The sequence below is a fragment of the Psammomys obesus genome, unplaced genomic scaffold (genome assembly GCF_907164565.1).
Source record: "Psammomys obesus unplaced genomic scaffold, mPsaObe1.curated_primary_1811, whole genome shotgun sequence".
NCBI classification, from domain to species: Eukaryota; Metazoa; Chordata; class Mammalia; order Rodentia; family Muridae; genus Psammomys; species Psammomys obesus.
Genome location: NW_026591597.1, coordinates 306,715 through 444,930, shown reverse-complemented (window position 1 = coordinate 444,930; position 138,216 = coordinate 306,715). Strand labels below are relative to the sequence as shown.

At 42.7% G+C, this 138,216-nt stretch overlaps 4 protein-coding genes across 6 annotated transcripts in view; 2 read left to right on the top strand and 2 right to left on the bottom strand.

Annotated features, from left to right (window-relative positions):
• Positions 1-22,373: 22,373 nt before the first annotated feature.
• On the bottom strand, positions 22,374-36,893 carry Lsm11 (LSM11, U7 small nuclear RNA associated). Its single transcript, XM_055610720.1, has 4 exons — positions 36,435-36,893; positions 29,784-29,923; positions 24,044-24,127; positions 22,374-23,645 (listed from the first exon to the last, which is right to left on the bottom strand). Exons 1-4 carry the CDS (start codon positions 36,883-36,885, stop codon positions 23,235-23,237), a joined length of 1,086 nt encoding a protein of 361 aa, XP_055466695.1. The 5' UTR covers positions 36,886-36,893; the 3' UTR covers positions 22,374-23,234.
• Positions 36,894-38,921: 2,028 nt separating this feature from the next.
• Thg1l (tRNA-histidine guanylyltransferase 1 like) lies at positions 38,922-47,873 on the bottom strand. Of its 2 annotated transcripts, XM_055610669.1 has the most exons (6): positions 47,671-47,873; positions 46,522-46,698; positions 45,177-45,346; positions 43,898-43,986; positions 42,561-42,668; positions 38,922-40,502 (listed from the first exon to the last, which is right to left on the bottom strand). In XM_055610669.1, exons 1-6 carry the CDS (start codon positions 47,859-47,861, stop codon positions 40,341-40,343), a joined length of 897 nt encoding a protein of 298 aa, XP_055466644.1. In that variant the 5' UTR covers positions 47,862-47,873; the 3' UTR covers positions 38,922-40,340. The 2 variants fall into 2 exon arrangements, with proteins under 2 accessions (XP_055466644.1, XP_055466645.1); XM_055610670.1 differs by lacking the exon at positions 47,671-47,873 and having other exon boundaries at positions 45,177-45,251; positions 46,522-46,588.
• A 22,214-nt stretch (positions 47,874-70,087) lies between these two features.
• Sox30 (SRY-box transcription factor 30) lies at positions 70,088-107,853 on the top strand. Of its 2 annotated transcripts, XM_055610671.1 has the most exons (5): positions 70,088-71,102; positions 72,322-72,561; positions 73,720-73,899; positions 85,462-85,954; positions 107,472-107,853. In XM_055610671.1, exons 1-5 carry the CDS (start codon positions 70,088-70,090, stop codon positions 107,851-107,853), a joined length of 2,310 nt encoding a protein of 769 aa, XP_055466646.1. The 2 variants fall into 2 exon arrangements, with proteins under 2 accessions (XP_055466646.1, XP_055466647.1); XM_055610672.1 differs by lacking the exon at positions 85,462-85,954 and having other exon boundaries at positions 107,472-107,590.
• A 29,445-nt stretch (positions 107,854-137,298) lies between these two features.
• The window catches only part of Adam19 (ADAM metallopeptidase domain 19), an 87,944-nt gene continuing 87,026 nt past the window's right edge, over positions 137,299-138,216 (top strand). Inside the window, exon 1 of the mRNA XM_055610710.1 lies at positions 137,299-137,409. Within this exon, the coding sequence (XP_055466685.1) occupies positions 137,313-137,409 (97 nt within the window). The 5' untranslated portion in view covers positions 137,299-137,312. The remainder of the gene's footprint in view (positions 137,410-138,216) is intronic.

The window sequence follows — 138,216 nt, the reverse complement described above, 5'->3', positions numbered from 1 at the left end:
ATTCATTTGCTGAATAAGAGATGAGAGAGGGTGTAATTAGCTGACTGCGGTTTTTAATCTTTCAACAATTCTGTGTGTTTAAATTAGTTTCAAAGAATGGGAGCTTTCAAATGTTGTTACTTCAGAGCAATCCAGCCAACCTCTGCTGGCAGTGGGGTAGGCTGTCTTCATTTACACTTGAACCCTGTAATCTTAGTTTATTTTTAATTGAGAAGTATGTCTTCACTTACTCAAATACATATAGTTCTTAAGGGAAGTAAATGTTTTTATACCTGAGCATGTTTTGGCTGCTGTTGTTGGGTTTGGGTTTTTCTGATAGCATTTACCGCAACACATTTTTCCAGCCCCTGCTTTCCTTTGTTATCTCTGGACATGAAGGACCCTCTTTCCCTTTCTCATTGGATCTCAACACTAGTTTGCCACCTCCAAAGTATTTTTTGCCACCACAGAGAAATGAGAGGTGTTCCCTCAGTGAGGGCCTGTCCAGTTCACTTTGCACTTTGAGATGTCTCCCTGCATAGCAAGGCCCGCCTCAAACTTCTTAGCCTCCTCATGCTGGGATTGCAGGGGTCCTGTTCACTGTAAGGACTTGTCTGTTTGAATCTCTGTATTCTGTAAATTGTATAATGGGGAAGTTTACCCGGCAGTGCGTTCATAGACATTTCAGGCCCATTTTTGCATCTTCCTCTAGTTCTGTTTTCCCTTCTCTGATTGCTTCAAGAGCTAAAAAGTAGGAGCCAGTGAGTTGCATCAGTGAGAAGAGGCACTTGCCACTGGGGCTTGATTTCAGGCCCCAGAACCCACATAGTGGAAGGAAAGAACTGAATCCTACAAGTTATCCTCTGACCCTCACGGAAACACCTACGCTCATTCACAAATATATGCAAACTAAGTATGTAATAAACACGTGCCTCAGAAATTAAGTGCTTGCCACTCTAGCCTGATGACAATGAGTTCCATCCCCAGAACTCACTAAACGTAGAAGGTGATCACCATATTTATGCTGTGCCGTGCACATGTGGGATGTATGCCAGAAGAGGTCAGCAGATCTCATAATAAATGGCTATGAGCCATTATGTGGTTACTGGGAATTGAACCCAGGACCTTTGAAAGAACAGCCAGTGCTCTTGAGCCATCTCTCCAGCCCAGTGCCCACACACATAGGATAAAACATTTTTTGAGAGTCATGAAGTGTATATGGTACTCATTGCTGTAATTCATCCAGCTTCCCTTTGTTTAAAACTCTGAATTGGGGCTGGAGAGATGAGGGCGCAGCAGTTGGTTCCACCTGCTTTTGCATAGGTTTCCAGCACTCTGCCAGCTCACGGCCACCTGTAGCTCCAGTTCCAAGGCATCTGATGCCCTCTTCTGGCCTCCACGGATACCTGCATGCGTGTGTACATGGACAGAGACAGACACACTGATAAACACAGTAAAACATCTAAATTACCTTGGTGCTGTTAGTTTGGAAGTAGACAAAAGAACTGGGCCGAGCAGTTAACCTATATTTGGATAGGGGTCAGTGCTTTGCTTCTGTCTAAATATTTATGAAATGGTAGATTTTGTCGGTGGCTATCCATGCATTCTGATCTTTACACTGTAAGATCAGCCATAATACAATTTTATAACTAAGATAATGGAAAGTAAATGAAAATTTAGTTGTAGAAATCTCAGATCTGTTGATTGAGTTTGTGCCATTTTGTTTACTAAGATTTTGCCCTTTTGGTATTCAGGTAAGTGATTACATAAAGACCAAAAAGAGAAAATAAAGTTCACGAAAGAGGAATTTTTATTTACCTCTGACTCAATATAGTTATAATTCCTGTCTTTCCTTTAAGGTGGAGGATGGGGAATCGAGCTTCAGACAGTTCCAAAGTTTAGCTTCCCAGAAATTTGGAAGAGATCTGAAGTCCTGATGGGCAAAAATGGGCTTCATTTCTTGAAATAACTTACAAAATATAAGACCCTTTTCTTTTCCTTCCTTCCTTCCTTCCTTTCTTCCTTCCTGCCTTCTTTCCTTCCTTCCTTCCTGCCTGCCTGCCTGCCTGCCTTCCTTTCTTCTGTCCTGCCTTTCCTTTCTTTCTTCTGCCTTCCTTTCTTTTCTCTTTTTTCTTTCTCTCTTTCTTTCCTTCTTTATCTCTTTCTCTCTCTCAGAACTGTAGTCTTTGAATACCCCAAGCACAGGTGTTTCCTAGTTTATAATGAGATCGGGTGGTATACGAAGCTACATGGTTTCAAGATTGCTTTACAATAAACCATAAGAATGAAGACCTCTTTAAGTGTTTCTCTGCCATTTGATATTCCTCTGTTGAGAATTCTCTGTTTAGCTCTGTACCCCATTTTTTTAATTGGATTACTTGATTTGTTGCTGTTTAACTTCTTGAGTTCTTAATATATTCTGGATATCAGCCCTCTCTTAGAGAGTTGGTGAAGATCCTTTCCCAATCTGTAGGCTTGTTTTGTTCTAACACTGTCCTTTGCTTTACAGAAGCTTTTCAGTTTCATGAGGTCCCATTTATTGATTGTTAATTTTAGAGCCTGTCCTGTTAGTGTTCTTTTCAGGAAGTTGTCTCCTGTACCAATGAGTTCAAGGCTCTTCCCAACTTTTTCTTCTAACATGTTTAGTGTGTCTGGCTTTATGTTGAGGTCTTTGATCCACTTGGACTTTACTTTGGTGCAGGGTGATAAGTATGATCTATTTGCATTTTTCTACATGTAGACATCCAGTTGGACCAGCACCATTTGTTGAAATCTTTTTTCCATTGTATGGTTTTGGCATCTTTGTCAAAAATCAGGTGTCCATAAGTGTATAGGTTTATTTCTGGGTCTTCTATTCGATTCCATTGATCCACCATTTTGTTTCTATGCCAGTATCATGCAGTTTTTATTACCATTGCTCTATAGTACAGCTTGAGATCAGGGATGGACATACCTCCAGACGATCTTTTATTGTAGAGGATTGTTTTAGAAATGTTCAACATCCTTAGTCATCAGGGAAATGCGAATCAAAACAACCCTGAGATTTCACCTTACATCCATCAGAATGGCTAAGATAAAAAATACAAGTGACAACTCGTACTGGAGAGGATGTGGAGAAAGGGGAACCCTCTTCCATTGCTTGTGGGAATGTAAACTAGTACAACCACTTTGGAAATCAATCTGGTGCTTTCTCAGAAAATTAGGAATAGTGCTACCTCAAGATCCAGCTCCTAGGCACACATCCAAAAGATGTCAAGTATACCACAAGGACATTTGCTCAACACAACAATGGTCGTAGCAGCTTTATTCGTAATAGCCAGAAACTGGAAACAACCCAGATGTCCCTCAATGGAGGAATGGATACAAAAATTGTGACACATTTACATAATGGAATACTACTCAGCAATTAAAAACAAGGAAATCATGAAATTTGCAGGCAAATGATGGGAACTAGAAAAGATCATCCTGGTGAGGTATCCCAGAAGCAGAAAGACACACATGGTATATACTCACTTATAAGTGGATATTAGACATATAGGATAATCATACTAAAATCTGTACATCTAAAGAAGCTAATCAAGAAGAGGACCCTGGGTAAGATGCTCAGTCCTCATTCAGAAAGGCAAATTGGATAGATAAGAGGGTGAGAACAAGGAACAAGACAGGAGACTACCACAGAGGGCCTCTGAAAGACTCTACCCAGCAGAATATTAAAGCTTATGCTGAGACTCATAGCCAAACTTTGGGCAGAGTGCAGGGAATCTTATGAAAGAAGGGGGAGATAGAAAGTCCTGGAGGGGACTGGAGCTCTACAAGGAGAGCAACAGAACAAAACAGTCTGGGCCTAGGGGTCTTTTCTGAGACTGATACTCCAACCAAGGACCATTCATGGCTGTAACCTAGAACCCCTGACAGATATAGCTCATGGCAGCTCAGTGTCCAAGTGGGTTCCCTAGTAATGGGAACAAGGGCTGTCTCTTGATGTGAACTCAGTGGCTGACTCTTTGATCACCTCCCCCTGGGGGGAGGGCAGCCTTACCAGGCCACAGAGGAAAATAAGGCAGCCAATCTTGATGATACCAGATAGATTAGGGTCAGAGGGAAGGGGAGGAAGGCCTCCCCTATCAGTGGACTGGGGGAGGGGCATGGAAGGAGAAGAAGGAGGGAGGACAGGATTGGGAGGGGGCTACAGCTGGGATACAAAGTGAATAAATTGTAATAAATTAAAAAAAAAAAAAGAATGAAGACCTCACCTGTGACCACTGCAATCACTCACCAGTACTAAAAGCTGAGCTCTGGCCTGAACTCCTTGTCTACTCTATTCCCTTTATTCTCAAGGCTAGTGGAATGCTATCTATCTCCTTGCCACAAAGAATAGGCAAAGCAGAAAGAAAAAAAAAAAGTTCTAAAAGAGTTGAGTAACCCATGCAAGGACTGGTGATATGCAGTCACCCAGTCTCCTAGTCAGGCCTGGGGTTGGCCATGGGACAACAATGCCACCCAAAATCTATACAATGCTACCTGGAAACCCTCATCAGAGCTTCGTTTGGAGACTAGTTTGTAGTGTAGATGCAAAATTTCTTTTTGGTGAATGGAACATTGGAAACGTGATGTTTCAGGTCAGTGGATCTCAAGCTTCCTAACACTGTGACCATTTAATACTGTTCATGTTGTGGTGACCTCCTACCATAAAATTTTGTTGCTCTTTCAAAACTGTGACTTTTCCTTACTCTTGTGAATTGTAATGTAAATATCTAATGTGACCCCAAAAGGGTCACGACACACAGGTTGAGAGCCTCATAACCTGTAAATTTTATTAGATGTTATTTTTCTTCACTAACTTGCTCAGTCTTAATGAATTCACTTTGTAGCCGAGGCAGGCCTTGACCTACAATCCTCCTGCCTCAGCAGCAAGGATTAAAGGCGTGGCTTACTTACTTTTCAAACTGGATGTCTTGCTATCTCGCCCAGGCTGACCTGAAACTCATGATCCTTTTGTTTCAACCTCCTCAGAGCTGGGATTACAGGCATACCCAGCTTGTGGGTTTTGTTTGTTTGTTTTCATTGCTAATTTAGTTTGGGTTCTTGTTGTATTGTTTGGTGGGAAGGGGTGCAGGCGCAGACCTACCTACCGCTGCCTGCAGAGCACCAGAAATAAAGGTGTGTGCCACCATGCTCAGGTTTCTTTCTCTGGAATTAGATCATGGACTAGGTTGTGTTTCTCCCATGATTTTTTTTATTACTTTTTTAGTTATTAAAAATTTAAAAAGCCAGACTCTTCCGAACTAGGAACTAAGACTGCAGCATGGTAGAGCCTTCCAAACCACAAAACCACCCCCTGCTTCTTAGGTATGTTTGTTCAGACTTCACCATGTGTTCTCTGCCTGCCCTACCTTGAGTTGTGTGCTGTGTAAATCGCAACAGAAACACGCCCTTGAGACCACCAGGGGACATGTGGGCAAGGGCTCAGGGTGGTGAAGGGAGGTCAGGATGCTGTTAGAGAAGTGCAGCAGGCAGACTGGCCTGTAGAGATAGGGAAAACCCTCTGAGAAGGAAAGCCGTGCCAGAGAGTTGAATGAGGAGGCAGTTATATGCAATGAGAAGAAGGGTTGGTCCTGCAGATGGAGAAAATGCCAAATGGAGTACCAACAGCTGGTGTGGTTAGAGCCCAACAGAAGAGGATCAGAATAGAAAGGTAAGACAGTATTAGCAAGGATTCTGCCTTAGAGGTTCCTCACAGGGGACTACCAACCTGGAATATTATGAAGCGCACCCCCACCCCGACCTGTCACCCCAACCGTTCTGTCATTATGGTTGACGATGGGCTGAAGAACAGGCCCAGGGGAAGCTTGCCTAATGCCCAAAGGCCTGTACCCCATAAAGCAGGAGGGTGGCATACACTGGTTGGCTCAGCATGAGGTGAGCCATTAGGAGGGGAAAGCAAGAGTCCATTGTCATCCTTGGCTACAGACAAGTTCAAAGCCAGCTTGGAGTAAACACATGAGACTCTGCCTTAAAACGGGAGGGGGGCTCCCTTTACTTGGCTGTTAAAGGACCAGTGGAAGTTTGTGTGGTATACTTTGATGCTTGCTGTTAAAAAACAAACGCATCGACAGCTGACTGTGCATGGGCAATGTAGACTACTTGCATTATAGGCCACTATAAAAGCCAGCTGAGTATTTCAAACAATAACGTTTGAACTCTGAACTCAGAGATCTGCCCGCCTCTGCCTCCCGAGTGCTGGGATTGAAGGTGTGCACCACGACCACCGGCCTAGTCAGGTTGTGCCTCAGGGCATGTTTGAACAGCCAACTTTAAGGGCCTAAAGGGCGTTGAGAAAATACTCAGCCATTTGAGAACACTGCTTTGATTACAAGTTGTTGAGTTTATTTTTGATGGATGGGGATATAAAATATAAAATGAAGTTTGAGAATAGGTTACACACACACAAATTTTAAGTCTTTTACAGTAAAGTAATACAGTTAGATAAAATAAATATTAAAGTACCTTTATTTTACTTGATTTACTTGGCTCATTGGTTCATTTCAGATATTGTAACAGAAAAATAGTTAAGAATTTTTTATAGCCAGTGGTGGTCCAGTCCCAATACTCAGGAGTCAGAGCCAGGCAAATCCATGAATTTAGGCCAGCCTGGTCTAAAGAGCAGGTTCCAGGACAGCCAAGGCTACACACACACACACACACACACACACACACACACACACACACACACAAAAGGAAAAATTTTCATATAGAGACCAGCAAGAAAGCACTAGGTAGGTAAAGATACCAGCCACCAAGCCTGAGGACTGGAGTTCAATCCCTGTGACCCACATGATGGAGAAAACTGATTTCTGCAAGTCATTCTCTGACCTCCATACATGTGCCTCATAATGGATGCATACACACAACTAAATAAAATGTAATAATTAAAAAAAAAAAAAAAGACTTTTCACATCCCTGGGTTTCTTAAAATTGGAATTGTGTGTTTTTCTGTGTACAGTACCTATCTTTAGGTAATAAAGGTTGGCTCTTAAATACTGTGTCTTCACCCAATTTTTTAGCAATCCCAAGAGTTCTTGGATTTGAATGATAAAAGGGTAGGTACCATAAGGTACTGCTTTAGTAATTAACCAGTTCTTTAATAAAGCCTCAATTACTCTCTCCCCCTTGCCCCCATAAGGAAAGGGAAAAATGTTCCAAGACAGAGTTACATTTGACATCTGGGAACCTCCTAACAGCTGGCCACCTAATGAATATTCATCAGCCTAAGAGGTTGCAGACCATTAATAAACCAATAGATGTAAAGCAGAAACAATCTTTGTCAGCTTCAAATGAGATTGGATGCAATGTGCTGCAAAGTGTCACTGCCACATTGAATTGAGTTTGGGAGGTTAACAATGAGCCTGTATGGTCTCTGTGTCTCCTCACTTCTAAAACCCTTCCCAGAATGCTGGCTGTGTTTCCCATGTACAACTTTGTTCCTCCTGAGTCCATAATTGAAAGATTACAATGTCCGTGTTGTAAAAAATAAAATAAAATAAAGTCTTCCATTTTGATCTCCTAAGTTCCATGCTCACCAAGACTCTAGAGATGAGTTACAATATTGTAACATTTACCTTTTTAAAACTAGACAGTTCGGTGACATAGTGACACTGTCCTTGACACACAGCTGTCACTACCATCCAGCCTCTGAGGTTTTCATCTTCCCCAACTCTGTGTCTGGGAAGTACTAACTTCTCGCCCATATCTCCACTGCTTGGAGCAGCTGGTGGCCACTATCCCAACCTTGGTCTCTCTGGGTATGCTCTAAGTATCTCGTGGAAATTCAGTCATCTGGTGTCTGTCCTGTGTGACTGGTCCATCTCACTTAGCATAGTGTCCTCAGGATCCACTCATGTTGCACCGTGGCTCAGGATTTCATCCCTTTTTTAAGGATGACTAGTGTTTTGTTGTATGTGTCTGCCATGCTTTGTTTATCTGACCATCTATGGTGGGTGCTTGAGTAGTTTCCACTCTTTGGCGATTGTGAATGAGGACATATCAGGGTGCTGTAAAAACGTCCATTCAGCTCAGCTCCCTGCATTCAGTTAAGGACATACCTAGATGTGGAATTACTACACCATATGCAATTCTGTCTTGTTGTTGTTTTAGATGTGAGTCCCTTTGTGTTATCTGTGCCAGTTTTGGACTCAAAGGCAGTAATCCTGCTGCTTCAGCCTCTCCCAAATAGCTGATACCCTTAAGTTCTGAAGAACTGTCATTTAGGCTTGATTTGGCTTTCTGTCATTCTTACTTTGATACATGGCCCTTGATTAGTTTCTGTTCTCTTTTTTGGCCTTTTTGAGGGGAAAAGCCCAGTAGGACAGGCTTTATTCTTTTCTAAACCTTAATCACTTCACAGCTTGAAAATTCACATTAAAGAGTAAGCAAAAAATAACAGGAGGCTGAGATTGAGCTTAAAGGTAGAACTCTTGCCTAGTCCACACAGGGCCTAATACTTAGCACCATGGAGGAGGAAGGTAGGTAGGGAGATTAAGATCCACCTACTACCCCACAGGAGGACAGCATTTTACAGCCAGTGTGGCATTCGGTCATAAACTGAGCACTAACCATCATGGCATCAAATACACCCATGAAAGCATAGAAATGACTAGGCATGTGCCAGTCCCCTTGTTAAAGAAAACAAGCAAACAAACAACATCACTTTGACTCTGAGGGCTTAAGGACGCTACTTGGAGAGATGTAAGATCCATTTTCCTGACCATCACCTCTTCTAAGGTGTTCCAGATAGAAGCCATCTCAGAAACAGAATGTGATGGATGGCTCAGTGACAGAGGAAGGTAGTCCTCTGTGCTGTTCATGGAAATGAGACAATAATCTGTACAATAGTTTGTGTCAGAAACCCCGTGATTGACTGTGGACTGAGAGGCAGTCACGTGACAGAATTCCAGCACGATGCTCAAGCAGGTGCTGGAGACTGTCTCATCTGCAACATAAGCATCAGGAAAAACTAAATGTGAGCTTACCTTCAATCCCAACACTTGGGAGGAAGAGCAGGTGGATCTCTGTGAGTTCGAGGCCAGCCTGGTCTACAGAGCAAGTTCCAGGACACCCAGGGCTATTACACAGAGAAGTGGTCTCAAAAAACTAAGAATAATAATAATACCCATCCATTCCTTATATTTGCAAGATGACTTCTTCCTCCTCTTCATGCCTCTCTCTCTCTCTCTCTCTGCCCTCTCCTGCTTCCCACTGCCTTTCTCTTCTGCACTCCTCCCTCTTCCTCCTTATATTGTAGCACTAATGGGAAAGTGCTCTACTGATCCCCAGACCTTTTTCTATTATATATCATTTCTTTGTTTCTTTAATGTTTCTTCCTTCTTTCTTTCTTATTTTTGGAGATAGATGAAATGTTTGGTTGTTTTCAGCTGAGAGTAGGAATGAAGATGATGCAAATCTCTCTTGGGTTATAATGCATATTTATATATTGTATAATATATTAATTATAATGTTTTTAAATAGACAAAAATTATAATGTTTTTAAATAGACAAAATCATCAACTGATTTCTTCCCACCACCACCACTGAGCCCTCTGAGCTCAGAAAAGGTCTCTCTGATTGGCCTCCTGGATGCCATTCCTGTTTCCTTCACTCCCAATGTCATGCTTATCTTCCTCTGGCTCAAAAATTATTAATGACCCTTGTGCCCCAGTGAGCTCAGCTGCTCAGTGAATCTAACCACAGCCAGTCCTTCCAGAATCTTCTCCTCCAGTTCCCTTCACTTGAGTCAAGCAAAGGAAACAGCTTCTCACTCACAGCATCTCTTTCCGTTCCTCTCAGTCAGTCCTGGACAGAGCGCACGGACAGCCTTCCTCCAATGAAGGTTCTGTTGGCAGACAGACCTGGCCTTCTCCATGTAACCGTGGGGAAGGGAGACTGTTCTCGTCTTCCCTTGGATAATCACATCAATAACCACGTGGCTGGTATGAGACAGAGCTCACGGTTTCTGCTTTGGATGGAAAGCAGTAGCTGATCTATCATACCCATGGGTACATCTTCCTTGCCAGCCTCATGCCAGGCATGGCGCTGGCACCATCACAGATGTAAGTCACCTCGTTGGAGTCTCATGCTGACCTGTGTGCTAGCATTTCAGCTAAACAACAACTTCTGTGGGGATCAGTTGTAGAAGCTAGTCCATGCTGCATAGACTCACCTGGAAATCTTTTCATTTGTATGTAGTTATGTGGGTATGTGTTCATAATCCTTTGCAGCAATAGATGTGAGTTTAAAGCCTGGCTTACTGGCACATACCTGCAACCCCAGCATTTGTAAGGTGGAAGGCAGAGGAACAGGAATCAAGGTTATCCTTGGCGACTTACTGAGACTTTGAGATTAACCTAGGCATGAGATCCTATTTAAAAAAAAAATAATAATAATAACCAAAACAAGCCAGGCTCAGTGGCACACACCCATGGTCCCAGCAAGGCAGTGATAGGCGGATCTCTGTGAGTTCGAGGCCAGCCTGGTCTACAAAATGAGTCCAGAACAGCCAAGGCTACAGAGGGAAAACCCTGTCTGGAGAAACCAAAAAAAAATAAAATAAAATAAATAGCCAAAATCAGGGAAACAGAAACAGCTCAGTGGTTCAAAGTACTTGCTGCTGTGGAGAAGACCCAGTTCAGTTCTTATCAACAGGGTGGCTCACAGCCACCTGGAAGAGTTCTGACACCCTCTTCTGGCCTCTGAGAGCTCTTGCATAACGGCAGTACACATACCTACAATACACTTAGGCCTACATATGCGTATATATAAGTAATAAAACTCATCTTTTATCTAATGGCCAGCAGCAAAATACAGTTTTGTATAATAGCTGTCTTTAAACGAAGTATAATGATATCACTGACTCAGGACACATCAGGGCGTGCTCACAGATGCCTCTGAGATTACAGTGGCTACCCACAGTGCAGGTCTCACTGACCAGGAGTCTGCTGTCGCCAGGAAGGGTTGAAAAGCACAGTCCGGGGATGGGGAGTTACCACAGCAGGTGGAAAACCTGATGAACTGAGCCAGGTCCTGGGAACCCATACACAAAGCCAGAGGTGATGGCTTACATCTGTGATCCCCAGGCGAGGGACAGCACACATCTCTACAAGTTATTGCAGACAAGTTCCCAGACTTGATAATGATCGCAACTTAACAGAACCGCGGCCAGCCAGTTTCCTCCAGCTTTCTTACTGTCTCACCCTTGCCTCCTTAGCTCACCCCCATTCCACTCAGGTGAGGAAAACAGAGTGAGGAGCATGCTACAGAACTTAAGTGAAAGCAGCTTTCCAGACCAGGCTCTTTGCACAAGGCACTTTTCCTCAGGGACCTTCTCCGGTGACTTAACGACAAACTGAGCCTCTACCACATTCTGTACTTTTAATAATAATTTAAAAAAAAACAAACAAACATTATCGCACTTTTATTTGTGTTCATGTGTGGTGTGTGTGCTTCATCAGAAAAGAATTTTTAGGAGTTGCTTCTTCCCCTGTGTGGATCTCAGGGCTCGAACCGAGGTCCTCAGACTTGGAGGCAGTTGCCTTTGTTTTTAGTAGCATCTCCACAGCCCTCCTCTTAAAATTCTATCTGCATAATACTTTGCATTAACTAGCATTTTCATTCACGATCTTTTCCCTTGCAGATTGTCTCGGTGTTTCTGATACGGACCCGGGGCTTGGCCGTTATGCTTAGTAAATAACCCTGTTTAGAATACAAAACATAGATCCTAAACCACAGAAGACAAAGGGGGCAGTTTATCCAGAAGGAACCCAAATGGGAAATGTCAGGTATATTCTGAGGTTCGTGAGGATAGCAAAGGAGCTAATCCGGCCAAAAGATGACCCAGAGTCTGGTAGACAGTAAGCACTCAATAAAAGAAGCTGTTAGGTTTTTATTACCTTGTGTTGTTATCCAGGAAGATGACCTGGACCCTAGGATTCGACAGTGTTCTTTCACAGTGAAAGCATTTGTTTCTTGGCTCCCTCTGACCCTAGAAAACAATTCTCCCTAGAGTCTGAAAGCCGCCCCTCCCGGCCAGCCACGGTCTTTGTGCTTCAGCAACCCCACCCCCACCCGGCAACTGCTGAAACCCTAGGCCAGAACTCCCCACAGGATTGGCCTCTGCTTTCTTTGTTCACTTTGTTTGCTTTGAAGCCCTTCGCAGCCACCGAGAAATCAATAAGCCCGGTTGCCGCTTCCCCTTAGTGTGGCTCTTTTCCACTCTCCTCTGGGAGGCTGGGCTCACTCCAGCCCACTGGTTAGAAGCAAGGAGCCCAGCTCTGTCTGCAAATGAAGGTTCTTGTAAGTAATCAAGGAGCACAGGTCTAGCTGGCTGGGGATTCCCTACCCAGGCTGTCATCAGATGAAATGGAAGCACCAGGTCCAGGTTTGCGTGATGAATAAGCCTCAAGTTAGGCTCACCCCGATAGGGTTATCAGTCACTAAAGAAGTTAATTATTTAGGAGAGTGCTTTTTATGGTGGGGTTTCATTTAAATTTTTCCCCTTGATGTACGTATATAAAAATGACGAATCTGTCGGACACCGCTATTGTGCGCCAGCATCTATCACTATCAAGCCTCTTTTTCATAATTGGTTTATTAATTATAGCATCTTAATGATCTGTTTAAAATAAATAAACCATTTGCACCATTTCAAAGGTATTTTGTGAGGCTCAGCTGATATTAAAATAGCAACGGCCTTATGTGCCTCTTCAGCAAGTGACCTAATTAGTTAATAAAGTAATTGAATATTAAAAAGGATGTTGCAAGTGATTAAAATTTAAGAGCCTTCAGAATGTTATTAAAGCTATAAATCATACATCAGGGTTTTAATTTGCATAGCTACGGAATTACTAATGGTCCCCGTGCACGGGGGGGTGGGGTGGGGGGGGGTGGGTTCTGGCAACCAGTCCTTCAACAAAATGTTGGTGATGTTCAGGCACCAAATTCTTTCAACCTCTTTTCATAGCCACATAGGCACCTGCTCTTGCCAAATTAAATGTCTAGCTGTTGACACTGCTGCTTGCTCCTTTCTGGCAGGTATACATTCATCCATACACACTCACACACACACACACACACACACAAAGTGATGAAAACCTTCTATGTCCAACTTCTGTGGCAGGTGTCGGGCCTCGTGAGAAGCAGACAAACCCTTGGAGGTTTGTCCTTGGATCATTACAGAAGGTGCTGAGGCGCTATGAAGGAAAGGTGTGTGCTGGTTAAGAGGGACCTTGTCTGCTGGGACAGGGAGGGAACACCTAATTACAGGTAAAGAAACTTGTGCAAGCAGGACATACCTGAATCTGCCAGTAGAGTGCAGGGAGGACTGGCTGAAGGGACCGTTTATCTAACAGTCATCCTGCTTGCCTAGCTCCCGGAACTTCAACTGTGTTTGGCTATACTGCTAATACAGTGGTCAGATCTAGGCCACTCTGCCTAGGGTTGGTATAAGGTAGATGCGTTTTGAGAAATTCTAGGAAGCATCTAGAAGAATTTTTCTTTTTGCTGGGTGGTAAAAGGCCGGCTCTTTTCTGTGCTTTTGGATAAAATCTGAAGTAGAGGTGGTATCTGAAGCTAGAGCTCCATTGAGACCATGAGGTAGAAGGCAAAACAGACAAACAAAAATACATCATTCACACACAGTCTCTGGAGTCCAATCCTGGGATTGCTAAGTTTTTGAACTAGCTATGGAAACTAGACTTCTTGTATGAAATAACCTTCGCTTGAATGCTCTGATGCTTGAGGCTCCAAAAATCCTAACGGGGCCATATGGATCAGCCAGGAAGATTTCTGTGCCCTTCAGGGACAAATGAAACGACTAACTGAATTGTTGGAGTGAGCAGAGATGAGCCTCTAAACTGTGGCCCTGTGGAAGAAAAGGAAGAGACCAGAGCGTGAATGCAAAACTGAGGCCTCATGGACAGAGCGCCAATAGGAAGCGTCGGCTACCTCAGTCCTGGGCCTGGCATCTGCTGCTTGTTGAGTGCTTCCTACGCTCCAGGCATAGTTGTGTGCATCCCTTATTTGGCATCTCATAAGACGATGTCAGCCATGGAATACTGTGACGATTGCCACCAGAATTGAACTTGCTTTCATTCCCTAAGTCAAAGCCATCAGTGTCTCCCATGCCCAGTGGGAGTCCTTCCTAATAGGAGTCCCATGTCAGTCCTTCCTAAGCCCTCAGGCAGCTTGAGAGAGTAGAGGTGAGATTAGAGTATTGCTTCCAGGTTCTTCATCAAAACAAACCCAGGAAACACTTAAATTACACACTGGGATAAACTGGAGAGGATCTGAGCTACACCTATGGGGGCTGGCAAAACCGTCAGTTGACCAAACACACTTTTTCTTTTTTCTTTTTTTAAGACAGTCTCTCTTACTGTTTAGCCCTGGTTTGCATAAAGCTCACGATATAGACCACTGTGGCTTTGAACTCACAGAGATCTGCCTGCCTCTGCCTCTCTAGTGCTAGAATTAAAGGCCTGTATCACCAGGCCTGGCAAGTGCTCTTAATATTATAAAGGAAAAGCAAACAGCCAGGTGTGGTACATGTCTGTAATTCAAGCCCAGTGGGCCGAGGGCAGAAGGACTGGAAGAACAAAAGGGGGCAAAGCAGCAAACACATCTGCTTTGCACGTTTGCTCTGGCTTTAGCCTTGAATGGGTTGTGGGCTATGTAAGAAATTACGTAAGGGTTATGGACAGTTGTGGGGCCAGAATCTGTTACTTTGGAGTAAAACATTTCTTGACAGGCAGTTGTGGCTGGCGTTGGAGCCGTTTATGGATGGCCTGCTAGAGACCAAGGCAGGAACGCTGAAGACGCCCCGAGTTACCTGAGTGGTGGGCACACCGGACCATGCAGTCGTAGGGAAGTCGAGGTAAGCACTGGGTTGAGTTTCTGACAGTGACGATAGCTGGTGACGAGCCATCACGGCGACCAGTGACTAATGTGTGAGCTGCTGCTTGCTGCCTCCAGAGTGTGCTTCCCACGTGACTCTAATTGGCCCCCACAGGAGTGAAATGGTGACCCTTCCCTCATTAGCCACTTGCTCAGCCCAGCTGAGCTAGCTCGCACTGGGTCACTGGGGTCTCTTGTAGGAAATTACCATTCCTGTGCCCCATGGCCCTCTTGTAACCCCAACTAATGAATGTCCCATGGAGCCTAATGTCTTTCCTGGGGAAGCATGCAGCTCTGGCAGCAGCATATGTGATCTGCTGAGGATTTAACCCAGGAAGAGCCAACCAACGGAGCACAGAGAATTCAGGAAGTGGAAGAATAACCTCTTAGACACATGTATGCTGGGATAAAGGAGGAGGACTGGGTACCAGTGTGGTGGATCTGGTCTCAGGACACTGAAGTGCAAACCCAGGGGAGTGCAGAAAACTGTGGAACATTACCCAGCAAGTTCAAGTGTAAACAGCACCAAGGGTGTGCTCTATCGACTAGCAGGCTACATCAACAATGTTTTAAGATTTATTTCTGCTGCATGTGTGTGGATGCCCACAGAGGCCAGAGTGGCCATCAGACCTCCTGGAGCTGGTGGTACAGGACATCGTGAGGCACCAGATGGGGTTGCTGGGATCTGAAGCTGTGTCCTCTGAAGGTCTGGAATCACCTTTAACCACTGAGCCATCTCTCCAACTGCCAACTTTTAAAGATGAAAATGGTGTGTGCCTATTTTAGAGATGAGAAAACTAAGGCTTCGAAGTGAGAGCCAAAGATTGTCCCAGGAACATCACATTATGGAAATGAGTATACCGTGGAGTAGAAAGGGCTTTACTCTGCTATAGTATGTTACCTCACGACAGGCCAGAAGCAATGGGGATAATCAATCATGAAAAGGAACCTCCAAAATTATGGGCCAGATATAGAGATGGAAACCAAACAAACACAACCCTAATCTTGATTTTAACGATTCCTTGGAAAATCAGTTTATTATTTCACCTACCACATTTGTCAACACCATGTTTATTGCTAGAAAATCATGCTTCAGGAAGGGTAGGGAAGTCTTTAGACACCCCAACCACACACACCCTTGCTCGACTATTCCAACCTAACACAACAGATTTCCTGTTCATTATAAATGCTTGTTTGACTCATGAGCTTGCTTACATCCGGTTCTGGAGTGGCCGCTCCATTCAGTAGCAACTGCAGTCAAGTCTGGGCTTTCAGAGAGCAACCGCTGGCTGGGACTGTACTGTTTCAATTGCTGAGAAACAAGGACTTGAAGGGAGTGGTGCAGGCGCCAGTCTCCTGCCAGCAGGGGGAGATGAGAACGTGACAGCCATCCTGAAGCAGCAGCTGATATAGGGAAACCTTTTCCTCACTTTTTTTTCTAAGTTTATTTTCCTCCTGCTGACTGACTGCAGCTGGGCTGGCTGAGCTTCATGTTAGGTAAAGACAACAACCCTCATTGCCACAGAGTGGATCATAGCTTAATTTCTTTTTCTTGATGCCAAAACTTGTACACATTTAAGCATGGATTGCAGCCGAGACACGGGTCCTTCTGAGACCTAGTGAAGCAGTTTTCTTTAACCCACTGCCACCTAGTGGCAACTGTACAGACTGAGAAAGACATTTAGTTCATCCAGTTCTTTCCTACCCTCTCCAAGAAACCACGGTAAAGATATCTATCTATCTATCTATCTATCTATCTATCTATCTATCTATCTATCTATCTCTTTACTGCCTTTCTGCACCCTGGCCAATCTGAGGTAAATAGGCAATGACCCAGATCTAGAGTTGTGGGTCTTGCCTTTCCCCACCCCATTTTGTGGTGGTTAGAGATTTTTAAAAAGCATTTGAGGGGCTGGAGAGATGGCTCAGCAGTTAAGAGCACTGAGTGCTCCTTTAGAGGACCTGGGTTCAATTCCCAGCACCCACATGACACCTCACAACTGTCTGTAACTCCAAGATCTGACACCCTCATACTTGCAGACAAAACACCAAAGCACATAAAAATTAAAAAAGAAAAAAAAAAGCAGTTGAGTCCAGTTTAACTGATGTCTATTAGAGCAAGTTAATTTAAGAATCAATTGTGTGTGTGTGTGTGTGTGTGAGAGAGAGAGAGAGAGAGAGACAGAGACAGAATGACAGAACATGGTAAGGATGGAAGTCAGGGTTTTGCTCATGCTAGACAAGCACTCCACTACTAAATTACACCTTGTCCTTGGAGCTTTACAGATCGGATCTAGCTATGTAGCCCAGGCTAGCCTCCAACTCCTGACCCTTCTGACTTCACTGAGTTCCAGGGCGGCAGGTGTATACCATGTCTGAGCCAACCTACCTTGTCCTGTTTCTTTGTCCTGTTGGGCACTGTGAAAGAACATAGGAGAGATTAAGTCATCAAGGTGGCAAGCCCTCAGGCCACCCAGTTTCCTTTCATGCAAGAGGGAATCTGTGACACATTCACAGGTTTCTGCATGTGTTTGTGGATCAATTACTCCAATGTGACAAAACATTCAGAGCGATAAGAATCCATGGTGACTTCAACAGGTCTTGAGAAGAATGGATTAAAGCCAGTGAAGAGCAGGCAGAAGAAATCCACAGGGCAATTAGTGCAGCTTGGGGGTGGGAGAATTCAAGTTTGGGGTTGGAGCAAAGCTGCCCCTAGGACAGGACTCTACAGGTGTGCTTTGGTATCAAAAGGCCCAAGATGAGAGCAGGGCTGCAACTGGCTGGAACAATTTTATTTCCGTGACTTGTGTGTCTTTGTGAGTGTATACGTGTACGTATATAGGTACATATACATGTGTGTGTGCATTTGTGTGGCTTTGTGTGCATGCTTAGGGTACTGGGTGTCCTCCTTCACCCTCCCCCCTTTCATTTAAAGCAGAACCTGGCTAGAAGGCAGGAAGGCCCGGAGCCTCCTGCTGCCCACCTAGGAGTTACACCTGAGGTTACGGGCTGCAGGCTGCCTGGCCTGCTTCGTGTTGCTAGGATCCAAACTCCTAATGACTGTGTAGCTCTTAAGTGCTGAGCCGACTCTCCAGTCCCCACTTGAAATATTTTAACTTTCTGGTTGTGTGTCTGTCTTGGTAATAGAGCCACAATTTCTCCAGGATCCCATCTCCCCGGAATTAACAGACACCAAGCAGCAAGCAAGTGGATACAATCGTATTTATTAGTTTCCAGACTCCCATTTGACACATATCAAAAGCAGAACATTGCAAATGGAGGTTACTAGCAGCAGGCCCCCTCAACAGGAAGGGTCTCAGTCAACCTAACAAGGGGTAATGTAAAGATGAGATCTGTTGGGCTTTATCAGTTGCTGTATGAGCACTCAAGCCATAAACATTGTCATTGAGCTTCAGCCCTGTCCATAAACCCACCAAGTCACAGTGCAGAGAGGACACTGCTACCAGAGTTGTTACATGTCTGTACTGAATAAGCAAATCACTTTTTTATTACTGTCATTTTGTTGTTGTTTTGTTTGTTTTTGTTTTTGAGACACTTTCCCTCTGTAGCTCAGACTGGCCTGGAACTCACAGGCATGTTCCTGCCTCTCAGTCTCCGAAGCCCTGGGATTACAGGTGTGAGTGTTTTAGGGCATGGCTCACTGTCTGCTTTCCTGCCAGGGAAAAGAGAAAAAGAAGGAAACAGCTGCTCTGCAGCCAGGCAATCATCTGAAACAACCGCCAGGAGTTCCCAGACATTTTCTCACAGCTCCGAAAACACAACATCAAACGTTTGCTCCCACGGACTCAATCAAAAGTGATTGCAGTGGGCCAGGAAGCAAACTCCCCGCCTTCCTCGGGGATGCTTGCGTTTGCAGATGGTGTTCTGATAGAGCCTGGACTCTGAGGCTTAAAAGGCTCCACAGGTCCCAGGTGTGCTGAGTTTTCTTGCCACTGATACAGACCACCGTGCCATTTCTTGACACAGGGATTTCACTTTTATTAGGAGAGTGCAAGAGAGTTGACAAACATTTGAAAAATACTCAAGACACTGGGAGTTAAGGAGGCCCAATCCTTCTTCAGAAAACTGTGACAGGAGCCCAAGGCTTATCTTAAACCCGCCAATTTGCCAGAAAGCAAAAGCAGACTTAATGTCTTTCCCACACAGGCCAGATGGGATGGCTTTGCTTTCAACCACAGAGAAAGAGCCTTCTGGGCAAGAAAGACACAGGTGAACACACCTGCCGACATGAGGGTCCATGCATTCCAAATATGATGCAGGAAGAGAAAAATGAAAACACCTCTCAAGCTACTTAATTTACACCACCAGACTCTTTTCTTCCATTAACCTGACCTGCACATAGCAACTATTTCATTCATAAAAGGTATAGAAGGGAATTAAAGGCTTTGGGGGAAGCACCAATGACAGCTAGCTGTCTGAATAATTTTGATCTTTTCCTACAGTAAAAACCTTCAGGACGTTTAAAGAAGCAAATTACAGAACCAACTGGGTGGCTGTCAGGGAGACAGTGCAAACAGAAACACAAACACCCACTTTGCATCATGCTGGGTCTACTTCTTTTTTTCTTAAAGGGCAGAAGTGTTGAAACAAATCTCTATGAGGCTGATGAGGATTGAGGGCAGCTCAGAGCTCAAGATCTGACAACCTGAAGGGGCATTCTTTCAGTGCTAAGACAGGCAGGGCTGCTCCTGACCTGACAGCAGCTCACAGCAAGGTTTCCAGTTTCCAAGCATCCACACCAGAATCCTCTGCCTCGATATGCTCCAGGCAAAGAGCAAGGTGCAGACTCCTCCAGACCCGCTGCCTCAGACTCTAACCATGCTAAGCATTTCACAAAATGCCTGCTGGTCGTAACAAGGGAAACCTCAAGCTTCCCTGACGCTAGGTGAAAGCTGTACTGATGTGGAGCACAAGAGGAGCTTGGTGGACACAGAATGGCATGTGCAGGGCTCTGGGTGCCATTTCTTAATCATGTGACACAGCAGGGAGGACCTTGGCTCCACATTAACATTGCCACTTTCAAGCTACTTTTAAGACAGTATTTCCACTCATGATCTTCCCCACCTTTCCTGTAACCTACATGCACATCATGTCTGAACTTGACCAATGTGTGGCCATCCCAGGTGGTGGTGTGAGCACCACCACCAGCACAGACAGACACAAGCAGACCACGCTGTCAAAGCAGTTTGCAGAAACACGGACAGAAATCTGGATGTCTGGATAATTGCTGACAGGGCCTGCATGAACCTAGCCCCCTTTGTCTATTCAAGCTGTATTCCTTAGTCCTTGGACAGCACCCAGGGCCCCTGTCCTAATAGTTGAGACAAGAGTGGTAGAGCACCCCTTTAGGCAGACAGATCTGTGAGTTTGAGGCCAACCTGTTCTACATAGCGCATTTCAGACCAGTCAGGGAGATACAGTGAGATTCTGTCTCAAAAATCAAAACAAAACAACAAAACAAAACACTAAGCCAATTGCTGGCCCATAGTAGGACTATAACATTACTATCTAACAAAGCCAGACACTCCTGAAAAAAACCAAGCTGTATTCACCAAGGATACGGCTGGATTCTGTGAATTATTTAAGTGTCTAGAAATTAGTTTGAACAATTAAAACCATTTATTCAAAAGCAAGGTGTATCCTTAAGAAAACTCTAATCCCACAGAACACCAGTGAGGAGGCTCTACGCCATTCCTGAATTGTGGGGCTCCTTGGAAGGAAGGGGTGCTTCTTCTCGTATGTGACATCACCGACCCCTCTCCCCAGGTTCTTTTCTCATGAGAAAAACTTCAGCTGTTGACTCATTCATTCATGCTAGGGACTGAAGTCAGGGTCTCGAGAACACCAAGCACAGGGCCTACCATGAAGCGAGCCTGCCCAGTCCCTAAGCCACTACCGTGACTCATTGTGTACGACCCATGTGATATCATTTTTGAAAAGTAACACATTACTAGATTTATTTTTATTTTTCAAAAATTTTGGCAATAATTTATTAAATTTACTTCTCTAAAAATAACTATCATGCTTTGCAGAAAACTGAACATTTCCTAGACAGTGTTCATTTCAGAATCACTGTCCAAGTTAAACAGTTAAATGGAGGGAATCTAAAGATAGAGAACACACAATTTCAAGATAATTTTCACAGCTAGAGTTGTCATGTTGAGGAGAAAATTGTAAATCAATCCTTACAGAAATATGGGAGAGTTATATGGCAACATGATACTGGCATTTGTGTAGAACAGAGCAGGGGTTCACTAGGATGAACAGAAACTCTTTCGATTCCTTTTGATTGCACATTTCTACACAGCTGGGGGAAAAGAGCATCCATTACAGCTTCAAGCTAAGGAGCAACAGGGCAGACAGAGAGGACAGCCACACAGGGAATGCTGGCGGGGACGGAGGAAATACAGACTGCAGAGTGAACAAAACAACTACTGACGTGAGAGCAGGAGAGAACGTAGACTAGAGGACCAAAGAGTTGGGAGCTGGAGTCTGTCTGTACCCAGAGCTCCCACAGACCCCAGTGCTTGCCCTGCCTTCAGACTTACACACAATTAGAAATAAAAACAGGTAAACTGAAGACAGACAGGAAGGCCACAAACCTGGCTTTGGAAACAATACTGTTTTTAGATGCATATTTCCCCTGAAGTACCATAACAGATACCCTTAAAAAAGCTGGGGCCAGGATGTGGGTCAGCAGCAGAAACAAAGTTGCTCTATCCTTAATTAAGATGCTCCCCTGACAACTCCCTCTACAGGAAGGAACAGACCATACAAAACAGTTGCTGAAGTTCTGATAATGGCTACAAGAGCACAGATGACAGCTGGGGAGAACCTTTCTCATATAGCACCTGCCTTGCTCAAAGGACAAGAATTTTACAGAGCTATGCAATAGAGTAAGGAAAATTTATTCCTGGCACTTAGAAATGCTAGAGGCTGTACAATGCCTTCCTAAAATTCTGCCAAAGTGCCCTGGTGAGGTAGGTGTCTGATGGGGAAACTGAGGCACATCTGCTCACATTTCATTGTCTGATGAGGCAGTGGTCCAGCTAACAGAAGAACCAAGTATCCCAGCTCCATAAGCTTTGTTTTCCCTGCTTCTCAGGAGGCTTACCCATGCTATTCACAAACCCAAAAGGGGAAACGTTCTATTCATACATACATTTGAACTAATTAGTTATTTCTTATTCTTCCTCTGAACATAAGTTTTCTAAGATAAAGCAAGTATCAACATATGTTTGTAAATCAATATTGCCTAACAGTCTATGTCAAGATGCGGTCCATCCTGTACTTGTGAATGAAAAGCATATGGTGAGATAATTCAAGTAGGAGCTTCCCTGGGTCCTTTGGTATTCCTGCCACTCAAGCTTAAATGGGAGCCACGTGTCCTTAGACACACCCATTCTACTTTCTAAGAACCTCACTGGCTTGACACAGGGAATAAAAGGATGACCTCCCTTTCGTGGTAACACCATTCCGAGGGACTTTCTACACAAGGCCAGCCCGCCTGGAAAGGGGGCGCTCAGCCATGTGATACATGTATGTTGCGGAGCTCATGCAGAACTCTCTGAATCCAGACATGAGGGTCACGTCAGGACGGTCACACACAACATAGGGGTGACACCACAAAGCACATGCACTAGCACCATGCCACAGGAGTCGGAAAGGACAACAAGCCACCACGAGCACGGTACAGCCCATCTGGTATGCCATGTGCAGAGGCCACCTCTGGTGAGGGAAAGACTGACAAGCTCCTCTGTTCCTTCCCATGGGAAGAGGGGGTCAAAGCAGAGAGGTCACCACGGTTGCTTTGAGCAACCACCTGGCTGAGCTTTACTCCCGAATAAGCTGGTAACTCTTCTAGACCTTATTAATATTCAAGGACAAGAAATTTCACTTCTTGATCAAGAGAGAAGGATGTAGAGCAAATGTCAGTTCCAAGATATGGGTTCAGGGCTCTCAGGCAATTCACACTGCTCAAACACGGTCATGAGATCACTCACCGTTCTGGGAGCACTAGCTGTCAGAAATGGAATGATTCTTTCTCAGACATTTCTTAGTTTCCATGGCCCGTCAGACGCATATACTGGGAATGGCTTTTGCCTGGTGACTATAGCTGACCTGTACCTCCCTCAGCTGGGCTTCCAGAGGGTGAGCCAGCTCTGTCCTCTGCACGGGCAGGACCAGTGGGAATCTCTGCGACTCACACTTTGTTTGGGATACTAGGATATAGCATAGGAAACAGTTCATGCACTTTATTTCTAGAGCCCAGGGGTCAAGTGGGGCTGAGATGCTCACTGTGCAAGATGCACCAGCAGGACGTTTTCACCTCGAATGAAAATCTGATTTATGTGTCTCGTGAATACCTGCTGGTAATCCACCTTGGGCTTTCGCTTTTTCTTACGGGACTGGCCTCGAGAAAGGGTGGTGGCCCTGGAGAAAGTACCCCCCACACTGGACCCTTCTGTCCGCGTAGTCCTCCCTGACAGCTCGGACCTGGACTCCTCCCTTGCAGACGCTTGCAGGGAAGAAGGGACGGAGCGAGAGCGCTTGTGTGAGCCCCGATCGGTGTCTCCTCGTCCCCACACCGAAGCCACCTTCCAAGTGGATGTCTGGGAGTATCTAGACAGGGTGGAGTCTTCCACAGCCGACTTGGAATCTGCTTCCTTTTTGGAGGAATCCTGAAGTTTCAGCCGATCAAACAGCTATCAGGAAAGCAGTGACAACTATTAGCCATGGTAATGCCTACAACCTGACTCTGTCAATACACATAACGAGGTCAAATTCCTTAGCTACAACTTCTGAATTCCTTGCATTGACATTTAAAAAAAAGTAGTGGGTCACTTTAATTTCTAGACATAACTCAGATAATGATGATAAGAGAAAAGGTACCCCCTTATCTCTGTGGCACAAAGCTGAAAGGCATTAAGGTCTTTGAAGAGGCAGCTAATGGCTCATGTATGTAGGTAAAAAACAGGTGCTTTGGGGTCTGCTGGGGGCATGCCGTGAGGGACTAAGACTCTGATGCAGGTACCTGCCTCCTAGGCAGTGGGCTTGTGATCATGGCTTCTAAGCTAGAAGGCGGTCAAAGGGAGCTGCCTACCTTAGTGAGAGTCAGCGAAGAATCCCGTTCGTATGCTTTGCCTAAGACAGGCTTCCGGTAGGTCTCATCCACATCTGTGAGGGCCTAGAGGAGGAGCCCAATGGGAAGGGAAAAAAATGAACATTATTTATAGAGGTTTTTTTTGAAAAGGCAGAAGATTAATTATAGCAAAACTAAACAGGTGACTCAGCTTGGATACAAGATAGCAGGGCCTGACCCAGGGGCCAAGGATTTCAAAGCTTCTTCTAGCATATTAAATGAGCTTCTCTGAAGGTCTTTACAACCCCATGGTAGATGTTCTGAAATTTCAGTGTATAAATATGCAGGAAGCTTATTAAAATACAAATGAAAGGCTGCTCTTAAAAAAAAAAAAAGAATGAGGTTTTTGTTTGTTTCTGTTTCTTTGGTTTGCTTTCCCCCTCCTATTCTCTCCCCTCCTTTTTTTTTTTTTTTTTTTTTTGAGACAGGCTCTCATTACATAGACCTGGCTGGCCTGGAATTCTCTATGTAAACAAGGCTGGCCTCAAACTCACAGAGACCCACCTGCCTCTGCCTCTTCTGTGCTAGCCTAACTAGCACACTGTTAAATTTTCTTTGCATTTGTGTGTATGTAGAGAGAAAAGGCACATTAGCTCTGAGGAGAAACCTGGCAGTCAGGAGCCAAGGAATACCACAAAATCACATAGCAGAAGAAACCTCACATACGAGATTTATAAAAAAGCCACAGGAGGATGGCTGCCTCTGCTCAGGTCAAGGAACTGAGTGACAGGCAGATTTATATATGGTTTTTTGGGGCCAGAGCTTTCCAGGATGGAGATTCCCAAGGTGGGGATTGGTAGGATTTCAAGTCCTGAGTTTGGGTGAGCCCAGGGATTGGTGGAATTTTGAGCTCAGAGCTTGGTAGGTTTTCAAGCCCTGGAACTGAGCTCAGACTTTTGACCCTACAGTAAGGAAGAGGCAGCTGAAGAAGCAGACTCTAGAATTTGGAACCAAATATGATTGGTGGCAGAGGGTGGCAGTACACACCTTAAGAGGGTCAGATCAGCAACTTGAGTCAGTGTTCACATGCTGAGACGTGGGCATGGCTGAACGGTAAGTGTGGCAACTTCTACCAATGCTACTTGAGGAGGGAACTTGGGATGGGGTAATGTTTTAGTGACCCTTGTATGTTAGAAGGTGGGACAGGTGGTGAGGAGAGAAGACAGTAATAAGTGACCAAAAGGTTGACTTCTTTGAATCTCTTATAAGAAGCTCATCCGTGGCCCAAGTGCACAGACAAGGTGCCTTTCCCTGGGTAGTGTGGTCTAATTCTTTTGATAAGTATGCAATGGATGCAAAGGAAGGTCCCACAAAGGGAGAACAGAGGCCAGTTTAGGCCGAGTAGGGGGAGGTAAAGGCTCCATGGCGGAGGAGGAACAAATAGCAGTAGGGCTAAGGGCTGAAAGTGCGTGCCTGAGACGGCTGGTTTGTGTGGCTTATTGCTGAGGAGGAAGAAAGGGAGACCAAAGAGGCTGGAGTGGGATAGGAGGGACTGTGGCTTGAGGCTGATGGGTGGGGAGCTCGTTAGCATGACTGAAAATAGTAAAGGAACCATCTGGTTTAGGCTTCATAGCTAGGAACTGTTTTTTTTCCCCTTGGTGGGCTTTTGCCATGTGGTCACTTTTAATCCAGATGGATGTGAAGTCATATAGCAAAATCCATCCTTTCTAACCCTAGCAAAGATGACTGTCAGCCATGTGGTGGCCTCCAAACTAAGGAGGCACAGCAGCTAAGATGGTGGCAAGCCACGCTTCCTTTAAGATGCCTACACATAGATTTTTAACTATCAACCTGGTGTTATGAGTTTTAAGTTAATCCTTTTGTTACAGATTTTACAGAGTTTTAGTCATACCCAATATGGTTGCAAATCTTGAGGTACAGAAAGTCTACACAGCTGGAGCAGGTGATACACACCTTTAATCTCCATATTCGGGAGACAGGTAGGTAGATCTCTGAGTTTGAGGTCAGCCTGATCTATACGGTGAGTCCTGTATAGCCAGCCAGGGCTACACAGAGAAATCCTGTCTTAAAAAACAGAGAGAGAGAGAGAGAGAAGAGAGAGAGAGAGAGAGAAGGAACCAATCTGGGACCTGACCCAGGGCTTCACAGAGCTTGGCAGACACTTTACCACTGACAATCATCTCCAGCCCTTGAACCAAAATGTTTACACAATATACAAATCTTGAGATATGATTTATCTTAGCAGAAGTTTTAGAGAGTTGAACCAAACCTAAAGGAGTAACGATAGTTCGTACTGGGAATAGTGTGTCTCTTTATTTCGTTTTGCTCCTTTCTCTGTCACATAGTCAGGTGGCTCTCCTGATATGGGACAGAGATTTTGGAGGAAACCTTTAAACAAGTATGCTTGGGTCAAGAGGAGGGGGAGATTTTAATTGAAGTGGGACAGCATAAAACAACAGTCTAATGCCAGTCATACCTAAAAGACACCTGAATCCCTGTAAAACTGAATCCAGTAAACTGAAAACAAAGAAGGCTTAGAGATGGGAACATTTTGAGCCCTGGCTTTAAGCAGAGGACACTGCAGGAGGGAGCAGGAGGGAGCCGAGAGCCCCACCAGCCAGTGAGGAGTGTGGGCAGGGGGAGGGATTGAGGGTGTAGGGGTGCATGTTGGAGCCGGGACTACTCCCTTGCTTTCTTCCCCTCCAGCTAAGTCCTGGCTTCCACTTTGCAACAAATTTATGTAAATTAACTTAAGACAGGATATTTACACAGTGTTGGGGAAGACTAGACAAAAACAACCAGGGCTTGGAGCAGAGAAAGAAAAAGCTTGAATATAGGGAATGGGGAATCTCTCCATTTCCCCAATTCCCAGTCCCTCTCAGTATTTTTAAAGTTCCAGAATAATACTGGAATCTGGGTGCCATTAGGAAGCCATTTGAATTGATTATCTAAGGAGTATTGAGGCCAAGAACATGTTTGGAGCCCTTTAGGTTGAGTGCTGCGTATAGAGACTGGAGGTTTTCTAACAGGCATCCCAAGGGTGAATAAGAGGATATGGAAGACACTTTCCATCGATGGGGGTGGGGGAAGAAGAAAAAAGGCTGCTGCAGCCTGTAGTTGAGGGTGTCCCCAGGACTCAGGGAGCACCAGTGAGGACCACGCTATTCCATGGGGCATGAATAGACTCAACAGGGGTTGCAGCTAATCACCTAATAGGATTGCCTATAGACAATGAAACAACTGAAGCAGGGCGTGGTAGTACCTGCCTGTAATCCCAGCACACAGGGAGGTAGAGGTGAGTTTGAGGCCAACCTGGTCTACAAATAAGAGTCCAGGACAGCCAAGGCTATAGAGAGAAACCCTGTCTCAAAAAGAAACAAACAAAAAGAAAAGAAAGAAAAATCCGAGAGCTCAGGAATGAGGTCTCATCAACAGAAAGCGTTGGAATGGAGTCACAAAATACACAAGGACCTACAGAAACCGTGAGAATACAGGCTGCTTCAAGGGGAGGCAGGAAAGGGGGCAGAAAGGTGTGCAATAGCCCAGATGGGCCTAAGGAAACTGCAGGATTGCAGCTCCAAAGGGTCAGGTGAAAAGGGCCAGCCATAGCCTTAAAAACCATGGTTGGGGTACCTCCGCCTCGAAGAGTATCAGAGGGTGTCAGATGCTCAGCAGTCACTTCCTCAGACTCAGGGAAGCACTTACACGAACCGAAGGGGAAGGTGGGTGGGTTGTCAATCGATCAGTGAATGGGAAGGCGAATCTGTTGCGGGTGGGTGTGGAATTGAGGGAGAGGATCCCAGTGCAGCTCATACCCTGAGGAGGAGCCCAGGCACAGGAGAGCTTATCCCAGCCATAATACCAATGTAAGTGTTACAGCTCTGAGGGAAAAGGCTTCCCCAACAGAAGTGTTGCAGCTCTGAGGGAAAAGGCGTGGCAGCTAAACGCCAAGGAATAGCACAGAGTCACACCATACAACAAACCTCACACAAGAGATTTGGAAGACACACAAAAGGGTGGCTGCTTCTGCTTGGGCAAGAAGCAGCAGAGGACTGAACAGGAGGCAGACTTCATAGAGTTTCTTGGTGGGTTTTCCAGGGTAAAGAGTTCTAGGGTGGGGATCGGTGAGACTTCAACCAAGTGCAGGGACTAGTGGGGTTTAGGGCTCAGGGATTGGTAGGTTTTTGAGCTCAGAGATTGGTGGGTTTTCTAACCTGGAAGTATGATAGGATCCTTTACCTTACTAGGCAGGCTTATTTAGGGCTTCTTCGGGGTGGAGTTTCAAGGCCCAGAAGAGAGCTCAGACTTTTTACATGTGTGCTACCACTTGGGCACAGTAGTCAGATGACAATCAACAGGACTCAATTCTTACATTCTACCAGTGGGATGTGGGGATCAATCTTGTCTTCCGGCTTGGTGACCAGTTACTTTACTTGCCTAAGCCATCTCATCAGCCCCGAGATTAGAGATTCCCATGTGTACAGTTCAACAGAAAGCCTCGGTGGTTCTGCTCCCGGGCAGCCGCAAACCATACGCCAAGAAGCATGGCTGCTCCTTTATGCTCCTCGGTTTCAGTGAGCCTGGGGTTCACAGGGTGACAGGAGCAGTATGAGCAAGATCAGCCTCACAGGACAACTGTCGGGTTCAATGGGATTGTGAAACGGAAGCTACTCTGAAAAATACAAACTCACCCTAAAATCAAAACAAAGTATTTATGACCACTACTCTCAATAAATATGTTCTATTTAATTATTTTCCCCCACAGCCAGGTATGGTGGCTCACACCTTTAATCCCAGGCTGGAAAACGAGGCAGGACAACTGCCAGAAGTTTAAGGCCACTCTAGGTAGGCAGCATACATAGTTCCAGGCTATAGAGTGAGATCCTGTCCAGATATATAGAGAAACTTGTCTCTTCTTAACAATAAACTCATCATGGTATGTTGGCCTGCTTTTAGAAATGAAAAAATGGAGGCTTGGAGGGATTACCAAACAGTGAAGCCCCTAGGATTCAAATTTCATAACAGTTACAAGAAGGGTCTTAAGACAGACATGGTGACTTGTGCTTTTAATTCCAGGACTCAGGAAGTAGGGGCAGCAGGATCTCTGACAGACATGGTGGTGCATGCTTTTAATCCCAGCACTCAGAAGGGAGAAGCAGGTGGATCTCTGTGAGTTCTAGGCCAGCCTGGTCTACATAGTGAGTTTGACCAAGAGTACATAGTGATACTTTGTCTACAGCCTGGTCTACTGAGCAGTTCCAGGACAGCAAGGGATATACAGAGAAACCTTCTCTCAAAAAGACAAAACAGAATGGCTGGTAGGCAGTCTATCCAAAATTACTGAAGGATGATATAGTTATTCTTTAGGTTATAGATCGCCCAACCTTAGCACTAAGGGCATGTAGGATGAGATAGTTCTTGGTTTGGTGGACGGAGGCTGTCTTGTGTACTGTGAATATTTATAAGGTAGCATTCCAACCTTATAGTCACAGTCTCACAGATACGACTATTAAAAAATAATGACAATCTCCATGCATTGCCCCATGTCCCCAGAAGGGAGGGAGAGCAAAAATGCCCCTTTGGGCACCCCTGCTTTAAGGGAAAGGAGCAGAAAAGCCGTTTCCAGTGGTGATTATCCGGGTATAAAGATTTCAGTTCTGAGAAATTATTCCTAGGGCTTTGCTTTAACAAGGCTACTCACGCCTTTAGACACATAGGGGATTTAAGAAAGGGTTATTACCATATTCCAGAACTTGTCAAATGCAACGAGGAAGCCTGTGCAGACACCCCGAAGTCCCTTGAAAGTGCGGATGTGAACATTCACCTTCACTCCCTCACGGATACAGCGGTGGAGTTCACCCAGAGGGCTGCCTTCATGCACTGAAACAACAGAAGGCCTTGGTCAGCTCTGGGTAACACCTACCTTCACTGGCAGGACAGCCAAGGCCAACTGGCACATCAGCACACTCAAGGCAATGTCATTCTCACCACTAGGAGCCCCATGAGTGGCAGGATGAATACAGCCAACACACTCAGAAAAGAGGCCAGATTCCAACAGCCTGTGGAGAAGCCGCTTGTGACTCAAACCTCAATCTTTCACTGTCTGTAAATGCCTGTTCTATTTGATGACGACAGTGATCCTAAGACAATAAAAGGGAATGCATGCACCAGTAGCTGGCTTCTCAGTTCCATGTTTTTCAGTATAGTTTTGGTGAACTGCATACCTGGGTCAACCTTCTCATGAACCAAAGGCCTTGTTCATGTGTTTGAGGGAAATAAATTCAACCTCATACTGCCTATAAATCCATGCTATCCTCTCAAAGAAAATGCCCTTTGGGGGGAGTTAAAAAATTATCCATTAAAATAAAAACACATATTAAGCCAGGCATGGTAGCACATCTTTAATCCCAGCACTCAGAAGCCAGAGGGTGGTGGATCTCCCGAGTTCAGGCCAGTCTGGCCTACAGGGAGATTTCCAGGACAGACAGAGCTTTAGAAAGAAACCCTATCCCAAAAACCCAAAAATAAATAAAATAAAAGCATGTTTATAAGGTAGCATTCCAACCTTATAGTCACACAGTCTCACAGATATGACTACTGAAAAATAATCACAATCTCCATGCATTGCCCCATATTCCCGGAAGGGAGGGAAGAACAAGATTGCCCTTTTGGGCACCCCTGCTTGAAGGGAAAGGAGCAGAAAAGCCATTTCTATATTTCTATAGGGGCAGAGAGTTGTTCATTTGAGTAATTTTATATTGTATGCCATAAAAGTTTAAAGCTGTAAACTGGGTGTGGTGGCACATGCTCCCAGTCCCAGTACTTATGAAGCAGATGCAGGCAGATCTCTGTGTGTTCAAGTCTAACTGTTCAGAAAATGTAGAGCTGTTTCTGTATTTTTAATTCTATTTTAATCAGTACATTGATATGGCTGCCTTTAAGACTGAGTTAGTATGTTCAATTACTTAATTTTTAATATTTAAAAATTTATTTTTCAATTTATCATACACAATATTAAGTTTCATTGTGGCACCATGGAACAAAATTTGTTTTTGTTATAGATATATATCCTGGCGGAGCTCTGGAGTTACTGTATTTCAGTGTATGTCTTCAAGTGGGAGGAAATGGACCTGATGGTAAGAAGGATGTCTGCTGAGAGTCCTAAAAATCATCTTGAGAACACAGCAGTGTGACCACGCAAGGGAAGAATAATATGCCGGAAAGAGTCCATTTTTAGAGTGAAAGATTCTCTTGCAGAGCTTGGGGCAATGACAGGCTTTTCTTTCTTCATATCAATTTATCTTCCATGAGCTGCTGGTTCTAGTATTAAAAAAACACACACACCACACAAAAGAACCCCAATACATTTTTTAAACCAAATTTTTATTATTGCTAGTGTTATAAGAGAGACCAGCCTTGTACTTTGGTTTGGATAACTGATTTTCTCATTCATGAGTTGGCATAGAAATGAAAACCGTGACAAATGCAGGAAAATCCTCTTGCAAGAAAATGACTCAACATATGAAAGTGGGAGTTTATATGTCAGATTGGAAATTAGGTAACCTGGCACAGTTTGAGGCAGTGTCAGAAACAGTGGCCTCAGAAAGGAACCAGAGGGGCTGGAAAGATGGCTTAACTATTAAAATCTAAGCTCATGACCAGACATATAAGAGCGCACGCAGAGGACGCTGCTGGCCATCAATCTCTCTTCTGGCAATGTATTTGAAACCTTGGTGTGTGTGTGTGTGTGTGTGTGTGTGTGTGTGTGTGTGTGTGTGTATGTGTGTGCAGATCTGTGCATGTCACAGACTTTGTAAAATCAGGTATGTAACCAGTACTCAGATCTTTACCCAGAGTAACCTCCAGGAGGAACCTTTTCCTTACAAATGTAAGTTTATTCATTTGTAAAATGGACTTGGACTAATGGCCTTCTAGATCACTTTTGGGAATAGGTCTCCATAACTCAATTTATTGAAGCTCCTTACAATGCCTGGGTTAGACACTCTACACAAAACTACACACCGCCTCTTTCCACAAAGAGCAAGTTCTTTAAGTTGAACAAAATATGGGACCTTACTTTATCTTCCTAAAACAGAGGAGCAAGCATGCATCATAATTAAGCAAAAGGCCACTTGGGTATCTTAATTCTCATGTCTGTAATTCCCCTTTGATTTTTTTCCTTTTCCAAACATTCAACAAGCTGTAATTCCACAAAGCATTCATTTCTCTTTATACGTGGTCAAAACATAACATCAGCATCACCTATGAAAATGAGCTTTCAAGGCAAAAATGAGCTTCCCATTCTAAAACTCCACATTCTTTTCCTGCCATTTCTATGACAGACTCCAGATGGATATGAGGCAGGCTCCTAAAACTTAGTATGAAAAAAAATGCATTGTTATGTAGAAAGTTCTTCCAAAATCCCCTTCTCTACTGCCACTATTCCAGAGACACATTCATCCAAGAGAAGCTTTGCCCGCTCTATGGTCAGCAAGAAGTTCAAGCCATACATTCTCAGGGACTGAGACCTTGCCAATACTCTCCATTTCTGCAGCACAGTTCCATCCAGAATCTTGTCACATGATTGGCATATTTCAGGTCTCCTGGCTCCCTTCACCAACGACAACATCTTCCTCACTGCTGCCATTCCAGGTTCTATTGAGAGCCCACCCTCTGGCAAGCCCACCTTAAATCCATCATTTTGTTTACATCTCACTACCTTAAATACACAGGCGCTGTTGCTCCCAAGAGGCTATATTCAGAGTAATTAAAAAAAAAAAAATCATGATTTTAAAACCAGCCAGATTCTTAGATCAGCAACTCTAAGCTTAGGTACCAGGCCCTTGCTCTGCTAGTGGTCCACTCCTCCACAGCCAGCCCTAATAATTGCTCTCTACAACTACTCTGTCTTCATGGCTCTCGGCTGCCCTTCTCTGGCCACAGACTTTGTCATCTCAGTTCTTCACAGTCCCAGTCTGAACAATTTCTGTTCCTAGCCACTCTCTGGAACTCTCCAGCAATCTGCTGGGTGCTGCTGGGTGTGCCCAGGGCTAGCATCCTCAGGAAGTTATCCACTCCTCATGTTACTAGTATCTGCTCGTTCTGCCCAAGACAAAGATGAAGACTGTACTTAATGACGGCACTCAGATGAGGATTCACTGAGGCCAAGTGTTCCAGCAGAAGTGGGCAGCACAGGAGAGTAAAGCAAGGGCTGCATACACAGCGCGTGCACAGACCCCGGGCTGCTAACTGCACTCAGTCCCACGGTGTGTGCAGGTTTACTGGGTACGCCTCTTCTCAGTGTGATGCGTAGAGGTGGTGCCCCTCCTCCCCGTGATTGAGGACAGCTGCAAGATGGGGATGTCATCCAGAGAGGTTGTTGAGTTGAAGTAGTGTCTCCTAGTGCCATTAGGGTGACACGTACGTTTCAAGTGCAGTCCCCTAAGGTGGCAGTATGATGGCCTCCAGAAGAGAGGTGAGAGCATCTCATACAAGCATGACAGCTCTGGAGATTTCTGTGACCAGACTGACATCAACCTGGGGTAACATGGCCCAAGAGTCTGAAACACAGTGTTCCTGGGCAGACATGAGGCATTAAAAGTGGCCACAGTTCCTAAGAACAGACCCCAACTGTGGGTGTGGCTGGTTCATTGATGATTCCAAAGTTCCTTAGAAGGTGGTGTTGGAGCAAAAACAGTACAGTCACCTTCCCTATTGGAAATCCCAGGATGGCAACAAGGTTCTTCGAAGCACCACTGGGCTCAGGGACCACACAGAAAACAACACATGTCCCTATCTGGCCAATCCCCTGCCTGACATGATGGGTTCTTCCTGGGCACTTTGGGTTACAGAGGACTCTGGGAAGGTTCTGACAGTTGATAATTAAGAGACTGAAATTCATGTTCATTATTTGGGGCATTTAAAAGAAAGGTAAACCAAATATTCAGAAGTGCTCACAGTGGGTTAAGGACACCACAAGAAAACCTACAGAATCAACTAACCTGGGTCCATAGGGGCTCACAGAGACTAAACCACCAACCACAGAGCATGCAAGGGATGGGCCTAGGCTCCCTACATATATATAACAGTTGTGCAGTTTGGTCTTCATATGACTCCTAGCATCAGGGAAAGGGGTGTCTCTGACTCAGTTGCCTGCCTTTGAGACCCTTTCCCCCTACTGTCCTGCCCTGTCTTGTCTTCATAGAAGAGCAGGTGTCTAGCCTTGATATACCATGGCTGGTTCATATCCATGACGGACCTCCCCTTTTCTGAAGAGAAAGGGAGGAGAAGTAGAGGTGTGGGGGTGGGGAACTAGGAGAAGAGGGAGAGAAAAACGTCATTCTTGGGATGCAGGTTAAATTAATTAATTAAAAAAAAGATATGCTCACAGCAAAGATCTATCACAAAGTTAACTTTCTTCTCTGGTGAGCTTTATCTAATAACTCCTACCCCAAGTTCTCTGAGGGAAGGCCAGTTTTCCTGGCACTCATGATTATCACACTACAGAGAGGCTCAAAGACATCAAAGTAATTTGTTCAAGGTCACTTGCTTAGGCAACAGCTGAGCCAACACTGCTCCAGGCACCTACAAGTACTTTTAATTACATCCACCTGAAAATAATATTGACCAGCACTACAGCCTACAGGAAATCACATCAGCAGCTGTTGAAGACATCCCTATTAGAGAAGGTCACTGTCTCTATGTTTTCGAAGTGTTGATGAATTTAACCCTTACAGTGACAGCCAGGCACTACTATTGCTTTCTTTATCCACCATGGAAAAATTTGGGGCTGAAGATATAACTTGCCAAAAATAAAACAGCCAGAAGTGGGAGAAGCTAGTATTCAAACTTAGGTGAACCCTATACATTTATGAAAAGGGCTGACCTCTTGTTAACATGTAAAGTAAACTGAATAATTTGATTTTTGAAGACGGTGTTTTCATCCATGCCCTTCTTTAACTTCAAGTCCTAAAGGTGACCCTTGGAAAAACTCCCTAACAAACCTATTCCTCTTTTCCTTACTTTGGGAAGGTTCTTCTTTGTGGTATCCACCCATTTTCATGCCACTCCCGACTGCTTCAGGTTATCTTTGATGAGGGCTAATATTGTGAGGTCTTCACTCCAGGAAAGAACTTAATCATGAGACCCGGATGAAGCTGTTCTTCACACAGGTCCTGACAACCGGAACCACTCTCAAGTGTCCCCTTTGAGAATCATGGTAGCAAGGCGGTGACAGGAATAAATGTTATACTCTGAGACTTGGGTGCGAGTCAACAAGCTAACGGTGGCAACACACATAGGCAAAAGACGTTACTGCAGCTGCCTGTACCAGAACGGATGCACACTTATCTTTCTGCTCCTGCTGTGCAAGCCAGCTCTGGGAAATCCTAGCTGGGCAGGGAGGCTCTCCCACCCAGGCACAAGCAGGAGTACACTGCTTTTCAGGGCGTTTCTCTCTTAACAAAACGGATCTCTTGCTGAGTTCGCCCCACTATTCCAAAAGAAGCCACCTTAACATTGTAACGATTTAATTTTCAGGCTCCAGAAGCTTCGACTGGCTAAGTAGGTCATTATGTTCACAGGGCAGATGTCATAACTATTTGGCATTAACCCTAGGCTGTTTCTATTCCATTTACACAAGACCTAAATAGCACATTAGAACCTTTGCTGTTTACGGCTTCACCCTGAGGAGCTATCAGGAGGCTGTAGGCAATTCCTTTGTGCCGTTTACACCTTCAGAATTTAAAACAACCTGCACACAGAGCAACCTGAGCCTGACAGTCCTGCCCCAGCCAGCCAATGGCTGTAAAACCGCACCTGTTTGGTAGCATTCTGTGTCTGCGGCATTCCAAAACGAGTGATTTAGTTAATATGGTCATAAGTGGATCAAGTACCTGCAGCCGCTTGGCAAACGGCACCCCAGGCGGAGCTGTCACTTCCCTGGCTGGGATATGAGATGTCTCTTGTGCTATGTGAACAGATCCATTTCCTCACTCTCCACCTGACCCTCAAATCCCACTCTCACCTTCAGTGTGGCTGTGCCCCAACGTAACTTCTGTATGTCTGCTCCCCACCTCCCTGCAGTGGTCCCCAAGACCTCTCATCACTTCTGCAGATCTCTGATGCCCCGCAAACCGTCTGCAAGTCCACAACCGCCCCGCATGCCTCATTACTCCCGCAGCCCCTCTGCAGCTCCTCACCACCTGGGTGAGGACAGCAATGGCCTGTACAGATCCTCCCCCGTGGGTCGCCCCTCTCCTCCCTTCCTCAACTCGGGCAGAGCCTGTGACTCCCCGGCGACCCTGCCCGCCCTCCCGCCCGGCCCTCGAGACTCCCGCAGATGCCCTCTGCAAGCCCTTCCTCAGACCTCCCGCCACCCCGCAGCACTCACAGGGCATCCGCGTGAGCACGTTACGGGGTGCCTTCTTGCTGCGCCCCGGTCCCTGGCGTCGCGCCCCGGCCGCGCCGTCCGCGTCCTCCTTGACCACCATGAGACGGCGCAGGCGCTGGATGCGCTCGGGATCCGGGGTGGGCGCGGCGCGGCGACGGGCCTTGGACGAGGTCCCGGCTCCCGTGGAGGTTCCGGTGGAGGTTCCCGCCGAGGCAGCCTCCCCGGTGGCCCGAGCTCGGCCGCGCCCGGTGCGCCCGCCCTTCAGGAAGCTCTCGTACTCGGCCACGTTGTTGAAGCACGGAGCGTTGGGGTAGGGGATGGGCGGCAGGTGCGGCGTGTACAGGGCCAGCAGCGGGTCGAAGCTGTAGGAGCTGACGTCCAGCCGCGGGCTGGGCGGGCTGGCCGGACTGCCGGCGCGAGCCGACCTCGCCCCCCACTCGCGCTCCTCCATGTTTGAAAGGCCCGCAAGCCGAGGCCGATGGGAGGGAGGAAGGAGCCGGGCCGCCAGAGGGCGGCACCGCGCAGCCGCAGCCGCGGCTCAGGGGTACGCACTGCGCAGCCGCGGCCACAAGGGGGCAGCATCGACTCGCTCAGGAGAGCGGCGGGGGGTGTGGCACGTGGCGGGGGCGTGGCGAATGGGCGTGGCCTGCCTAGGCCTGGCTCCGCCTCCACAGACAGCTGATCTGTTGAGACTGCCCTCTGACCTTTCTCTTTTGTTACTGAAGTAGATACTGTTTATTAGTTCTCATTTCCCCCCCCCCCCTCGTTGACATTTACTATCTTTTCTGAATTTGAGATCTGAAATCAATTAGGGACAAATTATTCAAAGACAAAGCCAACATTCCCGAAGGTAGTTCAAAAATTAGTCATTTAAGCTGGGTGTGGTGGTGCACGCCTTTGATCAAAGACGTTTGGGAGGGAGAGGCTGGTGGATCTCTGTTGAGTTTGAGGCTTGCCTGGTCTACCAAGTGAGTTCCAGGACAGCCAGGGCCACACAGAGAGAAACCCTGTCTCGAACACAACAACAAAACTAGCCATTTATTGAAAACAAACAAAAATTCATTGATACCTAACTCACTGCTTAGGGTGTTTGATACTCCAGACTCGGGGTGGGCCCCAAAACCTGCATTTTAAAGTCCGTGATCATTTTCTGTTGTCCAGCTTCAGCTGGAGGTAAAGGACAGAAGACACCACAGTTTGCTTTCCTGTTACCTATACTCCTGACATGAGTTGGATTAGCCTGTCTGAGCTCAAATTGAGCCTCTTTGTGTTCTGTCATCTGAAGCATGACAGAAGGGTACAGAGCACACATCGGGTGCATGTTAGCTGGCTAAATACTATAGAAGACTGGTAATGACGACCCTCATTTCCTTTCCCTGCCCACTAAGACTGGAGAGCCCTTAGTATCAATGAAAAATGACTCCATCACTGTTTTCCAGAGTACTGGAGAGTCCAAAGATCAGATCGACCCTATTTTATGGCTCTAATTCAGCGAAAACCTGTGTGTGTTTGCCGGCACGTATGTCTGTGTGCCATATGTAATCAGCACCCACAGAGACCAGAGAGTGGTGGGTCCCCTGGAATTGTGATGGTTGTGAGCTACCTCGTGGGTCCTGGGAATTGAACCCCAGTCCTCTGGAAGAATGGCCAGAGCTCGTATCTCCTGTAGATAGGACCTCCTCATCCAGCAGGGCTGACTTGCTTGCTGCCACCCAGCAGCCAGCCAAGTCACTCTCCTAATTGCCACCACCTTCTCAAAGTATTCAACCAGTATTAAGTCTACACGAGCTCTTTGGGGTCTTCCTTACTTTCTGTAAGTTTGAAAATGTGACCCAAAAGAAAACCTGAGCATCTTCAAAACGACGATGAAAACTGGAAATTAATATGGAACTGTGAGTGCACACGGCAGCAGGATGAAAACAACCAAGCACTGGGTGATGGTTTCTTAACAGTGTTGGCATTAAACCTGGTTTATTGCTTTAAAATCCCCTTCAGGACTGAAAATCTCCTGGCTACACAATTAGCAGTCAATGACTACTGCTAGGGTAAGTCCAGAGATAGGCTTCCCTGTATGTGAAAGCACAAACTTTCTCTAGGGGTTGTCATGGAACTTTGGTGTTTATTCCCTACTTGCCCAATTTTGAAAGGAAATGCTATCAACTCACCATTAAGCTAAATATGCTCGTCAAGAGCTAATGATTTCACTGCCTCATCGGGCATACTGAAGGAATTGCTTGCCCAACGTGCTATAATGTGCATAGCCATGCATCAGAAGCCTTTGGGCTTAAAAAAAAAAAAAAAATTAACTGCAGAGTCCCAAATATCCACATGGGTGTCTTACATCGGCACTTTAAAATTCAAACGAATATTTTTAAGACTATCCAGAAGTCTCTGGATGTCTGCTATGTGGGGACATGGATCCCGGCTTTCTCAAAGATGTAACTCTCAAATCATGTTCATTATGAGGAAACCAATTAAGTAGGCCAAGGAGCTAGAATCTTTATTATGCTTTTTTTCCTCTTAAAAAGATTTTAGCAGTTACCAAACAAGAGCTCTATTGCTTCCTGGGGAGTGGAGAGAACAGGAAGGAAAAAAATGGCATCAGCAGATGGGGTGTCAATTAGTGAGGGATGAGGCCAGACGCTGTTTTTTCAAAAATACATTTTCTTCTTGGCTGTAGATTCTGCAAATCCAAGACCAGGCAGCAGGACAGAAGCTATCTTTTAATTAATTACTGAAGGAGCCAAATAAGATACAAAACAAGGTCAAGAGGAAACCTGACTTTCCCATTGAGTTTAACACCTTGGTAACAAATGGTTTCCATTACCATTCTATGCCCCCTTGCCAATTCCATCCTGCCATAGGCAGGAGGAGCTATTTTAAAACCTCTAATATCTCCAGGGATCCCCTCACGGCAATTCCACTCCTTCTTAGAGCCTTGCCATGTACCCAGTTTGGCTTCAAACATTAGATCTTCCTGCCTCAACCTCCAGAGTGCTAGGATTAGGCTACACCACCGTATTAGGCCTCCCTGCTCTTGAATTCAATGTTATGGCTCCGACTACACTGATGCTATTTGAAAATGTTTGTCCAGAAGTCTAACCCCAATCAGCTTTTCCCACTGAAGTATTTTCAGCGCATAAGGAGTAGCTGCTTCCCCATCCTCTTTCATATACAAACATTTCCCTCTCATATACACATATAACTCCCTAAGATACCTTTGCTTCAAAAGAGTTAAGTGACTGGAACTCTGTCCCTGATAAGAGATGACAATGATCATGCCAACAGTTCCAGAAACATCAATCCTGGAATGATGCAGAACAGCCAAACCATTCCTCCTGTGTTCTGTGAGAGCTGGCACCCCGGGGGGACTGGCGCGGAGCCTCAGTGTTCCCTGGGATTCCTCAGTCTGGAGGCATCATGCAGGTGGTAACCCATATTTAACTTCATGCCAAAAGATAAGTGCAAGTACTTAGGTGTCAGAAGTGGGATTTTTCAGTCACTGTGTTCTCTCGTTAAGGAAGGCGGGTGATGGGAAAGTCTGGGCTCCTCTTCAATCAGAGGTCAAAAGAGGCGACAGGTTTTTGTAAGACTTATGCCACAGCTAAAAACGACTCCTCCAGCAGAGTATGAATAGTTCTTTTATAAAAATAGGACCATGATTTTGAAAAGAGCCAAAGGAGTCATGTTATAACATCATTTAAAAAAAAAAAAAGGTATTCTGCTTAAGAACAAGATACACCGCCCCCGACTTCTTTCTTGGTCTCCACCCAATTCCACTCATGTCGCTCCTTACAGTGTTCTTCGGGATGCTGGGAGCCAGGAATGCTTGAAGCACCTATGGGGGATGAGGGAGACTCGGCGAGCCCTGCATGGTTAAGCACACCGGGACTGTAGAGTACAAGATCAGTTCTCTTCCGCCAGAATCTCCGGGTGTTCCTTCCAGAAAGCATCCCCAATGAGATCGCAGTGCAGGGGCACCAGCCGGTTTCTGGTCCGAGTCACAATCATCTTCTCTCCTTCCATCTCTGCTGGCAGCCTAACTTCTTGTGCCCTGACTTCATCTACCTACAGGCAAAAGATAAAGCAGGGAGAGTGTTGAGAGTGGGACAGGAACACAAAGAGAATTATGGGAGAAATTCACTTTTTTCCTTGATATGGCACTGACTATGGGAGTTTTATGTATCAACAGGGTAGATATCTTTCCATGTAGAAATACATTTAGACCAGTATGGAGCACACACCTTCAATCCCAGCACTCTCGAGGTGGGCAGATTTTTATAGGTTCAAGACTAGCTTGGTCTGCATAGTGAGTTTCAGGCTAGCCAGGGCTACACAGTGAGGCCCTGTCTCAAAAACATATGAAACAAATGGTACCTTTAGGGCTGTGGCTATAGATTTGTGGTGGAGTTCCTCTCTAGCATATAGAAGGCCCTGGCTTGATCCTCAGCAATACAACATTTTCAACAACAACAAATCTTGGGAAAAGGTTACTATACTTTGAAAAGTGATTGTGATGGTTGGTTTTATGTCATCTTGCCACAACTTAGAACCATCTGAGTAGGAACACTCAACTGAACAATCTTCCAGATTGTCTTACTTAATACAGGTAGACACACTCTCAGTCGGCAGCATCTTCTGGTACCAGAACCAGCTTCCATTGTTGACTAAGGGCCCAGCAACACCAGGAGACTTCCAGGGTTTCGGTGCCAGACTGGGACTACCCAGCCACCCAGCCCGGTAGACTGCAGAATTACAGGGTTCTCTGCCTTTCCAGTATGAGACAGCCTCTGAGGAACAACTCCAAGTGCTGAGGCACCTAGCCCAAGAACAAGGCAACTAATGGCTTCTCATCCTCTTAAGCGAGAGGCAACTATTGTTACTATTTTAGTGTAAGTTGATTTAGTAAAAAAAAAAAAAATATATATATATATATATATATATATATACATATAAACACATATGAATATGTATTTATACTTATATAAATATGTTTATATTCATCCTATTTTTCTCTTTCTTCAGAGGCACTGACTAATAGGTGGAATTACGAACAAAGAAGGGAATTCATTTCCTATTAGCAAACTATGGAACTTAAAGGTACACATACATACATACATACATACATACATACTAGCATGAGGACTAGAGGGAAGGCTCAGAGGTTAAGAGCCTTGTCTATTCTTCCAGAGGTTCTGAGTTCAGTTACCAGCAACCACATGGTGGCTCACAACCATCTATAATGAGATCTGATGCCCTCTTCTGGGGTGCAGGCACACATGCTGGCAGAACACTGCATACATAATAAATAAATAAATAAATAAATAAATAAATAAATAAATAAATAGATAGATAAATAGATAAATAAATAAAAATCTTAAAAAAAGAACATGAAAAGAAATGAATTTAGAGAAATAATTAATGGCTATGAGCTGATAGCAGAGAAAATATTGGTAGAACTAAGTATAGAGGCATCCCAGATGGTTAGGATGAATGTCTGGGGAATCTAATAAAATTGCTGAAAGTCAAAGTGTCTTATTTGCTACTTTTATTCCTGCTTTACAGTATCTCTTAGTGCTCAGTACTCCAGCTGTCTTGAAGGGGATAAACCATTTAATAATACCATCCAGCACAGGAAAAAGTATTTTTTAAATGTTTAATGAAGGCAAAATAGGTATGGCGTATGCAAGCTGTGCCTGAGGTCAGAAGGAGATTCTGGATTTCCTGGGACTGGAGTTACAAATGGTTGTGAGCCACCACATGGGTGCTGGGAACTGAACCCAAGTCCTTCAAACAAGAACAAGTGGTCTTAACTGCTAGGCCATCTCTCCAGCTCTCTATTTTACCCATGAAGAGGGTTTATTTGAAAGGGGAACACAGAAAACAAGTGTACTAATTTAAAATTCTGTGGTATTATTTACATCTGCTATGAGATACTCCAGGCCACAAGAGCCTGACAAATGAACATGCAACTATTCCTCTACAGTGCCTCCTTTTGCAAAGTATCTATGTCATGTTAGCGACCAGCATCTTAACCACATATGGGGTGGTAGGCAGAAACAACCTGGGAAAAGACAAGGGCTCCCACGCCCCAGCCACCGTTTCTCTCTGAATATGTAGCCTTACCTTCTGCCACACCAACACTGTCCCTTTCCTATACATGTGTGGCTCGTCATTGTAGTTGATGTGGAACTGAGAAAACAGAATCTCATTCTTGTCTGCTGTCAGAGTTCCCTGAGGAAACACACAGAAGAATCTCAGTAGGTCTCTCTCCTACACTTCCACTGCCAGGGGGAAGGCCTGCCAGCGCTAGTCTCACAGTTACTAATGAATTTTCATTTCACTCCAAAGTCAGATCACTCTACTACTGAGCTACACCCCAGCCCCTGCTAGTCTAATCTAATCTAGATGTCTGCATTCATCAGATCCCTTTCTGCTGTAAACCTTGGCTGCACTGTCTAGACTGTGGGGTGATTAGGAGCTAATAGCAACAACAACTTTATGTATATAGAAACTTGGTGTTAATGGTTCTTACTTGATCACAATGTCATCTCCATTTCTAAGAAGAAAGAGCAGATGAAGGCTAGCTTTCCTCTTTTTGTTTTGCTTTGTTGAGACAGGGTTTCTCTATGTAGCCCTGAATGTCCTGGAACTTCCTCGGTGCACACCAGGCTGGCCTTGAACTCACAGATCCATCTGCCTCTGCCTTTGCCACTGTTGGGATTAAAGGTGTGTGCCACCACTGCCTGGCTGTCTGTACTCTCTTCAGAGGAAGCAAAATCTGATTTTGGCTCTGACTAAACAGGGTTGCTGGCATTTCCACTGGTGTCAACAAGTAAGTCTTCACCACAGACACTATTAGTAAGGACCACAACTATGTCACCAATCATAATGTAGAAGACACTGTCTCAGGACCTGGCACAGTGCCTTACCTCACTGCAGAATCAGCCATCCACAGGCGGCAGCAGTGCTATCGAGTAAGGAAGGCTAGCAGTCAGCACTTACATCTACATGTGTTTGAACGCATCAAGGCTCGCTCTTTCTAGAAGCCTCTGAGCTGAGAACTATTCCGAAGTTTTCCAAAGCAGTGAGGATACATAGAAGTCTGCTTCTCTGACTCTCACTTTACCCAGGTTCTAATCCTAAGAAGGAACAGAAGCCCAGCAGGACATGGCATGAAGGAAGAGGCCTTGCAAGACCAAGGAGAAGGCATGCACCCTCAAAAGAGGGGAGCCAAGATGCGACTGCAGCCAAGTGTGAGCACGCTGGCACAGCGGCCCTGGGAGGAGAAATAATCTATCCCGGCCGACAGCAAGCAAGGTGAGAGCTTCTGCTCATGAGATCTTTCTATCTTTCAAAACAGAGCTGAAGAGAAAGCTAAGGAAGGAAGGGGACGTTCCGGAAATACCACGAGAGACCAGAGCTAATGTCCTCAGCTGTGTTTCTGCATAGGATCTTTATACCTTTAATCTCTGCTGGGCTTGGACTGGTGTTAGTCCAGCCTGCTGGATAAGGGCCCAGAAAACTGTATTATAGAGATTATTGATGTGACCTGCAAAAAAAAAAAATAATAATAATATTTATATATAACCGAATCTTAGTTTTACATATGTATAATATTATGTATTATAGTATATATGCTTTGTTTTATATAGACTGTTTATGCTTCCAAGAACACCACAACCCAGCTTTTCTCCCCAGATGAGAGACATTTAGTGACCACCCAGTCTGCCTACATAGGGAATAGACAGGGAAAGGGGTAGACATGTAAAACTTGGTTCCTGAAAACAACTTCACATGGTCATCTCAGTAACACCTTTTACAAATCGGCTTAGGTATTCATCCTAGAAATGGTTTCCAAGCTACTTGATTCATTATTATTTCTGTTTTTCTGACAAAACAAAACCACACCAACAACTACAAGTCTCACTGCAGTCATGAAAGGCAGGCCTCGCAACTCAAAAAGCACTGATGCTGGTACAAGCATTAAGTTCACAGAGCAGTGGCTAACTCCGCAGAATGGCAGGGAAAAGCAGGGACTGTGCAGCCTATGACTTTGTGTGCATGCGTGCATTGTGTGTTGCAAAGCAAAAAGGGAGCTGCCACCACAGAGGCTCTACATAAACTGAGTGGAAATGCAAGACTGCCTTATCCTCTGAATTTAAAAAGCAAACCTGGGCTGAAGAAATGGCTAAATGGGTAAGAGCTCTTGCTGTGCAGGCCCATGGGCCTGAGTTCAGATCCCAGCACTTGTGTAAGAAGCTGGACATAGCGACATGTACCCGGAACCTTGGAGCTGTTAGCAACCCTGCTGGCTGCCAGACTTGCTCCAGGTTCAGTCAGGGAATAAGGTAGAGCAGAGTCATAGAACAGGACACCCCACCTCTTCCTCCAGCTCTGCAACACTTGTATAGGCAAGCACATGAAAGCACATGCATGTGAACATACACTCATATACAAACATGCACCACACACATACACACACACACGAGAGGGAGATCAAAGAACTAAAGATAATTTCCCCATAAAAATCTCTTAACTTTTCCAATATTGTCAACTAAGTAGTGTGTGAGAGAGAGCTAGGTGTCGTGGCACACACACTCTAACACAGGCCTTTCAGAGTTGTTGAAGCAGGATTTGAAGTCAGCCTGAGTTATAGAGCAAGAATCTATTGTATCAGATCCCAACTTTAATGTACAGGTTTGGTAGTTTGACTTGAACTATGTACTTAGTGCCACTTACAGTCTGCCTGTCGCCAGCTGAGGTAGTCCTTCAAAGTCTGGTTGCTAGGATACAACACAACTCTTCCATCAAATCCTGGGGGATACAGAAGGGGCTGGTCCTCAAAGTAATCCCGCCAGTAAAACACATAACTGGAGGCGAACTGGGAGGCTACAAGAGTCATGAACTTACTTGCAAGTGCAAGACACGTTCGGTGGAACAAGGAAAGAGAAAGTGTTTGGTATTAATTTGATACCAAGATAGGACCTGTGGATGCAACAGAGAGATCATATAAACTGCCCAACCAGCTAGAAGATAAAATATATTCAGCTAAGAAAAACTTTTAATATTTTGACTGTATGTTTTGAATGTAGCCAGCCTCTACTTAAGCTACTCACTGTCTTAGTCAGGGTTACTATTGCTGTGACAAAACACCATGCCCAGAGCTACTTGGGGATGAAAGGGCTTATTTGTTTTACTCTTCCACATCACTGTTCATCATCAAAGGAAGTCAGGACAGGAACTCAAACAGAGCAGGAACCTGGGGGCAGAAGCTGATCCAGCAAATGTGGAGAACTTCTTTCTTACTGGCTCGCTTCCCATGGCTTGCTCAGCCCGCTTTCTTATACAACCCAGGAATGACACCACCCACCATGGACTGGGCCCTCTCCTATCAATCACTAATTTAGAAAATGCCTTACAGGCTTGCCTGAAACCTGATCTTATGGAGGCATTTTCTGAATTGAGGTTCCACCTCTGAGATAACTTTAGCTTGTGTCAAACTGACGTAAAACTAGCCAGCACACTCACTAACACCAAATTTTTCTCCACAGGATGTAGAATAAATTTATGGTTCAAGATTTTGTTGTTGTTTTGGGGGCTTGGTATTGTTTTCAGTCTTGGAAGAAAGGGAACCATTATTTTAAAAACAAAGCAACTCATCATATAATTTGATTCCCCTAAGAGTTTCAATATACTATCAAATTAAATATCAGATTTATCTCCTTAGTTAAAAAGTTTAAATAATACTTTAATGCATGACACTGGCAAAGCTGCCTATGAGTCACTAATACTCTATTTTTCTAGTCTCTGTTTATAGTCTAAATATTCAATATAGGTCAGCCTGGAAGCTGGACTGGTAAGATACAGAAGGGGAAAAATCAGATGAAGAAAGCATCTAAAAAAAAGAAAAATAGACAGCACAAGAATGCTCAGATCTCAATGAAAGGAAACAGTCAAAATAAGAAATGTACATTCTGTAGATACAACCACCCGAAATCTGTAAGATCTCAGCTGTTGTCATGGTTACCAGAAGAACAGAAAACAGGAGAAAATGCCCTGACGGAAGGCTGGTTTTGAAACTCACCTGGCTCTTCTTTTAAACCAATTGCTTTTCCTCCTGAACACAAAGCTGTACTCATCACTGTGTCCATAGGCAATCACAATGTCCTCCAGCTCCTCCATTACTGTCTGGGCGCACTTGGTCATCAGCTGGAGAGCTCGGCTGTCATTCGGTTTCACAAAGTTGTGCTTCTCAGCAAACCTTCATAGAGGAAAAAGTTGGGCACAAACAGTGGAGAGTCTGTCATTACCAACACCATCCAGAGGCACCTGCTTGTAATTCTGGGGAGGTGGAGACAAGAGGATTCCTGGGGCTCAATGACCACCAGGCTGGAGTACTTGGTGAGTTCCGGTGGACAGCTCTGAGGAGTGAACCCCCGCACTTACACACAAGCATATCCACAAAAAAAAAAAAAAAAAAAAAAAAAAAATGCAAGTTTTCCCCTCTTGCTTTGACCAATTGGCCAGAAGGGTTACAACTTCTAGGCTTCAACACACTTTCCTGTGAAGCTTCACCTTACTGTGTGAATAGAGAACATTACCTTATCAGGTTGTACTGACGATAAGGAGATCAAGATGTAATTATGCCTGGCTCTTACTGAGTGCTCACTAAGCATCATTACAGCTCTATGTGATTACACAGTTATAACATGATAAAAAAAAAAAACCCTAAATAACATTCCTTTATTGAAATTAAGTCCCCATCGGTTTTCATTGTCTCTTCTCCCCGCCCCCCACCCCATCCTAGTACAGTCAGTTCATATTAACATAGAACTGACAACGAGAGAAAGACATACTGTCAACTCCTGCCCACCGCTAGGCTTACGCAGGCCTCTCAACAGTCAGCCCTCAAAGGCAACAAAAGGGTTGCACATTTGGCTGAAGTTTAAGTAGTGGACCAGGAAGTAACTCCCCACCCTCAAGCACACAAACTCACACAAAGTTCTTGCAAACTGGTTTCTGCTTAAGGAGCACGGGCTCATCACTAATTACAGTACCCGGTTCTTTTTAAATATCTGAACCACCCGGCAGCAAAGCCTGATCCTAGCAAGCCCTTCACAGGTGACGCTCAACGCTGAGTACTCATTGGCTGCGGCGTTACCCCGGTAACTGAGGGCGGCGCGCTTCCCGGAAGTGCAGGCGCACCACGCGGCCTCCCGCCCCGCCAGCTCACCGGTGGAAATTCCTGCCGTCCAGCCGCACCACAACCCAGCAATGCGGCAGGCACGTGTCGTCAGCCTCAAAATCTCGCACGTATTCAAACTTGCTCTTTGCCATGGTCACCCCCACGCTCAGGCACCGTCTTAATGTAATGGAAGTAGCGGCAAAGAGACTGCAGATGTTAGCTGTGCTAAAAACCCACATTAGCCATGGAGAAACGATGGACAGGCCCCACCCCGGAAGTTCCTGTTGTTGTCAGAGCCGCTCTAGCCACCGTGGAGGTTTCTCTCTTGACTCTCCTGTCTTCAACTCAGCCTCCTGTCAGGACTGTTAGCTCTCCTGGGCTGTGTCTTTTCTGCTCCCAGTCTGCCGCAAACCAGTCTTACAAAGCTGTCAAACGTTGTCTTGTGACCAAGTTTGAAAGTGTAGTTGTGACTTCTTGTCTCTTATTTCTAAATAGCATTTGCAATAGCATTTATAAATTATCTCTAAGTAGCTTTTCCAAATTCCTTGCAAAGACTGAAATACACTGGGCTGGAGGGATGGCTCAGAGGTCTGCTCTTTTAAAGGTCCCGAGTTCAAGTCCCAGCAACCAGGTGGTGGCTTATAACCATCTGTAATGAGTCTGGTGAGTCTGCACACATGCACACAGAGTACTGTATAAATAAATACTGTATGAAATAAATCTTAAAAAAAAAAAAAGACTGAAATACACCAAATTACCACTTTATACATCTGTGGGCGAGGCCTTCCAGATTCTTCTCGGTAAGTTTAAACAAGGAACGAAATAAAATCCGTCATTGTACAGTTTTGTATTTTCTTCTATTGACCTTGTTTTTTTCCCAGGGTTATTTACTGCTTGTTCCAGAATGTGATTTAAATAAAGAAGAAGGCAGCGAGACAGCTCAGTCTGTAGAAGTGCTTGACACCAAGTGTGATGACTTAAATTTGATCCCTGGAAGCCACAGGGTGTGTGTGACCTTCCTTCTTCAGGCTTCCCAGCCGCTAATACCAGAGGCATGGTACCCTGCCGTGTGCCATCTTGTGAATGTAAATGTTGTACCCATCACTATCAGAAGCTTTTGTACGTGTATTAGTTTGTTCGCATCTGTGTTTTTGTGCATGTGGAGGTCAGAGGTAGACATCGAAAATGTCTTCCTCAATCCCTCTTAATTTTTGAGACTGCCTTTCACTGAACCCAGCTGTCACTGATTGGGCTAGCCTAGGTAGCCAGCAAGTTTTAGGGGGCCTCCTCTCTCTGCCTCCCTAGTGCAGGGATTACAAGTATGAACTTCCACATCCCGCTTTTTATGTGAATGCTGGGAAGCATATTAATTGCTGAGCCATCTCCCCACTCTTGAACTCATGTTTTGTTTTTGTTTTTTTAAATGCATTTCCCAGCTTTGCCCATTGGGCAAAGATGAAATGGCACCCTGCAAGCAGTAGGCATCCAAATCTTGATTGTCAACACTCCTCCCCATTAGAGTAAACTCCTAGAAGAAATGACTGCCTCCAAGTTAGTTGTGTCACAGAAAACACAAGCGAGATTGGGACACCTGTTGAGCCAGAAGGGAAAGAATAATAAGAGGATGTGACAAAAATGAGTCTAGATGAGTTCTTACACTGGGCCAATTTGAGATGATTTGAGCATCAGCAAGAACAACAGCAGTTGATTTTGATACACAGAGAAAGTGAAAGCCCACAGCACCAGAGCAATACTCAAAGAAGGGAGAGCTCGTTGATAGTGTTGGATATAATTGTTACACTAACTTCTTACACTGGCAATTATTAAAGGGAACAAGGCAGTTTCTTTGTCTCTTTTTTTAAAAGATATTTTATTTAGTTATTATTATACAGTATTTTACTTGCATGTATGCCTGCATGCCAGAAGAGGGCACCAGATCTCATTATAGATGGTTGTGAGCCACCATGTGATTGCTAGGAATTGAACTCAGGACCTTTGGAAGTACAGCCAGTTCTCTTAACCTCTGAGCCATTTCTCTAGGCCCTCCTTGTCTCTTTTATAGAACTATAATTCAATGACCAGTGAAGAGGGAAAATGCTTCGCAAAAGAATGCTGACTAACTTTAAATAGAGAATGGTGGGCTCAGAATCAATTTTTTTGTTTTGTCTATAAACTTCTATAAAATAATTAAATCACACATGGATCACTACTGGATACTAAAACCATGATTTAAATAATTTGTAAAAAACACCGTATTTCCCAAATCTGGTGGTGGTGTCCCACAGAGCATTTGTAGTCACAAAGAAAAAAAAAAACAGAGTCACAAACAAGAGTGCTTCCCACCTTCACCTAGGCTCCAAGAGAGTGCTGTTGATTTTGCTAAAGCCTACAGCCACTGGAGATCCTGGTCAGTGCCACGTGACAGACACAAGAGGGTAGCTTATACTTGACTCAAGTATCAAGCCAATGGGCCTCAGTCTTCCCCACATGTTAAAATCGAAGGATACTTTTGAATTGCCAGGTCCCAGGCTGCTCACAGAACCTTTTCAAGTAGGATTGAGGCAATAGTGTGTTTTCTTTCTTTTAAGTAAGTTTTCCTTTGCATCTTTTTTTTAAAGATTTATTTATTATTTACAGTGTTCTGCCTGTCTGCCTGCAGGCCAGAAGAGGGTACCAGATCTCACTGTAGATGGTTAAGAGCCACCATGGGGTTGCTGGGAATGGAACTCAGGATCTTTGGAAGAACGGCCAGTGCTCTTAACCCCTGAGCCATCTCTCCAGCCCCTTCTCTTTGCATCTTTCAAAAGACGTTTGCTTTCTTTACTACTTGTGCATCCTTGTGCACCCAAGGAGACCGTAAGAGGGCTAGAGAACCCTTGGAGGTACAGTTAAAGGCCCTTGGGAGACCCCAGGGGTGGATGATGGGAACTGAACCCCGGCCTTCTGAAAGAGCAGCACATGCTCTTCACCCACGAGCCAGCTGTACCGCACCTCTTACATCTCTTGAAAGACTTAAAAACTTAACAAACAAACAAGCCGTAGATGAAAGCAGTGTGCACACTAGGGTAAGTCAGCACAGCATTGGGTAGGTATATTGCATAGGCCTGTGTGGAGACAGTCACCGAGTCCTAGTGTTGACTTGCCCAGGAAACTCCCACTTTCTTTCCATCAGTCATGTTTTGTGGTAGTTCTGGGGTGTTCCATTGTTTTGAGATTTTAACTTCAACTTTGTATTTACTTTCCTCGTTTCTGCCAGGAGGCAGAATGAGGTAGGAGTCACCATGGGAGTTTCTAGGAAGTCAGGCAACTACTGATGCACTGATGCTGTACTGTATTTGTTTTATGAATATTTTTTTATTAGTGTGTGGCAGTTGTACAAAATAATGGTTTTATTTCATACATGCATATAATTTACTCATCCCCCATTATCCTCTTCTGTTCTTCACACATTTTCTACTTGATCCCATTTCTTCCCCTATTATTTCCTCCTTTTACACTTTTTGTTGTTGTTTTTTGAGACAGGGTTTCTCTTTGTAGCCTTGGCTGTCCTGGAACTCACTCTGTAAATCAGGCTGGCCTCGAACTCACAGAGATCCATCTGCCTCTGCCTACTGAGTGCTGGGATTAAAGGCGTATGCCACTGGCTTACACATACTTTTTTAGAGCACGAATATGAGAGAAAAAACAAAAGCAGCAGTTGGAGGCAGGGACTGACATGGAAAGCTGGCTTGCTGCTCAGTTTGCTTCCTTCCTTCCTTCCTTTTTCTTTTCTTTCTTTCTTTTTCTTTTTTTAAAAAAATGGTCTCATTATGTAGTTACAGCTGTCCTGAAACTGAAATTCATTCTGTAGACCAGGCTGGCCTTGAACTCACAAAGAGCCTCCCTCCTCTGCTTCTTGAGTGCTGGGGTTAAAGGCATAAGCCACTATGCCTGGTTCAGTTTCCCTTCTTTTACAATCCAGGACCACCTGCCCGGGGTGGCACTGTCCGTAGTGGGCTGGGCTTTCCAGCATCAACCGTTAATCAAGAAATTTCCCTACAGATGGGCTCAAAGGCCACTCTGATTGAGATAATTCTTCAGCTGAGGTTGCCTTTCTCCCAATTTGTGTCAAGCTGACAAAAAAACCAACCAATATGCTGTTGCAGATTGAAAGGGACTTCAACGTCAACCCCAACACAATGTGCAAATGTTGACTCAGTCTTATCTTCAAAACCGCTTTAAACACATGGGGCGGGGGGGGGGGGAGTCTAATTACAAGCAGTGTTTAATAACCACTGTCTAATCGAGCTTATTTCTTGCTCGCCATTGCTTTTTCTCCAGAGAGGCATTTTGACCCCCAAATTGCCTTGATGCAAAATCCAGGAAGTGATTTGAGAAATTTCAACCAGTGGGTGGTGCAGGGTCTTTTTGCTGCTAATTAATATCTTTCTTTTTTCTTTTTGTCCATTTCATATACATACAATGTTTTGTGATCATATTCACTCCCCATTATCATCTTTACCTACCTCACACCCCTCATGACCCAGTTCTTCCCAAACTAGCCTCCTGCCCCTACATTCAGATTTTGTTTTTCTTGGCCGGGTCTTGTGCATGTCAGCCACAGATGTGCATGTTCATGACTGCAATGGCCATGCACATGCATCATGACAACGTTTCACAACATTGTCTTCTGTTCTGCCTACTCATCCATGATATCTCCTGCGCCTTGGAGCCAACATTATCGATGCTTTGTTTAGGGCTGAGGTATGGGGACTCAGTCCCCCGTTCTTAGCAGCAACTTAACGCTTACTCTGTATGTGCTGAAACAGTCTAGCCTCCTGCAAAGAGTGTCAGCAGGGGAGTATTATCCGCTTACACAGAAAGAGGAAGTAAATAATTTGGAACAGGAATGCAATCTACTGGAAATGTTCAGTAATCAGAAGTAGGGAATCACAGTGGACGCCTTTAATTCCAGCACTTGGGAAGCAGAGGCAGGCGGATCTGTGAGTTCCAGGCAAGTCTGGTCTGCAGAGTGAATTCCAGGACATCCAGGGCTGCACAGAAAAACCCTGTCTCAAATAAGAAAAAAAAAAAAAAGTAGGGAATTATGGAAGATAACAGCTACGTGTTTAGACAGGAGTCTGACTAAATTTAGAAGATATTCGAAGTATTTGGCAAGGTCAACAAGAAAAGGCAAAAGTGGCAGAATGTTGACAATTACTGATTCTAGTGGTTGTTATAGGGATATATAGGCATTGTATTAGCGTCTCATCTTTTCTATATGCACGTATAGAAAAACTGTGTCCCTTCCTCCCAACATATTTTAAAGTCCCAACGGATATCCCCTAGTCCATCCACTAAGCATCTGCTCAGTGCTTGACTGTGAACTAACCACATGGCAAACAAATAATCATGTACTGTGCAAATCTCCCTCAGAGGCTGGGACCTTCACCTTTGGTATGCGGCTTCTATCTTCAGTGATTGGAGCTCCAGCCATGGCATCTGTATTCCAGACAGGCAGAGGAAAGGAAAAGGCAGCTAGAGGCCATACCTCATGATGAATCATTTCTCTTTATGGGTTTTTCACTAAAGTGGCACAAATTCTGCTTACATATTTCTGGTCTTATCTTCAGAAAAGGCCAGGACATGCAGGTTTTTTTTAGCCTGGCGCCTGGCTGTCTCCAACAATGAGATTTTCTTTCTAAAGTTTTTTTTTTTAAATGCCAACATGTTTTTGTTATATTTCTATTTTTGAGACTCTTCCATTCAGAAACTACTTTTTCATTAAGATTTGCCTTATTTTTCCTTAACCTCAGCTTATTTTGAGAAAGGCTTCCAGAATTTATTATTAAAAAAAAAAATGGTGTTTTGTTTTTACATTGCTGTTTCATCATCCGTAAAGAACAACATTGAGAGTCATAGCAGATGGCACTGAAAATAAAACAGCGCTGCTTTGAGCAACCTATTTAGCAAAGTGAAAAATATTTAACGCATCATTAAAAGCCGTCTTAGCCATCTTGGGCTGGCAAGATGACCAGGCAGGAAAAGTTAGAATCTTGGAACACCACATGGTGGGAGGTCAGAGCCAACTGTCCCAAACTGTCCTCTGACCTACACATGCACATCATGGCACACAGGTCCACCCAACCCCAGCCCCACACACATATACATACAAATGCATGGTTAAAAATGGGTGAAGGGCTGGAGAGATGGCTCAGTGGTTAAGAGTACCTTCTGCTCTTGCAGAGGACCTAGACTCAGTTCCCAGCATCCATGCAGCAGGTCAGAGGCACCTGTCAATCCAGCTCGAGGGGAAAGAGCAATGTCTTCTAGCTTTTGCGGGCACTTGCACACTTGTGGTGCATGCATGCGTATGTGTACACACACACACACACACACACACACACACACACACACACACATATTCAGACCCTCCACACATGCACATAAAAAAAAATCTTTTTAAAAATTTAAAAAACTGTATTCGAAAGGTTCTCTAAGTAATATTAAAACAACATATTTATTTCTCATCTTCTCTTCATTTCTTACCTTTAGGTGTGCCTTAGAAAAGTAAACATCAAGTAAAAATACTCTCCACTAGCAGCATGTCACATCACTGTCTGTAATGTTAAGGTAACTGATTAACCGCTTAGTGTTCAGCTTCTGCAAGCTCTAATTTTACCTACCCCAAATTGCTGCCCATTAAAAGCTTCATGTCTGATATGTTTAGATGAAGGTGATGTAAATGAGAAAATAAATGTATAAGATATGATGTTAGTACAGAGACAATTTGTCTATGTAAATATGGAAAATAGACCCATTTTCTTTGGCCCCACATGTGGATTTATGCTGCCTTTAAATTTTACAGAAAAAAAAAAAAAACTCCAAAGAGTACCTAGTAATTGGAAAACAAAGTGGGCAAGCAGATTTGCCGGAATTGGGGCTTACCATAATCTGTATTGGCTACAAAACAAACAATTAATTCCAAACATTCATTTGCCAGAAATGAAGTACTCAAAGATAGAAAGGCTTTTATCTTTCTTTCTTTTCACAGGGCCTATTATAATGTTTTCATCCTAAATTCTATTACACTAGAAGAACAAAGTATTAACATGTAGTTTTCAAAGAATATTTTTAAATGAAAATTAATGCTTTTAGATAAACAATAAGCTTTGCTGTAGCTAAATGATAGCAAAATCACAAATGTAAAATTACCTCAGAAAACTTTCAACATAGTGTAGAGAATTTTATATCATCAGTGTCTTCATCATCACCTCTAATATCAAACTGGGTTCTTTCATCATCTCCAGAACCACATGTGTCTGTTCTAATTTTAGTGTGTTCTGAAAGTTCTCTCTATACCTTCAGACTTCTGGCTTTGTTTGCATTACATATGAATGGTTTCAGCTTTGTTACCCTGACAGTCTTGCAAACCAATCAATATAATATCTGAGATGTTTAACCATGCCTTGTCCATTCTTCAGAAACACCAGCCCTTTCATTTCACATTTGTACTCTTACCTCTGTGCCTGCTTTAGCCTCCTGTGCCTTCACTCTTGGCATAATCACACAGGCAACCCTTGGGCAAGGTGGTAAAAACACCTTTCTGCAAGCTACTGCCTTACTGGACAGGTTAGAAGTATCCATCAGTGGTAGATGTTGGTGCATAATGAGTTAGTTAGTTAGTTAGTTAGTTAGTTAGTTAGTTAGTTAGTTAGTTAGTTAGTTTAGCTAGTGGAAAGTTAGTTACCTTGAGTCATGCACAGCCCATCTATAAAAGCAGAAGAGAGAGGGAAAGGAAGGAAACCAAATGTGTTGGGACTTTTTGGTAAAATGATCCTCTTTTGCCTCTGTGCACTCTTTGCCTTTGTCACCTGCCTTACCCCTGTCCCCCAGTGCAGTAGCAGGTGGTGCTGTGTTGTCGAGGCTCCTAGGGAAGCTAAGGGGGGAGAACAGTCCTGTTACTTCCCAAAATGAATCTTGGACTTTGCTGCATTTTCCTGGTATTATCATTACAAAAGAAGGTACTGGGAGACCCACCATAGAGCCTGGGAGACTCCATCTTTCCATGGGTCTCCTGAGTTTGGGTGAAGTATATGAGCGATGGAGCCCATACCGGTGGCATCATACTTACAGTTCTCTTGAGTAGCTGGACCAAAGGAGGAGAAAGGTATGGTATGCCAAAAGACAGAATAGGATTACCCTCACTGCCTTCCCTCACAGCCCATGAATCCCAGGAAATGTCATGGTAGGTTCAGTAGGGGTCTCAGAGGTTAGAGGGGACATCAGAAACTAGGAGTAGCCTATGTGAGCCCTGAGAAAGCTTCGATGAAGTTGGTGACATACAGCTGGCAGGGCCAAAGGGACCTAAAGCTATTCTTACACCCAAGGAACCTGGATAGCAATGGAGGGTCAGGGTGGGATGAAAATGTCCCAGCACAGCAACTCAGCATGTATTTTCTAGCCTAAATGCCAAAAGCCAAAGGCCAACACGTGAAGAGGGTTCTGCTTCTCTTGCAACCCAAGCCTCCACAGAAATCATGTCTTGAAAAGGGTGCACTGATATAGAGAATCTCAGAACCAGCCCACGTACCCTACCTTCACTCTAGTTGGGTGAATGGGGGCAGAAGGAGAGACCAACCCTGGTCTCCTACTGCAAGCCCTTCAGCAGAAGGCATGGTCTGTGCTGGGGCAGAAGTAAAGTTTCAGTAGCATTGTAGTCAGAGACTAGGGTTGCGAAATCAGAGGTCAAGTCATCAAAGCAAATGAAAGAGTGTGGGATCTACCAACGATGTGGATAAAGGATCAATCAGTAGTTTGAAGGGTGCACGTCAGTGCATGCACTAAACAGAAAACACAATGGATAAATAGTGTTTCAGGTTTCACTTACCAAGTTAAGATGAGTCACAACCCAACGATGGCCTTCTATTGAGCACTTCCAAGTGCTGTGTGATGCTGTGTAATAACCCTTCATAGGTTAGCTCTCCTGTTTTGGGTAGTGGGAGCAGGTGACAGAATCTCATTATGCAGCCCTGACTAGCCTGAAACTTGCTAGGCAGAGCTGCCTGCCTTGGCCTCCTGAGAGCTGGGATAAAAGGCATGTGTCGCTATGGCCAGCAAAGTTCTCTCTTTATTCCTAGAGCAACCCATTTTGCAAGTGAAAAAGCAAACAAACAAACAAAAAAAGTAGGGATCAAGCTACCCTTGTAGTGTCAAACCGTTTTCTCCATCAGCTACCATCTATCATATTACTTGATACTGAGCCAAATATTCAAGATACAGCATCTGAATTCATACCCCAGCCTCCATGTTGAAAGTCATTCTTCTCCTGTATCAACTATGTACAAGTTTTTTTTTTTTTTACAATAGCTTGTGGAATAGTTTGTTTTTATGAATATAATGGAAGTTTTGGTTCCTTTGTATGTTACATAAATATATTCTTGTTTTAATCCCAAGTGTGGGATTTTAGTTGGGCTATAGTTTGTCCATACCTTAATTGTGTTGTTTGGAGCATGGCTTTTGCCAGCTGGTGAAGGTTGGCATGGAGAGGGGCGTGGTCTAGGATTCAGAGTATAAATATGAAGCTGAGAAAGAGACAGTGTGGTTTTCTGTGTGGCGTTTGGTGTTGGCCTGTGGTGTGAAGAAGTTTGGACAGTTGGAGAGACCAGAGGTGATGTGGCGATTTGGAGCAGATGGGAGAAATGCTTTGGGGTACAGTGGAATAGGGGAAACTGCTAGCTGCGCCTGGGGTTGGCAGAGATTGGTATCAAGCCCTAAAAGGACCCTTTGACCCTAAATAGCCAGGAAAAGCAAAGGAGTCTGGACCCCTCTACCCACTAACATTTTCTCTCTTCTACTTAAAGTTGAGGGGTTCGTGGAAGGGAAGTAGAGGCCTAAATACCCCAAATAAAGTAGAGTTTTAAAAAAGATTGCTACAGGTGCCTTTCTGCTACACAGGAAGCTGGGAGACTTAGTGGATCTCTAGGGTTTGACTGAATTCAAACTAGATGCTACCTATTCTCAAATGGGTGTGTGCTGGAGGACCCACTTGCTAAGCTACATAAGAACCTACCTGGAAGAATTCTGAGGGAGGATAAGTAAGCCCCAAGTCTCTGTGAACTCATAAAATTGCCTTGTAAAACTCAGCACACAGGGGGGCTGGAGAGATGACTTGGAGGTTAAGAACACTGTCTGCTCTTCAGAGGTCTTGCGTTCAATTCCCAGCAACCACATGGTGGCTCACAACCATCTATAATGAGATCTGGTGCCCTCTTATGGTCAGCAGGTATGCTTGCAGGCACAACATTGTGTACATTATAAATAAATGAATCTTAAAAAAGAAAAAAAAAGTCAATTCAGCACACGGAGAATGTAAAGGTAGAATTGTTCACATCTGTTTCATGAAAAACCAATCAACCAACCAACCAGAGTTATTGTGTGATCTAACTATTCTACTTTAGGGGGTTTATGCTCAAAAGAGTCAAAAACCAATATCTTTCTTCAGTGTTTTAAATTTTCTTTTCTTCTCCCCCTCCCCAGCCAAGAGACAAGCTTTCTTTGTGTAGCCCTGAGGTGTCCTGGAACTCACTCTGTAGACCAGGCTGGACTCAATTCAAAGATCTACCTGCCTCTGCTTCCCAAGTGCTGGATGAAAGGCAGGTGCCACCACCATCCTACTAAAATTTTCGTTGTATAGATCTTTTGCTTCCTTGGTTAGGTTTATACCAAGATCTTTCATTTGTTTGTTTGTTTGTTGGCTAATTGTGAATGGGATTTTTCCCTGGTATTTTTCTCCTTAGAAGGACTATTTGGGTATGCCACTTTCTTAAAACAGTTTATGAGCTTTAGGAGTTTTTGTTGTAAAGTCTTTGAGGTCTCTCGGATATAAAATCATGTCATACACAGCTAGGGATACTTTGATCTGTTCCTTTCCTGCTTGCACTCCCCTTCTTTGTCTTTTAAATTTTTTAAAAAAGATTGTATTTATTTATTTTATGTATGAGTGCTCTATCTGCAGGAATACCTGCATGGCAGACGAGGGTGTCAGATTCCAGTATAGATAATTGTGAGCCACCTATGGTTCCTGGAAATTGAACTCAGGACCTCTAGGAAGAGAAGACAATGTTCTTGCCAGCTGAGCCATATCTCCAGCTCCCTCTTTTTCTTTTGTCTTTAGGTGGATCTTTAAGTACTTTATTAAATAGGAGTGGTGAAGATAGACACCTGTCTTCCTGTCTTGTTCCTGATCTTAGTGGGAATGCTTGCTTTTTTTTTTCTCCATTTAACATTATGATGGCAGTAGAATCATCATAGATCGCTAGCCTTTCATGTTGGGAGCCATGCAGAAGCAATAGCAAAACAGCTTTAGACTTCATGGAATGTGTCCCACCAGTTGGTAGAGCCATGACGGGTATGTCTTGGCATGACATGGCCCCAAGAACTATGTGTCCTGAGGACTTTATGCTGTTATGAAGCGTAGCTCTGCTTGTTATCCTGGTGGTCCTCATAATTTTCCTAATACGTAAACTGTGCAAAAACTCTGATAGAGTGTACAGCCCCTCACTGGGCAGTATATCTGGCACCTACAAATAGCAATGCTTGATCTCATTCAGGCATTGCTACTGGAGCAGATTAATGATTTAATCATCACCCTTGAAAAGAACCTACAGATGTAGATTGTTAGCAATGGCCACTACCCTTTGAAAGAATTTGAAAAAACAGATTGTTTAGCAAGGTTAGGTAAAGATGGCTCTGATGTAGAAAATCTTAGAGAAAAGTTTGAGGTTCAGGAAACTACACTCTTAATAGTAAAGCCAGGGTCTTATTGAGGTTGGTGAGTGAGAACAATACCCCAATTAGCTCTAGCTGACATGACTCTCTCACTGAAGCTGAGCTGGTGACTGAGACAACAATTGATTTCCTTGTACTTGTTTTGCCCTCAACTTCCTGATATGATTTGATAAAGATTATTAATGAGTAGGTGTGCACCTTAAAGATTTTAAGTAGAGATGGCTGATTGTTTTTTTCATGAAAGTTTAGATTTGTGATTCTTTTAAGATTTTTATAAGATTACTCTTTAATTTTTTTATTTTTTAATTAATTACAGTTTATTCACTTTGTATCCCAGCTGTAGCTCCCTCCCTCATCTCCTCTCATGCCCCTCCCCAAGTCCACTGATAGGGGAGGTCCTCCTCCCCTTCCATCTGACCCTAGCCTATCAGGTCTCATCAAGACTGGTTGCATTGTCTTTTTCTGTGGCCTGGTAAGGCTGCTTCCATCTCAGGGAGAGGTGATCAAAGAACCAGCCACTGAGTTCATGTCAGAGAGAGTCTCTGTTCCCCTTACTAGGGAACCCACTTAGACACTGAGATGCTGTGGGCTACATCTGTTCAGGGTCCTTGGTTGGAGTATCAGTTTCAGAAAAGATCCTCGTGCCCAGATATTTTGGTTCTGTTGCTCTCCTTGTGCTGCTCCTGTCCCTTCTTTGTATCTCCCCCTTCTTTCAAATGATTCCCTGCACTCTGCCCAAAATTTGGCTGTGATCTCAGCATCTGCTTTGATACCCTACTGGGTAGAGTCTTTCAAAGGCCCCCTGTAGTAGGCCTCTGTCCTGTTCCCTTTTCTCCCTCTTCCAATGTCCATCCTGTTTGCCTTTCTGAATGAGGATTGATCATCTTACCCAAGGTCTTCCTTCTTGCTTAGCTTCTTTTGGTGTATAGATTTTAGTATGTTTACCCTATATGTCTAATATCCACTTGTAAGTCAGTTTATACCATCTGTGTCTTTCTGCTTCTGGGATACCTCACTCAGGATGATCTTTTCTAGTTCCCACCATTTGCCTGCAAACTTCATGATTTCCTTGTTTTTAATTGCTGAGTAGTATTCCATTGTGTAAATGTACCACACTTTCTGTTTTTATTCCTCCATTGATGGACATCTGGGTTATTTCGATATTCTGACTATTATGAATAGAGCTGCTATGAACATGGTTGAGCAAATGTCCTTGCTGTATACTTGAGCATATTTTGGATATATGCCTAGGAGTGGTATAGCTGGATCTTGAGGTAGCGCTATTCCTAATTGTCTGAGAAAGCACCAGATGGATTTCCAAAGTGATTTTACAAAAAAGCCAAAACCATACAATGGAAAAAAAAAGACAACAACTTCAACAAATGGTGCTGGGCTAACTGTATGTCTACATGTAGAAAAATGCAAATAGATCCATTCTTATCACCCTGCACAAAATTAAAGTCCAAGTAGATCAAGACCTCAACATAAAACCATACACACTAAAGCTGTTAGAAGAAAAAGTGGAAAAGAGCCTTGACCTCATTGGCATAGGAGAAAATTTCCTGCACAGAACACCAACAGCTCAGGCTCTAAGATCAACAATCAATAAATGGGACCTCATGAAAATGAAAAGCTCTGTACAGCAAAGGACACTGTCATCAGAACAAAAAGACAGCCTACACATTGGGAAAGGATCTTCACCAACCCTATATCTGACAGAGGGCTAGTATCCAGAATATATAAAGAACTCAAGAAGTTAAAAAGCAGCAAATCAAGTAATCCAATTAAAAAATGGGGTACAGAGGTAAACAGAATTCTCAATACAGGAATATAGAATGGCAGAGAAACACTTAAAGAAATGTTCAATGTCCTTAGTCATCAGGGAGACGCAAATCAAGATTACTTTTTAAAAAGATCATGAATTCTTTCTTTGTAGCTGAAAACTGCAGCCTGCCAGTAAAGAAAAGATGGCTGAGGAATTTCCTTGCTTGCTCACCTTGTTAATTTATAACAAGTTGATTACTTACAAGTGTATATCGGTTCCTGGAAATAACTTGTTTTATATATTTGTTTTCCACCCATAACACGTAGTACATTTGATCACGTGAAGGTGTCGGGGGACATGTTTTTCTTACATACACTCATTGTAGTCATTCATTTAAAGAAAAATAGGAAGTAGCCACATTGTGATTTTTGTACCGCTTGAAAGATTTTGCTGGGATATGTAAGCTGTGGGGAAAAAAAAGTAGAAGTGTGGTGTGGGACTTGCTCCTTGGAGTATGTTCTATCCACCAAGGTGTGTGTATGTAAGGTTGGGTTGGACCTCACTCTTTGCAGTTTACTTCAGCCATCCAATATGTGAACGTGTTTGCATGTTTGTATGCATGTATGTATGTGTGTATGAATATATGTATGTGTATATGCATGTGTAAAACAGAAGAAGCCTGTAAGAGAAGCGACATTTAAAAAAAAAGAAAAAAAGAAGAAGCTTGTTGGAACCTATCTTACTTCTGGAGTCTGCCTTACTTCATCATCAAGAGTGTGTGCCTGATTGGATGTAGGTGAAAACAAGTAACAGCAGAGGAGCCTACCGCAGAGGGCCTCTGAAAGACTCTACCTAGCAGTGTATCAAAGCAGATGCTGAACTCATAACCAAACCTTCTGCAGAGTGCAGGGAATCATATGAAAGAAGGGGAGTTAGTATGACGTGGAGAGGATAGGAGCTCCACAAGGACCAAATATATCTGGACACAGGGGTCTTTTCTGAGACTGATACTCCAATCAAGTACCATGTATGGATATAACCTAGAACCCCTGCTCAGATGTAGCCTGTGGTAGCTCAGTAACCAAATGGGTTTCCCTAGTAAGGGAACAGGGACTATTTCTGACATGAACTTAATGGCAGGCTCTTTGACCTCTCCACCCCCCAAGGGAGGAGCAGCCCTGCTAGGCCACAGAGGAGGACTTTGTAGCCAGTCCTGAAGATATCTGATAAAACAGGGTCAGATGAAAGGTGAGGAGGTCCTCCCCTATTAGTGGACTTGGAAAGGGGCAGGAAAGGAGATGAGGGAGGGAGGGTGGGATTGAGAGGGAATGAGGGAGCGGGATGCAGCTGGGATACAGAGTTAATAAAATGTTACTGATAATAAAAATAAAAAACAAAATAAAATAAATGTAGAAGAAAAAAACAAACAACAACAAAAAGAGTGTGTGCATGTGTGTGTGTGTGCATGCATGTGTGTGTGATTTTTTTCTCTTCTTCTTTTCTTTCTTTCTTTCTTTCTTTCTTTCTTTCTTTCTTTCTTTCTTTCTTTCTTTCTTTCTTTCTTTCTTTCTTTCTTTCAAGCTTGCCATAATCAGTGGAATCCCCTGCTAGGAGCTAACAGCCCTACCTCCCCACCCCCACTTATATCGTAGCTGTAAGTCCCTGCCAGGAAGCTATCAGCACTGGCCTACCACCAGCAATTTAATTCTGACCCTTCAGTTCGCCACTATCAGCAGAAGCCACTGGTCCCGGCCCTGGAAAATCACCCTCAGAAAAAGTCTGCAAGTTTGCCAGCCAGGCAGCCAGCCTCAGGATCCACGGCCTGACTCAGTTTGCCTCCATTAAAATGTTGAAACTGGTCTTTGACACTCTAGTATGCTGAGATGTGTTTTTTTTCATTCCTAGCCTCTCCAGGGTTTTCACCCCGAAGGGATGTTCGATTTTGTTAGGATTATATAATGTTTTGGGTTCCAAAGAGATATTTTACACCTTTTACCATAGCTAATATGAAGATATAACCCAAATGACCAATAATGGATGAACAGGCAAGATGAAAGGTGGTATGTAGTTTTTAAAAAGATGTTATTCTGTCTAAAAAAAAGCAAGGAAACACTGAAATGTATTATAACATGGCTGAACTTTGAGGATGCCATGCCACATAAAATAAGCCAGTCACACACACACATACAAAAATGCCAACAGCATGTGAGGTTCCTGGAGCAGTCAACTCCACAAAGACTGAGAGTAGAATGGTGGTTACTGAGGGTGGGGTGGGGGTAGAGAGTTCCTTTGTTTAATGGATGCAGAAGTTAGTTTTATACGAAGAAAAGAGGTCTGGAGATCAGTTCACAAGTATGTGGTTGTACGCAACAGTACTGAACTGTATGCTTAAAAAATGGCCAAGATGGTAAATCGTATGTATGTTTCCCCATTATTAAAAAGAAAGAAAGAATTCTGAACCTGACAGGTATTTATGGTCTCTGTCTATACTGGCCTCTATTTTGTTGTTGTTGTTGTTGTTATTATTATTTTAATGGAAAGAGAAGTAATTGGCTTTAGTATGGAAGTCATATTTCAGTTTGTCTTCCTTCATGCTGACTCATTTCAATTTCCCTAAAAGCTGCATTATGCAAATGAGATTCGTGATGGGAGAAGGTATGAAGAAAGAGTAACTTGCCACTAAATCCTCCTTCTTCCTCTGAACCCCTCTAATACGCTCTTTGTCTGAGTCATGGATATGTTTGCAGAAAAGGCTACTCAGTTCTGTCATAGTTTCCAAACAGAGAGAAGCATTAGGACCTATCACGGTGCACAAGTTTATGAAATCTGGAATGCATATTCTAGAAGTGATTACAGAGCCTTGAGACTTTTTTTTTGTACTTTAAGATATTTCTTATATAGCTCAGAATGAGTTGATTTTATTTTAAGATAGTCATTGATTGTATGTCCTTAAATGGATACATTTAGTCAACTTCTCTATTCAGCAGAATTCCAGAAGAATTCAGTTGCTAGAGGGTTGGGGAAAAGAAGTTAGAAGAACAGAAATGGGAAAATGTAATTCTTCCAGTTCACTAGACCTTGTTACATTAATTCTACGAATTTACTCAATCATTGGACCAATATTTCTTCGTTTCCTATTATGTTGCATGTCCATCCAGTGGAAAAAAAAAAAAAAGAAATGCCAATGGTGCCTGCCGAATGGAGTTCCTGGGCTGCTGAGATAATGTTTTAAAGCGTATTGTAGTCTCTGCCCATTTAGGGAGCTAGGCTTACCCATGAAAAATTTCCTGACAAAACAATATTTAAACTGAGATCCGACAGGAGACTGACAGCTTGCTTCTTAAGTTCCTGGAATCTTCTGTTGCAATGTTGAATGAACACATTGCCCAAGCTGTTCACTTATATAAGGTTTTGGATAAGTACTCAGAGCAAGTCATAGGCCAGACAGTTCATAGATGTCTACTGAACACCTTTGATGTGTGAGTGGGTGTTCTGTCTGGGAAAATAATAAACAACGACAGTAACTTCAGGCTTCGTTAGTGACTTTTCTCACCGCTGTGATAAAATATCTGAGAAAGAAAAACTTAAGAAAGAGTTTATTTGTGCTCACAGTCTGAAGATATATGGTCAGCCGTGGTGATGAACATACGGCAGCAGGAGCTTTTGGCAGGCAGTAATATTGTATCTGACGTGAAGAAGCAAGAGAGATGAGTGCTGGTACTCGCGTCTTTCTCTTTTTCCTTTTTATTCAGCCTGGGACCCTGGCCATGAGATTATAAGATCCACATTCAGGACGGTCTTGTCTCCTCAGTCAAACCTCTCTGGAAACTCCCTCAAAGACACACTCAAGAGGTGTGTCTCCTAGGCAATTTAAGCCCATTTAAGTTGACAAGATCTATCCATCACACAGGTAGAATAAGAGTTTACAAACCATTCTCTCACACAGCGTCTTACTTTTTCCTCCCAATGAGTCTATAGGTGAGATAGAAATTCTCAACATCATGAAAGAAAAAGTTTGGGAGGGGCAGTTAATGAAGTGGCTTTCTAGAATCTGGCTTCTAGAACTGGAGTCAGAAATCAGTCCTTTTGCCTCCAAGTCAAGTGTCCTCTGTACCACTCTGCTTCTTTATGGTTTAAGGAACAAAGTAGATAGCCATAATTTTTGATTACCCATCATTATCTAATTTTAGGCCATAGCAGCTCAACTATCTGTTCCCATATGCAGAGCAGGTGGCTCAGGCAGAGATAACCTTTTTTTACCTTTGCTTCAGGTTGAACACAGTGCAAATTAGGGAAGAGCTCCCCTCCCCAAGCTGACTTAGACCTGTACTGGGAAGAAGGCTTGTTAAGTACAGCTCATTCTGGTCTCCATACCATACTCGTCCTCTCTGTAATGAGTACAAAGATCTGTAGTGGCCTTCCCAGTCTCTCAGACGTGGATGGACAGAATCAGAGATGCATATCTGATCCAAGGCAAGTGATTGAAATAGTTTAGTGTTTCACATTGGGCTCCTATCCCGCTGGAGTTGCTGTATAGGTGTCCACTTTGCCTTTACTAGGGAAGAACATATTTAAGAATTAGGTCCCTGTCCCACTTAGAGTTACCATTGCTGTGAGAAAACACCATGACCAAAGCTACTTGGGGAGGAAATGGTTTATTTGGGTTAAACTTCCATAGTACTGTTGGAGGAGGTCAGAACAGGAACTAGTACAGGGCAGGAACCTGGAGGCTGGAGCTGATGCAGAAAGCGTGGAGGAGTACTGCTTACTGCCTTGCTTCTCATGGCTTGCTCAGCCTCCATTCTTTCTTCGTTTCTTTCTTCTGAGACAGAAACTTAGAATCTTTCCGATATAGTCCTGGCTGTTTCAGAAGTCTCAAATTTACAGAGATGGTTTTGTTTTTGCCTCTCGAGTGCAGGGATGAAAGGCATATGCCACCGAGTCTGGCTACCAGTGATTTCTTAAGGACTTTTAACTTAGAAATAGACCACATTATATCCTTTCAACTTTGAGCCTTTGGCATGCTTTCAAAGTACTAGGACAACTCATTCAAGTAACGTTTATCAGGTTTTAGGGGACTCTTAGAATTGATGCTATCACAGAAGCCATTCATACAGATGGAGGGAACTAAAAAGAGATTGGTGATGATCCGGGATGTGTACAAGGTTGCTCTTGATTGTCAGCTTGATGGGGTTTAGAATTTTACCTCAAAGACATACTTCTGGGCTCCGTGTTAGAGTGTTTCTAGAGAGGATGAGCTGAGATGATTTGCTCATTGGGTGGAATTTTCCAAGGAAGCCCAAGTATTAAGAGAGCTGAGGAAACAGCTCTGTGTGCCAGGCTGTCATGGCTTCTTCCTATATATGCGCTTCTATCATTGCTGCCACCATTTTTCTGCAGCATCAGATGCCAGCTCTTCTGGCCTTCGGATGTGAATTCCACACCAGGAACATTGCAGGGAGCTTCAGCCTCCAGCACCAGACTAGGACTGTGGAGACCTTTATGTTGGCGGACTGAAAAGCAATGGGGGTTCAGCTCCTCCAGCAGGCAGATGGCCATTGTTGAAACATACCACTGCTGCTACTGCTGCTACCACCATCTTACTTATCATGAAAGTCAATCGAATAACTCCTTTTCTATAGTCAGTCAGGTTTGTTCCTCTAAAGAACAAACAATCCACTATGAGTGGATTGCAGGCTTTATTTAGGGGGGGGGATGGGACAATGAGGACTTGAGATGAAGTACGAGCCAAGAATTTTGGCTTTGTGCTGTCTAATGTTTTAGTTAAATTAATTTGGCTGAGGTGTGAGGACTAAAGGAGAGCTAAGGGAACCTGAAGGCATCAAGGCCAGCTGAGAATCTATTTAGATATTTGAGGTATGCGGCGCTGATTAAAAAGCAGAGTTTGATTTAAAAAATAACAAAGAGTTTGTTCTTCCCAAATTATTTTTCAGGTCTTAAATCACAATTTTTAATCTGTTTTTAGAAGGTAAGGTGTTAAGACATTCTGAAACAATATAAATATAATTTATGTGGAGGCAGAGACATGCTTGATGAATTATAAATTATATGATGTAATTAGGAGTGATTTATAGAGCTGTGAAATTTAGTGCCTCATAATTAGTGTGGGTCCTAATTAGCCAAATTTACACAGGCAGATATACTTCAATTTAAGTTTTTCAAATGGATAGTCTGGAGTTATTGAACAAGTAGATTTGAATTCTTTACTCTAGTCTAAACATGGAATCTGAAATGTGTTGAATTCCATTTGACTGGTACTCTTTGTCATGCTCATAGAGTGGACATTAAAGAGTAATAAAATCCTGTATGTGATTTGAGAGGGTTATTTCCCACTTGTAACTCAATAAGACGGCCTCTTTAATTTTATCAACACTCTCTACCCAGTACATGGGTAGAGAGTGAAGCGAGCATGTCGTCAGGCTTTATTTTAGCAGGTGAGAAAGCAAAAGTGGGAAGTAAATATACCCTCCAGAGCACAGGGTGGGTCACATGGGGCAATGGGCTGCCCCATCCATATAGTAGTCTTGGATGATTCCATTCTTCAGTAGGCTTTTTGTGTGTGGTGGTGGTGGTGGTGGTGGTTGTGGTAGTAGTTTGAAGTTAAAATGTTCCCCCTGGGCTCAAGTATTTGAACTCTTGGTTCCCAGTTGCTGACATTGTTTGGGGAGGTGGTACAACCTTGCTGGAGGAGGTACATTACTGAGCATGCTCTTTAAGAGTCATAGCTTCACTTCCAGTTTGATGTCTGCTTTCTGCTTGTAGTTGGAGATGGGACCCCTCAGCTTCCTCCTTTTGCCTTCATGCCTGTCACCTACTGCTCTGCCTGTCTGCTGTGATGGACTCTTATCCATCTAGAACCATAAGCCAAAATAAAGTCTTCCACACCTTGCTCTTGGACATGGCATTTTATCACAGCAATAAAATAAACAGTTAATACAACACCTTTACTCACAATCCAGTCTTTTACAACTAGATGCTGGAAATTATAAAAATATAAGTACTTGTAAAGTTGAGATGTTTAGGGAAAAGGCCAGTGATGCCTAGTATATGCTACTTTGTCTGCCATGTTCTTTTCTTTCTTTTATTTCACCAGTCTTTTTAGTATCAATTAAATTATGTTGCTTTCTTTAAGCTAAGCACTGTTTGTTGTTGTTGTTGGTGGTGGTTTGTTTTGTTTTTTGAGATGCTGGGGTGTTGAACCTAGCAAGGTTTTAAAAATCCGGTTTTGTTTAATATAGTTTGGTCTTTTTGAGACAGAATCTCATATGGTAGCCAGTGTTAGACTATAAAGGCATAGAACTCAGGCTGGCCTCAAACACGTGGTAATCGACCATCCTGCCTAAGGCCAAGCACATTTTAGAAGTTAGTTGTCCCAGTGTTGTGTTCTTCCATGTATAATGTATGAACTTCTAATTTAGCAAAATTGACAACCAATGGTTAGAAAGAATTAAATTCACTCTTGATTGTCTTAGAATATAAGGCTCATCTACCTCAAAATAGAACTGTAGCTTTGAGTCAGGACGCCTAGTGATGCAGTAAAAGTTTAGAGAATTTCTCATTTACTTGATAATTTAATGAAAATTTAAACACAATCCTACTTAAAAGAAGAGGCACACACATGTAGAAAGCTCAATATACACAGTATTACTTTTTTATTGGGCCATGGCAGTTCTTATTTATTCCCTCGTTCAGTAAGCATTTATTGAACTATTACTCAATAATTGGCATTGAGGATTCAATAATAAGGAAGACACAAACAGTTCTTCCCCAAAAGAGGTAACAATCACCTGGAAGAGGCAACAGAATAATCACACAAAGAAAGCACTTCAAAGGAAAGGATTAGTATGAGTGAATAAAAGAGATTCGAATGGTTGCTCCTGAGGCATTGTTTCTTTGTAACGCCAGTTCAGCTACAATTTGAAAAAATAAGGAGTTTCAGAGACATGAAAGCTTGACATGCTAAAACGTCCTATGTTGAAAAAGGATAGCATGGGAAGCGATTTGGTCAAAGAGCACAAAACTCTAATGGCGGAACTGTAGGTAGAGCCCAAGACACTATCAGACTTGACAGGCTCTGCGGAGAATTTCAGACTTTTATCTCATGACCAGCGGGGCAGCGGAAAGATTTGGAGGGGGTGTGACAAGCTTAGACTTGTATTTTTAGAACTCCTAGCTGTTGGGGGATAGTGGGACAAAGGAGTAGAGCGAAGACTACAGGAGTACTGCCACATCCACAAGACCATGAAGGACCAGGATAATGTTGGGTGGAACCTCAAAAAGGTGAACCTGGGTCCCCCTTTGGAGGTAGAGCGATTGAAAACTCAACTAGTAAACCAGTTCTACCGAGTCAAACCCCTGTTCCAATAAGATCGATCAAACAGGCTGGTGATACGTTGCGTGATGTCCCCACCATCCCTCCAGAACGGCTAGAAGACCCTCCCATATTCCCGCCCAATGAAGGCTCAGGGCTGTGTTTCCCAGCCCGCAAGAAAGGCCCACGCCTTCATCTGTGGAGGTCATAGGTAGAGGCGTGGAACAGAAAGGTTTCCTGGGCAACGCCATTGTCGCGCTCCAGGCGGGGGCGGGGTAACCAAGGATCAGGACTCCAGAGAATCCGGAAGAGAGGGAGAGTAAAGAGGCGTGGAAAACGGGACACAGGAGCTTCGGCCCGGGCTATGGCGGATGATTCCAGTGTTCTCGCACAAGGCTAGAGTGGGAGGAGCCGAGGAACGGGCCTGTGATTGGCTGGCTGGGGGCAGCGGGCCTCTCATGATTGGGCGAGGCAGCGCGTAGGGTTCTGGGTAGCCAAGGCCTTGGAAGGGTCTTAACCGAAAGGGGGAGGGGGAGGCCGCCAACAAACGGCTGAGCTCACAATCCCGGCTGCGACCTAGCCGGCCGTCCCCCTCCCCCATGGAGAGAGCCAGGCCAGAGCCGACGCCGCCGACGCCGCGCCAACCGCCGCGCCCGTTGCGTCCCGCTCCGCCCGCGAAGGCCGTCGAGGCCGCCACCTTCCGGGCCGCGGCCGTCGAGCATTCCCAGTCGCCGCCGGGCCAGGCCTCGGCCGCCATCGGTGCGGTGGCCTCGTCGTGCGGGGAGGCCGCGGCGGCAGGTGCGCAGGCTGGGACGCGGCGCCTGCTGCAAGTGAAGCAGGAGCAGGTGCTGCTGCTGTCTCCCGGACCGCTGCTGCCTCAGGCTCCCGACGAGAGCGCCGCCGCCGCCGCTGCTGCCGCTGCCTCGTCCGCGCAGGCGCGCCTGTTGCAGCTGAGGCCCGAGTTGCTGCTGTTGCCGCAGCAGTCTGTGGCCGACGGAGGCCCTTGCAGGCCGGAGCTGCGCCCCATGCAGCCCCGGACGCTGCTCGTCAAGGCGGAGAAACAGGAGCTTGGGGCGGGCTTGGACCTGTCGTTGGGATCTCGGAGGACCACCGAGGCCGGCCCCAGAGCCTCCAGGGCCGCCAAGTTGGATGGCACCGGGAAGGCCCTCGATGGCCGCCGAGGGGATGAGAAGAAAGCCAAGCTGGAGGCAGAGGAGGCATCAAGGGATGCACTGAAAGGCGGGGAAGGCAGGAGCCTGCTGGTCATGGGAGAAGGAGTCATCAAGACTGAGGAGCCAGACAGACTCAGGGACGACTGCAGGATGGGCACGGAGGCCACGTCCAATAGCCTGGTCCAGTGCAGCAAGGAGGCCATCCTGGGCCAGCCTCCCAGTGCTTTTGGTCCGCACCAGCAAGACCTGAGGTTCCCTTTGACTCTCCACACGGTGCCTCCTGGGGCCCGCATCCAGTTTCAGGGACCTCCGCCTTCAGAGCTGATACGGTTGTCCAAGGTCCCCCTGACACCAGTGCCTATTAAAATGCAGTCCTTACTGGAGCCTTCTGTAAAAATTGAAACCAAAGATGTCCCCCTCACCGTGCTTCCCTCAGACGCAGGTATTAGAAGGCAGGGGAGTCTGGCTTTCAGTTACGTTTATGTTGCCCATAGCAAACATATTACCAGTTCGGGACTCACGTTTGCAGATCAGGCTGGTGTTGAAGTCACAGCGATCGGCCTGTCTCTGCCTCCCTGAGTGCTGGGAGCTAAGTTGTTTTTTTTTTTTTTTTTTTTTAAAAAAAAAAAAATGATTGTAGTTGAAATAATTCCTACAGCCAAATATGACTTTCCAATATTTTCAGGTTTATCAAGCAAGTCCTTAGGATTAGTTCACACAGAACGGTGTCACTGAATGTCTTAATGGTTTAATGAACTTTTGTTTCAATTTTCAGTGCTGATGCTACCCACCCTTCTCTTATGTTTTTTACCTTTTACATTTTACCCATTTTCTATTTTGTGTGTTCATGCACATGCATGTTCCCAAGCCCTTCTGGGTTCACACCACTTACTACCCCTGATTTATAGGGCATTAGGGAGTGAACCCAGGGCTTTCTGCATACCAGGCAAACATTCTACCAAACTAAGCTTCATCCTCAGTTCAGCATTACTTTTTCTAAACATCCTTTGTACAACTAAAACGTTTTTACATATCAAGTAACTCTACAATGAATTAATCTGAGAAGTTCATAGATAGTGATTTTATGAACTGTGTAGGGATATAATTTTAGTAAATTTCCTTTATATGAATTTTAAGTATACCATGACTCTCAGGGTCACTTTTATTTTTCTTCCAGGACAGGAATCTAGTTTTAATGGTTCAGGAGTTTCATCTTTGTAGTGAAAAACTGTGGTTAGCATAATTTTTACATTAAAGGACACTACAGCTGCTTCAATAGTTGACTTCTTTTAAATACTTATATAACTAACACTTACATACTGCTAGGTGCATAGTTATAATCATAGCTCCTGCTTCCTGGTTTTAGTGGGAAATAAATGTTAACTACTGTTCAAGATATTAATGCAGCTAAAAGAAATAAACTAGCCATCCACTGTGTCTCTAATATTACTTTAACAATATTATACTTTCCAGAAGTCACTCTGAGCTACGATTTAGAATGTTGAATTCAGGGACTATAAGGAAATTTGGAATATTGGCAGTACTTTGGCTATATTGTACTGTACGTTTTCAGATACTTTATAAGTGTAGATGAAGGTACACATCACTTTAAAATTGCATAAGTGGCATATTAACTTAGTGTCTTAATTTTTGTCATATAGGAATACCTGATACTCCCTTCAGTAAGGACAGAAATGGTCATGTGAAGCGACCAATGAATGCATTTATGGTTTGGGCAAGAATCCACCGACCAGCACTAGCCAAAGCTAACCCAGCCGCCAACAATGCAGAAATCAGTGTCCAGCTCGGGTTAGAGTGGAACAAACTTAGTGAAGAACAAAAGAAACCTTATTATGATGAAGCACAAAAGATTAAAGAAAAGCACAGAGAGGAATTTCCTGGTAATCAAATGAAATGAACAAAGGCTCTTTCCAATTTCTTTTAAATTTATTTAGGTAAAGATTAAGTTAGGTTGAGATTTCCTAATCTTATATGTGAGAAAGAAAATAATGGCTAACATAATAATGATTGAATTAATACGAAGCATACTTTTTCTTAACTAGAATGCTGTTGTGAAATAATCTGGTTTCATATATACCAGCTAATGGAAATCAGGAGATACACATTTTTACTGTAGTTTTGATTGAATACATATATCTGCATCCTATAGCTATAAAGTTAACAGTAAATCTCCATGGTTCTGTTTTGTAATATACTAGACATTAAATAATAATGGCAACAGAAAAAAACATAGTTCACACTTAAAAATAATTAAAATGCAGGAATTGATATCTTGTTCTGTTTTAATGTTAAGTGGTTATCAGAACATAATCCTGCGTTTGATTAATAGATTTATTCTTTTCACAATACAGTTTGAAATGAGTGATTTGCCCTCAGCAGTAAGGGCATTGAGATAAAGGTTGGAAACTTCACATTCTTTGTGGTGTATATAACTGTACAAAATGCGAACAGAGTTTCTTTTTAGATAATAAGCAGAAATATTTTAGGCAAGATTCTTAGGTATCAAGTGGATGGGCTAGTGATTTGTTTATGTGACAAATGCCACACTTCTGACTCTGGGAGGAAATTAAGTTGTTCATGGTTTTAGTAATTGCCAAGTCTCAGAGAGTGATGAGTGATTCCCTAAATGAGGCATAAAAATAGTGACTGGTTATTATTGACGATTACATTGTAAGCCACTGATATCTTACAGAGTGAGGACAGAGGGGGAGATAAACAATATTATCTTAAGGGGTATTTTTCTTCAGTAGAGGGAAGGCTTTGGGATTCAAACTCAGTGTCTGGTGTAGATTCTACCACAAAGTCAGTCCGTGTCTGAGTTGACCTTCCTCTCTTTTATGGGTTACAAAATTAACAGAATTAGAAGCTAGTGGATGCTAAAATGCGCAGTGAAGGATTTGTTCACAGACATAGTAGCATCACGGAGCTGAAAAATGTACTTTTGGATAACCCATTTTTTGAAATTTTTGTCCTGTATTTTTAACGTGAAAAGAGCAGAGTCTGTATATTCATATTAAAAAGTCTCTTTTTTTCTATAGGTTGGGTTTATCAGCCTCGTCCAGGGAAGCGAAAACGCTTCCCTCTAAGTGTTTCCAATGTATTTTCTGGTACCACACAGAATATTATCTCTACAAATCCTACAACAATTTATCCTTATCGCTCACCTACCTACTCTGTGGTAATTCCCGGCCTTCAGAACACCATCACTCATCCAGTTGGTGAGTTGGTCCTATTATAGATTATTTGTAAACACCTATAACAAAATTTTACCTCTTAAGTTGAAATTTATTTTCTATTAAACTTAGAATTTAAAACAATAGTAAATAAATAAAATCAAGAAGACAGAAAATGAAACAGTAAATGGGAGAAGGACCTATAGCAGCTCCATGTGGAAAACTCTGACTTTTTAAGCAAGTCAAGGTGATCTCTTAGTCAGATAATGAAGGAAATTGCCGGTATAATTAAATAGAAAATTGGGATGTTTTTCACCTTCAGCCTAAAAGAATACTTCCCTAATGGGGTATGAGGTTCCTGTCATGGAACTTAGTAAGGCTACTGACCTGTTGAAGGTCATTCTCTTGCTGCTCCAGAAAAGCAAGGGAAGCTACCATTTCCTATAAATACTTGTTTGGTTCATGTTCCTTACATTCTGGCCTGTGGATGGTAGGAATGCTAAATTGGTACTCTGAAATCTTCACTACTTATTAAATCATTGTCTTGTTCCCCCAGAACTTTTATAACCTCTCTTAAGGAGAGAACCCTCTATTCACAGTTGCTATTCATTGTCTTAAAGCTGCTCTTTCCAGTTTCTGCCTGCCTGGATTCTCCTAATGATAAAACTGGCCTTATGAGCTAGAGATGGATAGATCTTGGAAATGGACTTATTAATATTATGCATTTTCAGTAATTTTTAATTAAAGATTTTTCTTTTATGTATACAAGTGTTTTGTTTTCCTAAATCTTAAGTACACTGTGTGTGTGTGTGTGTGTGTGTGTGCGTGTGCGTGTGCGCGTGCGCGCGCGTGCGCGTGTGCATGCATGGTTGTATGCACCTAGTGTCAGTGGAGATCAGAAGGTGTCAGGTCTCCTAGCCCTGGAGTTGCACTCTGCCATTTGGGTCTGGGAACTGGTTGTAAGCTGCCATTCGGGCACTGGGTCCTCTGCAAGAGCAGCAAGTATTCTTAACTTTTGGGCTCTCTCTCCAGCCCTATTTTCAATATCATTTAAACTGTGTCATTTTAGTCAATGGAAGTAATAAAGGTGCACTCAAGATATCTCAGGTGGAAGGTGTAGAAAGTTGATCTGTAGCTTCAATTTTACAATACAGCCAGGCACTCTTAGTGTTGCTTCTTTTTTCCCCTCCTCCTGCCCCAGAAGACTTGACTTGCATCTGTAATGCATCTCCATTGTTAAATGTTCATGTTTCTGAGGAACAGATCTATCAATGTTCTTATTTGAAGCAGTTGAGATTTTATACAATGTATTACTTTTAAACCATCGGTACAAAAATATGGGCTTGAAGAAGACTGTAGATTTTTTTTTCTGATATTGGTAGGGTTTGTGGATCATGATTTTGTTATTTAAGTATGGTAGACAGAATTACAAGAAATAGTTTAGAAACATACGAAACAGTAAACAAAACTGTGATAATGAGTCTTTGTTGGCGACTTTAAAAATTTTTTTTACAAGACCATATATATCTTGTGAGGGCCAGAGATGGTAAAGATTCATTTTCTGCATCTTAAATGATAAGCACAAACATTTTATAAAGATAATTTGAGAATTGTTTTTAGATAAGTATCATTCATAGTGAGAAGATTTATTTGCTACCATGATGTACAGTTTTGCAACTTTGAAATGTGTTTAGTTATTCCTATCAGCTTGGTATTATAGTATTTAGAGATCATAGTATAACTAGGAAGTTTGGAAATTTCACATTCTAAATATCCATAAAATTATTAAAATTAGTTAATAGACTATATCATAAGTCCCTTAAATAACTATTGTTACTGGCTAGGCATGGTGGCACACACACCTTTAGGGAGACAGAAACAAGTATTTCTCTGTGAGTTTAAGGCCAGCCTGGTCTATAGAACATGTTCTTGAATAGCCAGGGCTACACAGAGAAACCCTGTCTCAAACAAATAAACAAACAAACAAAAAACAAAAGAATCACAGTTTTAATCTTCACAGATAACTGATTTTAATACCTTCTTTGCTTCTTTTAATTAGTTTTATGTTCTAAATATAAAGTCATGGTAATTTTGATTTTTAGACATTTATTCTTATGGAAGAAAGATATCAAGGTCATGAGGCATAATTTTTCTTTTACAGAATAATTCTTTTTTCTAGTAATTTTTGTGCATTTATGATGCTGTATAGGCGACTAATTTTTTAGGTACAGAAAGTAGATTCACTAATCTAGTGTGCTCCAGATCACCATTTAGTAACTAAAAGTTGTTCTTTTTTGTGTTTCTTTGCTGTGATAAAATATCCTTAGGGGAGAAAGGGTTTATTTTAGTTTATAGTTCTAGGTCAGAGTCCATCTCAGGGATGTAAAGGCAGCAGACACCTAAACAGCTAGTCACATCATATCTTCCATCAAGATTAGAGAGAGTAAATGGATCTATGCTGCTTTTTTTCTTGCTGGCTTGCACTCAGCTCAGTTTCTTTACTCTTAACAAAACTTCCTGCCTAGGTAGTGGTACCATCCACAGTGGGCCGCGTGTTCTCATATCAATTAATACAATCTTCACACACCCACAGGCCGACTCAGTGTGAACGGTCCCTCATTGAGACACTTTCCAAGTGATTCTAGGCTGTATGAAATTGACATTTTAGTGCTAACTATCACAGAGGTGATGTAGACTTAGCACAATTGCATTCTCAGAAGCTACTTCTATCTATATTACCTAATATCTTAGGCTTTAGCTTTGAGTTTCCCTACAACAATTTTGATAATGATAGCTTGAGATCTATTGTCAGTTTGTAAACTTACCATTATATTGTATTGGTCTAGGATTCTCAAACTTCCTTCTGTGCAAATTAGGTTCAGGAATCCTAAGATCTTTAGTAGGAGAGATTGTGTTGAATCTCCACTGTCTGTTCAGTTGCCTCTTGAAACTATTAATTTCTAAGCCAGTGGTCCTCAACCTTTGGGTTATGACCCCTTTGAGGTCACATACCAGATATCCCTGTATATCAGATATTTACAATCCATAACAGCAGCAGAAAATTAGAGCAATGAAATATGATCAGGGCTTATTACAACATATAAAACTATATGAAAGAGTCACAGCATTAGGAAGGTTGAGAACCACTTGACTAAGCAGATTGAGTGATTTTATTCTTTCTGGTGAAGAATTTATCAATCAGGTAGTATTGCCTTATAGTCACTTGGTTTTCGTTAAGTCAGTTTCCTTCCAAATACCTTTTTAAAAATGTGTGCGTGTGTGCACATACATGTGCATGTGTGTATAGGAATACTAGTGCATATAAGAATGTGTGTGCTAGCTGGGTGTGCCTGAGTGGGCCAGGTGGGTCAGATACTTCTGAAAGTTGAGTTATGGTTTTGAGCCACTTGACATCGGTGCTGGGAATCAAACTTGGGTCCCCTACAAGAGCAGTTAAGTGATTTTAATTGGTGAGCCATCTCTCCAGCCTCAAACTACCTAATTTCTTATTTGTACTGACTTAAAATATGTAGACTAATTTTTTTCACACAAGATTTTGATAGGTTTCTTTTAATTTGACCAATTAACAGCTTCATAATTTAGGAGTGTGTTTTTATTCTTTGATTTTAGCATTATCATGTCAACAGTAACTATTTATATGAATATTTTACTTTAGTTGTTTTGTCAGTCTTCTTACCTTAACCAGCATTTGTGATGCAAAAAGTGAAAAAAACTTCACTATTTTATTAGTGATTTAGAAATGTGTTATTAAATACTTCAAACCAAATTCATGAATTTTCTAGTAATCTTTTTTTTTTATTTGATGCCATGTCAAGTTTACTTCATTTTTCTGTATACTCTACTAAACCTACTTGTTCTAATAAGCAACCATTTGCACTGCCTCATACTTTTCCAGAACACTAAGATACTAAATATACTTGAAAACTGAAAGTGCACTTCAGGATTTTCTGTTTCTGTGAATCTGTCTCCACTAGCTTCTGAGTGAAATCAGTTCCATAGTTGCAATCCTGCCTGTCTGACTGCCCTTCTTCCTAATATTTATCAGATACCTACTTTGAGCTAGGTAGTGTTAGGGTTAATATGAATGTGTTTCTGTATATCCTCTTGTCAAAGATTTGACAATGTTGTTGTGGACAAGATAGATACAGATAAGACTAAGCTTTCTAGTCCTTTGATCAAATGCTATAACAGCTTCTTGTCTGGTGTTCTTTTTATGTACATTGCATTTTTTTGCTATGTCTCATGTTTAATGTTACAGTCTTAAGTTCTGCTTCTAGTCTCTGAAAGTGCTTATGTCATGACTGTCTAGAATCTTCTTCATATTTTACCAAATATCTTAGATGCCACTATACCATCCTCCTCATTTTATATCAGCATTCACATTTATATGCAAACTTTAGGACTGCTGTAGAAAATACATTTATTTTACCTACTGTTGAGTATCTACTTGGTGCATAGATGCATTTTTCATTATTAAGTTCTCCACATTTTGTTTGTTCAGCCTGAGATTGGTTTTGTTGATTATATCATCACTCAGTTGATACTTGTTTACTCTCTAGAATTCATACTTTTTCCCTCTAAATTTTTTTGTTATATTTATGACCAAGTTTGCAATTGTGTGTCATTTAGTTTATATACTTCTTAAATAAAACAAGAAGAAAGAAAATTTCATGATGCTATGTTCTAATCCAAAAGTTGGCAGGTCTTAAGAACCATTCTAAGGTGTTATGTCCATCAGAAACTCAAATCTGGGCAAAAATTTCCTAAAAGTTGTATAATTCTCGGTAGGACACAACCATTTTGACTTTGAACCTATAGCAGCTGTAGTTGTTAACAGCCGTGAAAGGGAGGGGCTCTACATTCACAAGGTATCATTACTGGGGAGCTTTCTAGAATCTAGCTTGTAGTTTAATTAGGACACGGAGATGTCTATATATTTCAAAGCTGTTGGCCTATTGCTGGGGGCCATCTCCTAGCTAGCTATTTACACTTATCCTGACATCTCCACCATTCCATCTCTCTACATGCATGTGGTCTCACTCCTGCCTCCAGCTCAGTCCGTCTTCCTTCTTCTTTCTTCCACATCATCTCTTCTTCTGAGTATTTCTGCCTGCCTGGAAATCCCGCCCCCATAGTTCCTGCCCAGCTCTGTCAGCTCTTTATTATACAAAAAGCCATGTTCCAGGTTGAATCAATCAGCAGAAAGACAGACACCCAATCCATCTCATGTGGATTGCTCTTTGGCAGGTGAGGAAGGACAAGCATTTGTTTACAAACAGAAAACCATAGAAATTACAGTACCAAATTCGTGGCAGCACTTGGCTTTCTGTTGGCACAGAATTAACAATTGAAAATACAGGAACAAACCTCAGTGGGAGGGGAAGGTCATCCCAACATCTCTCCTTTTTAGTTCAAGAGATAGCTTTATCGATAACATCAGTAAACTATATACAACAGGAATAATTATGAAAAGAATCAGAGTAAAAATTATATTCACAATGTCTAATCCATATGTATTTTGCAACTTTGGAAAAAGTACTCTTTATCCTATCTTGGTGAGTCCAAAGTTCTGTATCTGTATCACTTTCTTATTACCATTTAAGCTTTCACATCCTCTAATCTTCATAGCTTGAATCAGTCAATCTTAAAACATCTTTTTAGACCCTAAAACATTATTTTAGATCCTAAAAAGACTTAAGCTTTTCTGTCTTTAATTTTTATAAACTTTATACCTCTTCTGTGGGTTTCTTTTTATAAAACTGATAACTGTTAGGATATATTAAAAAATACCACACACTCCACAGCTCTGGCTATGAAGCGATTTATTTGAGGAAAGGAAATGGGACAGGAGTTAGAAGAGAAGAGAAAGAGGAGCATGGTAGGGCCTCCCAAGAGAGAAAAGTCAGAGAGGAGGGAAGGGGAAAGAAACTGAAGGAGGGAGAGAGAGAGAGGAGAGAGCGCTGCTGGTGGGAGTGGCAGACCACTTATATCTGGAGCACCTGGCTGAGGTGGTAACATTGGACACAATAGGACATTGTCAGGATCCTAAAGACCCATTAGGACAGGCCACTTGAATTGCTTGTACAACATAACATCCCTACATTTTTGTTTAATTTTAAAAATGAGGAGCTAGGGAGGGGTGGGAATGTAGACACTGGACTGCTTCTCACGCAAGGCAAGTTAAAGCTATACAAACATAGGTCACTGGAAGCAGCTCTTGGTTGCCATGCAAGGGTGGTAGAGAGAGAGACAGAAAAAAAATAAGAGCACCAAAATGTTCTGATTATATGGCTAAAGAGAAGCTCTTGGCTCATAAAGTTCAGGGTAGAGGGTGGGGTTTGCCAGCCATGACTAGCAGCATATAGGGACTGAAGAATGCTGGGAGAACCTGGAGCTGTTTGTCCTGGGTCTGAAGCACAACATTCCAGCCTTTTGTTGATAGTAAATGGATAATGGGGGAAGAGTTTTTCTGGTTACTTCCCGCTGACATTGGGGGTGTAGATTTTTTGTGAGTGGTGTAGGGCAAAAGGCTGAAATGTTGGCTGACTCTAGGAAGAATAGGCTGTTTTGATATTGTCTGGGATCTGTGAGAACATCTGTGGCTGGGAGGAAAAGGTCAGGACAATCTTGCTGAAGTCTGCGCAGTCTTCGAGGTTAGACTGGAGCACCTGTAGGTAGTGGCTTTGGTGTTGTGGTGATTGTAGGAAACACCTGGACTTGAACAGGGTACTGGAACATATATATGGGCAGAAGACAAAGTTAAGTAGGTTAAGGAGAAAATTCCTTTTAGGTGTACATTTGAAACTTTTTGGTAGAGCGAGCAGAGATGGAAGGTTTGGGATTGAAGAAGGGAAAAAAACTTGAATATTTACCTGATCACTGGCAGTAATTTAAAAGGTTTCATTTTCGAACTGTCGTTTAAGGGAAATTGAGGCCAAGTTTGGTTGCAGAGGTGTGAAAGCTTGGAAAAGTGGGTGCTCTAAAATTCTCCAGAAAACAACTCAGTGGGAAGCCTGGAGGAACAGACTGCTCCCATTGGGCAGGTGGGAGTCAGTGATCTGCCAGAGGAATCCCAAAAACAAGGTTTAACTGAGTCGATTTGTACAGTCTGTTCCAACAGCTCCTCAGCTTTGGCCTGAGACCAAAGGCATATTTGCCTGATCAGACACAGTTACCTAGTGCTAGGAGGGAGAAGGGGGGAAGGGAAGCTGAAACTGTGCTGGTAGAGAGAAAATCTGACCCAAAGGGAGAAGGTCCTAGATAAAGGGTTTGGATGTGGGTTGGTGAGAACAGCAGGAAGTGTTGATGCCAACCAGAAGAGAAAACTCACCAATCAGCCATTGTTGGGTGCAGGAATGTATTGATCCAGGTAGCCAGGAAAGGGGAGTTCCAAAACCAGGGAAAGGGGGAGGAATCCAACCCTGAGATGGGCAGTGGTGGGAAACTTAAGCTGTTGATTGGCAGTACTTATCTGGACTCCATTCTGGAATCTTGAGAAGGGGATTCAGGTGGATTTCCTGCAGCTTGCAAGAATCCCTTTTAAGTTTACAAATGAGATAAACTTTAGACAGGTTAGCATCACCATTGTGATCTATGGTGAAATATACATTGTAGAAGGCAGTAGACATACTGCCTTTGTTAACCTTTGTGTTAACATCATAAACATTCTTTAAAGTGAGCACTGGAAAGGCAGAAGCCTTCCATGAAGTAGAAGGGGCTAAAGCTCATTTGATCTTGACTTTTATTATGATTACACATCATGGAAGAGAGGCTTCTTCTATCTATCCAGAAGACTGGATGGATATAAGTCTAGCACAATGAGAAACAACTTTTAAGTCTATACTTAAAAACCAAAGGAGATTTAAAATCTTGAGCTTGGACCCATGATAGTGGATTGTAAAATGGAATGTTTTAGCAGAGTTGGATTGAGAAATCAGAGCACTAGTGATAAATGTCAGAGTTCTGGACAGCTAATACAACAGTAGCATAGCAAGAGGAAGAAATATGAAGCATTTTTATTTAGTTAAGATACCTTAAATCACCTTAGACCTTTCAACCTTAATAACTTGCATTTATCAACCTTAAAACACCTTCTTAGACAATCAGAAACTTTTTTTAATCTTCATAACTTAAACTTCTGTATCCTCAGGATTTTTAATATTTACTATGAGACATAGATAAGATTGCTGTGAGCATTCATTGTCCTTTAGCTAAAGGAATGGTAAAAGGTTACATTTGAGATCTGTATTTTGAGTCTGGTAACAAAGTAGACTGTGTCTAGACCAGACAGTAGCAGCTCTAGGAGTGAGGCTTAATGCCTGGTCTCCTGCATATGAAGAGGACTGAGAAGGCATCTGAAGCTTCCCATGACAGAAGTTGGCAATATTACCATGGGACCCGATTATGGGGTTAAAACAGACCTGCACCTGCAGTATTACCCTGGGCTCAGGGAGGGTGATGGAGGTCGCTGAATCTAGGAGCCATCTGTCCTCTGCTAGGCCAAGGAGCTCAAAGACTGGAAGTGTCTTTAGTGTTTTTGCTGGTTGAGCTTCCATGGCGGGGCACAGAGGAAAAGCCTGCATGGGAGCATTTTGACTTCCAGAGGCAGGCAAGGCCTAGCTTGTTGAGGCAGCCACGGGATCAGTGTCCTTCCTGGCTGCATTTGAAACGGGTCCTTGGCAGAGTAGACTTAGGCTGGACCCTATGCGGTGGGAATCACAGACGTCTTGTTTCCTCTGAGGGAATGCTGACAGCTTCAGGGCAGCAGCCAAGGCCTGGAACATAGTTTTCTGCTATAGCTGAGCCTGTTGGGAAGGCTCCTGTCAGGCTTTAAAGACTTTAAAAATCATGTTTACCAACTCCTGGATGGGGGTTCAGGGATTATCTTCAGCTGTTTAGTTACGATGACAGTGAAACTGTGTCTGCATCTGTATGACCCTAAATATATTTTTGGACATGTTAAAGGACTTGATCATCTACAAGATGACTAATTTATATTTCTTAACCATCAAATACTAGGGTTTTAGGTTTCATCCCTGTTAAGTTGAAGCCTTAAAAATCATAATAGTCCATAAAAAGAGAGTATAACAGTTTCCTGTATGACTTAGTTTATAAAAAGTTCATAGCTTATAAAAGTCTCTGGCTATAATTTAGAAAACAAGGTTAAACATATTTATAAATCAGTGATGTTAACCTTTTTGAGAGTGAAGATCTAGCATAATGACCAAGTTTTAACATTGTAAACAAATGAATATCTCTAAAATTAACATATATAAAACAACTTTTAAAAATTATGACTGTTTATACCAAATTCATTGGCCAGAAAGCCTAATTGTGAACCCAGATCACAGGCAGCTGGTGGTGGTGGAAACAGCATTCATTCATTCATTCATTCATGCATCCAAGAACTAGTAAAAAACATAGTAGTTTGACATACATTTTAAATGAGCTCATTAATCTGAATAGATCTTTATAACCTTGAAATTTCAGCATCATATCAAAATTATTTTGAACCAGGGTTGAATCATATAAGCAGCATGTTGTAAAAATGTACATTTGAGTTTATATAAAAATCCATACCAATTTAAAATGAGACTTGTTCTGATAAGTAAGTGCTTACACTGGCTATAGAAAAAATAACACAGTGTTAGAGATATATTGTCAAGTTAATGTCTTGAATGTGGTAAGAATTCAAGAAAATTTTTTGAGAGATATCGCAAGTTTGCCTTGCCTTGTGATTGTTGCAACTCACTTTCGATGTCCCTACAACAGGTCAGTGGAGGAGCATCTACTTAGGCTTAATTGTTTCTCCTTCAGTTGAATCTTAACTCTTTCTTTAAAGATATTTGTATGTAAACACTGGGCAGTGGTGGCACACGCCGTTAGTACCAGCACTCAGGAGGCAGAGGCAGGTGGATCTTTGTGAATTCGAGGCCAACCTGGTCTACAGAGTGAGTTCCAGTTCCAGGACAGCCAAGGATACACAGAGAAACCCTGTCTCAGGAAAAAAAAAATGTTTGTACGTGCATTTGTCTGTGTGTATGTGTGTGTTCCTGTGCATACAGAGGCCAGAAGAGGACTGTTGAATCCTTGAAACTGGTGCTTGTAAGACACCTGGATTGTTATGTGAATGCTGGGATCTGAACTCATGTCTCATGATTGCAAAGTAAGTGCTCTTAATCACTGGGCCATCTTTCCAAATCCTCTGAACTATTTTAAAAAAAAAATCAGGTTCTTGATTAGAATTCTGGTAATAAACATAAATAAAAGAACTTAGCATGATGATACTTGCTTGTAATCTCAGCACTCGGGGCTAAGGTAGGATGATTGGGAGCCTGAGGACAGTCTGGGCTAAAAAGATCAGAACAGCTTCATTTACACTCTCCTTCTGTAATTTATTGTGTGAGGAACCGTCTTGAAATGAATAGGTAGGGCTCTTCAAGCCTACTTTGAGGTTTAAAAGGGCATCACCCACGTCTACTGAGAGAGTACCTTACCTTACTGAGAGAGTGCTTTAGCTCACCTGGATCAAGTGGAAAGAAAGCATTTGAGACCTCTGAGAGATATTTTTAACTGCAACACCTGTACTTTGACTGTGTTTTTATTAACAGACACCTAGTTGAATTGGAATACACTGGGTATGACTGTATTCCAAAGGCTTCTCTTTGTATTTTGTCGTGAGAGCTTAGTTAAATTTAGTTTAAGTGTGTTGTTTGAATAATGACATATTAACCAGTGGTGCTGTCTTCTTTGGGAATGGAAGGGTAAATCACATGGCTTTTACTTATCTTTAAGAATTCTGCCCTTACCAATCATGTCCTGCTAGGATTCTTTCCGGTTCTGTCAGAAATGGCTAACCCATGATAAATCATTCTCTTTGGAGATTTCTGGCTATATTCACTTTGAATGCAGAAAAGTGAAACAATTTCTTGATTAATTTTTCCAGCTAAAAAGTATCATACTTTTTAATGTAGAGAAGTATGCAAAATGAAAGAAAAATGACCCACAGTGCTGCATTTAGTCTTCTGTTTACATGAAAAACATAATATATTTCATGTTGACTAAAACCCAAATACTATGAAATGAACATCTAGAAATTCCTACTATACATATATCTTGTTCCCCCTACTCCTAGATGATTATTCTTTAAAGGTAACTGTTGCCAGTAGTTTTATGTTATTTCTGTTTATAAGTCAACATCTTAATGTATTCATTCTTTTAATTAATCAATAGTAATTTTATTCACTTATGTAACATATCCAAAACTTTGCCGAGGACTTTCCTGTTCTGTTCTAGACAAAAGCTAAGCTTGGGGTTAAAGTAGTGAATGAAACAGAAGGTCTGTATTCTTATGACACTCAGAGACTAGTTTTGAAAGAGAAAAATGTAAATTCACAAGAAATTACAAGGACTTCAGTATACCGTAATGTCAGAATACCGTAAATAAAGAGGAGAGTCATTTGATATGATGCTGCTACTAGGTGAAGGTGGATATTGAACAGTCCTTCAAAGTTCCAAGTTCACGGTGTGGTAGATGCCAGTAGTGATCCTTATAACGGTTAACCTTTGCTGTTTTTATTTCTGAAGGTGAAGCCCCATCTGCCATCCAGCTGCCCACACCTGCAGTCCAGCGCCCAAGCCCCATCACACTTTTCCAGCCCACGGTCTCCAGTACTGGCCCGGTGGCCGTCCCGCCTCCAAGTCTGACGCCCCGCCCATCTCTCCCACCTCAGCGCTTTACTGGGCCTTCCCAAACTGACGTTCATAGGCTCCCTTCGGGAACCAGTCGCTCTGTGAAGAGACCCACTCCAGTCTCTCTGGAAAGCACCAGCAGGATTCCAGCTGGTGCAAGTACTGCCCATGCCAGATTTGCAACCTCACCTATCCAGCCTCCCAAGGAGTATGCCAGCGTTTCCACTTGTCCCCGAAGCACTCCAATACCCCCAGCTACTCCCATTCCACACTCACACGTCTATCAGCCCCCGCCCATTGGCCACCCAGCCACACTGTTTGGGACGCCACCTCGATTCTCGTTTCATCACCCTTATTTCCTACCTGGACCTCATTACTTCCCATCAAGGTAAATGAACAGTTTTCTACCTCTTACCTAAAACTGCTAATGAAGGTTTACTTTGGGAGGCACTTTACTGTTGAAAACAGGGCTTCCTCAGTCGGGCTTCCATTCAGCTTTAGAGGCTGAGTAAGCAGTCCACACAAATGGATAAAGGGGGCCACATGAGGACCCGGGGAGCTAGAGCTAGAAAGAATTCATTGTCATCTATTGGGGCACTCTTTCTCCACTCCACCAGCTCTTTCCCTGTGAGAATGTGGTTTCACAGGAAACAGTTATGAGAAGCCATATGATCCCTGTTTTGGATGTGAGTTTCTGGAACACGAATTGTGTACATGAATTGTATGGCATCTTGTTAAATGCAGATCCTGACTCTTAAGTCTCCGGTACAGGAATGCCTTCACATACTTAAGAGTCTGCATTTCTAATAAGCTCCTAAGTGGTGCCACTTCTGTCTGCTTATGGATCACATTGTAAATAATAAGATTGGAAAAGGGAAAGTTTTCAAGCCAACAGAGTTGGAATGACCTGTTAATAATTATACTTCCTCTCTGTCCATTTTACCAAACCAGAGAATTTCCAATGTAAATTACCAGCAATGAGGTTGATTTTCATAGGGAAATATCTTGGGAAAGCAAATTGAAACTTCACTTTGCAAATACCCACTGTTGCTGTTAAGTTTGTAGATAGTTTATATTGTGGTTGGAGTATTGAAAGGTTTAACACTAATCTTTTATTGTTAAATTGATTAATAGGAAGTTTAGCTTTCTTATTATGACAAGGCTTATAAGATCTGACTGTTAATGTACAAATTATTTGATACTTTAAAGAATGTTTTATAAAAAGGCATCTCAAAGCAGTCGCTTAGAGTACAGTAACAGTACCTCTCACTGGCAATAGTAAATGAAGCGGATAAACAGTATTATTGTACTTCCTAAACTTGAATTTGATTGGGCTTAAGAAAGCCAGAGCAGTATATCAAATATAAATATCAAGGTAATAATCTTTTTCAAAAAGGAAAGTAAGATCTATAATTTCATACTGAAAATCCTTTGTAATTGTTCTTTGATTTTGTCCATATATTTCTGATGACAGGTTTTACCAGGGAATGAGTAATCTACTTATGCTTTCTGAAGTAGAAAATCTAGTCTGGCTAAGTGGCAAAACCAGCTGATTTCCTTTCAGTAATCCTTCTCTCTAAATTGATAATGGAATTTTATAAAGACTATTTTCCCTAATTGCTTCAATACAATGATTGTAATGGGTATTTGAAATAGAAATACACATATCATATATTTCATGTATTTATTATATTTTACATATTTTAACAAAATTAAATTGGTTAGGCATTTTAATGGAGTCATTTTGTAAAGGAAAGGGATACTTGGACTGGTCATACCTCTCTGAGATCTTGTCTTCCTGCCTTTGACTGTTAGCCATTTCATTTTGGCTTGTGGAACTTGCTTTTTCTTCAGACAGCATTCACTCCTCTGTTTAGTTCTTTTCTCTTTCATCATTCCTTTGTCTCATCCTTGCAGAATATTCTTTTTAAAGATTTATTTTTATTTTTGTATATATATGTGTGTTTGGCATGTATATGTGGAGGCCAGGATTGAGTGCTGGATCCCTTGTAACTGGAATAACAAGTGAACTACTTGATGTGGGTGCTGGGAACTTAAAATTCTGGTGTTTGGGAAGAGCAGCTTGTGCTCTTAACCAGTGAGCCATTTCTTCAGCCCACTGTAGTGTATTCTTATCTTCATATTCGAGAAGATATATAGAGTCTTCATTCTGTTATTCATTGAATGTTGCAATGAAAAATATTAAAATGATAGGAAAGACAAATGGGGACGTATTAACCTCAAATAAAGAGAAAATATACTCAAATGGTATACATATAATACAGTCAGTAGGCAGTTGGGAGAATTTCTGATATATATTAACATAGCAACCTAGTTGTAAAATTTGAGACAAAAAAAAAAAAAAACAAAAAACAAAACAAAAGCAAACCAAAACAAAACAAAACCCCACAGATTAAAAATCTTTTGAACAAGTATTTGGTTGTAGACTTAAGAATTTGATTGAAATTATGTACTCTTTATTTAAAAAAAATCACACCTACATTTACATGCATACTTTTGTCTGAACGTTTTATAGATAAGGAATATATATAGTCCATTTCTGTTGTAGCTACCTAGAAACACTGAATTTAAATGTGAATTATTTAATACTTAGATGAACTTATCAGAAAGAAGAAAATAAGTTCTTAGTAGGCAAAGTGGCCAACCAGCTATTTATAGTGATCCTGAAGATGGTTTTTAGACACAGAAATGGTCTCATGGCTGTAAAGTTGGATTTAAATGAGAAGACATCCAGTTTTGAGCTTTTGCTTGCTTTCAGACTAAAACCTCTCCATAAAGCAGAGAAGCAGAGGCCTTTTCAACCTTAATAAAGAAAATAGAAAACTTTTATAACCAACTCAGATCAAGTTTGAAGAGAACTATGTTTTGCCTGGGCTTCTGTGTGATTTCTAAAGTGCATTCATTACACACCGATATAGAATCCACCCCCCCGCCCCGTCCTCTTGATGAAAACAGTTTTAAGTTGATAAATTTATGTGCAATTAGATGGAAGTTATCTGGGTAACTGTTTTAGAGGGACACTTTCATTACCTAGGGCAGTTGGAATTTCTATTGCATCTGAGAAGTGGATGAAACATGAGAAAAGTTATTAAAAGTATGAGTTTGGTGCTGGGGAGATGGCTCAGTGAGTAAAGCATAAAACTTAAGTTCTGAGGATGCAGAGACAGGGTCTTGGTGGCCAGCCAGCCTAGCCTAATTGGCAAATCTCAGGTGACAGCAAGAGACCCTGCCTCCAGAATTATGGTGAATGGTTACTGAGGAGTGACACTCAGATTAATATTTTACCTCCACATGCACTCATGTATAAGTGCATTGTGCCCAGTCATGTGCACCTGTACACACACACAAAAAGAATAAGAGTTTGTGGAACTTACAAATAGGATTAATATCCCAAGAATTTGAGACAATTGAAAATATCTCAAACTAAAAATATGTACTTTGAATCGTTACTAAAAACTTATATTTCAACTGAAATACAGTATTAAGGATTGGATTCATCTTTAGATGAAACAATGAAACTATACAAAATATATGTATTGCAAGAACATTGCTCTCCAAGAGGCAGAAGCTCAGCAGAGCAGGGCTTGGAGAAAAAGGGGAGAATCATTATTGAGCTGTAACAATATATTATCCAAATATACAATTTTCAACAAAGTAGCTCAAAAAACAAGAAAACAAAATCTGTTCAAAGGTAATGTAGTGGCACATGCCTGTAATCCTTGTGTTCAGGAAGCTGGAACAAGAGGAGCATAAGTTCAAGGCTAGCCTGGTTCTCATGGCAAATATTAGACAAGCCTGAGCTACCTCAAAGTGAATGAGTTGAGCAAATGGATGAAAATAAAACCACTAGAAACTTTATGACAGAGTGTAGAATTGAGTATGACAAAGTCCACAGGGTATTAGTAATATTTTAAATAACTAAAGAATATTATGCTTAAAGACATTGACATATTGTGATCAGTATTTTTTAACATTTTATTTTTATGTGCATTGTATGTACATATCTGTATGTATGTCTGTGTTGAAGTGTCAGATTCTCTGGAGATGGAATTAAAGACAGTTGTGAGCTGCCATATGGATGTTGGGAATTGAATCTTGGTTGTCTGGAAGAGCAGCCAAGTGCTCTTAACCTTTGAGCACTTAACCTCTCTAGCCCTGATAATTTTTAAAATCAAATTGAAAAATTAATGATGGCATGTAAAATTTAAAAATTAACAAATAGAAACTCTGAAGTTCAACCAAAATGAAAAATTCAGCTGAGCACCTCAAACATAGACTTCAACATGCAGAGGAGAATATCAGCAGACTTGAAACTAGACTAATGCATGTTAAAAAATAAGAACAGAAATGGGACAAAGAATGAAGAAAAAATCAGGAGAGCCTCGGAACAACTCGAGTACATATTCATCATTAAGCACAGCAGTTTATATGAAACTGAAGTACAAAAGGAAGAAGGGAGCATGAAAATATTGGGCGAAAGGTTGTTGAGATGTCTCAGGTGGGTATAAACTCCTTTTGCCCCACCCCTACCTCCCACAAACCTGATTTCAATTCCTGTGACCTTGGACCCCATGGTGGAGGGAGAGAACTGATTCCTGAAAGTTGTCTTCTGCCCACCACATGTGATTTACTTGATGGTAGCCATTATAATTTCAGGAAGATGGATTCTGCATGTGGTTTTTAATTTGCTTGTCTTTTTTTTTTTGGCTCAGTTTTGCTTGATGTATTGATTCCCATCCGTTGGCTCTTATTCTGTGAACATCTTTACCAGTGAGATGAGTTTCTTAGTAACTATAGATAGTTTGAGCTTGTTTTTTTCCCCCATCTAATCAACTACTTCATATCTGTTGACTTGTGAGTTGAGACTCTTTTATATTTAAAGCATCATTGAGAAGGGTCTATTAATTCCTGCAATCCTATTGCTTGGATTATTGATCATTGTGTCCTTTCAGGTGTACAAGTATTAAGAGGTTGCTGGTTTACTGTACAGAATATGATGGGTTCCTTCTTAGCTCTCCTTTGTTCATCTAGTCCTCATAAAAATTATTTTCCATGTTTTCGTGACTGAGGCTGTCTTCTGAGTATAGTATTCCTGTAAGTATCTTTTGCAGTGCTTGTGGGATGTTCATGAATTGCCCTAGTGTGTACTTGTCTTGAAATGTCTTAGTTTCTCTCTATATTTTTACACTATAGCTTTGCTGGACATATCAATCTTTTTGAAAAAATAAAATTTATTTTTATTTGTATAGCTGTCTGATTTGCACATGCATATGTACTACATGTGTGCAGGGTTCATAGAAGCCAAGAGGCCATCAGATCCCTAGGACTGGACTCAGAGAGCATTGTGAGCTGGAAGAGCAGCTGGGGATGTTAGCTGACAAGCCGTCTCTTCAGCCCTTGGATGTAGTAGTCTTGATTGGCATTTATTTTCAGGTGTTGAAATATGTCAATATGTCATTCCACGGTTATGTAGCTTTTAGGGTTACTTGCAAGAGATCTAATATGATGGTGACGATGATGATGATGATGTGTTTGCCTATGTAGATGAGTTGGCAGTTTTTCCTTTAAAGCCTTGAATAGTTTTCTTTCTTTGTAGTTTTGATGTCTTGACTCTATCACAATGGTTTACAACCTGTGGGTTTCAACCCTTTTGGGGTCACATGCCAGATATCCTGCATATCAGATGTTTACATTACAGTTCATAACAGTAACAAAATTACAGTAATGCAGTAGCAACAAAAGTGATTTTATGGTTGGGATCTCTACAGCATGAAGAACTGTATTAAAGGGTCACAGCATTAGAAAGGTAGAGAACCACTGGTCTGTCATGTGTCAGCAAGAGACTCATTTTTGGATCACGTGAACTTGAGGGTCTAAATGTTTCTGTGGTTGCATATCCATTTCTGTATATTTGGAGGATTTTTTTGTATAAACTATTGAATAAATTCTCTATCTTTAGTTTTTTATACCTTTGATTCTTAGGTTTGGTTAGTCTCCTGATTCTCATGTCTTTGTGGTCATGTTCATTTATTGTCTTTACAGATATTTGCACCATTTCCTCTACCTGCTTTTCATCCTTAATATTTTTTCTTCTGCTTGTTGGATTCTGTTAGTGTTGTTTCTAGTGTGTTTTTAATTTGACTTATTGAATTTTCTTATTTTCAGTATTTATATTTGTAGGAAATGATTTGATTTATTGAGTTTTCTCATTTCTAGTATTTATATTTATAGGGAATAACCACACCACTGAAAACTTTACAGGTACAGGACCTGTCTTCATCCTTTCCAAACCCTCTAAGTCATGATACTCACCTTCCTTCAGGGATGCAGCTATGAACATCAAGTATTCTGCTGAGCTTTGCTGTTTCTGCTTCTGATGCAGCTAAGTGGCTCCAGAGCTTCATCTGTACACTGACCTCAGGCTCAAGACTCTAACACTCCCAGTCTGTGCTCAGTTGATAAGGTCTGCCCTCAGCTCCTGAGCTGGGATTACCCTAACTACACCTTCCTCATCTGAGACCACAGCCCCTACACTTTCTGGTTTTCAGTGTCTGGCCCTCCCCTTCTTCACGATTGCCTCCCCCCATAACTCTTTTACCCAGGGACTGTGGCAAGATATGTTTAATTTTGTGACTTGTATTGGTTCCCTGTTCTCAGGCCCCAGGGCATCTCGGTTTCAAACAATAGTCCCTTTTCCCTCTGCACCAGAGTGACAAAATAGGATTCCTCTCCACTGCTGACAAATTCACCATCAGAGTTACTGTATCACCAAAACCTACAACTGAACATGGAGCTTAAAAATATTGTATGCTTGTTCTAAAAATGGGACTGCCCTTCTTTTTTTAAACTGGCTTTACCTGGTTTACATTTTGGATGAAAGTTTCTGTAGCAGCAGCTATTATGATACACGGTGCTACTATATGCCCTGAGCAACAAGGCTAAATGGCCATAGACCAAAACCTTTGACACTCAAACATTTTGAGTGTCTGGGTAAATGCTGTCACTGAGCTATACTTTTATCCCAGCCTTCCCTCCTTTATAAGTTGAATTAGTTCAAATATTTACTGTAGTAATAGAATGCAGACTAGCTGGTAATTAAAAGAGAGCTAGATGCTGGTGAAATGGCTCACCAAATAAAGGTGCTTGCCACCAAACCCAATGGCCTGAATTTAATCTCCAGAACCCACATAATCACATAATGGAAGGAAATTGTTCTCTGACCTCCCTATACATAACCCATGCATGCTGCCCAAAACACAAAATGAATGAATGAATGAATGAATGTAAATGATTTTAGAGAACCAGGTAGGTAGCTGCTATAATGGTGAGAAAAATCAATAAAGAGATAAACTAAAAACACTGTAAACCTAATAGACCTAATAAACACACACACATAAACATCAGAACATACACTCTTCTCAAGTACCATATAGCTTTCTAGATAAGATCATCTGTTAGATTACAATATAACCTCAGTAAATTTAAAAAGATTGAAATCATGTAAAGTTTATTCTCTGATTACAATGGAATGTGATTACAAATTAGTAATAAAAGGACAAGGAAAAGTGTGCTAATTAAGCATCTAATATATTGAAGAAGACATCATAAAGAATGTAAAATTCTTTGGGATCAATGAGAATGAAGATACAACATCCAAAAGCTTGTGGGGTATTCAGTGGAAAGCAGTGTTCAGATTTCAGTTCATAGCTGTAATGGCCTGTATTTAAAAATAAAGATCCCCAGGGCTGAAGTTATAGCTCAGTTGGCTCAGTGATTACCTGATGTACACAAGGCCTTGGCATCAATCCACAGTACTATATAAACCAGGCATAGTAACACATGCCTGTAATGCTGCCACTTGGAGGTTAGTGAAAGAGGATCACAGGTTCAAGGTCATCTTCATCTACATAGGGAGTTTGAGGTCAGCTACAAGAAATCAACAACTTGAATTGATGCTTTAATAAATTAGTAAAAGAACAAATAAAAGTCAATACAGAAGAAAGAAAATAGATATCAAAGCATATGTGACTGAAATAGAAAAAATGAGAAAACTGGAAAAGCGCAAAAATTGCTAAGGTGTGTAAGATATGTAAATGGGACTTTTGCTACCATCTGTGTGCTTCCTAACTACAGACACAGTTGTGGGCAGGCACCTCACTCTCCTGTGACCATGCCTCCTCATCTGATGTAATTATCCTGTATCCCTTCAGACTAAAAGCTAAAATAAACCCTCCTTTCTACCAGTTGTTTCTGGTCAGGGATTTGGTCATAGCAGTGAGAAAAGTAGCTAATACAAATGCTGTATATGTTGGTGTTGTAACAAGTTAGAAATAAAAAGAACTATCCAAGCCAGCTTGACAGATAGCGTAGTCTCTTTTCTCGTTGCTGTGATAAAATATTTTTGGAACAGTAACTTAAAGGAGAAAGGGCTTATTCTTGCTCTCAGCTCAAGGATTGCAGTCCACTATGGCAAGGAAGTCCAAGCAGCAGGGGCTTGAAACAGATGTTGCCATTTATCCACAGGTAGGAGGCAGAACAACTTAACTCATACTGCTGCTTAGTTCCTTTCTGCCTATGTACAGTCCAGTATACTATCTAGGGAATGGTGCTACCCACGTAGCCAGGTCTTCCCACATTGATGAATGCAATCAAGACAATCACATGCAACCATGCACAGAGATCCATTTCCCTCAGGTGGTTCTAGAAGACATTTAAAAAATGTAAACAGACTGTAAGAGATGAATCAACAATGTAAAACCTTCCAGCAAAGGAAAATATCCTGGACCATGTGACATCATTGGTAAATGCTATGAAATTTTGAAAGAGGGCTGCGCCATCAGTCCTTTCTCAAACTATTCCAAGAAAAATAGAAAGGAATACTTGGAATGCTAGCATTAACCTGTTACCAAAGTTAGAGTGAATGAAAGTCGCATACCTTATATGACTATAGATGCAAAATTATGCTAGCAAACTAAATCCAGCAGCAATAGTAAAAGCATGACAAGTCAGATTTACCTCAGAAATGAATGCATGATTCACAATCTGAAGTTGATTAGTAATAAAGCCATAGAGATCTGCTGATAGAGAAAAAGCATTTGCTAAAACCCAGTATCTTAGAGTGGATTAAATGCCTTAGTTCAGGTTTTTTTTTAAACTAAGAATAGGAGGGACTTTCTCAATATTGTAAAGAAATGTATTAAAATGCCATAGATAGCATTGTATTAATTAATGACAGATAGAATATTTCCTCTAAGATCAGGAATAAAAGACAGAATGTCCCTTTTACCATCTCTGTTCCATATTGTACTGGAGAGTCTGAGCCAGGTAAATTAGGCAAGAAAGAAAAACAAAAAATTCCAAAATGAAAACTGTTCTTACTTGATGTTATCCTATATGTAGAAAGAAATTTTTTTTAAATTCACAACAAAAGAGGCCAGTGAGATGGCTCAGTGGATAAAAGCACTTGCTGGCAAGCATGATGACCTGAGTTTGATCCCTGGGACCCACATGGTGGAAGGCCCTGGCTAACTCCCAGAGATTGTCTTCTGACCTCCATGAGTGGCAATGTATGCACATGTCCACACGCATATACATATCTGCACACTGAATAAATAAAAGTGAGTGCTGGAGAGGTTGCTCAGTGGTTAAGAGCATTTACTAGTCTTCTGGAGAACCAGGGTTTGGTTCCCAGCATGCATGTGGCAGCTCACAACCATCTGTAACTCCAGTTGTAGCAAGTCTAATGCTCTTTTCTGACCTCAGTAGGCATCTGCCCGTATATGGTGTGCATACATAAAGGCAAAGGCTGAAATGCATGAAATAAAGCAAATATAAAAAGTAAATGACCCGGGAGGGGAGGAGGGAGGAGCTTATGGGGGGATACAAAATGAATAAAGTGTAATTAATAAAAATTAAAAAAAGTAAATCACAAACTATGTACTGTAGCTGTAGTTTGAAGATATTAAATCATTATACAAAATTCAGTGGGCAAAGTACCACGTAAAGCCAGGCACAGTAGCACACATCTGTAGCACCAGCATACCTAAAGCAAGATGAGAGGAGGAAACAGAAGAATCCCTGGAAATACATGGGCCAGATGGCCTGGTGAGCAGCCATAAACAAGAGACCCTATGTCTAACATGGTAGAAAGTGAGGACCTTCACACGTGTGCAGTGACATGCACATGCCCAAACTCACACACAAGCACACACAAGTATATAGGACACACACACATGCACATCATACACACCAATACATAGATAAACTCTGTGATATAAAGAGAATGAAGATAATTCTCAGCCCGTCGGAAGACAGGTTGTCAGATTCTTACAAAACTAAACATCAGTAATCATGTTGCTTGGTATTTACCCAAATGAATTTTTGTCAATATAAAAATCTACATAAAGATGTTTATAGAGACTTCATTCATACGAGAACTCCTTCAGTAGGTTGAATAATAAACTGATATAGCCAGCTAGTGGAATATCACTTACTGCTAGAAAAAAATGAATAAGTAAACAATGATACACAGAGAGCCAGGAGTGTATATTACTGAAAGGCCTTTCTGAAAACAACAGACTATGCTTTCAATATATAACCTCCTGGAAAAGATTAAAAGTTGCCAGTTTCCCCTTCTGTGTGAATATATATCTGGGAGCATTCTCCTCTTACCAGCACACCAGTCACTAGACTAGTCCCTATCCAACTAACAACCTCATCTTTTTTTTTTAATTTAATTAATTAATTTTTTATTAATTACAGTTTATTCACTTTGTATGCCAGCTGTAGCCCCCTCTCTTGACCCCTCCCAATCCCACTGTCCATTCCGCTTCTCCTCCCATGCTGCTCCTCCAGGCCACTGATAGGGGACATCCTCCTCCCCTTCCATCTGACCCTAGTCTATCAGGTCTCATCAGGACTGCCTGCATTGTTTTCCTCTGGGCCTGGTAAGGCTGTTGTTCCCTCAGGGGTTGGTGATCAAAGAGCCAGCCATAGAGTTCATGTCAAAGGAAGTTCCTGTTCCTATTACTAGAGAACCCACATGGACACTGAGCTGCCACAGGCAACATTTGTACAAGGGGTCTATGTCCTCTCCATGCATGATCCTTGGTTGGAGTATCAGTCTCAGAAAAGACCCCTGGGCCCAGGTTTTTTTGGTTCTGTTGCCCTCCTTGTGGAGATCCTGTCCCTTCCAGGTCTTTCTATCTCCCACTTCTTTCATAAGATTCCCTGCACTCTGCCCAAAGTTTGGCTATGAGTCTCAGCATCTGCTTTGATACCCTGTTGGGTAGAGTCTTTCACAGGCTCTCTGTGATAGGCTCCTGTTCTTTCCCCTGTTTTCTCCCTCTTCCGATGTCCACCCCGTTTGACTTTCTGAATAAGGATTGAACATCTTACCCAGGGTCCTCCTTCTTGATTAGCTTCTTCAGGTGTACAGATTTTAATATTCTATGTCTAATATCCACTTATAAGTGAGTATATACCATGTATGTCTTTCTGTGTCTGGGATACCTCACTCAGGATGATCTTTTCTAGTTTCTACCATTTGCCTGCAAATTTCTTTTTTTTTATTTTAATTTTTTTAATATTAGTTACAGTTTATTAACTTTGTATTCCAGCTGTATCCCACTCCCTCATTCCCTCCCAAACCCCATCCTCCCTCATCTTCTCTCTACCCCTTTCCAAGTCCACCGATAGGGGAGGACCTCCTCCCCTTTCATCTGACCCTAGCTTATCAGGTATCTTCAGGCTTGGCTGCAAAGTCCTCCTCTGTGGCCTACCAGGGCTTCTCCTCCCTCAGGTTGGGGGGGGGTGGCGTCAAAGAGCCAGCCATTGAGTTCATGTCAAAAATAGTCCCTGTTCCCCTTACTAGGGTACCCCCTTGGATACTGAGATACCATGGACTACATCCGAGCAGGGGTTCTAGGTTATATCCATGCATGGTCCTTGGTTGGAGAAACTGTCTCAGAAAAGACCCCTCTGCCCAGATATATTCAGTCCTTGTGGAGCTTCTGTCCAGTCCAGGTCATACTAACTCCCCCTTCTTTCATATGATTCCCTGTACTCTGCCGAAGGTTTGGTTATGAGTCTCAGTCTCTGCTTTGATACATTGCTAGGTAGAGACTTTCAGAGGCCCTCAGTGGTAGACTCCTGTACTGTTATTTGTTTTCTCCTACAACCAATGTCCATTCCATTTTCTAAGTGAGGGTTGGTCATCTTACCCAGGGTCCTCTTTCTTGTTTATCTTCTTTAGGTGTACAGATTTCAGTATGTTTATCCTATCTTATAGGTCTAGTACCCACTTATAAATGAATATATACCGTATGTGTCTTTCTGCTCCTGGGATACCTCACTCAGGATGATTTTTTCTAGATCCCACCATTTGCCTGCAAATTTCATGATTTCCTTGTTTTTAATTGCTGAGTAGTATTCCATTGTGTAAATGTACCACAATTTCTGTATCCATTCCTCAGTTGAAGGACATCTGGGTTAACAACCTCATCTTAGTGCAACTAACCCCCACAGGGAGCCTGTTTCCAAAGTCATACTCTGAAGTTTCCAGACATCAGCAAGGAAGGGAGAATAAGTGTGCTGAGCAATGAATTTACTCTTGGGTAAGACACTGTGGTCAGTGGGTGCTATTACACATTTGTTTGCATTCTGAGTAGTAACGATGGGGTCTGTATAAGCTAGTGGTTTTAACACATAGATCACTGTTGTGAGATGTGTTGTGGTGATCCTGTGCATATCGGGAGGGAGAATTATATAGGGACTCTTTGTACAAATACTTAGTTTGGTTATGAGCCTAAAATTTCTGTTAAAAGTAAAAGTTTTGTTTTTGTTTTTAAGAAACATACACACAAAAAGCAAAGGTCCTGACATGAAGGTAGACATTGTAAGTAATGGGGGTAGAATTCAGTTACAAAAAGAAATCTCTGGTCACTTCATTTTCTTTCAGCAGGGATGTTCCCAAAACCCTTTAGTTGGGGGTAAGAAGGGTGTTTATCAAATTAATAACAATTAAATGTCCACATATCCACAGTGAGATTGTATTCTATCTCTCACCACAAAAATGTCATCTCAAATGATTGAAGAACAAGACATAAGAACTAAACCCATAAGATTCTTAGAAGAAACCATAAGGGTTTCTTATAAGGATAGATTTTATGATGTTGTTTTGGTGATGCCTAGGTGCTACATTAGAAACCCAAGCAACAGAGAAAAACTAGTAGACTAGACTTCATCGTAATTAATGATACCTCTTGCATCAAGAAGTATCAAAAAGAGATAAGAATTCAGAGAATGTGAGGGAGTATGCAGATCCATGTATGCATAATCCTAAAGCAGGATAGCAGTAAAAAGCAGCTGAGCTTATAAGTGAGCCAAAATCCATGTAAGATGTTCTTGGAAGAAGATGCCAGTAAGCACATGGCAGGGCTCACTGGTCCTTATAGAAAAGCACAGTAAAAATGCAGGGGTAACTTCAGATTCCCTGGTTAGAATTAGCTAAAGTAATGTTTAAATGAAAATGTTGAAGAAATTAGAACCCACATGTATTGCTGATGGAAAAGAAAGTGAGCACAGGCTTTTCAGAAAACTGACACTATTCTAGAATATTAAGTGGAGAGTGAGTAATGACTTCTCTCCTAGGTATAAGTAGAGTTAAGAGTATATGCAAGCTATAGACTGGCCATATGGAAAACATCTGCACAGACAAATGTAAGTAGTCAGCAGGGCTGTTAGGAATCTAAAGAATGAAATTTATAGAATATATATATATATATATATTTCCAGCTAGATTATAAATAGTCAACTGCAGGGTTGGTAGAAAGCTAAAACTTGAATAGTAAGCAGGTAGCTTACCATTGCCATTATAACAAACTGTAGTCAACATAGTGGTGTAAATGATATAAATTAGTTACTGTCTTACAGTTGTTGAGGTCGAAAGCTGAAATATGCTTCTAAACAGATTAGTTTGCTGAGGCTGATAGAACATGGAGCTTAAGTCAACAGTTTAGTCTCAGAGTTCTGGAGCCTAAAAGTCTGAAATTAAGCTATTGACAGGGCTGGGCTCCCTTGTGAAGATTCAGGGAAAGAATCCTTCTTCCTAGCTTCTTGACAAGCTTCAACTGCCCTTGGCTCATGACTATCTAACTATCCTCTTTCCGTATGCCTGTGTATGTATCTGTATCTTCTCATTGTTTTTCAATCTTTTTTTGGTGTGTGTGTGTTTGTGTGTGTAGTGAGGGCACATATCAGAGAACAACTTCAGGTTTGCTCCTTATCTTCTTCCTCTTTGAGACAAGGTTCCTTTTGTTGTTTGCCAGTGCTTAAACTGGGACAACTGGCCCATGAACTTTCAGGGACTCTCCTATCTCTAGCTTTGCTGTGTGTTAAATTCCCTAGGATTATAAGCCTGTGCTGCTACTCTGGTCTTTATGTGGTTCCAGGGGCTTGAATTGCCTTCATGCTTCCAATGTAAGAACTGTCTCCTCAGCACCTCCCTTCACCCCCCTTTTACAAAATACTAATTCTTTGAACAGTCCATTCCTGCATATACCTTCTTTTTATAAGCGCACAAGTCATTGGAATTATGTTCTGCCCAATACAACAGATGTGATGCAGTCACATCTGTAGTCATATTTTAAGGTTCCAGGTGGACATGAATACTGGAAGGGGGTTTACTCTTTTAACCCACTGATTGGGCTTAAAACAAAGGTGGCCGTGGCTGGTTGACTTGCTACCCTGAGTCATTTTTCAAGCCAGTGCCTGTTTCCATGACTCAAGGTACACTTTATTTTGGAGCAGCAGACACAGGAAACTTATGCTCTGTAGACCAGAGCAGCTAATGGAGGGGGAATAAATGTGCAGGGTTCTCTGCTGCATCTTGCGTCTGCGTTTTCCCAGCTCCTGAGTGTTCTCAAAGAACAGAGCTATGATCCTCTCTGTTCAGCTAGAGCTGAGGATGACCTGTGCCGTCAGCTTTAGTGGCCGCTAGAGATAGTGTGACCAGCACAGGGAGTACAAAGGTCCAATTAGAGAATGTGAGGGCAGAAAATGATTGTTATTGCAGGCACCATGGAGGAGAAACTTTTTACTTTTGTGAATGTTATTTACAGTTTGTTACAGAAAATGTCATATGCAAAAAAGGTAACAGTGTAGCATAATGCACCCCACATGCTGGCACCTAGCTTCAGAAGTTGACATTTTACTATTCTTTCTTCAGTTCCCCTTACTTTGGGAGCAAGGATGTATTTTAAAGCAAATCACAGATTTCATATTTCATGTACATTTTCATATGCTTCATCCAAAATCCAAATCAAATAACTTTTTTTTGAGACAGGGTTTCTCTGTGTAGCCTTGGCTGTCCTGGACTCGCTTTGTAGACCATGCTAGCCTCAAACTCACCGTGTTCTGCCTACCTCTGCCTTCCTTAGTGCTGGAATTAAAGGCATGTGCCGCCATGCCCAGCTCAAATCAGTTTATTTTTACTGTTGGTGTTCTGGATTTCAGGGCACTTTTAATTTCAACTGTGGAGAACAGAAATATTTATGTAGAAAATCTATGCAAACCTACAAAACTCTAAAAAAGCAAAACAAGTCTCAGGGCTGGGTAGATGGCTCAGTGGGTAAAGGCCCTTTATTACCTGATGACCTGAGTTCCATACCCAGGACCTATATGGTGGAAAGAGAGAACCAACTCCTGAAAGTTGTCTTTTGACCTTCCCACGCACTAGAGTACAGGTGCCCCTCCCCCAGGGTAAATAAATATAAGCAACAACATTATGAAATCAGGACATTTCTGGTTCTAAACATTTTGGATAAAGAATACAATATATGCATAAACACATACACAGGTGCTTATATTTACAGACTTATGAAATGACTGCCAACTGTCTCATAGCTGAAATTTTCATGTGCTTATTTATTAGCCAGCGATTCATCTGTCTTTGCTTTTCCTTTATTGTTTCAAACCTGTCTTTTTACAACTGCTGTATAAATCAGGAGCCAACCAAGTATACACATTGCTTGGATTGTTTCCTAAGCTTTCACCAATGGCTCTCCACCTTCTTCAGGGCCAGGCTTTTACTAAGAAACAAAAACTTCTCCACATCCTGGATGTGGCTTTTTATATCCTGATGTATTGATGTTTCTCTATCTCTTACTTTGTTTATGTATAAATTTTAACATCTGTCGATGTTAAAATTTGATTAGACCCAAGTTCTCTGTGTTTTTTTTTCAGTGATGTCTCATACGTAGTATTATATTATATGAAAGAGTACATAATACTCTAGTGACATTAAGTTATACCCTATGGCATGACACAGCTGGGTAGCACTGATATAGCCATTCCCATCCTTGACAAGACACGGAAGGCCTCTTGTATGTCCTCCTCACTGTCTGTGTCCTTCATTGAGATGATCCAAGAGGCTGACATTGACGGAGACAGCCAGGTCAATTATGAGGAGTTTGTATAGATGATGACTGTGAAGTGAAGATGGGCATTTGGCCATGCCCGCCCTTTCTTCTGATGTCTTGCACTCTCCTCTCTTCAACACTCCGCTGCATACCTGGTTCTAGCAAACATCAATTGGTTGGCTGAAAATCTGATAAAGGAACAAAAAGATTTGCCTCCCCCCCCCCAAAAAAAAAATGCCCCATGGATGCATGTGGTGTTGGATGGTTGTGTCTCCATCACCCTTTCTGTTGCACTGGTACACAGTCAGCTCCTTTGTAGCATGCTGGTTGCACTAGGACAGTTGCTCTCAATCTGTGGGTCACAACCCCTTTTGGGGGGTCGTATATCAGATATTTACATTATGTTTAATAACAGTGGAAAAATTATGAAGTAGCAACAAAATAATTTTATGATTGGGGTCACCCCAACATTGAACCGTATTAAAGGGTCACAGCACTAGGAAGGTTGAGAATGCACTAGAACTTGAAAAATACAAGTGTGTGGACCCTGCCCTAGGTGGAGGAAATCAGAAGCTGTAGGTAGAGCCTTGCCAACACATTCCTTTGTTTTTGAGTAGTAGTATGTGTACATCTTTATGGAATGTGATGCATTACACAGTATATAATAAAGGATAATAAAACATTTCCATATCTAAGTATTAATCATGTTATGTGCTGGGAATTTTACTCTTCTGGTCATTTTGAAGTGCAGCATATATTGTTTTAACCAGTAGTTGCCTGCTGTGCTAAAGAAAAAAAAACACAACAATATTTTGCCACTCTGTTTTTGTGCTACATCCTCTGCTCTTTTCAGTCTCCAGCTATCAGATTCCATTGTTCTTCCCCAGTACCAACTTAGTAGCTTCCACAAATGAATGATAACGTATTTGTCTTTCTCTCTGGCTTTTTCACTCAACGTAATGATTCCCATTTCTATTCACGAGGCTGCAAATGTTTTTTAGTATTCCATTCTTTTTATGACTGCATTGTATTCTAGTGTGTAAAGATACCACAGTATCATTATCTCTTAAGTCACTGAAAGGCGTTGGGACTGATTGTATATTTGCAAATAACATAAGAAACATAGGAATATAAGAATCTTCTGGTATAATGACCTTAGCTTTGAATGTATTAAACAAGTAGGGTACTTGTATATGACCATTTGATAATCTTCCTTTTTGGCATTTAATGGCTATGTATTTTGGATATTGTCTATATCAATGGATATTGATATTGGCTCTATCAATGGATATTGATCCATTGTTGGATGAAAAATTTGCACAAGTTTTCCCACTCTGTAGACTCTTTTTTTACTGTGTGAGACTTCATCATTCCATTTGAATGTTTTCATTTTCTGTGCCTTTAGGTCTCGTCATTAAAACCAAGTCATCACCTACATCACAGCAGTGTACAGAAGCCTTCCTGCTGCTCCCTGGCACTGAGTTTATAATTTCATGTTTTATGTGCAGGCCTTTGATCTGCTGTTGTGATGTCATTCTGTTGCCCATGTATATCTTGTTTTTCCAGCACTGTTTATTTAGAAGACTGAGTTTCCTTTGTCTACCATTAGTGCATTTTTTTCTATCTTAGGATCTAATCAGTTGGCAGTAATGATATGAATTAACCTCTGGAATTTTGTTTCTGTTGCATTTGTCTGTATGTCTGCTTTTATGCCACTATCATTATGGTTAGATTACAGTAGCTTTGTAGTCTACATATGTTTGTAGTCTACATTGTTTGCTGGTTTGTGTTGCGAATAGAGCCTAATGTCACTTAAGCAGACCTCAAATTGCTCTTTCACCAATATATCATAGTTTTCGTTGCAGAAATATCTCACTTCCTTCGTTAAATTTACTCTAAATACTTCATTTTTGTGGCTTTTATGAATGGATTGAAATCTTCATTTCCTTTTTGGATGGCCTATGTTTAAAATCCCAGAGCACATCAAGATGAGGTGAGAGAATGCAAGCTTGAGGCCAAACATGATTATACCCTGAGCTCAAGGGCAGCCAAGGCTGCATAGAGAAAGCCCAATTTTTGTATGCTTAATTCATATTCTTCAGATTTACTAAATTTATGTATCCATTCTAGCAACTCTTTTGATGGGGAATTTGGATTTTCTATATATAAATCATGTCATATGCAAATATGGATAATTTAACATCTTCTTTTCCAGTTTAGATATTCTAGTTTCTCTTTTCTGGTACTCATGCTAAGAATTCCCAGTACTGTCTCTGCCATGAACTTAGTGGCTAGCTCTTTGATAACCTCCCTCAGAGGCGGAAGCAGCCTTGCCAGGTCACAGAGAAAGACAATGAAGCCAGTCCTGATCAGACTTGATAGGCTAGCGTCAGATGGAAGGGGAGGAGGAGCTTCCCTATCAGTGGACTTGGAGAGGGGCATGGGAGGAGATGAGGGAACAGGAAGGGTGGGATTGGGAGGGAATGAGGGAGGGGGCTAGGCTGGGATACAAAGTGAATAAACTGTAATTGATATAAAAAATTAAAATTTTGTAAAAAATTAAAAAAAAAGAATTTCTAGTACTATATTGAATAAGAATGGTGAAATCAGGTACCTATTTGGTTTGCAACTGTAGAGGAAAGCTTTGCAGTTTCCTTGTTTAGTGTCGTATTGGCTGTGGGTTTTCCACACATAGCCTTTAGTATTTAGAGGATTTCCTTCTATATATGACTTGGTAAAAGTGTTTTGCCATGAAAAAAACTTTAATCTTACTGCATACCCTTTGTCTCTAGAGATGAAAATATGCTGCAGTACTGTATTTTGGTGACGTGTTACATGTTTATTGGTTTGTGTATGTTGAACCATCTTTGAATCCCACTTTATCATGGAATGTGATCTTTTCCATGAACCAATACATTTAGGTCATTGGTATTTTATTGAGAATTTTGCAGCTATGTTTATCCAAAATATGGGTCCATATTTTTCCTGATTTTTGTATCAAGGTAATGGGAAAAGCTGGATCTATAAAAGTCTTTGGCAGAGCTCCTTCCATTTCAAATTTTTGAATAGTTTTAAAAGAATTAATTCTTCTTTAAATGAACTGTTGACAGTAGTCAATTCATTAGGTATTACTCTACTTTTTTATTTTGTATTTTGTATTTTTGTTTCTCTGTGCAGCTCAGGCTGTCCTTGAAAGCAATATGAATCCTAGTTGGCCTCAAACCTGAGTCCCCCTGCCACTTTCTCCTGTGTCCTAGAGTTCTAAACAAACCATGTCTGCTTCTATTTATTATTGACTCGGTTTTGATAGTTTGTGTGTGCGCTTATGGATTTATCTATTTCTTCTAGGCTTCTAGTTATTTCAATATGTAATTTGTCGTGATAGTTTCTATGACACTTTGTGTTTCTGTGCTGTCTATTGAATTATTATGTTTTTCATCTTTGGTTTTGTTTATCTGAGATCTCTCTCGATCTCTCTGCCCCCAGTGTGTGTGTATGTGTGTATGTGTGTGTTGGTCTGTTTTGTTGTTGCTCTTCTGAGTCCTTAGCTTGTTTTATTTTCTGATGTATGGAGATATTACTATGCATGTCTCTCTAAGAACTGCTTTTGTTATTTTATACAGATTTCAGGAGGTTGTTTTCACTTACTGCCAGAAAATTTTTATTTTCCTTTTAATTTCTCCAGTTACCCACTAGTTTATGTTGCACAATGTACACTATTTTTTATGCTTTCAATTCTTTTTTTTTTGCTATTGATTTGTAGTTTTTATACCATGTACTTTGAGAATATGTGTGATATTATTTCAGTTCTAAAAACATTATCAAGACTTGTTTTAGGGTGTAACTACTCTTACGAGTTATTCTAGAGAATGTTCCATGTGCTGGTGAGAAGCATGTGTTCTAATCTGTTGGATGAAGGGTAAATGTCTGTAAGGTCCATTTGCTCTGTGTAAAATCCTCAGCCAGTACCTAGAAGGTGTAGAATATTCTTACTGTGTATTGACTAATCTTATTATTCTAATCAAGTTAACACTTGCTTTTCCTAATGGAGGGAATGTTTTTATAGCTACTCATTTTTACCCATGTAACCTTGGACCTGCTTTGTCATAATTGACTTGTGAACATAATGCTAACTTGTTTTCCCATACAATACAGTCATTGCAATGCTGGTGTTTCAAACTATAGCACATGTCTAATATATATAAAATTTTTAGGGTTTTTCAATTTTCCACCGAGCCTTGAAATTGGATCTTGTGGAAGATGGTTACTGGCTGACTGAGTTATGTCTACATTAAATGGAGGCTTTACATGAATTGTAGATGTGCTGTCCTGTCTGATATACCCATAGAGGTCAGTGATAGAAGAACCCGAGGGTAGAAATGCAAACTGAGTCATGGCAGCTAGAATGACAGTGTGTCAGGGCACAGGTTTTAAATTCTAAATACCTGAAGTAAAATGTTGCAGTATGGTTGCAAACCTAAAATATGTAAACACTAATTTATATTTGTGGTATTTAATGTTAGCAAGGTACCTTGTATTTTGAAGTTTGGGAGTCGGACATCTTCAGAGAGTTTGAGACAGTGCTTTGGTACATGTGTCATACATTTGAAAGGAAAGGGAGTTGGTCTTCCTTTTTACCATCCCTCCTGTCTTCCTTTGTATTACTTCTCTCTTGTCCCCTTCCTCCCTCCCTCCCTCTCTCCTTACTAGTTCAGAAGAAGCAGTAAGCACCTGGCGTTCCATGGGTTTTTCAAATGAATGTGATCATTGTGTTAGCTGTCACTAGATGGCGCTCATGAGCACAACTTTTGTTTAATCCATCTCTCAGAAGACACTTAGAGGCTGGTTTTGAATGACAGGCTTATTAGCTTTGCCTTTAAAAAGTCATAGTTCTAAAACTGCAAATTTTTTTCTCACAATCTTGGCCCATGGTGTTTTGTTTGTGTTTGTTGGCAAACATCCTTTAAAAGAATTGTGTAGTATCAGTTCTAAATCTTTATAGTACTAAGAATATTCTAAATTTACTTTGTAAAATTTAGCTGGAGTCTTCTGTCCAGGGCTGCAGTATTTAGCAGCTCTTCCTTTGAGCCCATTCCAGGAAGAACAGGGGCCACTTTACAGTTTACACTTTACACCTGCTGTTTTCAGTGTCATACAATGTGCACTTATATTTCCAACATTTTATGGGGTGTGAGGTATTATAGAGGCCAAGGTGGGATTTTCTTTATTGTACTTATTAAAGATAAAGAGCTAGAAACTAGTAAGAGGTGATAATGTTGGGGGTGGCTTCCATCCAAACTTCCTTTGCTGTAAGGTTTGGGTAGTAATGGATAGGCAGTGGGAAGATGGCAGAGGAATGCTTTCCAGGCCCTACAAGGAACACAGTTAATTCATAGTGTGAGCCAGGCATATGTGGGCAAGAGCTAATCTAACTTTCATTCGTTTGTTTTTGTGTTTCTGCCACAGCACGTGCCCTTATAGTCGGCCTCCTTTTGGCTATGGAAATTTTCCGAGTTCAATGCCAGAATGTCTTGGTTATTATGAAGACAGGTACCAAAAGCATGAAGCTATATTTTCAGCTTTAAACAGAGACTATCCTTTCAGAGACTACCCAGATGAGCACACACATAGCGAAGATTCTCGGAGCTGTGAGAGCATGGATGGACCCCCTTACTACAACAGCCATGGCCACAGTGGGGAAGAGTACTTGAACCCCATGCCTCCATTGGACATTGGAGCCTTGGAAAATGTCTTCACAGCCCCAGCATCAGCTCCCTCTGGCGTCCAGCAAGTCAATGTCACGGACAGTGACGAGGAGGAAGAAGAAAAAGTGCTCAGGAATTTATAATTTAAAACACATATGCACAGAAAATAAACATTTCTTAAAATATATTCTGGGTCAGTTGGTGTGAGAAAAAAAAAAAAAAGCCTAGAATGCTTTGCTGAGAGTTTTCAGCTGTGATTTGAGGAGTCAGACCCGAAAGCCATTCATGTCTTCCCAAGTTCTCATTAGTGAGACCCTGGACTCGTGATGCCTCAGCATAGGGATCTTAAAATCTAAAGTAGTTACTTTCATGGCTGAATTTTGCACCAACATGTGATAACATTACTTTATCTTGGAACATGTGAAATACAGAGAGCTCCCAGTGGCATGTGAGGACACACATGTGAGTATGTATCTGGCATGGCAAGTGTGGTTAGCATTTTATCTCAGGGTACATAACTTTATTTTTCTGAAAAAAAATTGGTGTTTATATATTTATGGATGTTGTCAGTTTTTGTGTAACATTTTGAAAATATTTTGATAACTTGTAGAAATGGACTACAACTCAGTTGCTAAATTTATTTACACTAATAACCAATTATAAGTTGAAAATGTATTTTTATGACACCTGGGCAGTTCCTTCAAATATAGTCATTTCTGTTACTGAACATTTTATCATCATTTTAACTATCTTTCCCATTTGGTATGCATTGTTATATTTTTGTTGTAACTAAATAAACAGATGAAAACGCTCTTGTTAAATGTTTTCTGTTGAGAGGAGGGAGATGAGCACAGTGAGTGCTGGCCAGCTGTGGTTAGCTTTTATGCCACATGCAGGCATTTCTGTTTAACACCAGCAGAGTGGCCCAGAATCCTGTTAGTTTGTGTACTAATCATATGTGTCACTGCTGAGACAAAATGCCTGAGACAAGCTGCTTGAGGAAGGCAGAGCTTATTTTGCCTTCTGGTTGGATGGTACAGTCCATCATGGGGGAATGCATGGCGATAGGAACATGAGGTCACATTCCATCTGTGCTCAGGGAGCAGCAGACGGTACTGGTGTTAAGCTTGCTTCCTCGTTATCAGAGACCCCAGCCCATGGGATGATGCCTTCCACATCACATGAGCTGATGGCGCATCATCACATCTCAGTTTACCTGATCTAGAACTTCCTCAGACATGCCAAGAAATTTGTCTCCTAGGTGATTGTAGATCCTGTCAGGTCATCAGTGGAAAACATTAGTTTGTATGAGATTTGAAATTTTACCGTCTCGTTGTCTTGTTTGTTCTTATATTAAGTTGCACTTTGTGGAATTTGTTATTCAAATTGTCTCCTCCTCAGAGTGTATTGTAATGTCAGTAGACTTCAAATGTCACTCAAAGTGTTCCGTACTCTAGACATAACTGCCCCAAGCATTTGCAAATTAAAAACCAGTTTTACTGCAAGGAGATGGGAAATGGCGCCTTAGTGAGAAGCTGAGTTAGAAGAGAACGATGTTTCTGTGCTTAATGAGACTGAATTTGGTCAAGCAGCTTTGGAAGCTGGTGTTGCACCCCACTTAGAAGGGAACACTGTTCTTTATCATTACAATATCACAAAAGTGTAGTGTCTCAGGGTTTCATACTTGGCCTTCTTGAGACTCTTTTGATTTTAACAGTACCTACTGACATCACCCAGTACCCACTGTAAAAAATGCTGGCAAATGACAGCTCGTGGCTTTGGTGTGTGAACTTCACACATGGTTTTCCTATGCTAAACAAAAGCAGGGTCTAAATAAACTTTAAAAAAAAAATTGTGTCTAACAGTCTTAAAAGAGTAAAGAATTGAAACTTGTAGTTGCCGTAATCCATCTCTGGCTATTAAACAGGCTTTTTAATGAATGATGACAGTGTATTGAAGTATTTATAAAGGCAAATGTGCTTTTTACTGTCAACCAGCTGTCGGGAGAGTTCTGCCTGGGCTAAAAGAGCTACATTTTATGTGTTTAAGAAAAATATATTAGGGTAAATTCACCGTAGAAAATGAAGGGTTTCTTAAGTATGTTTTTTATGTCCTTTCAGCATATTCACACTGCACTACCCTTTTCTCTCTCTTCCCTCTAATCTTCTTTCTCTTCCCTGAAAGTATCCCCTCTATATTCATGCCCACTCCCCCCACCGTGTGTGTGTGTTTGTGTGTGTGTGAAAAATCTTATGTTCCACACACATTAGAAAACATGACATTTGTTTCTGTTTCTGAATCTGACTTATTTTGCTTAATACAGTATTTTCCCATTCATTTGCCTTCCTGCAGATGACATACTTTCATTTACCTTTACACCTGAATAGAACTTTATTCTGGGGCTATGGAGACAGCTCTGCCATCAGAAGGCTTACCTCATAGCCTAAAGATCTGAGTTCCTCCAGCCCTGGACCCATGTGATTGTGGATACCTGGTCAGAATCTGTACTGCACCACTTTGTGACTCAGGCAGCTGTAAACCCTGGCTCTGTCTCTAGATGCCTCTGAAAGCACAAAATGACCCCTGAACTATCCCAGGAACTGTAAAACCTCAGCTCCTCCCCCAGAGGTAAATAAAGAGTCCTCCATTCTTGTTTGAAGGAGAAGAAAGGGGGTAAAAGACTGCCTGTTCCTTCCTGGATGTGTGGAGCACGCTCACTGACGCTGCCCACTGGCAGGGTGCAGCAGATCAATTCCTAACACCCATATCTAGTGTGAGAGTCCATAATGCCAGTGAATCTAGACACACCCCTTGCTTGCAAAGTGTCTTCCTAAGAAAATAGGACCAAGCAAATGTCTCTAAGATGAGCAGAGTTGACCAACACAGGTACAGTATTGATCCCCAGTCTTGGGCAGGATGTATCCCTGCAAAAAAGTCAGTGCTCAAGTAGACCCTGGAAGTAGGTAAGGCTGCTGAAAGTCAATAAAGACAATGAAAGGGATGACTGATTAAATTAGAGCCTAAATCCTGGCACCCAGAGAGGAACCCTGGAGTCATCCCTTCCTAACAATCTGGCTTTATTCAGTTTATCAACCCTGGATGGAGCAAATGTCCTGTAATCCACCCAGTCCACTACAAACAGGCCTGGACAAGCCCAGCACTGTCCATCAGTCATCAGAGCATTTTGACAGTTCAGCCCTGGCCATCAGCCAAATGTAAATCAAGACCTCCAAGACATCGTGCGTTAGCCACTCGTGAGGTCAGTGTCCCGACTTTTGAAAACACAAAGAGCCATTTAAGTGGGAAAGTCCCACTAAATCCTGCTGAAGCACACAGCCCACATTTGGATCATCTTTCTGAAAAGATTTTGGAAGGCGCAGCTGTTGCCCAGAGCCCTGAATACAGTCTGCTATTCTATGCAGAAGCTCTGACAGATTAGCATAGTTAATTTGAGATCCAGTCAAGTCCTCCAGCTTGTCCCTTCCTCTAGATAGCCTCTAGAGCCCATAACTGACTTGCCAAAGAATCCATGTTTTCTTGCCAGTGGGTAAGGTTGGATATTGATTGAATTTAACGTGACTTTGGGAATAGTGTCAGCACTGCATAGACCTGGGATTATTGATGAAAGCTGATTGTGTGTCATGCTGGAAATCCCAATATTCTGGGGTTTTTTTTCTGGGAGGGGGTAGGGTGTGTTAAAAGTGCATACTTCTCTAAACCAACTCCCTAAAGTGTGGCTTTCAGAGAATTCCACGAAACTTGAGACACGGATCAAGGACAAAGGCAAGATCAGGTTTATGCCTCCAACAGCTGTAGCTTTCAAACTGTTTTAAGGTTGAAGAAGCTGAATTAACAGCTGTGGGTTTATCTCTTGGTCTTGGCATGAGAAACAATGAGCGTAAATACAGCTGAGACAATGCTATGGTGAATTTTCTCCTGTTAAAAAAAAAATTATTTTATGTGCATGAGTGTTTTACCTGCATTTATGTCTGGGTACTGTATGCATGTCTGGTGCCCGTAGAGGTCTGAAGAGGGTGTCAGATCCTCAGGAACTGGAGTTACAGATGGTTGTTGGCCATCATGTGAGTGCTGGGAACCAAACTCAAGTCTTCAGCAAGCGCAGCAAGTGCTGTTAACCACTGAGCCATCTTCAGCCCTCAATTAGTAAATTTTAAATTATGTCTTGGAATCTGTGGTACATAGTAAATTGGGCGATCTAGTGCGGTTTGCCAGAACTTAAATATAAACTTTGGTATCTCTGGCACCTATGACTTTCAAAGCAGAAGCTAACACTTTTGCTTAAAGACGCTACAGACACATAAGGCTGTAAGGAAACTTACAGTTTTCCCTTCTACCTACGAGAACTGCCAGGCTCTCCTATTTTGCTTCTCAGTCTTAGAGCCACAGAAGACATTACTGGCCGTTCCCAGTCCTCACCTTCTATGAGACATCCCTTCTGTCTACAGAGCAGGCCCTGATAGTTCCAGAGATGTGAAACTGCTCTCAGGATGAAAGTCATTTGCTATCTCTGACCTTGATTAACATGCATTTTGGGTAGGAGGAATTTGGCCTGTGTCCTACAGTCAATACAGTGTATTTGGGGGAAGCTATATCAAGGATGTAGAGTTCTTAGAAATGTCAAGTGAAAGCCAGGCAGTGGTGACACACACCTTTTATCCCAGCGCTCTATAAGCAGAGGCAGGTGGATCTCTGTGAGGGCAGTCAAGGGCCACACACACACACACACACACACACACAACCCTGTCTCAAAACAAATAAAATGTCTAGTGAGAACAAAGGAATTGTGGATTCACCTACCTTCATTTATTTTTGCTTTTGTACATATATATGCAATAGTCTCTATAGAAATAAAAACAAATGAAACAAAAAGTCCTCTCAAAAGTTGCACATTAAAGCTGGGCATGGTGGTTCATGCTTTAATCCCAGCACTCAGGGAAGTAGAGGCAAGTGGATCGATACCAGTTCAAGGCCAGCCTGGTGTACAAAACAAGTCTAGGACAGTCAAGGCTACAAAGAGAAACCCTATCTCAAAAAAAAAAAAAAAAAGTTTACTTCTAAAAAAAAAAAAAGTTACACATCAAAACATTGTTAAGCCAAAGTCTATAGACAATTTCTATATGTGTGTATATAAGTATCTCTGTGTCTGTGATTTTATATGGAAAAAATTCAGGCTTCTTGGAGTTTCTGGTTACAATAAATCCTTAATAAAAACAATACTTCAGGTCGTAGCCTCAGAATGAACCCGCACTGCAGCTATGGGTTTGTGATCTGCTTTGTGGAAATTGTCATTAGTTTTAATATCTGCATTACATGTAACTTCTGCTGTTAGACATCAAGACTCTTTCCGATTTTTTTGCTATTCTGAATAAAAACATCCAGGCGAAGTCTTCCATCATGAGTTTGTTTTCTCAAGAAATTTTCAAGAGGGAATGTAGGTCAAAAGGAAAAGCGATTTCAAAAACCCTTGAGGGGCTGGGTGTGTAGCTCAGTGGGAGAGGACATGCTTAGTACGTTTAAGGCCACGAGTTCAGTTCTCAGCATACACAAAGACACCACACACACACACACACACACACACACAGAGAGAGAGAGAGAGAGAGAGAGAGACAGACAGAGACAGACAGAGATTAACAAATTGGTACTCAACAAAGTTGAAAGCAGGGGACTAGTGTGAAAACCAAAGGGAATGTTCTTTTAAAAACATTTTATTTTTAATTGCACTTATAAGTACCTGTCTGGGTGGGGTATGTGCACACCAATGCAGGTGTCCCCAAAGGCCAAAAGAAGGTATCAGACCTCCTGGAGCTGGAGCTACAGCTGGTTACCGGCTGCCCGGCATGGATTCAAGGAACAAAACTTGGGTCCTCTGGGAAAGTGGCACACACACTCTTAGCCACTGAATCATCTCTCCAGTTCCCCCAAGACATTTTTGCAGTTGTTTCTCTACCACAAGCCATCACTAGTTCTGTTCTCTTATCCCCTGTTTATATATATATATATATATATATATATATATATATATATATATATATATATATATATATAATTTTTTATTTTGTATAGTAATATAGCAATCACAGGTTATTTACTTTGTATCTCAGCCGTAGCCCCCTCCTTCATTCCCTCCCAATCCCACCCTCCCTCCCTCATCTCCTCCCTGCCCCTTTCCAAATCCACTGATAGGGGAGGTCTCCTCCCCTTCCATCTGACCCTGGTTTATCAGGTATCTTCAGGACTGACTGGCTGCAATGTCCTCCTCTGTGGCCTAGCAAGGCTGCTCCTAGTTCGGGGGGGGGGATGCATTTTTCATAATCCCTGTGTTTCACACACATCATAACAATAATGAATTAACCTCTGCTGAAATTTTGCTAAGTGGCAAAGCCAGACATTGGTTCACCGGACCCACAACTGACCATTCAGTATGAGAAGCTCAGGGAGGTTGAGGGACCTTCTAAAAGAGCCACATAGGACTGGCACAGAGCTGAGTCTGACAAGAGCTTGCTGCTTACTAACTCCTTTGGCATGCTGCCTCTGTACAGTTAGTATAAATAAATGTCTGTATGTAGGTTCACTCATTATTTTCCCCTGACAGAACATAGGCAGCTCCGGAAGTGGCATCCCTGTAAGTGGATGCAATCTGAGTTCTTCCAGTCAGCCCCTGACTCTTAGTTCCCAAAGAATCTTAATAATATTAAGGGGGGGTTTGAGGATCTGACCCGAGGTACCATTTTTATGGAGGATTTCTGCAGACTTGGAACTCTCAGAGAGAAGCTTGAATTATCCCTTGTAAAAATACAGCCATCTAAGATTATCATTGGCATTTCCTTTTTATAGAGTTTGGTGCTAAGAATAGCTCCAGACTCTTTAACCAACCTTCCAGCTTTTTAAAAGAACAGTACTTATGAGAATGTCTGCAGGCTGGTGGGGTTATTCTAGCTTGTTCCTGTGGCTTGCTTGAAGGAGGCCATAAAAGGCTCAGGTCTCTCTCTCTCTCTCTTTGTCTCTCTCTTTCTCTCTCTCTCTCTCTCTCTCTCTCTCTCTCTCTCACACACACACACCACAGTCACTAGGCTGAGAGAACAGATTCCTAAGGGAAAAAGGTAGGGGATGTGAGGAGGAGGGGGGAGGCTGTGAAGTTAGCTGTGCTCAGAACCAAATCAGGCCACTCTCTTCCACTGTGCCCTCTCCTCCAGCCACCCAATCCAGCACTCTGTTGGGCTGGCAGATTGCCAAACTTTAACTTCTACAGGCCTTGGCACTGTTTTGTGACTCTACTAATGTGTTCCTGCTAGCCCTCTCATTACCAAATTCCATGTTTCTTCCACTTCGTGTTTGCCTTCACATCTTCATACTTTGGCATCAGTAGATCACACTGCCATGTTCCAAGGATCTTGTCTTTTCATGTTTATTGAATTCCCCCCCCCAATTAATTTTTTGTGTTAACATACAAAGTAATAAATTTCATTTCCATCTTCTTATCCATGTCGCCATACTTTATTCTCACTTGTTTTTTTTCCCCACTGTCATCCTCTCATGTTCACCCCTCTGGCTGGTTTTCTTCCTCCACTAGCTAGTTCTCCAACTTCTGCTTTCTCATCACATGTATTCTAGCAGTACCTCTTTTTCTCACCTCTCTCCCTCTCCTCTCTCATGATCCCTTCTAGTTTCATGATCTATACACATGCAGGCATATGCATACACACACACACACACACACACAACACACACACACAGGTGAGGGCATGGAGGGAGGGAGGGAAAGAAGGAGGGAGAATTTTAAGTCTAGATTTTACATATGAGAAAATAAAAAAAATGTAGCTGGCTTCTTTTGTTTAATAGTGACTTCCAGTTCTGCCCATTTTGAGAATGGCTCCAGAGGCTCATATGTTTGAATACTTGGTCCCCAGTTGGCAAAACTGATTGGGAAGAATTGGGAGGGGTGGCCTTGTTGGAGGAAGTGTGCCATTGGGGTGAGCTTGAGGTTCAAAAGATTCACATCATTCCCACATTCCCAGTGTTTTCTCCCTCTCTCTCTCTCTACCTTCTTTTGGATCAAGATGTGAGCTCTCAGCTGTTTCTATCACTATTTCCAGCCTTCATGGACTCTAACACTCTGCAAATGTAAGCACTATTAAAAAAGTTCTTTATAAGTTGCCTTGGTCATTGTGTTTTAACACACCAATAGAAAAGTAAATAAGAAAATTACACACACAGAGACATAATTTTAAGTCTAGGCTTCACATAAAAGAGAAAATAATAAATATTTGTCTTCTGAGTCTGACTCATTTGATTTAACATGATTTCAAGCTTCATTCATTTTCCATCTAATGTCCTGATTTCTTTTTTCTGCACAGCACATAATTGAATCCTGTCTGGATACCATATATTCTTATCTACTCATCTGTTGATGGACTCTAGGCTGGTTCCCAGGATCATTTTTTGAGGTATAACTTATACATATTTACATGTTAAACATGTACCCATTTTAAATGTACTTACGGCATTTTAGAAAACACGCAACTTCATAAATGTTAACAATGAAGATTTAAAACATTTCCAAGAAAATTTCTACCCTCTCTAGCAGCCTTCTTCCTCACCGCAGCCTGGGGAAAACCTTGATCTTCCTCTGTCAGGACAGCTTGTTTGCCTTTTCCAAAGCTCACAGGTGATCCTACAGTATACGGTGTTTTGTTTCTTGCCTCCTTTCGCTCAGTGTGAAGGAAGACATCACCGGTGACGGAAATGTGGATAGCTGAATCTTCCTGTTGAGATATACTATGATGTAGTGAATTACCATCTGTCCAGCCACTGGGTTACATACAGCCAATTTCATTTTATTACTGTAAATATAGTTATTATTTGCAGTAATAACTCCATAACTGAACCTCATTCTTCCCAATTTTAATACTAGCATCAATGAGATTTACAAAGCCCTTGCACTTGTCTATGCTCAGTAGCTAGGGGTGAGCTGGGCGCTCCTGAAGGTGGAGGTTGTCTTTTGCCTTTCTTGCTTTCCTTCTCAGCACCCAGGTCTGTATCATGTACATGAAGTGCTTAGGGGTAGCATGGCTTCATTCAGTCATCCAATAATTTACCTTAATTCCTTTAAACATTAGTCATATTTCTACTCTTTCCTTTTCCTCCACGGAAATCTCTTCGGTCCTGAATGAGTTGTACAGTGGCACCTGGTGCCTGGCTTGGCTTTCTTCTACCCTTCCCAAGTCTCCCACACCGTCGGAGCCATTATGTTCCCCATTGTATCAGCACATCTGAACCAAAAAATCTTTGGGTTGCATAAAGCAGAAACTCAAAGTAACTCATTACACTGGGGGTGGGGTGGACCTGGCAGGGGAACGTTGTTCATTGATGAGCTATGGGGTAGGGGATTTCACACAATGAAGGGTGGTGCTACATCTGAGGCTGGTAGGGTGCATAATTAGAACCCGGATGCAGCTGACATTGTAAATGAAGTCTGGCTGCTGTTGGAAAGGAAGTAGCATGAATTTACTGAATGGATACATGGTACTTATGGGAGGATCCAGCTCACTCCTGCTGGCTGTACTGTGCATATAAGTCTGACCTTAGATTTCTTTATGTTGCATTAGAACAAAACAATGACAAGGTCTGTCTGTATCATCATCGTCATCACCATCATCACCACTACTTCCTGAGCTGTCCCTAGAACACTCAGGGATGTGCCATGGCCAGTGATGGATGCTTCCCATGTTATTTTCTAATCCTGAAAACTCCTTTGAAGTTTTACAGCTGAGGAATCCAAGGCCCAGAGAGGTGTGTGTTTTTGACCACAGTAAATAAATACTCAAAAGGCACCAGGGAGAGACAGGAGTCCGACCCAAGTCTGCCTGGTCCTAATATTCCTTAATGTAAAACCTTTCTAAAATACAGTGCTAACTCTGTTTGCTAATGGAAAAGCCATCCACATGTTCAGGGTTGAAATTTTTCCCATAGATGCTGCCATTAGAAGCATAAATGCCATCCTGAAATGAAGATCACTAATGGTGACTTCATCCACTGGGGGGGGGGGGGGGGGGGGATTCTGGCTTTCTGAAGAAGACGGAAAATCATTTATTTTTTTCTTAACAGGCTCTGCTCTAAGTGGGATCTTTAACCTTGAACCTTCCAAGGATGCTGACATTGGGAGGATGTCATTGCTCAGCCTTGATCTGTATCATAGCTCATAGTCAAGCAAAATTGTTTCTTGGCTTTGTTTCTGACATAGAGCTCTTTGCTTAGAGAGAATGGAGAGGAAGGGCCATGTGCCTGCTATGGAGCACTATGTTTTAGGACCGAGAAGGTAATAAAATGATGCAGTGATTTCTGGGGCTCCCGCTTGGGCTGGATGATCCTTCAAGGTGATCACAGTGCTGAATCTTTTTCTCTGTGCTTTCTACTATGCCTAGTTTTAAAGCCCTGTCTCAACTAAGGAGAAAGCACTACCTCAGTGCATGCATTTGCTCTCTCTTTTGAGCTGGATTTTTTTTTTTCTTGATCCATCAGAAAAATCCCTCTGATTTGTAGTCTCTGAATCATGGTCCTCATAGGCCACCGAAATTACTCAGCCTATAAAGGGATGTGGAGCTATGGGAAGTGGCGCTGGCCCCCAGGAAGTGGCATGACTCATTTAAATGCCATGCATCAGGCAGCACCCACTGTTACATTAGATGACAACTTGACCCCCTCTCCCTCTGCCCCCAGCATCTGCTGGCACTTCTGCTTTGTCAGTCTGTCCATCTTACAGGCGCATAAATATGGGTCAGAATTAGCTGCTAACAGAAGCAGCAACCATCTGACTCCTTGCTTGATGGCTCCATCTATTTTGTTCAATAAATATGCATTTCATCATCATAACGTAGTAATATCATGGGCCCATTATGGGAAAAACATTGTGTCAGAGGCCAAAGAACATGGTGACAGTGAAGTCATACGGTCATGGCTGCCTCAATCGCAGAGTTGATAGACGAGGTCAGTGGAGTGATATGGGCTTTAAAGAAATCCAGAAAAATACCTTGAGCTATCTTTCTAGCTCTACTGAGCATCCTGATTGTTGAAGGTATATTGGTTTAATAGAAGCATACTGGTTCTGTAGAGGTGATGGTTAGATCTCAGATACATTCTCCTAACAGCTGCTACAGGGTCGTGAAATCTAGTGTACGAGAGAACACATATCATCACCATTATTGTGGTGGTCCTGGCCAAGCACCGTCATTTTCTGAAGAAACAAAGGTAACCAGGTGTTACCTTTGTCCTCCTCTTTTATTCTCTTTTGGATTCCTCATTATTCTCAGAGTGAACCCCATCATCTCTGCTTATACAGAAGCCTAACCTTGATTGGGCAGGTGAAGATACACACCTTTACTCCCAGCACTCAGCAGGCCGAGGCAGGAGGATTTCTGTGAGCAGTCCAGCCAGAGCAACTCAGTGAGATCCTCTCTTTAAAAACAAAAACAAACAAAACAAAGCAAAAGCAAAAACAAAAACAAAAACAAAAAAGGCAGTGCTGGCACATGCCTTGAATCCCAGCACTTGGGAGGCTGAGGCAGATGGATCTCTGTGAGTTTGAGGCCAGCCTGGTCTACAAAGCCAGTCCAGGATAGCCAGGGCCACACAGAGAAACCCTGTCTCAACAACAAGAACCAAAAAACAAAACACAAACAAAAAGACTGAAAAAAAATCCCCTTCTGATCTGGTTTCTGTGTCTCACTGGCTCTTCTGATGCTCACACCGTCCCTTCTGTCTCCTCAAATGTCCAACTGAGCTTATGTACCTGGACTCACCATTGAGCACTCAGCTCTGTCCCACATCCTCTACAGCTCCAGGTTAGTGCCACAGGTAAAACTGCTTATCTCTTGGTCTCCTGCAAGCACTGTTCTCATCTCTGTCTCTGACTGCTTCTGTGCAAACCCTCCTCCTCTCTTTGAGAACATCCCCTTGACTCTCTCCTCTGTACCCATGTGGTGCTGAGGACAAGCAGGGTTCCTGAGAGTGGGCTCATGGTCATAACCTAGAACTTGTCATTCTTTTACAGTCGGTCCAACAACAGCAAATCACTGAAGAAAGACCACTGGGGGCCAATGGCCTCTCTTTCCTGTAAGGGTAGCCTGAATTGGGTCTTGGGATAGTCCTCAGTGCTTCTGACACTATAACACCTTTAGTTACACAGCTTGTCTTTTCACACACTGTAAAGTCCTTCAAAGCTGAGATTGCTCCTTGATTTTAAAATATGATTTTATTATGTTCTGCCGGGTAGTGGTGGCAGCGGTGGCGCATACCTTTAGTTCCAGTGCTTGGGAAGCAGAGGCAGGCAGAGCTCTATGAATTCGAGGCCACCCTGATCTACAGAACGAGTTCAAGGCAGACAGAGCTACGTGGAAAATTGTCTTGAAAAAAAAAAAAAAACAACAAAAAGCATTATGTACTTTTTTTATTTTGTTGACAAAATGCAAACATAATTTATTTATTTGGAAAATATTTTTAAACATGTACCCTTCCACTCTCCAAAAGAGTTTGGAACTGTTTTTACATGATGCAGATAAGCACAATACTCACATTTGATTCAGACTATAGCTGAATATACAATTCTGTACATTTTATCCATAGTGTCAAAATTTCCCCCATGTTATTAGATATTTTCCATGTATTTTTTAACCAACTTATTATTCTGTCACATGGATAAATGTTTCATAATCTTCTTCTATCATCAAGACCTTGCTAGAAATGTCAGTAGTTTCTCCTTTTTTTCTTTTTCAAGACAGGGTTTTTATGTAGCTTTGGCTGTCCTGGACTCCTGTTCTGTAGACCAGGAGTGTGCTAGAATTAAAGATGTGTGCTACTACCACGTTGCTCTGTAATTACAAAAATACCGTGACACGACAAAGAATTGTCTTTTCACTAAATGATGCTGGGCCAATGAGATTTCTAATTTGGTGAGTACATTATTATTATATTGCTGTATAAAATTTTAGCATCTATGTGTCCCTTACAGAACTACACATTTTCTGTAGACAAGAGTTTGAGTGTGACTGAACTAAGAGCCCTTTGCCCCAGGGTTTCCTGAGCTGCATTCAAGGTGCTGGCCTATGCTGCACTTTCCTCTGAGGTCCAACTAGGATAGGGTCAGCTCTCCCAACTCCTCCGGTTACCGGAAGAATTAAATTCCTTGCTGTCTGAAAAAACAAAAACAAAACAAAACCCAACCAACCAACCAACCAACCAACCAACCAAACAAACAAACAAAAAAACCTTGAGTCTTGCTGTTGCTGGTCAGGGCCTACCATTGCTTCCTTGTCACATGGTCCACCACTGTGGAGCGACCCGCTACAGCACCTGGTTTTTCCAAGAGTTGATAAGGAAGAAAGAATCAGGGTGCCGCCGGTCATCCGCAACACAATCGCCCGCACTGTGAGGTTGATCTTGATTGTCAGCTGGGAGGGAGTTAGAATCACCCTGCGCATAAAACTCTAGGACTGTCAGAGAGGTTGAACTGAGGTGAGATGTCCTAGGTTTGGTGTGAAGGCCTTCAAGTCCCTGAGCTGGATCCCAGGCTGAGCGCAAAGCTTAACACATGAGCCTTTATCTCTCTCTGCTTCCTGACTGGGGACCAGCTGCCTCATTCATGCTACCGGCTGCTGTTGTTAACATTCCTTGCTGGCCATGATGGGTGAACCCTTAAAGTGTGAGTCAAAAACCCTCTCCTTCCTAAGTTACTTTTGCTAGTATTTTGTAACAGACATGAGAAAAACACAGACATGCACACACGTGCGCGCACACACGCACACAGAACATGAACACCAGGGTAGGAATCATAAGTGTGACTCAAGAATTTGTGTGCTTTATCAGATACCCAAACTTTATCGCCCTTTAATATCCTAATAATGTTTATGGCACCGCTATTCAAAAGGAATATGTAACAATCTTGTTTACTAAGTAATCAGGCTCCCAAAACCTTGGTTAATATTTATATTTATATCGTAAAAGCTTAGTAATTATTTGAAAATAAATAATATAGATAAATGAAAAAAATAGTGTTTTACTTTATTTTTAAACAACCGAATATTTTTAAACACACGAATAGATTCTCGCTCTTGTTGGGCCCCAACACTTCCTCACTTATTTTCAGAATGAATACCACCATTTTTATTTCCCAGGTTTCTTTGTTTGTTTATTTTGGTTTTTTGAAGCAGGGTTTCTCATTGTAGCCTTGGTTGTCCTGGACTCGCTCTGTAGACCAGGCTGGACTCGAACTCACAGAGATCCTCCTCCCTCTGTGTCCCTGAGTGCTCGGGTTACAGATGTGTGCCACCACCGCCGGCCTTCATTTCCTAGTTTTTAAAATCAGAGAAATTACCAAAGGAAACTCACCCAACTTTGCAAAAATTGATTGTCATTGACAGGAGGGCAGCAGGGTTTTAAGAGGAAACAATTGTTTCAAACTAACAGTTTGTGTGATACCCAACAAATGTCAGCCAATTTCCCTTAAATGGTGCCCCATGGTACCCCTATAATTTTCCTGTGGCTCCCAAGGCTGACACGGTACACTGTTTGGGAGCATGACCATATTTTTAAAAAGAGTGTGTGTGTAGGGGGGAATTCATACCATGAATATGAACTGAAAACAGAGTGAAGAAATAAACATAAAATAAAAATGGTACATTTTTATATTTGAGAAAAGTAGAACATTTTTTTCTGATTCTAGGGTAAGAAGCAATTTCCTAAATAGCAAAATACAAAAAAAATTAAAAATGATAAATTCTACATTAATATTAAGACATTTTCTATGGTAAAATATGTTTATACTTAAAAGAAATTGTTTGTGAAACCCAATGTCATGTGCAATGAATGTATACCAATGAAGAAAATTAAAAAAAAAGAGAAAGGGTCTCTCAAAAAGTAAAAGAATATAGATACATGACTGAACACCTGTAGCCAGGACGTTTAACGAACTCTAGCAAAGCAATGAAATAGAGAGTACCCCAGACAAAACTGAGAAATAGGCTTGGTCAGTCTTCCAAGAAACCAAATACACATAACAAACTTTGCAGTCCTATTAGTCATCATGAGAGTGAAAATAGAAGCAACAGTTTGATACCAGCACCTACCTACCACATGCTTAAAATTCTGTTTGTTTTTTTACAATATTGTCTCATAAATCCTCTAAATTCCTATGTAGACAAGGGGGACCTTGAACTCCAGATCCTCCGGTCTCTCCTTCCCAAATAAATGCTGGAATCAACTGCTCTGCAGTGCCACAGCTGTCAGTTTCTTCTATGGACAGGTTCAAGTGTTCGAGTGTTGCTGGGCGTATAAACTGCTAGAATAGTTTGGTACGCTGTTCAGCAATGCCTTCCAAAGCTGGCAGTACAGGAAAACCCCAGCATTTCACGCCCAGGTCTTTATCTCCCAACCGTAGATCCACGTTAGCCAGAAGGATTCTTACACAGCACTGCTCTGAGTACTACTTTTATGGAAACTACCTAACTGTTTGTATATAGGTTACATATATACGTATATATGTATATATAAGATATGGCACAGTCTAATAATGCAATACAGTACAGTATAAGCAAACTAGAACTTTCAAAAAGACTTTAGCGAACGCTTACAAACACAGTATCAAGCAAAAAGATGTTCCCCATACCCTCATCAAGTTAGACACCGTGACTCCCTGAAAATACAGTAAAAGAAGCAAAGTTAACTTATCTAGGTAGAAGGCTAATAGTTCTCCTTCGCCGGAGGGAGACCTGTGAGTAAGAGTGTTGTGTGATAAGACCTGGGAGATGTAACACACCTGTCTACTCACTCATACGGAACCACCAAAACCAAAGTTGGTCAACCAGTGAACTTTATTGGGATAACTTACAGGAATATGGGTGAGGGGTTACTGACAGGAAGAGGAATGCCTTAAAGACAGACGAATCACCAAAGCCCACCCTATCCCGGGCGAGTTCTCACAACAGCTGGAAGCCTGAAGCATACTGCAGAACCTGCCGGCCGCTCAACAGGCTGGAGAGTAGCCTTGTTAGGAGGCTCAGCTGACCTCATCTCTTTCAGGCAGCTCTACTGCTTTCTGTTTCTTGGGGCTGCTTTGTTGGTCTCTGCTTCTTCCAGGCACCTTGGCTTGTCTGAGAGTCTATGCAGCTTGGAGACCCTCACAAGTCTTTATTGTTTACTCTTGGGAGGGAGGGGCCTAGTGGATCTAGTTGGTTTCAGGGACTTCCTGATGCTATTTTGAGTTGTAAATCTTCTGTTTTAAGGAGCTTCCCTGTAGGATAGATGATTTCAGTCTTAAGAGGAAAACTGCTACACAGCAAGGAAAGACAGGGCTGCTCTGGAGTACAGGTCATGATTTCTCTCCTGATCAGGGTGCAAGTCCAGGGTACCAGTTTAGGCTGAAAAGTGACTGCCCCCGAGCAACATGGTACTCAGGCTCTCTGATACTTCACTGTGAAGTTGAAGAATAGAAGTCATTCCATAATGAATATCCTTGTAGCTCTATCTTTGAGGAATCATTTTTTTTTTTTTTTGTACTTGACAAAATTCCTAGAAATAGAACTGCTGAATAAAGACTTTTAATACTTTTTGCCCTTTGATACATTTTACCATCTCACTGGGACTGGTTGCCATGAAGACAGAAATAGCACACATCTCTTCCATGCTTGTAATTCCGGCACCAAGTAGCATGTTGAAGATGAAGGAAACCTTTATATTAGTGACACATTTTCAACCACAGTGACACATCCCGATCTCCAACTAGTATAAACAAGAAAGGAAAATTCTTGACTTGCATAGAGAAGAAATTTAAAGAGTAGATTGACTTCAGATGTGGCCAGATCCACAGGTTTAAAAACATCATTAGAACTCAGACCATCTTTTGCTACTGTTTGGCTTTAGTTTCAGACAGATTCTCTGCTGATGTGGTAGCTAGAAGAATACTGCCAGCTACAAACTTGTGTGTGGGGTAAAGACCTGGGGCATGGCTCAGCGGGTGAGGACGTTTGCTTTACAAGCAGGAGAGCCTTCTGTAGTCAGATCCCCAGAACCCATGCTAAGAAGCTGTGGTTGCAAGAGCTCCTATGTGCCATGTGAACAGGGGTCAGGGCAGAGACAGGAGCGGTGCTGGGCTTGCTGGCTGTCAGCCTAACTCCAGGTTCAGTGAGAAACCCTGCTTCAATGAAATGAGATGGAGAATAAATGCAGCATGGCACTCAACCTTCTCCCCTGGCATTCCTACCCACTCATGCATGTAGACAGCCCAGACAACTACACACGCACACTCGCACACACACACACACACCTTCAGTTTTGCCAGCATTCCAGGAGAAAAGTCCTGGTCCAGCTTGGGGTAACATTCCCATCACCAAGACAACACTGAGTGTAGGATGCAACTATCCATCCAGCCCTTGGCGCCTTCACTTCCCTGAGAAGAAACCTGGGTAGGGGAGAAGGATCCACCGGACTCAGATCATGGGAGAAGATGCGAATAGGTGCAGTGCCATTTAGGGCTGACTCATTTCCTAGCTCTCATCCTCAGCATCTACTCAGCCAGCTCTCACTGGTGGGCGCAGCCACAAACTGGAACCAAGAAGGGACCAACAGCTGAGCTATTTCCCAGGAGAGACTTCTGAGATCAAGTGCCTTCCACAACCTTAACTGCCATTTTTAATGCACAATAGCACACAGGTGGGCTTTCCCCTTACACACACACCTTTGCCCTTTGGAGTTGATGTGGAGGTAGATGGAAGTCTCATAAATGGGTAGGGTTCACATATAATGTTTCCCTTTTCCCCATCATTATCCTGACACAGGTCCCTTTCTATAGTTTTCCAGAGTTGTTTAAAGATCGCTTCCTATCCCATCCCACCCCGACTGTCTTCCCGTTCTATCTACTTCCTCTGCTTCAGCCGGATGAAGCAGAGTTGGCTGAGCTCCGTGACAATCAAGAATCTCCGCATTGGTATGCACGGCCGTTCAGACTCAGCTCACCGGCGGCCTCGGCATCGACTGCCTTGCAGACTCATCACTTTGGAGCTCCAATTTGGCTTCCGTTTCAGGGTTTGTCCGTGACCCCGGGGGAAGTTAATTTCCTCTTTCTGGACCTCGGTGAACGAAGCAATAAAATGAAATGAGTATCTTGTCTGCAGAATAAGACAGTTCTGTGGTACTTCTTAGACCTGATCGGAAAGTGCTCACTCACACCCTCCACCGCGACCTGCTCGTAAGGAAGGTCACCTTCAAACACAGTGTGGCGTGCCTGCAAGATCGGGTCCAGGGTTTGTTAAGTCCTGAAAGAAAATGCCGGACCCGTTGTCCAAAAAGTTTTAAAAATTCGAGCTGGTGAGCTGGCACATGGTTGGGGTACCGGCCCTTTCTGCTGAGCCTGAGGACGTGAGTTCAATCTCCCTGAGCCCACATGGGAGATCTTCATGCCCCGCAGAGGCGTGTGCACGGCTTCCTCTACATACTCACAAATACATTAAAGAATCAGATAGATAAATACAAGAAAAAAATTATCAAGAAATGGTAATTTCTTGAAGATGGGGGTGAATGTAATCAAAATGCGTTGTATGGGAATATATGACATTCTCAAAGATAATAAAATAATAAACACTCGTTCAAGAAACTTGATTTCAATGACAATAGAGTATTAAACCAAGTGTCGCTGAGAATGGGGTTCCTATCTAACCGCCTAGGTTATGCTTCTGGGTGATTGAATTAGCCATGTAGAATATGGGAATGGGAATTAACCCGCTATGCTTATGTCTGTCCTCCAAATTTTGCATTATGTCTCTGTGCTGTTTTGTGTCAACTTAACCCAGACTCGAGTCATCAGAGAGGAAGGAGCTCAGTTGGGGAAGTGGCTCCATGAGATCCAGCTGTAAGGTATTTTTCTCAAGTAGTGATCAATTGTGGGTGGGGACATCCCTGGGCTGGTGGTCCTGGGTTCTATAAGAATGGAGGCTGAGCAAGCCATGGGAAGCAAGCCAGTTAGCAGCACCCCTCCAAGGCCTCTGTACCAGCTCCTGCCTCCAGGTTCCTGCCCTGTTTGAGTTCCTGTCCTGACTTCCTTTGGTGATGAACAATGATGTGGAAGTATGAGTCAAATAATCCCTTTCCTCCCCAACTTGCTTTTTGGTCGTGGTGTCTCTTTACAGCAATAGAAACCCTAACCTCAACAGTCTCCACGATCTTTTGCTGAGACATAAGAATCAAATGCCCACAAAAGCAATGAGTGCTGTGGGATGGGATGATGGTGTCTGTGACAGAATGGTAAGCAAGTCCCCTACCTAAAAGGAAAAGCTAGAACTGAGCCAGCCAGTGAGAAGAGAATTCAGGCTTAACCATTACTGGCTCTATTTTTTTTAATTTATTTATTTTACGTACATTAGTTTTTGCCTGCATGTATGTCTGTGTGAGGATGTCAGATCTTGGAGTTACAGACAGTTGTGAGCTGGGAATGTAGATCCTGGGAATTGTACCTGGGTCCTCTGAAAGAGCAGTCAGTGCTCTTAACCATTGTGCCCCCTATTTTTTTAAAAAAAGAGGTCAAAATCAGGGCTTTTAAAAGGAAATCTGACTTCTAGCTGTTGGTAATTGTTAAAAAATGATAAAAAAAAAAAAAAAAAAAAACAACTTGGACCTAAAGCAAAAGGATGCACGCAGTAACCCTGAGTGGCATCCAATCAGAGGAAAGGGATTCTCTAAGTGTGGTGTCCAGCCACCTCCCTCCCCCTCCAAGTGACAGCATCAGCACCACCCAACAATGCATCCTGAGCATCTACCCTTGCAGCTGCAGCCTAACACTGTAGGAGAAAGCTTTCCAGGTGATTGAAGTTCAAGTTTGAGAACCACCATCTGTCACGTTAACTTTTCCCAGAGAGACATGAACAAACAAACATCTGCTCCCGCCACACAGGAACCGATGACAGAACAAAGGAAGGTTCCATGAAAGTCCAGCTTTGTGTTTCCTTCCAGAGCATGAGTGAGGGGTTACACCATCAGAGGGTAGTGACCCCCCAAACAGCTGCCTCACCCCCAGATCCCACCTCATCATGGCTGACTACTTCATGGATGTTGTGTTAATGAGTTCCCATCTCAGTTAGCCTTCTACTTCCTTTATACTTTAGCATCTTCCAAAACCACGACAATCAATGGGAAACATAAGTTGTATTCTGTGGAGCCAGACAACACTGACAGGAAAGACATGGCTGAAGGCAATGTTATAGGATAGCCTTGTCTAGTCATAACATGATCCTCCCATCTCTAGGAGTTGTAGAGAGGACCTCAGCCCACAGCCATGACAACAAATTGAGCAGAACAGTATGGAAATAGCTACATATAGGAAATGGAGCTGTTGACACCCCTTGTTGAAGCACAAGATCCTTACCGGGGATTCCAACCATTTCTGTCTCCTGCCTAGCACCTCCCTCTGCACCCGTCCTTGTTTTTCTTAGTGCATTGTTTCTTAAGCTCAGCAGTTGGCTTTTGTGTTGCAGGATACATGGAGTGACAAGAAGCTGAGACTTGGGTGCTTTGGTCCTGGGCTTCTTACCTTCTTTATTCAAGGGCTTTCTGACAACACATCATTGGAACTCCTCCTAATCCTCCATCTATCTATCCATATCAGTGGTTCTTGGCCTGTGGCTATCAATATCCTCTTTGGCAACAATCTATTCCCAAAAATATTTACATTACAATTCATAACAGTAGTGAAGTTACAGTTTTGAAATATCAATGAAAATAATGTTACGGTCACCGCAACATGAGGAACTGTATGGAAAAGGGTCACAGCATTAGGAAGGTGCAGTCTACATGGGTCAAGACCCCTTGCTTCATGGCAACACCTTGTTTGTCAGTCACAGTGCTAAACTGGACTACACAGTCATTCCAGTCTTCACCCAGAGCACCAGAAGCTACTTCTACAGTCAGGCAATTATCACAGAAAGTCCGAAGGGGGCATTCACTGTTCACTTCCATGAGTGGCTGGGAAGGAGATATTCAGCTTCATCTTGATGTGGTCTGCTACCCAGGAGGGGAGGCACCATGCACAAAAGGTACTTTTTTTTTTTTTTTTTTGCTTTGCTTTGTGTTTTAAATATTGCATATTAGTTAACTTTGGCCTTCTATTTCCGTAGCTCACCACCTTCCTCTTGTCTCAAGGCAACACTTGCCTTTTCCTAAACACTGGACACTTCCTAGCTCTGTGCCTCTGTTCTTTGTAAAACAGTTTTCTTTTTCAAGACATCACTGAGGTCAGGTGTGACGGTATGTGCCTCTAATTCCAGAACTCGGGCAGATCAAAAGTACTTTGTTATAGATCAACGAACAATTTGTGGCTTCAGACGCCCTTAGATGTGGCCATAGTGCAAAGGTTTCAGCTCTGAGACATGAACCTCCGCCTCAGCGTGGGCAGGAACCCACTGAGAGTTTTTCTTATCACTTCCTTGGGTATCATGAAAGTCACGGCCACATGACTTTAGAGAAGCCATTACCCTCCTTAGAATGCCTCTTCACTGAAATGGGATCCCAATACCCACCTCACCATAGCTTTTCAGAAGGATCAAATAAGACACCATAAATAAATGCTTATGTAAAAGGCTGAGGTCATCTGAAGACTTTTACCAGGACAGAGGGGGGGAAATGCCTGAGGGAGGGCCACTGCTGGGTGGAGAAGGGAAACAGCTGCCGGAAGCCCAAGGTCCATCTTACATCACTATCCGCTTACAATCCTTGACTTCCTGCTTCCAGGCTGGCATGTAAGAGTTAAGGAGTGTCCACTTCATCCTTACAAGTGACCAGCAAGTTGAAAACTCACTCTTCTGTCCATCAGAGCAGTGATCTCATGTGATAAAGCGTAGAGAGAGCCAGGCAGATCTGATACACAGTCACAACATACTGGAGCAGAAACCTCCTGGATTGAGTGCTGGGGTTACAGAATGTGAACTGTAATTGATGAGTTTGGGAGCTCTGTGGGTACCTCTGACAGCTGAAAGCTCACGAGGGCCCAGGTCATAGGGAGTCCCACATGCCTGGGACCTTTACTTCCAGGAACTATCCCAAGTTCTCCACAATGAGTGTTGGGGAAATACCCTCTTGTGCCTTGGAAGGAGGAGAAGAAAAGAACTGTTTTGACATAGACCCAAATATTTGGCAATGAGGCCAGCCCCCGCAAAAAGAAATGCCTTTATCAGAAACTAACCTGCCAGGGTGTTAGTTATTAGAGCTTCTCCTACTGGAAGAGGGAGGTAAGAACTGCTGCTCCTTCTAGTCTTCCACACATTGGAAGGGAAATACACAGTCCTGGCCCCTGCTGCCATCCTGTTCTACCTACATGTGGACAGTGCACGGAAGCACCAGCAAAGGTCACACGGCCCAATGGCACAGGCACCTATGAGATTGGGACTACTCAGGACAACAGAGTGCTTCCTGTGCCTCGAGTCTTGATATGATGAGACTAAAGGTCTATTCCCAGCATCCCTGCAGGGTTCTGGTTTGTTTGTTTGTTTGTTTGTTTTTGTGGGGGTTTTGTTGTTGTTGTTTTGGTTTTTCAAGACAGGGTTTCTCTGTGTAATCTTGGCTGTCCTGGGACTCACAGAGATCTACCTGCCTCTGCCTCCCGGGTGCTGGGATTAAAGTGTGTGCCAACACTGCCTGGCTGCCCGAAGTTCCTTTTATTTTAGCACATCATGTTCTCCTTTCAATAAATCACAAGCTAAGGCCAGGTGTGTGGGTGCACATATGTGATGCTAACATGGGAGGGATGAAGATCAGAGTTCAAAATCATCCTTGATTATCCATCAGGTTTGATGCCAGCATGAGCTACACGAGACCTATCTCAAAAAATAAAGTAAAACAAAAACATACTAAGAGAAAACCCAGTCTGAAGAGACTAAAATCAAATAGGTAAGGATCTGGGTTTTCCATCTCAGAATTTCAAAAGTCTATTACCATGCAAGAGACTTTACAGGGACAAGTAGGTAATAGACAAAAACAGATAGTCAATATAAATATAGAAATCCAAAGAATGAAAGACTGGGTACAGGATGTAATTCAGTTGGTTCAGGGGTTCCCCAGAATGTGCTAAGCCCTGGGTTCCATCCCCAGCACCCCATAAACCAGGTGTGGTGGTTTCCACCTGTAATCGCAGCACTCAGGAAGTGGAGGGGGAGGATGCAAAGTTCAAAGTCATCCTCCAACGGCTGAGTCCAGTGAAAGGCAGTGATGGACAGAATTTCAAAATAGAAAACTCAAGAACTGTGGGATAGTTATAAAGAGAGAGAGAGAGAGAGAGAGAGAGAGAGAGAGAGAGAGAGAGATATTTAAAAACAACAACAACAACCACAAAAGGTAAGGGGAGACGGCTCAGCGGTTAAGAGCATGGGCTCCTCTTCCAGAGGCCCTGAGTTCAATTCCCAGCCTGGTGGCTCACCACCATCCATAATGTGATCTGATTCCCCTTTCTGGTGTGCAGGTGTACATGTAGGTAGAGCACTCATACATATAAAATTTAAAAACAAAACAACAAACAACAGAACAATAGCTTCCACTTTTGCCACCCAGGCTGCTGCCAACACCTGAGTGTGCTTCTTTCCAGCCTTTTGAAAAAACGTTCTCTTGCATAGCTGAGATTCTGCTTGGATGTAATTTTGGGTCTTTCATTTTCTCTTCCTGAACATCAGCGCCTAAAGCCTCAACATTTCCAGATGATCCATCATCTGGAAATTATGTAATTTATGACCTCTTCCTTCACGGTTGGACCTTTAGGTTGTTTCCAATATTTTTGCTATTATAAATAACCCACTATGAGCATGTTAGCCTATAAATCTGTGAGGGAACTGCAGAGTATGTTGTTTTTAGGATCATTTCCCAGAAATATAATTACTAAATGTCACAAATATTTCGAAGATTACATGGAGAAGTGGTGTTCCTGATAAATAGCACATACATTCTCTCTCTCTCTCTCTCTCTCTCTCTCTCTCTCTCTCTCTTTAGGATGAAGACTATCCAGTTTTTAAATTTTATATTCTTACATGCACTGGGTGTTTCACCTGCAGTATGTATGCGAACCAGATGTGTCTCATAATGCATGTATGAAACATCAGAAGCCTGGTGTATCTGGAGGCCAGAAGACGGCGTAGGATCCCTTACAACAGATGGTTGTGAGCCGTAATGTAGGTGCTGGGCATTGATCCCAGGTCCTCTGCAAGAGCAGTCAGTGCTCTTAACCCTCGGCCATCTCTCCAGATCCAGCTATACATTCTTCACAAATAAGTGGTCTTCCAGGTGCAGAAGTTTCAAGTCAATGGCTGTACCTGTGTCAGAATGGCACAGGATGCCTCTAAAAGCCACATCCCTGGCTCTGAGCTCCTACGCTAACCATTGCATTCTCTCCTTTGAGCTACTTCTCAATTTAGCTTTTCTTTTTTAATTGAGCAATTGTTGTACGCAGATGGTGGGTGCAGTGGTGTTCGTGGTACTATTGTTTGTTTACTTATTTTGTGGTGTCTGCGTGTTTGTGTGTGTGCACATGCCCATGGGTAGACTAGAGGAGGTGGTCAACCATTTTCCTCTATTCTTTTAAGAGAGGGTTTCTCACTGAACCGTGGCTGTGCTGGCTGGCCAGTGAGCTTCAGGGACCTACCTGTCTCCACGCTCCTGCTAACACCAGCACTGACATGTGCAGCTATGCCTGGCTTTTTTTTTTTTTTCTTTAAGAATTTAAAATTTTTTATGTATATGTGTTGGTGGGAAAATGGCAAGAATGGGCAGGTGCTTGTGGAGGCCACAAGAGGGCGTCAGATCCCCTGCAACTGGAGCTAAGACAGTTAACAAGCCTGTAGAACTCAGGAATTACACTCTGAAGAGCAACAAGTGTTCTTAACTGGAGGTGGTCTCTACAGTTCTCCTGCTCAGGGATTTGAACCCAGGTCCTCCTGCTCACAGAGCAAAGGCTTTTCCTCACTGAGCAGCTTCCCTAGCCCCTTATACTATTTTTTTTCTTCAGCTCTTCTGTTTGTTTAAATATCTTTCATAACAAAGAGTTAAGAGGGAAATTAGGAATGCAGTTTAGGTAGGAGAGAGCTTGCTTAGCATACACGAAGTCCTGGGTTCGATCCCCAACACTAAATAAGCGCAGTAGTGGGGGTAGAGGGTTAAGGATCAGAAGTTTAAGGCCATCTTCAACTACTTAGCAAGTTTGAGGCCAGCCTGGGCTAATGAGACCCTGTTTCAGAAAATAAAACTTTTCCTTTCTAGGAACACTGTGTGTTTCTCCACATTTTTCATCTACTCTTTTGCATTTCTCAATACATTTCTTTTTCTAAACAGCAGCCATCGTGTTGACAATCTCGATGCTAACAGTAAATGAAAGAATCATATTTTGCTAACTCAGGCTATGTGTTTTTGTTTGTTTGTTTGTTTGTTTTTTGCTTAATCACTCATAACAGCACCTCAGAAACTAGAGAGAAAGTTTCTCCAAGGAACTCTGAGGTCTGTCTTGGGACTCAAATTCTTCAATTTATGCTGTGTCCAGCACCACACAGTGAGAACTGCCTTAGATGTTGCAAAGGGAGAGAAAAAGTGACCTCATATTGTACTTGGCTTCAGTCTCTCAAGCACATATGATTTTAGGAACTTGGTACCAGATTACTACTGTAAGAACCTGCCTGCTTGGCCAGTTCCTCACAGCCTTCTACTCTCAATGTTTAATTCTTAAAAGAAATTATGTTTTAAAAACTTTATTAGTGTGTGTGCTACATATGCCACTGTTTGTGTATGTAGGACAGAGTCAGTTTTCTCCTTTTACTTTGTAGGTCCTTGGAAACTCAGGTCTCCAGGCTTGGAGATCAGTGTCTTAACCTGCTGGACCACCTAGCACGACCCCTTCTACTTTAAGTATCTAAAGGGCACGTGTTCATGAAATATGCAGCAAACCAGTGTCAGGAAATGGAATTTTCTCCATGTATGACAAGACTCATCTTCTTGTAAGAAGAGAGACATCAGAGTTCCCCTCCTTCATACCCCCCAACTCCCATGCCTGTTGGGAGATGAGGACATAAATACAAGACATTGAAAGATGGTTGCCATCCACAGGCTGAAGAGGTCTAACCAGAGACCAGCCCCATTGGCATGTTGATAGAGACGGTAAATTGCGCTACAAAAGGCACAGATCTATTTTGGTATAGCACCCTTCCAAAAGTAATGCAGTTTTAGGTGCTGGTAAGCTGGGCGCCCCTTTAACAATGTGGTGCTGACTCTGGAGTTGAGAAATGGGTAGAGACTTTAGGAGCTGCAAGGAACACGTTTATAAAGAGCCGAGCATGCCTTGAGGCGTGCAGAAATGCAAAGGTTAGGCGATTCTAGCAAGGGCTCAGTCAGAAAAGAATGAGTCAAAAGTGTCTTAGTTTCAGAAGCCGCTTATATTATCATGTACATGAGCTGATAAAAATATAAGCATTAATGGTAATAAGTGTGATAGCTCATGTCTATAATCCCAAGCATTCCAAAGACTGAGGCAGAAGGATAGCCATGAGTTTAAAGCCAACCTTGACTGTTTCCATCCATCCGTCCGTCCGTCCGTCCGTCCATTCGTCCATCCATCCATCCCTCCATCCATCCAATCAGTGTTGGCAACCGGAAACATGTTATGAACTGTGCTGTAGTGTTCTGTGCAAAGTAGAGACTGCAAAGAACACACTTGGGTACTGTGCTAGGGTTGTGTTGTTATAAGAAAATTCCCTCAAAGAAACAACTAAAAGGAGGAAAGAATTATTTGGACCCGTGGTTTCTTTCCATGATCACTTGGCTTCATTTCACTCAGCACTATAGCAGGACAGAATTATGGAGGGAGCGTGGGGGAACGAAGGAGGGTCTCGCCTTCTGGCAGCCAGAAAGTGGAGAGGGAGGTCAGGATGGAGAAGATAGCCTTCAAAGGCAGGTCCCCCGGGGCTTACTTCCTCTAAGAAAGGCGGACCTCCCATTCAGAAAGATGAACCCATAATGAGGTTAGTAGCCTCATGTTGCTAACCTCTAGAGGGTGCCAGAAGCTGGGGACAAGCCTTCCAAACACATGGACCTTCAACGGGGACATAGCAGGTATGCGCTTGGCTGTGGAGCCTCCTGGGTGGAGCATCCTGATTTCCCTATGTTGCTTGTTTAAGTGCAAGATGGAGACACAGGAAGAGACATTTTCAGGAAGAGACAAAGGAAAGGGATTGTAGTAAGAACCTGAACTTGCTGTTCTGGCTCATTCTCTGCCTCTTCTTTGTATTATAATGAGCACCATGGTAGAGAGAACTTGAAAGATTGTGGCTGGACAACTCTCTCTCAATCAGTCAGTTTCACAGATGCTGAGAACACAGAAGGGATCTCAGGATTCAGTCAGGAAATAAAGAAAGGCTGTCAGCTCCCTGCTCCTCCTTGAAAACATGGGAGAACGATCCTAAAGACACTTCAGTCTTGATCAGGCCTTCCACCACAACCCCAGGGCAATTGTGTTTTAGAAGACAGGGACCTCCTCTTCTTCTTCTGCAGCCACACTCTGGCTCTGACAGAGAGCTGTGGAGTTGAAGGGTGACCCTGTTGTTCTAGCTGACCTGGAGGCCGGACTAAATTTTCCTCCTCCTACCCATTCATATGTTGGAACCCCAGCCCCGGTGTGACTGTATGTGGAGATGGTGCCCACAAGGAGATAATAAGGTTAAATGGGCCCATGAGGATGGCTTCTCACATAGCTTTGGCATCCTCAGAAGAGAAAGACAGCAGAGCTTGCTCTCCCTACATATAGGGATGGGGCCAGGTGAAGACACAGATGTTTACAAACGGTTGGAAAACTTATCAGGAGCTGACCCGGTGACACGGTGGGGCTTGAAATTCCAGCTTCCAGGACAGATGACTCTCTAACGCTAGTCACACCACTTGTTGCCCCGGGGTGACAAAAGCAACTCTCTAAGCCGCTATCTGCTCTTCCATCACAGCAGATGGAGAGAGCTCTTTCCAGTTCCTGTCCACGGCGGATTGTAAGGCTGGTCTCATCCTCACCCCCTACAGCGACAGCCTTGCTCACCCACCCCTGCATCATCTTCCAGAGAGTTCCCAGCCTGACATCTTCAGTTATGCTATCTAGCTTGGCCCAGAGGTTCGGGGGAGGGGGGGAAAGGAACTGACAAGTGCAGGCTCCAGGCTCAGCTTCCAGAACCTCCCATTGAAATGTTTGCTAAGCAATCTTATACAGATTACTCCTGGATTACACTGTCTCTGCTCATCGTTCAGCGAACAAGGCACGTTGCATCAGGCTTTGTAGCTTTGCAGATGCGGGCCAGAACTGAAACCCTGACATTAGCCCTGCGGCTTTGGGTAATGGACTTAACTTTTTGCAGGTCTGGTACCCTCCCCGGAGAGAAGATAACAGAGATAATGCTCATACAGACCCCTTCCAGATGGTCAGGCTAATGATCATTGTTATTCTACACGTTGTCTCGCGCAGTCCAGACTGGCCTCAAAAGCACCATGTAGCAAAGAATAACCTTGAACTTTTGAACCTCGGGCTTCCACCCGCCGAATGCTGGGATTAGAGTGGTGCACCTCGCTACTGGAATTACGAGGTGCTGGGAATGGAACGGAGGGCTTCATGAGTCGAGGACTCGTCACCAGCTGAGATCTATCTCCAGCCCGTAGCGGATTCATTACAAGATCATTTATCAGGGGTCCAAGCACCTGGGGAATATCAATAAAAGTCCTAGGTGTTTGCTACTGTAATTGTCTTAGCGACACTCATCATTATTCACAGTTTCCATCTTCCGTTCCATCCCAAACCCTAAACCCAACCCAACTCCTGCTCCCTCCTGCCCCCCCACCATACAGCCCAGGGCTTCCCTCCTCCGTGATTGTGTCGAGGCTGTTAGGCCTGGCATTCCGTTTCTGCTCTTCTGGAGTACAGTCCTGTCCTCTTGGGATGCTGGATCAGCAACCACCCCTCCTCCCGCCCCTCCCCCCTAGTCAGAAGGCATGGACTAAAGGCCCAGATTGGAGTACTGATAAGAAAACAACTCCTTTTAGCACTTCTTTCTTTGCCTTGGAATTAACTCTTTCAGAGCCTGACTCCAAGAGTGGCCAACCCTGGGAGGCAGCGCTGGAAGGTGTTGGTCGGAGTCGCCCAAAGCTCTTAGCACAAAGCGGGACAGAGTAAACTAGCAACAGAAGTGGGGTCTGAATTAACCCTTTCAACCCCAACCCTGTAATCTCCCCAGGCCTCAAGTGTGGTAGATTACTCCAGAAATGAGGATCATCCCTTCCCCTGGATTCCCTTCACCTGAGTCAGTGGCGATCCCAGGGGTCTTAGCTTGCTCCTCCTACAGCTGTCCGGTCCCTCCACCCTCACCCCTCCGCGTGGCGCCTCCCCTCCTCCATCTCCAGGCTGAGCCCTGAGGGGCTGGGGGCGGAGCGTCTGGGCTGTAGGCTGGGTGGCTTTTAGGCCAGCGGTTGCTTGAAAACCTCCGCCGCCGTTAGGCCGGGGGCAGGCGATGGCAGGGGACGTGTGACCGCGGACAGGGAGAGGGCCACCGCTATCATGCCCGGGCGCGCGGGCGCCGCCCGGTTCTGCTTGCTGGCTCTCGCTCTGCAGCTACGCTGGCCGCTGGCGGCGTGCGAGCCGGGATGGACCACAAGTAAGTGGCAGGGCGCAGCAGAGTCGTGGGGTGGCTGTGTGTGTTGGGGGGGTGGCCCCGGGGGTCTGGGAGTCGCTCTTGCAGGCCTGGAGCTCTATGACCTCTATCCCTGCGCGCTCTGCCACTCCCCGGGGCGTGAGTACTGCCACCCTCAAGCCTAAGAGCCCAGGCTTTGTTCTCATCCTGTGAGCCCAGCCATGGACCTGGTGCTCGTACTGAGCAGTCAAAGCAGTGGATCCTCTCGCTGTTTGCCTTCCTTTCTCCATCTCTTTCCCGTTTTCCTCCTTTGAGCTTCTCTTTCCGCTGCTCTGCCGGTCTTTGCTCTGTTTTCTCACGGTTGCTCATCTCCGCTATTTTGCGCCCGCTGCTCTAGCAACCCCAGAGCATCCCCAGAGGAGCACTCCAAGCACCCTATGCACGATCGATGGGGGGTGCCACTCCCTGGATCTTGCCGGGGGGGGGGGCAAATACATGCCAGTGGGGTAGAAAATTCAAATGCTTCCAAGAGATTAAGGTAGGGTGGTTTACTGGGTGTCTCTGGCTGTACACTTAGCATCCCTGCGATGGCAGCGACCCCACTGAAAGACGATAAAAGGACGACGCGCACCCATTATTATGAAGATAGTAAGTTGAAGTTTACTACAGAGAAAATTGATATGTATAGGTACGCCCCACATTGAAGACCTCCTGACACTGGAAACAGGGGCTCTCTTTTCATCTCGCTCAACTCCCGCCTCCTTTTGGCCCCAGTTTCCCCATCTGTGAAGAAAATGGGATGGGCTCTCCGCAGTTCCAGTTTGGATGCTG

Bases quoted from the DNA above. Each gene is read 5' to 3' on its own strand.
- Lsm11 (XM_055610720.1), bottom strand. From the start codon at position 36,885: ATGGAGGAGCGCGAGTGGGGGGCGAGGTCGGCTCGCGCCGGCAGTCCG. The intron at 24,128-29,783 runs GTAATAACCCTT...CTCCTCCTCTAG, and splicing joins TTGACAAGTTCTGGAATATG to GCCCTCACAGATGTGGATGA. The intron at 23,646-24,043 runs GTAGGCAGCTCC...CTTTCCTGATAG, and splicing joins CTTCGCTGACTCTCACTAAG to CTGTTTGATCGGCTGAAACT.
- Thg1l (XM_055610669.1), bottom strand. From the start codon at position 47,861: ATGTGGGTTTTTAGCACAGCTAACATCTGCAGTCTCTTTGCCGCTACT. The intron at 46,699-47,670 runs GTGAGCTGGCGG...TCCTCTATGAAG, and splicing joins GACGGCAGGAATTTCCACCG to GTTTGCTGAGAAGCACAACT. The intron at 45,347-46,521 runs GTGAGTTTCAAA...TGCACTTGCAAG, and splicing joins TGGTTTAAAAGAAGAGCCAG to TAAGTTCATGACTCTTGTAG.
- Sox30 (XM_055610671.1), top strand. From the start codon at position 70,088: ATGGAGAGAGCCAGGCCAGAGCCGACGCCGCCGACGCCGCGCCAACCG. The intron at 71,103-72,321 runs GTATTAGAAGGC...TTTGTCATATAG, and splicing joins CGTGCTTCCCTCAGACGCAG to GAATACCTGATACTCCCTTC. The intron at 72,562-73,719 runs GTAATCAAATGA...TTTTTTCTATAG, and splicing joins GCACAGAGAGGAATTTCCTG to GTTGGGTTTATCAGCCTCGT.